A 125,798-nucleotide genomic window follows, 5' to 3' on the forward strand; every position below is an offset into this window, starting at 1 on the left:
CCATTCCCATCAGCATAAAAAGATATCTCTGACAAGGGGACATTCTTTAGAAAAAGGCTTGTTTGATTGTGCGCCCTTTAAAGTTATCTGGAGATTATTTACCCCAAGTCCTTTGAAATTTAAACAAAATGGAGTAGCTTAAAAAACAAAAAGAAAAAGAAAATCTGTCAATGCAATCCACCATATAAACAAACTGAAAGGAAACACACACACACACACACACACACACACACACACACACACACACACACACGATAATCTGATTAGATGCTGAAACAGCCTTTGACAAAATCCAGTACCCTGTTGTGGAATATTAGTCAAAGATGTGTGACATTCTTTTATGCTGTGAATATTTGTTTAATGCTGCAACGATGTGTTGCATTCTTTTATGTTGCATTTAACTATGTAGAACCGTGTTACTGTGCCTGTCTAAAACACCTGATCGGTCTAATAAAGAGCTGAATGGCCAGTAGCTAGGCAGGAGAGAGGGCTAGGTGGGGCTGCCAGATAGAGAGAAGAAATAAGAAAATGAGAGAGAGGAGCAAAAAGAGGAGAAAGAGAGGGTGATGCCAGGAGCCAGCCACATACCCACACAGCCAGCAACAGAGTAAGAAGGAAAGGAAGGAATAGAGACTAGATAAAAGTTAATAGCCCAGAGGCAAGAGGTAGATGAGATAATTTAACTTAAGAAAAACTGGCTAGAAACAAGCCAAGCTAAGGATGGGCATTCAAAAGTAAGAATAAGTCTCTGTGAATTTATTTGGGAGCTGGGTAGCAGTACCCCAAAGAGCAAGGAGTGGAGGAAAAAAAAAACCTACAACACTCCTTCGTGATAAAAAAAAAAAAAAGGATCAGTAGCTTTCCCTTATACAAAAAATAAATGGACTAAGAAAGAAATCGGGGAAACAACATCCTTCACAATAGCCACAAATAATATAAAATACCTTGGTGTGACTCTAACCAAGCAAGTGAAAGACCTGTATGACAAGAACTTCAAATCATTGAAGAAAGAAATTATAGAAAATATCAGAAGATGGAAAGGTCTCCCATACTCACAATCTGTAGGGTTAATATAGTAAAAATGGCTATCTTACCAAAAGCAATCTACAGATTCAACACAATCCAACACAATTCTCTTTTTTTTTTTTAATTTTCTTTTTATTCTTTGTGTCTTTCACACAATACATCTTGGTCCCATTCATTTCCTATCCCTTCATAGCCACCCTCTACCTTTGCAAACCCCCCCCCAAATAAAATAAAATTTAAGAGAATAAAAAAGGGGAAATCTCATCATGGAAGCTGCTGTGTGACATAGTCATGCAGTAAACCCTTTTGTCCATATATCTTTAAGTGTTCATTGCAAAGAGTCGTTGGTCTAGTTTGAGGACTCTGGCCTCTGCTACACTATTGGTGCTGGGCCCTCACAGGGACTCCTCTTGGATATCCTGTTGTGTGGCAGACATCCTGCAGCTTTGGGTCTGCAGGACCAGCCCCTTCACATGCTCCAGCAGATAGCAGATGGGCCAACTCACCACCCTGGTTCTTGGCCTGGGTAGTTGCAGGGTTGTTCAGCCTGCCAGCGCTCCCCTGTCTTCCCCACCAGGGTGAACTCTCCAGCATTACCCTTGCTAGTCCATCCCTTGTAGGAATGAGCAAGAGACGAGGCTAGTTCTGGTTTCACATCTTCTCACACAGCTACACCTTCAGGGCTAGCTCTACTGTCTTGTCTGGGAAGACATAAGGGCCACTCTCCCAAGTGCTGTAGTTGGTGAGGCACAGGACCAGCTCTCCCACTGCTAGGACCTCAGGGCCAGCTCTCCCGCCTGCTACAGGCAGTGAGGGACAGGGGGTAGGCATCTCTCCCCCAACCCACACCACCACATGGCAGATGACTGGTGCCTCCTGTAGCTCTGGGGCTGCAGACACACAGCCCCACACCCAGCTTTGACATGGATGCTGGGCATCTGAACTCCGGTCCTCATGCTTGTGCTGCGTGCACTTTACCTACTGAGACATCTCCTCAGTTCTCCTAGTAATTTTTAAATTATTAAGATAAGATCATCAAACTGCTTGGCCTACAGGTGAGCAAATCCTGCCTGCTTATACATGGGCACCAGGCCGAAAATAGCAGACAGAAGGTATTCACCACGGCAAAAGGGGATATATTAGATAAGACTAAGAATAGGGACAAAATCGGTGTTCTTGATAGGAAGACTCATGCTGTTATTGTCAACTCTCTTCCAACAGTCAATGCAATTTTGATTAATGTTTCAGGAGTTTTCCATGGATTTTGGCAGGCTGATTTGAAATGTGATATGACAGAACAAATGTCCTGAGGAAAACTGGGTGAGGAGATACATCTTCACAGGTACAGAACGGAAGCAGTAAGGCTGGGCTGAAGCAAGCAGGCCGTGAGCCCTGTAAGGAGAGAGCCCACACAGGCCCACGCATTCAGGGGAACAGACTCAAATACAACTGGCTGTCGATGCTTTCCTCTCCCATCTTCACCCCAAAGGGCTGACCTTAAAGACCTCAGCCATGCAGCTCCCTGCCCTCTGGCTTCCTGCAGAACTCTGGTGTGCTCCATGCTAGCAGGAAACTGGGGTGGTGGGGCCTTCAGTCCCCAGCTGCCTCCTCTCCTGGTCATGGTGACCGATATACTCCTCTGTGAAAAGCTCCCTTTCTGCACAATGACCCTCTTCTCTCTGGTCCACTTGTGTCCCTTGACCTGCAGAGGTAGAGGTGGTCAGGGTCTCCAGCTGCTACTAAACCCACAAGACTTCATGGCCACTTCTCAGATTTCGTTAGCTCTGTCCCCTTTATAAATAGTGCCCTCATTAAAATTCTCCTTTTTAAAACAGACTTGTTTTTATTACTTTTATTTATGTGTGGGGGGGGGTTATGTGTGTCTGTGTCAGTGAAGGCCACTTGTGTGCAGATCCTCATGATGGTCAGAAGAGGGTATTGGATCCCCTGGAGCCTGCTGCCAAGCCTGACTACCTGAGATTAATTCTAGGACCCACAGGGCAGAGGAGAGACACAAGTTCTGCAAATTGTTCTCTGATTTCCACACACATATTGCACACCCATGCGCATGCTCACACACACATAAAGTGTATTTTTAATTGATAAGTTGGACTTGATTAAAGTTAAGAGTTTTTGATCTAAATATTGTTAAGAACAGAAAGAAACAAGTCACTGAATGGGGATGATACTTGCAGAAGCTACATTCCTATCCAAATACACGAAAAGCCCTTAAAGTCAGTAATAAGCAACAGTTTAAAAACAGGGTAAGTCCCAATCAAGCAACTCATCAATAAAGACATACAGATGGCAAATATGCACATGAAAAGATTCTCAAATTCATACGTTCCCCGGAGAATTGTAGATGAGGGCAAGATACACTGGCTGCATATTAGAATGGCTGAAACCCAAACCCCTGAAAATGGCAAATGCTGATGAGGGTGTGAAGCCACAGGAGGTCACATCACTGAGGACAGAAGAGAAAGCAGCATAGCACTCGGGAGGGTTGTCTGGCAGCTTCTTACAGCACTGTGTGCCCTTATTACACGGTCCAGGAAGCCCACTCTCTGGTGTTGACCTGAATGAACTAAAGAATCCTGCCATACAAAAGCCTGCACACGTGCTGTTTATAGCAGCTTTTAAAGCTATATGATTGCCAAAATGTGGAAGTCGCTAAGGTGTTGTTCAGTATATGAAGAAATAAACTGTGGAACACACAACTGAACAGTGCAACATGAATCGTAATTTAAAGGGCCACACGGAGGCCTAGAGGAAATTCGCTCATTTCTAGTGATAGAAGCCAATCTGAAGTTCTGCTTTACAGTGTGAGGCATCCCTGAAAAGACAAAAACCACAGGAATAGAAAAAACAAAACAAAAACAAAAGGCCAGTGTTTGTAAAGGACGTAGAAGTGAAGATGGATTGATTTCCAGGGCAATAAAAAGGCTCTGCATCTACATGCTGTCATGGTGAACATGTACCTGCCCAAATCCACAGAAATACACACACCAAGAGCAAAACAGTAGAAAGCATGGCCTGTAGTTAGTAGTGAGTCATTAACAGAGGCCATTTGTTCTCAAAGACGCACCACACTGGTGCAAGATGCTGAAATTAGAGGAACCTGTGTTGAAGTGTGGGCGAGGAAAACCCAGAGATTCCAGCACTATTTGTTCAATATTTTTTAAAATAAAAGCATTTTTAAAGATGCTAAGACTCATTGGTCATGACAGCAATGCAAACAAAGCTGTAGAGTGTGACTGCTGAATGGCTGCCAGGAAGCTAAGATACCAAATGCTGGTCAGGATCCATTAATGTACGGAAACAGGAATTTCACAGAGGTGTTAGTAAAAATGGGAATTTGCCAAAGCTATTTACAATTGGACACGCGTGAAGATGAATGACTGGTGTGCTGTGACCCAAGTGATTCCATTTGAGGTATTCACTTCATAGAAACATGCTGGGAAGGCGTATGCAAGAATGTCACACCAGTGTCACTCATAAAAGCCTCTCAGAGGGGCTGGAGAGATGGCTCAGTGGTTAAGAGCACAGGCTGCTGCTCTTCCAGAGGACCTGAGTTCAATTCCCAGCAACCAAATAGTGGCTCACAATCATCCGTAATGCAATCTGATGCCCTCTTCAGGCCTGTAGACATACATGCAGACAGAGCACTATACATAATAAAAAAATTAATTAAAATAAAGCCTCTCAGAATCAAATCTGAAAAGAGTAAAAGACAGTAACTTCCACCTGTGAATATGAAAATGAAACAAGATCTATACAAAAGACTCAGTGAGACTCAGTGCCCTACCTGTGAATTAGTCTGTCCTTTATAAGTGAATACACTATTCATCCGTCTATTATTCCTTTACACACTAACCTGTGTTTTGTGACCTATATCAATCAGTTTCTTGAATACATAAAAAAATTCTCCAATCTAAAATTTTTTTAAAAGTGACAAAAATTTACTACAGTTCACTGATACAGAAAAAGATGTTTGTTTAGAGGTCACTGTGCTGTTTTCTGGATCTATCAGAAATAAGAACTCTTAGTTAGGGTGTTTATTGATGTTAAGAGACAGCATGACCATGGCAACTCTTATAAGGAAAACATTTAAATGGGGTTTACAGTGTCAGAGGTTGGGTCCATTGTCATGGCGTGCAGGTAGACGTGGTGCTTGAGAAAGAGCTGAGAGTTTTACATCTTGATTCGCAAGCAGCAGAAGGAGAGCTGTGTACCACACTGGATGTAGCTTGAGCATATGAGACTGCAAAGCCCACCCCCACAGGGAAACACTTCCTCCAACAAGGCCACACCTACTCTAACAAGGCCACACCTTCTAATAGTGCTTCTCCCCAAGGGTCAAGCATTCAAACCCACACCCATGAGTCCATGGGGGCCTTTCCTATCCAAACCACCATAGCAAACACGCTCAAAAACTAGAAAACAAGGGGGTCCGGGTGGTAAAAAGGGAGGTATATGAGTTATATCACTGTCTAGCACAGGTGCCACGGAGGCTGTACTCCAAAATAGTCTGCAGATCCTGTATGGATTGTTCCTGATGTGACCACTGCCTGTGAGATCCACTTAAGAGTCAAAGCTTAAGATGAGAGCTTCTGGTTGGCCAAATGTAAGTCATATATACCTCAAGAGACCAGGAACTCAGAAAGGGAATTTGGGGCCTTCCTAATATGTAAGGACTGGATCTGTCACTAGTGAAAGAGTTCAAAAGGGAAACACACACACACACACACACACACACACACACACGCACACACACGTCTATTACAGATATCTAGTGTAAATCTAAGCAAGATTTTTTGTTTTTTCTGCATCCAAGTTTATTCCTTAGATCCACGTGAAAGAACAAAGTAACAAATAATATTGGTTTATTTGGAGACATGCTATCTTCCCTCAAGGGAAGATATGGACTGGCTAGAGAAAAACACATAAATTGTCTAACTTCTTACATTATACAGTGGAGTAGATAGACAAAGTCTTCAGATTAAACCCAAAAGTGTCCGTTAGAAATGGCTAGTGTGTACCAACCAAACCCAGAATTGCTGGCAAGGCGTATGTGAGCAAAGGTCTTTTGGAAGAGTTCAGAAGCAAGGTTTAGCAATTCCAGAAGGAAAGCACCAAATGGAAAGATCCAAAAACAAGATATTTTAAAACTGCAGAAGGACCAAGACCCAAATAGTCAAATAGGAACCACAAGGAAGTCAGAACAAGTCAGGAGCAATCAAAAAAAAAAAAAAAAAAAAAAAAAGTCAAAGGCAAGACACCTGCTTGGTTGCTATTCACAGTTAGTTTTTATGATATTCAGATTGCGTCATGATTATGGTATCTATTTAGCTTAATCAAATGGGGTCAAAATATACAGCATTTGCTACAATGAGCTACCCCTTTGAGAGTATGTTTGGACAGGTTTACCACATGCAAACTGGGACATTTAGATTTTTCTCTTGGGATCTAGAATTAGGACAATGACAGATAGAACCAAGAATCCCAACTAACACTCTAACTAACACCTAATTTATGCCAGAAGAAAGTACAGTATTTTGTCTTGAACTTATGAAGACATTACTAATCTAGGACCAAGGAGACAAATCAGCAAGTATGACACTTGCCATCAAGCCTGACAATCTGAGTTTGGTCCCCAGGACTTACGTGGTGGGAGGAGAGAATCAACTTATACAGGTTAACCTTTGATATCCACATGGGCAACATCATGCAAATGTGTACATGCACATATACTTGTGCATGTACATGAACATACACAAAATAAATAAGTGTAACAATTTGAAATACAATGTCAATGCAAATTATAAAAAATTAAGTTCTATAATAACAAAACACTTTCTTAGATAAGAAAGTACTTCTTAAGATCCAAACGACCAGAACTTTCTTTAACAAGATGCTGGGGTATGGATGTCAGGGAACAACACATCTTTATATCATATGTCACTATACAGTCCAATGTTTTGACAATCCTGACACTTCTGAGATCAACAAAACTATCATCCCACTATGAAGATGACAAGAATGAAGTTAGCCGATAGAAAAGCCAATTGCCCAGAGCCACATTGGCAATGTTTTCTTTTAATGGTTGTGAACTCTTCCTATCCCTATATACACAGCCCTTTGCACTCTGATCTGGTGTCCTTTCCATTAAGAGCTGTCATATACACTTTCTACTGTTTGGATCTAGGCTTGGGCATAAAGAAGGTTCTGACAAAGTAGGACATCTGGCGAGCCCAGCACACGGAGAGTAAAAAGGTGTTTGTGCATCACGGTTTGACTTTTCTTGTTGCTATGAGCATGAAGAATATGTGGAAAGAAGTTCAGACTAGTCTCCTGGGGGATGAAAGACTGTAGAAGGAAAGGTCCAGCCATCCTGCTGCAGTGGTGGTGGTGGTGGTGGTGGTAGTGATGGTGGTGGTGGTAGGTTTTGCTTTCTTTTGTTTTAATATTGGTTCATTATTGTTCAGAGAGTGAGGCTAACAGATCAGAAAGTCAACTGCCTCTGAAAATCCTTTGTCTCTCATAGCTCCCAAGAGCGAGAGTATCTCACACCCAGGAGACCACACAGATCATCAAAACTAGTCCTTCTGACAGAGGGAAGATGATAGGAAAACAAGATAGGGTAAGACTTTTCTTGTGGTTTCCAGGGGAAGAAAAGGGTACAGCAGAGAAAGCAGACTCAGGGTTGGGGAGTTTGGGTCTCTCCAGCTGTGGCTCACTCCAGCTATGTCTATCTGCCCTGACTACCTGGCTCTGGGGTGATTTAGGCAGGGGAATCTAGCCTGGGGTGTGGGTGCTTCATAAAGGAGTGAAAGGAACTAACTCAAAGGAGAGTTAGTTGTAGTGAGATAGTCCTTCTGTGGCACTGACCACGCCCATTGGGGGTGGAGCCATGGGCAGAAGTGACCTGTGGAAGGAGGTCGAAGAGAGAGCCAGGAAAAGCTCTCTTGCTGGCGTGACTCGGGCAGGAGAGCATCGGGTGGAATTTCCTGGTGCTCATCTGTCTAGGTTGTAAGTTATTCCTCCCTGAATAAACATCTATTCGGCCTATTTGTTTATCCTGATCCTTATTTAACCGCAATAGTTAGTTGTTAGGGCTCCCAAGGCCCCAATACCTTAATGCATCAAAAATACAGAAAATTAAAAGGTATAGTTAATCCTGTGATCTCACTGAGGATCCATGAAACAGAAATCTAATTAATCTTAATCAATAAAAATAATCAAGAGTCAGATATTGGGGTAAACCCTGGGAGATCAGAGAACCAGGAGCAGCCACCAGTCACTACTTACCTGTCCTCATTCCTCAGTCCAAATGGGCCAAGATCCTGTCTCCACCCAACCTCATGACTTCCACCTCTGGGGTGCTGGGATTAAAGGCATGAGCCACCACCACCCAGCTTCTATGGTTAACTAGTGACTAGCTCTGCTCTCTGATCTCCAAGCAAGCTTTGTTTGTTAGAACACAAACAAAATATCATGTAACAGACCCATACATCTAAGTCTACTGAAGACTAGCCAATCCAACCGTCCACACGACTGTGAGGAACAATAAACCACTGTTGTTGAAGCCTCTGAGTTTAAGACAAGTCTGTTACACAGCAAAACCAGCTAGTACAGAGGAAGATCCCAACATGTTGCACACTCCCTTCTAGTGGGATGGGATGTGAGAATAGGACAAGTTAGAGATGAATTCAGACTGTTCTGCTAGGTGAGATATAGACAAGGCATCTCTCTGCGTTGAGTCACAGCCTCTGGAAGCTTATGGGAAACAGCTCTCCCCCACACACCCACAAAACCTTTGGCAGTTGTTGTTGGCTGGTTTACAAGACCATGACAGTGAAGTCATGAGGGGACAGATTCCCCATGCCTGACTCCCTGGGATGCTGGCTGCAGAGTCTTTAAGATACCAAGATGAGTCACCACTTAGAGCCTGGGCATCAATGGGAAAGCAGTCCCTGGGGCTGCTTCCCAGAGGGGGAGGGAGAAATTGCAGAAAGAATCTCAAGCACTTCAACCACAGAACCATCTTTAATATCAGGTAACATCCATCGCCTGTCTTTTCTTGGCGTGAGAATCGGTGAAGAAAGAGGTAAGGTGTGTGGAGTGGGCTGGACTAGGGAGTAGGAAGGGATTATGAGCAGTGGGTCTGTAGTAAGCATCTGACATGGCCCCACTGTCCTGGGGCTGCCTATCTCTCCTCTTTGAGGAGAAGTGTATGAATGGAGATCTTTTAATAAAAGGATTACTTTAAAATGATGCTCTCTCTGTTTTTATTGGAGACAGATGACATCAAATCATCACACTGTAACTGGACACCTGAAGATCATGAACACCCAGTTTGCTTGTTACTCATTCTGGGGCAATCCATTATCCTGTTGTTCATGCCAGCCTGTTCAGGGACCAATCCCATCACAGACAACAGGATGTGACCAAGAGGGCTAGGAAAACATCTCCTAAAGTGGTCTTTCCTGAGACCTTGTCACAGAAGTAAAATCTCACTAGCTACTGTCCACTTCGGATATGAAAACATTTCAAATTTGGGAATCTTCTGAGGAAAAAAGAAACAACTCTTAGGCTTTTTAGTTACACCAGAGGCCTCCAAACATTTGAGGTTTCTGGTGCTGTAAGCATCTGAAGAATGTCACAATGTTCCTAAGCCAAAAGAAGTATCTAACTAACACTTCATTTCCTGAGTACATGAAAATAAGCAATCACAAAAATTACACAGAAAAGGTGCTTATAAATAATCACAATTCCTAAAGAGCCATGTGTCCTTGCTGGGCACTGCACAAGTTCTCAAGCCTTATCATCAGTCTGGATACGACTGTCCCCCTCCCCCCAATTCCTTCTCTGTGGTGACTTTCAATGGTGCTTTCTTCATGCAGACATTAAAAACTCAGCTTTTCAAAGATACGGTGCTGTCGCGTTCAATTTCTTTCACATAGAATTAGACAAATATCAAGTATTTTAAACGCGGCTCCAGGTTCCTGTGAATTCCCAACAGCAGCCTGGCACCTTGAGGCAGTGTTAGAATCTCAGACCCACACGGCAGCAAGGCCAGACAGCAGTAGGCAGTATGCAAGGCTCGGCTACAATGCAATACAGTGCTCAAAGGAGCAAGATGGGGCCATCGACCAAAGCGAGGGAAGTATCTGAGAGGTGACTGCAAAGGCGGGTAAAGAAGGCAAATCCCTCTGATATTCCCTTTTCCATTTGGTAACCACGGCTGCCTTCTTGCCTTTAGGATTCTCTCAGGTTCAGAAGTAGTCATGATCTACAGACATTCTGCAAGTCTTAAATTCTGGAGCAAATGCTGGCCCTGAACATCACAGCAGTGCTTCTCCTTCTCCTTGGAGGCTCTCATACCATCCAATGTTCTACACCGAAGTACTACTCTACCCCACAGAGGAGTATAACCACTCCTGAAGGATGCTCAGAACAGGCTCTTGCCTTTGATAATGCCCTGCTGATTATGTACCATGGCTGCTGCCTGCTTCCAAAGGAGTAGTCCTTATTTCAAAGGCAAAGTTGGGGCATGTTTCCATGTTCAGCATAGTCACCTAACCCTGGATGTGGGAACAGCACCACTAGAGACCCGAAACCTTATAAACAACTTCATCACCACAGCACTGGGGTTCTCCCTCAACTGCAGAGTTTTCCTATCAAATATGAATGAAGGGGAGGTTGACTGGGTTACAGATTAATAATATAGGGAAGTAGCTGCCAAAGCCATCCATAACTGTAATTGCCCATGCTTGCACTTTCATGAAAGCAATTTCATGTCTGTCAAGAAGGTTCTTTCTCCAATAATAATACAGTAGACTTGTACTTTAATGTGCATAAGAAATATCCTCTGGAAATATGTTTTTGAACTCTAGGTAACAGACTTTTGCTTTCCCGTTAAGCCCAGAAGAATGTATTTTTCTGTGTATGTATATTTGTGTAGTGTATACATTTGCCTATGTACGGTGCACGTGTGTGTGTGTGTGTGTGTGCACTTGTATGGACCTGAGGTTGGCTCTGTGTGTCTTTCTTGATTACTCTCCACGTTATACATTGAGGCAGGGTCTTTCTGAGCTCAAAGCTCATCATTTCAGCTAGTCTGGCTAGCCAGTTTGCTCTGGGAACTCTGTCTCTGCCTCTCATATGCTGAATTACAGACAGTCTACCATGCCCTCTTGGCTTTTTAAGTGGGTCCTATGGATCTGAACTCTGGCCCTCAGACTTTATCCATTAAGCTAGCTCGTCTGCCTGGAAATGTATTATTCAATAGAGAACAGTCTTCCAAATCTTTTGCCTCACTTCTGTAATTTTTCATAGATGATAAAATAAAGCATGGTATTGTGTAGAATTCAGGACTTGAGACAATTGCTGTGTTATCATCAACACAGGACCTCTGCAGTTGCAAACATAATAGGAAATGAAAAGTGGGCCCAGGACCTGAGGAGTCTATAGTTCCACCAGCCTCTATTGTAGTACTAAAAACCTGCTTACTTGAATTAGGCTAATTTCAGGTGTTACAGAGAAAGGAGAAAAGTGAATGAAAAGTGGGAATAAAGTGTGTTCTTGTGAATGCAAGATTGAACCTCTAATAATGGACTCTTATGGCCATCTCTAAGAGACAGTAGTGGTGTCACTTGAGGTAAGAGCTGGACAAAAACATTCTGGTAGTCCTTGCAATAGATTCTGAGCCACAGAAGCAGCATCGTGACAGCTATGAGTCAGGCACATTTGGAACTTGGGCTTTCTATATATGGACCGTGTTGGATTGTGTGGTCCATATATGGAAACTTGTTAATACCTTACAAGTTACTTACCATGCAAGATGTAAGCTTATTAAAGATATAAGTAAATTCTTGCATGGCCTAGTGGCATGCTTCTATAATCCCAGTGCTTGGGAGGTGGAAACAAGAGAAAGTCAAAAGTCATCCCTTGGCTACATTACAAGTCTGACACCAGCAGGGAGTTACATGAGATTGCTGTAACAGAAGAGGTAGCCCATACACTGTTATTGCTGCACTTAAATATACACACATATATGTATTTGTGCATATGTATATATATGCAAATGCATATGTATATATTTAAATAGTCACTTAATACTCCCTACAAGAGTATTGATACAAACTTTATTTCATACCCATGGAACTTGAAAATCATAAAAGAGATGATGACGACCAAAATCACAGCCTTAGACAGATCTGGTACTAGAATTGAGTCAGAACCCAGGTCTTACTATAAATCCTATATTCTCGTAAGAGCTTTGGAGCAGCAGACAGAGTATCCATGTAGACTGCCTAGAAGTTTGGTCCACCAAAGAAAAGCAAGACCCTGCATGCTAGACTTCAGCACTAACTATTCACCTGAGAAACCAGGGTGGACTGTTGCTTACAGGCTCTCCCCAGGGAATCCTGAGAAGTCCAACCTCCTGCCTTCTGGCCCCCAGCACTGGCTGAGTCACACTTGTCTGGTCATTTCAGTGATCAAAGCAACTTTGTGCCCTGACACACTGGGAACAGAAAGAGAGAGAGAGAGAGAGAGAGAGAGAGAGAGAGACAGAGAGACAGAGAGACAGAGAGACAGAGAGAGACAGAGAGAGAGAGAGAGAACTGGGTGGTGATGATTTGTCCCTTAATCCTCCACATCACTGGCAAAGAGACATTCACTCACTCTGAGAGTCTTGAGGAGAATCTCAGAGTAAGAAATTTTGCTAAGACAAGAAATCCTGATATTTAGGGAATAGGAAAATTAAGTCCAAGCAGTAGGCTCCAGACTGACTACCTGGCACAACCCCTTCGGAAAGGCTTTCTGGCACAGGAAGGTGGTTGCTCACCCTTCTGGTACCAATTGTTTTCTTTCAGAAGGAATGCATATTTGGGAAAATTACAGTTGTTGGCACCCTCTGAATATCCTTACTCGATTTCCTTTGTTTCAGGCACACTCTTGTCAACACATCTTATATAGACAACCCCATTTCAAAGTGACATCGGATACTGTGCTAGCTAGTTTCATATATACTTGACACAAGTAGATATCTAAAAGGAGGGAATCTCAATTGAGAAAATGCCTCCAGAAGATCCAGCTGTAGGGCATTTTCTTAATTAGTGATTGGTGGGGGAGGGACCAGCCCATGGTCAGTGGTGCCAACCCTGGGCTGGTGTGGTTCTGTAAGAAAGCAGGCTGAGCAACCATGATAAGCAAGCCAGTAAGTAACACCCGGACATGGCCTCTACATCAGCTCCTGCCCCCAGGTTCCCATCCTTCTTGAGTTCCTGTCCTGACTTCCTTCAATGATGAACTATAATGTGGAAGCAGAAGCTAAATAAACCCTTTCATCCCCAACTTGCTTTCTGGTCATGGTGTCTCATCACAGCAATAGTAAACCTAACTGAGACAGATTTGTTGTTGTGGGGTTTTGTTCTTGTTTTTGAGACAGGTTCTCACTATGAAGCACTGGCTGGCTTGGAACTCACTACGTAGACCAAGCTAGCCTAGAAATCACAGAGATCTGGCTGGCTCTGCTTCCCAAGTGCTGGGATTAATGACATTACCGTTTGCTATGGCCAGAAATGAATAGTCTCAGATCTCAGCATTCTGAGTGCCCAGAAAGGCGAAGCCCCAATAACAGGCTATGGGTCACACACCAAGAGGCTTCAATGTTTCCCAAGGGCAGAGGAAAACCTGGCTATATTTTCCTGCTATCTTTATAAGTGCCATGTACAGATACAAGTTCAGCTGCTCAGTGAGGTCTGGGAGGAGGTGGACATTCTTCCCACCAGCCATGTTTAGTCTGAAACTTTGCTCTCATGTTCATGGGAGCAAGACCCGCTGTGGATAATGCTCAGACATAAATGTCCAGATGAGGGGGGGGAAATGTTCAATCTCCATGTATGTCTCCTTTTGACAATAGGGTAGACTTTTCCAGAAACGTTCAGAATATCTCCTTTTACAATTCTGACAATAAGCACACCAGATGCCTATGCTTAAACTAGTTGTTGCCATAGGAGACAAGCTGGATATTTTTGAAGTGAAGGGCTTGGCCTTAAAAGGAGTGGATTCAGCAAATGGGAAGCAGAAGTCTATATTAGAGTGGTAGAAGGAATTCAGTAGAGTATTAATTAGAGTGTCATCATGTCTAAGGACCCCATACACTTTCTCTACAAGACCCCACACCTCTTACAAGCCTGCCTCACCTGAATGATAGCATTTTTTAATTGGCTTGATTTCCAGTCCACCCAGGTATTGAAAATCCATTTCTCAGAGATGCATTACTTAGAAAACATGACTACTTCTATGGAGTTTACTATGAACACCTCCTTTGACCTAGGCTTCTTCCTCTTCTGTGTCTTATATCACTGTCGCCCTTGCCTTTGTCCATCTTCTACTTTAATTGCTCATGTGATCTATTTTTCCCAACAAGAGAATAAGCATGATGTGCAGCTTATGATCCTATCACAGCATCAACTCAACTCTCTTCCTGGTGCACTGTACAGGCTCTGTTACTCAGTTACAAGCTAACCAAATGGCACTGCTCTGACAATCTGTCTAGTGTGTCAAGTTCTGCTACTCAAGCCCAACGTCTGTGTTCTTAGTTACAAGCCATCTAAGAGAACAAGAAGAAGGTAACAAGCCATGTGGGAAGCTATATACTCTATTTGCCCTCAAGTGTCAAACACATGGTAAAAGCCTACATTCTTGGGAAGTTACTGAGCAGCAGAGTTGGGCCACTGTGAGCATCTCCACAACTGCTTCCCCAGCCCACAGGGCCCAAGTCATCCCATTGCAACTGTCCCAGAAGCACAAGACAATACAGGAAATGGGTCAGTCACAACTGACTTCACGGCATACCTTGAGGAAAGCTGACCTCAGGATGCTTCCGTTTTTGAGATCACAAACTTTAGTCTCAGAATTCTACTCTCTTCGTGCATGCAACAAGAGACTGAATACCAATTTCCCGCCTCCATGTCTCTGTCTTTGCCATTCTATCTTTGTTGAGATTTCCATTGTGATGAAACACTATGATTAAAGGTCTATTTGGTCTTACAGCTTGTGGTCCATCATCCAGGAAAGTCGAGGCAGGAACCTGGAGGCAGGAGCCATGGAAGAGTGCTGTTTACTGGCTTGCTTTTCTGCCTCCTTTCTTATTACACTAAGGACCAGCAGTCCAAGGGTGGCATCACCCACAGAGATCTAGGTCTTCCCACCCCAATCATCAATCAAGAAAATGCACCACAGGCTAATTACCCACAGGCTAATCTGGTGGACACATTTTCTGAACCGAGATTCCCTCTTCTAAAAATAATTCTTGCTTGTGTCAAATTGACATAAGCTAATTAGAACACCCTCCATGTTTCTTCCCATGATAAGGACATCCTCCAGGTCTCCTGGCAGACCTAACTCACCCTGCAAACACTCCAGCTAGTAAATGCCCCTCAAATATCATACGAATGCTGACACTTGTCAGCATAATAACAGAAGATACTGTTTGAGAACTATTACAGTAGGTGAAAAGAAACCTGAGAACCCTTGAAAAAAATAAAGTATAGTTTAAACAAGTGGAAATATACAGCCAAGAAGCAAATGTGCAGGGTCAGCAGCTGGAAAGTTACTGGGAGGAAGCGGAGGTGGTAGTGTTGAACCCAGCTACCTTGACTTCACATGCTTGTTACTGACAGCAGGCCAGGGTGAGTGTTTTAGGGTTTCCATTGCTGTCAAGAGACACCATGATCACAGCAACTCTTATAAAGAAAACATTTAACTGGGGTGACTTGCTTACAGTTTCAGAGTTTCAGTCCATTATCATCATGATTAGAGGCATGGCAGCACACAGGCAGACATGCATGATGCTGGAGCTGATAGCCCTACATCTTGACCAAAAGACAGCAGAAAGTCAACTGACTGTCACACTGAGGGGAGCTTGAGCAAAAGAGGCCTCAAAGGCTGCTCCCACAGTGACACACTTCCTCCAACAAGGCCACATCTAATAGTGCTACGCTCTTTGGGGGCCATTTTCTTTCAAACCACTACAGTGATACATAAGAAATGGGCAGATCCCAAGGGGCAGGGTTTCTCACTAAACCAACTTCATGGGGTTCTAGAGGAAACTGCTTTGTGGTAAGAGAAAGCCAAAGACCGTAGATAAGAAGAGGGCCTGGAATAGCCTGGCATAAGACTGGCCAAGTGCAGAGGTTTTGTTGTAATACAGTAGAACTTGACACACTAGATGGTTTCTGGCCAAAGCAGTTTGAAAAAGGGGGGACTTTGCATGGCTAGATACTTCAGGGCCCCAAAATGTACACTATCTAAGCCCTGAAAGGAATAGTATCCAAACAACTACCCAATTGACCACTTCCATTGGTTTCCAGTTTGGAAAGAACATGGATAGGCTTTGAAGTCAGACAGACACATGGCTTCAAATCTCAGACCTGACACCAATAGCTATGTGACATTGACCAGATCAAAACAATTTACTAAACTTCAATTTCTTCATCCCTTAAATATCAACATGACCTTGAAAAACATCTTTTGGTCTTTGTAGACAGGGCTTCTCTATTTAGCTCTGGCTCTCCTGGAACTCACTCTGTAGACCAGGCTGGCCTCCAGCTCAGAGTTCTGTCTGTCTCTGCCTCCTGAGTTCTGGGATTAAAGGCGGGTGCACCACCTTGATATCTTACAGGTTTGTGAAGACTGAACTAAAATGGATTGCCCATAAAAAAACTGGACATAGCCTCTGAGCTCAGTAAATGGGTGCCCTAGTGCAAGTAGAACCTGAATTTCTCAAGTTAGATTTACACATTGGTCTCTGTCCAATCCCACAACACAGATGGAACATGTAGCTCCACAGGATGTCAAAGGCCAAATGGCTCTCAAATGTCAACTTAGCTAAGAGGTTCTCAACCATAGAGAATCATCAGGGGGAACTTTTAAAACATATTATCTCCAAGACCAAGCACAGACCAATTAAATGAGTCTCCCTAGAGCCAGAGAATGGGTCTCTGTGTTTTCTAAAACACAGGGTGGGGAGTCACTGGTCTGGACCAGTCTGCTCACCCTGCAGAAGAAATAGTTCCAGAAAGGTTAGTTAATTTGATATTAATTTTATTTCACATTTGGTCTTGATTTTAAGCTATCAGAAGGCCTTGATTCTATCAGCCAACATCAAAGCCTCTTCCAGCCCACACACTTAATTGATTTGTTTCTTTTGTCCTTACCCAATCCTCTATATTGCAGACAGGTTAAGACCTTGAAGGGTTGTGACAGGCAGAGATAGGCTTGACGGTGGAGGAGCATTTCAACTGAAGAGGATACAGGGTCTGGGGACACCAGAAATAACACCAAATATTCAGAATATTCTTCCTGCCCTGGCACTGTACATGATGTTCTCCCAGGAGTAAGGCCAAGTTACTACTAACATCACTCTGTGTCCTTGCCCCCTGCCTCAGTCCAGCATGGATCAGAGGGCCCAAAGAGCATTCAAGTGTTACTTTCTGGGCACTTCTGATGAGCAGGGCCTCTGCTCACAAGAGAAGATGAACTGGGAAGCAGGTACTAGGTACCTGCCTTTAAGGTGTCATTACTCTAGTCAGCAAGTGTTTCTTCCTGTGACTGTCCTACCAGAGCCATTCAACAGGAAGGAGCTGCCACATGGCTCAAATCAGAAGCAGAGTCGAAGAGAGTCTGTAGAACTCAGAAGCAGGAGTGTTTAGGAACTGGTTGGTCTTTTAAGGGCGAAACATGGCTATATGCCCCCCTACGTTAGTAGCAGAGCTCCACTGGTACCATTGCTGATTGGCTCAGAGCTCCAGTGATACCATAGCTGACTGGCTCCTCCAATGGCACTATTGCTGATTGGATCTTAGCAGCATAGCATGGAAGATGTCACCAACTGAGTGGTTGTCTGAGGAGCCATGACTGGCTCTGTAAGTTAATCTTTTCATCCCTTAATGCTAACAGGGATAGGCAAGAGGGTTATTGCTTGTCCCCTTCTAGGTCTTCCCTTGGGCAAACTCTGGATTTTATTCTGGGTACCCACTACCCCTTAACTTCAGGCAGCTTACAGTCTGGCTAAGAATTAGATGTAGTCCTAAAAGTAGAACCCATGGTGCCAGTACGATGCCTGTTTGGCAAGTATTTATGGTGCAAGCTCCAGCTGGTCTAGGCCAAGTGGGAGCACCAGGAGCCCACAGTGCACCTAAGCTAATGGCCAGTGGAAGAGCCAAGAGCAAGAAAGCAAACTGAAATCTCCAATTGTTTACACTGATAGGATAAAAAATTCCGATTCCCTATGAAGCAAATGATAATCATGTAAGCTGCCAAAGCAGAGTCCAGGAGTCCTGAATCCTGCAGTCCGGCTGCCCACTAACAAGACAAGCTGGCTGTTTTTAGGTTCATTTAAGGGTGCCAAGGAAAACTCATCAACATGGATGACCCTAGGGAAAGACACCAGCACAGACAAAGCTCTGATTTCCCTTGCACCAGGCCCCTCTAGGCACCCCGATTCTCACCCTCCTTTGTATTGCTTTGGTACAAATCTTCATCTTGCTCAAACTCTGCAAGGATTTCTGAACTGCACTTTCTGGGCCAGGCTGGAGAAAGAGTGGAGTGAAAGGACACAGCCTCTGTACCAGAGAGGTCACCTAGCTAAGCAGGCGGGTGCCCAACACCTCCCCCGCTGTGGAGCAGCTCTTCCAAGATCTTCTCCAGAGGTCTGTGCGGGGAGGGGGTGGCACAAATAGCTTGCTTATTAGCAGCCACAGCAAGTAAGGACAGGGAGCAGTGCCCACTGGATCTGAGGGAGGCGATGGAGCAAAGACTGTCCTCGGTGGTGTCAACTGAAATAATAATCAGAGCTTCTCCAAATAATAACAGATATTTATAATAGCACAGTCCTGCCATGGGGACACATGTGCCATAGTGAACTGGATGTGCAATGAGGCAAAGGGACAGTTTTAAAGGTGAAATAGGGAGGACTGTGTAAGATATTTTAAACAACAGCCCTTGGCCACAGTGTTAGTAACAAGGATGGTACTGCTCTGAGCCTAAACAGAGCTTCTGGGCAAATGCCCTTGTAAAAATAAGTGTGTGTGTGTGTGTCTGTCTGTCTCTCCCTCTCTCTCTGAGTGTGTGTGTATGTCTGTGTGTCTGTGTCTGTGTGTGTGTGTCTGTCTGTCTGTCTGTGTGTCTGTGTGACTGTGTGTCTCTGTGTGTGTGTCTGTCTATCTGTCTCTCTCTCCCTCTGTGTGTGTGTGTGTGTGTGTGTGTGTGTGTGTGTGTGCATACACACAAGATCTTTTGGCTAGAGCTTAACAAAAGTTACCCCAGATACTCTGCTTGCTTCTGACAGACTCTTCCCTCTATGTTTACCTTGTGTCCTGCCCCCCCCAGACTTGTAGACTGACTTCTATTCAAAGGGGGACACATAGGGGTGCCATGTGCCCAAAGCTGGAGATGAGTGGGATCTTCGTAGATGCAAATCCTCCCACAAAAGTGAGCTGCAGGCCCTGTGCTAGCTACATGCATGTTTCACTTCTCTCGTTGTGAGTTAGGGGAGATTTGTGGCAAACAGAGTTCCAAATTAGCCCCAACGTTCTCACTCTGTGGTATCAACTTTGTAAAGCTTCCTTTCTTTTTTAAATTCTCTTTTTTATAAAAAATGTCCCCCGCTCCCCTTTTCTCCTCCCCTCTCCCCTTCCACCCTTCTCCCTCCCCCTCCCATGCTCCCCATCTACTCAGGAGGTCTTGTCCCTTTCCCCTTCCTAGGCAGATCCATGTGTGTCTCTCTTAGGATCCTCTTTGTTACCTTAGGTTTTCTGGGGTTGTAGCCTGTAGGCTGGTTGTCCTGATAAAGCTTCCTTTCTTTAGATGTGGAAAGACCTCATGTTTACTATGGGGTATCACTTCTTGGTTATGTCATGGTAGACACTGAGTGACAAAGAATTCTCTTGCTGGCTTAGGAGAAGGGAGCTGTAATGTTGTGAGATCGAATGGAGAATTGCTGAGGGTGGATTCTAAGAGCTTAGAGAAATCTCCATCTGACATCTAGCAATAATGGAAAATAAGCACCTCAGCCCTACAGTCATGCCTGGATTATGACTACCACCTGAATGAGCTTGGACCAGGACCCTGAGCTACAGATCAGTGTGCAGCTCTTCCGGACACTTCTGGCAGGAAACCCAACTGTGTGTGCCCTGACTTGTGACCTACAGAGACTCTGAAATTATCAGAGTGCAGAGTCACTGTATTTGAATGAATGTGATACACAAGAGTAGAAAACTAATATAGTGTTACAGTAAAATATTTAGGAACCAGCCATATATTAGCACAAGCCAATCAGGATGGATACAGCCAGAGAACAACTGGTGTGATACTCGGGTACAGGCTGTCAGTCATGGAGGAACCCATTCATAGACAGGGAAAATGATACTCAGTGAAAACTAATGAGCTAGTAAGAGGAGGGCTGCATTCAGACCTGGGGCTCCTGGGAAGCAATTTATACAGCAGCACAAAGGAAGGCTTTGCTGAGATGGGCAGAGGCTTTGAGTAGCAATCATGTGGGTCTAGACTTGCCTTGGGGCAATAATGGGACACTGTTGAATCTGTTAGACTCTAGAATAGAATAACCAGGATTTGGCAGTCTTTAGAACAGTGGTCCTCAACCCTTAATACAGTTCTTCATGCTGTGGTGACCTCCCCCATCATAAAATTATTTTGTTACTACTTCATAACTGCAATCTTGCTACTGTTATAAATTTTAATGTAAGTATCTGATATGTAGAACACCTGATACATGACGCCCAAAGGGATCTAGACCCACGGGTTGGGAACCGCTGTTCTAGAGGAAGACAAACTTGTCTTTGGAAGGGGTTCAATTAGAAAGAGAAAGCAGGAGCATTATGAGTGATACAGAAGCATACCGAGCCTTAAGTAGCTCTGCCAGCCTTCTACTGCAGTGACAACCTGAGATGATCAGCTCAAGAGAGAAAGGTCATTCGGGCTCAGTTTCAGAGTTGCCGGTCTTCAATCAGTGAGTCATACTTGGAGCAGGGAGCATGTGATACAACAAAACTACCCACTTCATAGTGGTCAAAAAATAAGAGAAGGATCCAGGGTCCCAGGGTCCCCTTCACAGGCACACCCTCTGTGACCTAACTTCCTCCCACCAGGCCCACCTCTCAGAGTGTGCACCACCCCTCAATAGTATCACACTGGGAACCTCCAGGAGACACCCCAGATCCAAACTACGGCAGTCATTGTGAGAACGGGCTACAAAGCCCATGCAAAGCTGTGGTCTCTTTCTGGTGTCAGTCTGGCGACAACATAGTTCGGCCAGGCTGGTAGCCAGGAGGGAAAACTGAGTATAAAGTCAGAAGAACAAAGGCATGGGGGGAACCCACATGGCTGAACCAGAATCCAGGAGAATGAACAGTTCATGAGCCCTCAGAGAGAAGGTCACACCTGCCTTTCAACACCCCACCTCAGGGCGGGGGGGGGGGAGGTAGGGAGGGGGCTGGATGGCGCAAGCACATTTGGGGCACTGTGCTGTGGCCCATGGAGAACTGCACAGGGCTGAGGAGAGGGGGTGCAGGCGTCATGGGGGCGCTGGTCTCAGACGCTGCTCTGTGCTGACAGGGTGGGGCAGCAGTCTGGCCAGGGGCCTGAGTGCTCAAAGGTGCCATATTCACAGCTTCCTAATCTCAGGTAGATGTCTTTTACAAACCAACCCTAACTTGAACTGCACAGGGAAGGGGATTGTGGGAAATACAATTCTTGGCTGGTTAAGATGGTTTAGTTTAAGCCACTCATCCTGGTAGCTTAGAGAGAAGTCACAGGGAAAGGGTTGGGATTTAGATATAAGGTTTCTTTTATGTGCTCGGGTGGGGGTTCTCCTTAGGATCTCGGTCCCAAACGTGTTCTCTTTCTACCTGCTGTCACTTCACACTATCATCTCTGACAGCGCCAAGAATCATTGCCTGCCACAACGTTCCAGCAATCGCAGCTTGGTATTCAGCACTCAGATCCTAGATGCCACTCTTAACACCTTCCTCCTCCATCTCCCACTGCGGAATTTTCTAAATGACCCGTGCTTCTGTGATCCTGAGCTTTTGTCTGATCTTTGCACAGATCTCCTCTGTGTTAGCTCCACCAAATGCTTGCTTGGTTTATTTACAACCTTTGATGGTGAACTGGGCAACTGTTAAAGTGACTTAGTTGTCTGTAGATAGTAGATACTGCTTACATGGAGCTGTGATATTACCTGGTGGCCTGCGGCTCCCATGTATTGGCCATAGTTTAAGAATAGGTTAAGAATAGGTTAAGTTAAGGCAGTGAGTACTGTAGGAACTGAAACCTGTTCCCATCTCGTGACTTGTCTTTGCCCATATATTTTAACATTCACTGGTGGATCTTGTCTTTGGAGATCAAAATCATGAAAGAACAACAGTGATTTCCTTATGTCTGTATATAACAGGCCCCAAAAACCTTAGCACAACTGACACCATGATGGAAGTTACCATTCAGGCCTGGGAACCCAGCCACATAGGCAGCAACGTTTGCCGAAATGAAAGCAAACACCTAACCCATCAAAGTCCATAGTGCTAGGTAAGTTCCTAACTGTAGTAACCTTGCTTTTTTTGGCTTCTGAAGTCACTTCTGGACAACTGATCTCGCTAACTGAGGTGTGTCAACCCAGGATGTGGTTTTTGTGCTTGAAAGCTCACCCTGAGAAAGACTTGGGACTGCGCTTGGATCCTGGACAACCAGTGTAGCCAGCGGCCTGCTAATGCCTTATATCAGCTTGAATGTGTGTCTCAGTGGTCTTCTCTGATAGATACCACATAACATGAGTACATGGCAGTTTCCACATCTGCAAAACAGAAGTGGTGAGAATTTTCTTTAAAAAAAAAGACATGAAGTGAATTCAACACAATGCCTAACATACATGCAGAACTCTGCAAATATTAGGTTTTTATTGCTCAAACACATAAACTCTCTGTAAAGAGTGGCAATGCCATTAAATCTCCCTACTGTGTCAGGGTCTCTGACCCTTCCCCTCCTGATTCTAAATGCGGATCAGTCCCTCACTATTTGATGGGGTCTCCCTTGCCAGTTGCCTGTCCTATCTTCGTCAACCCTGGCATCATCCTCTAATACAGGGATCACTAACCTTGAGGCTCTATGGGTGTGGAGGCTAGGAGGGCAGAGCCTAAGAGACAAACAGTGCTTTGGCATATGGCAGGAGGAACCCGAGAGGCTGACAGCAGCTGTTCTGGAAGTGAGCATGGGGGATGGCCCCAGCTGGTGGGCTGCCAGGGAGACTGGGGGCTCAGATTTGTACCTGTTGTCATTCAGCTGTGGGCCTTGACTCCAACGCCACACCTTCGCATTGTTCAGCTGTCAAGAAGGAAGCAGCTCAGGAAGATGTCCCTTACCACTATATACTGACTTTTAAATAGCCACCTGACCTGTCCCCGCAGGAGGGGTTTCTAGAGTCTGATTGGCCACTGAGAAAACAAGAGGCCCAGACACAGAAAGTGTTTGACCCAAAAGAAGCCAATGGTCAAGTTGGCTTATAGCTTAAGTCCCCTTTGTCTTATGTAATAAAGTCAGCCTTCCATTTTTCTCCTTAGTCCATTACTTAAAGTGAGTGTGTGTATGTGTGTGTGTGTGTGTGTGTGTGTGTGTGTGTGTGTGTGTGTGTTATACGGCATCAGATCACATGCTTAAAACTAGGTTGATAAGTCTACCAAATTCTCACTTGGTAGTATAGGCAGTATAGGCAGAAAGCTTCTAGCTCAAGTAAACAGACGTCTGGACTCACTCCTAAAGACAATTTCCAGACTTTGACATGCACCCCATTATTCTGTAGCAGCTCACTTGACAGAACAGGAGGATGGCCTTTTCCAGGCTGTTTTCAGCACCACCTAAATGGTAACATTTGTAAGACTAAGGCAAGAGTCCCTAGAAGCATCCTCCCAATTAGCATCCAATATATGGGGCTGCTTCTCCAACAGCCAGAATTCATGAATCCAGCAAACAAAAGTAGGAGTGGAAACATCACCACACTGGTACTCTTAGCAACCTATTAACAAGATGTGTGATTCTTTCCCCCTTGCTGGGTAGCCCCTGGTGCCAGAAGGTGCTACCCAGGGTGCTGGGCCAGCTGTGGACCCTGTGTGCCATACTACTGATCTGCCAGGCAAAATGTGTCCATTGGTGCAATAACATATCTGTTATGGGAATAGTCAGACATTTTCTGATTGGATTTGAGGAGGGAATTCATTCCTGGTACTGTAAACCTGATCAAAAGTCCATGGCTAGGGGCTGGAGAGATGACTCAGTGGTTATGAGTCTGCTCTTCTGGAGGACCTGGGTTGAATTCCCAGAGCCCACATGGAAGCTTACAACCATCTGTAACTGCAGTTTCAGATCTGAAACCTTCTGGTCTCTTCTAGCCTCTTTGGGCACTGTGTACATGCATGTGATACTTGGATATACATGTAGGCAAAACACCCACACACATAAAATAATAAATCTTTGTTTAAAAGCTCATGGCAGAAGAGGTTATAACCCTTAGTAGGGAAATTGATATGTTTTGCTTTGTTTTGTTTTCACTAAATAGACACGATGAATCAGCCTTCTAAATAAGTATATTTATGCCTGTGAGTTAGTGCTGCTACCCGTTTTGATCAGACAAGCTTCTTTTGCTGTGGATAGTGATACTACAGACTTAAAACTTAAAACTTAAAAAAGAATAATGACTTTGAATGCTGAGCCATATATGGGGCACCTGTATCATCCTATGGCAAGCTATGGGAACATTCTAGAAGTAGGGCTACAAAGAATGTAAGAGCTGAAGGAAGGATAGAATATTATAGAGCACTGTCTTCTAGACATGGCATGGCATTGCATTCTGAACTTACAGCTGTGGTTACCTGCACAAGATTGGCCTATCAATATCTTGTTATGAAGGGAGTGGGGGCTTACAAGGTCATACCCACCCCTGATAATTTACCAGCAATTAATTAGGGCAGAGATCCATAAGGCTCCATCCTTGACAACACATAGGCAATTATTTGTTGCTAGGGGATGGAGAGGTATATTCTTTGGTTGTGTAGCTACTGGCAAGGTGTCCACACTCCTATAAATAACAGTTCACCCATGTTTCTGTAAGCAACTCTAGTGAAACCCAGTAGAAGGGAGTCCAGCTGAAAAGACAGGAAAGCTGCAGGAGTGGGAGGAGTCAAGAGAGTGCAAACAGGTGAATATATGTCATAATACATTATACACATGCATAAAACATTCCACAACAAAGCTCACTGCTATGTATATTAGCCTCTAATTTTAAACCAAAGAAAAAGATAAAGAGGGTTTTATGTTCTGTTTTGTTAGGACTCCTTACCTGTGATGTGACCTCTCTTCTGGCCTAGAGCTCTTCATTCCATAGGAAGGAGTGTTTTCATAAGATGGACAATGAGTCCATTGAATTGGAAGTCAGAACTGCTACACAGCCATTTTTCATGCCCCCGAGGTCAACAGGTAAAGAAAGAAATTACTGTGGTGGCTGGGCTGGGGGCAGTTGGATGACTCATCCACAAAGAGGGTTGAGTACAACTGGAACACTCCAGAGCCCTTAGGGCATTTCTTAGCATTATCATGTCCTATGATTAAGATCAGTGGGAACAGACCCAGAGAGGCCAGGTAACAAGGAGGGCCAAAGTGGGGGGACACGTGGATCTCCTTGGGAAGGGGAAGAAGAAGAGATCTCTTGGATGGGAACTTGAGGGATTAGGTTGGGGGTAGGTAGAGGGGAGAGTACTGAAGGAGAAGACTGGAAAAGTGGAGGCTCTGGGGTTGTCAGGTAGAAACCAGATGCAAGGGAAACTCCCAGGAACTACAAGGATGACCCCAGCTAAAACTCCTAGCAATAGTAAATATGAAGTGGCCATCTCCTGTGATCAGATTGGTGACTACCCCAATTGTGATCAGAGACCCTTCATCCAGTAGTAACTAGAGGAAACAGATACAGAGACTTGCAGTCAAGCCTTGGGTCAAGCTCAGGGAAACTACTGAAGGAGGAAGGATTGTAGGAGCCAGAGAGTCAAGAATATCACAAGAAAACCTACAGAAACAACTAACCAGGCTCACAGGAGCTCACAGAGACTGAACCAACAACCAGGGAGTCTGCATGAGACTGACCTAAGCCCTCTACATATATGTGACAGTTGTGTAGCTTGCTATTTGTAGAACTCCTAACAATAAGAGCAGGGACTGTCCCTAATGCTTGAGGAGGCTCTTGGGAACCTATCCCTCATATTGGATTACATTGCCCAGTCCAAATAAAAGGGGAGGTACTTAGTCTCACGGCAATTTGATATGCCATGCTTTGTTGATACCCATGGGTGACCTACCCCTTTCTGAACAGAAACACAGGAGGAGTGGATGTGGGGGCACAGAGAATAGATAAGGGAAGAGAATGGAAGGATGGGAGAGAGGAGACTGTAGATGGGACGTAAAATAATCAATTAAATATTAGAAATAATTTTTAAAAAGATCAGTGGAAAAACACTGCTGGCTCTGGAATGAAGGTTTGGGTCACACCATCAGATTAGGAGCCATGGCAGCCTAATATGGCATTTCCAGAAGGTTAATAGGTAAAAGGTAGTTTCAAATAACATTTATGAGTATGTGGGCAGCTACAAAAGCAAGGACTTTGTCACAAATATCTCCTTGTTTTGTTATGAACACATTTATATTCTATTTACGTTTATTGTTTATTATATTAAACAGATATATTTGTCTTATTTCCTCTTATGCAACATGTTAAATACTATGCAACACAATATCCAAGTTTTGTTAACTTGTATCCTAACTTTGAAGTACTATCAATTATTAAGTTAGATAGGATATAAATTATTATGTCTTCTTTTCTAGGAAAAGGATTAGTGGAATGTTCATTGTATTTAGGATAGCTATTTGATATTTGATAGAATGACCTTGCTGTTATATTTTTTAATCCAATTACATGGCTGACAGGATAGTGGAGGCATGCATCCTTCTGGCTCTTTGTCTCCTGGAGAACTCTAATAAATTCTCCCTGGGAAAAAAAGTTTTAAAAGCATCAAAAACACGTTACAGAAATTTTAAAGAAACTGGCTATCAGTCGATAAAGGAGGGTGATACCTATGAGATGAGAACCCAACAAAATAAGCAAACAACTAATAGCTCCTGTTCACAGCTTTGAGATTCCAGGTTGGCCTAAGGCCAGGGAAGCCACAGGTGGAGCTTGATAAGGTCCCCTGTTAACAGAATATTTGTTTAACTATGCAAAGATGTGTTACATTTGCTTAACTATGTAAAGATACATTCCATTTGTCTATGTTGTAGAATATTTAACTCTGTAAAAGATGTGTTGCATTTGTTCAATTATGTAAAGATGTGTTGCAGTTTTACCTTGCCTGCCTAAGGCACCTGATTGATCTAAGAAAAAGCTGTTTCTCTTTCTGCTGTTTCTCTGAGGAGACCTCTCTCTCTCCCTCTCTCTCCCTCTCTCTCCCTCTCTCTCTTGCTCTCTCTCTCCACTCTTTTTCTTTCTCTCTCTCTCCCCTCTCTTCCTTCCCTTTCCCACTCTCTTCCCTTCCCCCAATAAAGCTTCCTGGGAGAGGTGGGGGGAAGAAAGAAAGAAAAAGAAAAAGCTGACTGGTCAATAGTGAGGGAGGAGATATGGTTGGGACTTCCAGGCAGGGAACTTAGGGTAGAAAGAAAAAGAGACAACTGGAATATGATAGGAGCCAGACAGACAGGCATGGAGGAAGCAGGAAGTCGGACATATAGAATCAAAGAAACATAAAAAAGCCCCAAGGCAAAACATAGATGGATAGAAACAGGTTAAATTAAGTTAAAAGATCTAGTGGAACAAACCTAAATTAAGGCCAAGCATTCATAAATAATAAGTCTCCATGTCTTTGTTTGGGAGCTGGTTGGCAGCCCTAATAAAATTCCAACTATGACCCCTGATTTGAGAAGACAATGCTAGAGTCCAGAGAGACCAAGACGGCTGAAATTTGTCAAAAGAATCAGAGTAAATCCCAGAGACTAGTACAAGGTCTCTTGTGTGTCCATAGGAGAATGTTAAGCAGGATGCTGGGGAAATAACCATTTTCAATTATTAGACATAACAGAGCCTGTATTTATGGAGCTGCAAACTGAGTTCCACAGCTGAACACAGCCTGTTCCCAAAGAAGACTGAAAAACACCCCAAAATTCACCTATCATTCAGTCAAGTAGAAAGATGTCTTACTCAGTGGTGGTTGAATAATAAACCCCAAACTGAGTTCTGTTCCAGATAACACACACACACACACACACACACACAAACTAAAGCAAGACCTCAAAGATGCACTGTGTCTTAGAACAAATATCAAGATTATAGAAAGAAAAATTGATATTGGCATTTGACAAGGTAAAATTTCCAAAACCTAGCATATAATAAGAAATTACCAAGCAAGCGAGGGATCAAGAAGATGCCACATATGTGTGAAAGTCAATCCACTGACACTGAGCCACCTGTGGCTGCTGCATAAGCCCTTGGGAGGTCTCTGAGCCTCATTTACCATGGAGGTACCCATCCTCAGACAACATCTGGAGATAGTCCTTTCTTCTACTGAGAGCTGAGTAGAAGGAAACACCTTTCTCTGGGTTGAGGGTTAGGTTATACTCTTGGCAGAAGATGGGCTGTACATCAGCTTTCATATTATGCAGGACTTGCACTAGAAAATGACATTCCTACCTTAAGAAGCTTATGGCAGTATCCAGTTCAGGAGGTCCCCTCTGAGCCCTTGAACCCACAATCTCCAGCCTCCAATGAGAAAAATTTCATGTCTGGCTATGTACCCCGAAGTGTCAGACCAAGGGGGACATCAGATGTCAAGGTAAAAGAAATCCAGAGAGCCTCCAGCTCGATCATTTTTTGACCATTGAGGAAGCTAAGGTCTTGAGTTTCTGTCACTTAAGGTCTTCCTTGGTAAATCGGTTTCCATAATATACAGGAACTTTCCAAAGGACAACCTCCTATCCATCCTAAGGGTTAGCCAACCCCTTGGGGTATAAACAGACGATCTAATTTCTGGGCTTCTGGGCTTGGAACAGCTATGCCACTAATGAGACTATAAGGCACTCAGAGGAGCTGTTCCCTATCTCCCTCAGAGTCCTCCATAGGCCAATGTCTGGGGTTCTCTATGAGAAAAAGTAGCATTTCCTTTCCAATCCCCTGTATTTGGAGGTTTCTGGAGAAGCAAGACGTGAGGTAACAAGCTATGAGCCTCATGCTAAAATATAGAATCATCGATATGGGTTAATTTAATTGTGAGAGCTAGTGAGTAATATGCCTGAGCCATTGATCAAACAATTATAATTAATAATTAAGCCTTAGAGTGATTATTTGGGAACTGGAAGGCAGAAAGAAAAACCTCTACTTATGATCCCCTACAGAACAAGCAAAGATCCCAAGGTCAGGAAGACAAAAGCAACACATTAGGGAGTTCAGTCCCAGTTGCCTCCATTGGCCAGTGGAGGCCCCCACTAGGTACCTTTAGGTTAGAAGGGTAAACAAAGGAAGTATTGAAGGATGAACAAAGAAGTCCCTTAAGTAGCCTTTCCTTTGCCTTTGGTGTCAAGTGCTGAGTACATTTTGCTTAATTTGGGAGCCTATTTTCATTTAATGGGAAATAAGAGCTAAGGGTATGTTCATGTCATAATGAGTATACACAAAAAAATGCTGTTGTTATTTGAATGTGTTCCTGCTGGTGGCACTGTTGGCAGAGGTTGTTACCTTTGGGATACAGGGCTTAACTGGCAGAGGTGGGACACTAGGAGCAGGGCATGAAGGTTATATTTGCTCCTGATTCAGACCTTTGTCTCTGCCCCATGATCTGGACCATGTGAAATAGCCATGGCTACATGTTCCCAGCCCCACAGATGGAGCTAATCCAATAGCATATGTCTCCCACCACAATGGAAGAATCCTGTGCCTGTGAGCCTAAATAAATGCCCCTCCCTTAGTTGCTTCTGTGAGAGTGATGAGAAAAGTAACTAATTACCCACCAAAAATCTCTCTCTCTTTCTCTCTCTCTCTCTCTCTCTCTCTCTCTCTCTCTCTCTCTCTCTCTCTCTCTCATGACAGTGTTGGTCCTCCCTTTCAACAGGGAGTTGTTAGAGACCCTGGAGAAGCCACAGATAGAGATCTACACAGGTCATTCTGATCTCAGACCAGTAAGCTTCCTCTAAAGATCACTACCCTTTATTCTATCACTCTCTATTGAGATAGTTATAATTTCTTGGCACAGCAGGTCAGGATTTTCCCTGCCCAAGCCTCCCATTTCCTGTGCTTTCACAGGTGTCGAGAAGTAACATAATGGCTCTTTATGATCCCTCTATTTTGGTTCTTTGGAACAGAGTAATAGGTAGTGCAGGCTGGCCTGATATCTACCTTTGAAGAGCTAATATTATAGGCATATGCCACCATGCCCCTGCTTTGTCCTTCACAGGCATTCCCTCATTAACCTCTGAGGTGTCCTGTTCCATGTTTTGCTCCCCAGACTGACAGAAAGTGACTGGGGATGAAAGAGAATGTCTGGGGTTATTGATAAGTGAGCAGGGGGCAGAGTCTACACTGATGGACCTAAGTGCTCCATCCCTGTCTGTCAAAAAAAGCCAAGAAAAGACTCCTTGCCTTCCATGTCAGTTTGATGTGGTTAGAAAGTCTAAGATCTCAATTGGGTTTTAAAGCAAACTGCATTATCAAAGAATAAAAGTGATTCTGACTGGCCAACCAGAGAAAGTGCTAAAATGTAAGTGCCACCTGGTCACTCACACCCTAAACAGCATGCTTCTCCCAGGGCTGCTGAGGTGACAGCAGATACTCAAGTAGATGTTGTCATTGTGATGTTTAATCAGTTCTATAAGCTGCGAACCACATCCAGATGGAAGTCAGGCACCTCATGGAGAGTGAATGTTGAGACCAAACCAGGGTGACTGCTGTCTCATTCCAACTCGAGTACTTCATGCAGAAAGAGGCCCCGTCAATGAAACCTTAACCTCACACCATAGTGGACAACAGCAGAGCCAAGGAAGACAGCCCAGCTGCAGGACAAGGCCAGAGATGGGACTTGAAGGAGTGACCCGAAAAGCTAAAGCAGTGATGTGCACTCATCCATGTCCTATCCAGGGACACCTTCCTATCTTTGCTCTTCTCTGCTAGGTGACAGACATGTGGGAGGAACTGAGATCAAAGACAGTGCCTCTCATCGTGACCATTAAGTGCTACTGCTCAAACTAAAATATGATTTATTATAAGGAAAGGTGAAGTCAAAAACAAGCAGCTGAGAAGAGGTCAGTAAGACCACCACATTCCAACATGATCTCGATTTTGCCTAGAGGGAGATTAAACCCAAGTTTGGAGTTTCGATAGCTCTGGCAACAGCTGCTCCTGTCCCTCTAGCAATTCAGCCCTTACTTTTGCATTGCCATATTTCAGTGTTCATTCCCTACCAAGGACAGGATTGGGCCTGCACTTACTTCCACTCCTGGACAGAACAGGGTGTGAAATAGAGTTCAGCAGCAACCATCAATAATTTACCGGGCAGCTTTGCTTTTATGATTTGTGTTTAAGTCTGAGTTTAATTTCCAATCAGAAAAATTTACCCTTTTTGCAGTGGACGTAGAACAGTGATGGAGAAGTCCATTTCTTTGGTTCAGGCTGATCAACATAAGACCTTACAGAAAAGTCCATTTGAGCCACCCTCTTTCTAGTAGCATAAGCTGCTCCAAGGGCTGGTCTGGGCAGAGCCAGGTGAGGTCTATATTGATAAGGAAGTATATTATGATGAGCAACAGAGAGAGAGAGAGAGAGAATAATAGAAATCTGAGGTTAAAAGTAAGTGTCAACATAGGACCCCAGAGAGACTATGGAATAGGCCAGCCCAGCCTCACAAATGATCAAGGCCGATGGCAGGCCACTAAGAGGGACAATCAAATGCAGATGATGCTCTTGTACATCTCTGGAAAGGAAAATAGCACATCTGTTGCATAACCAAGTTGGCAGAATAATAGCCACCCAATGATATTACATCCTAATCTCACAGAAGTTGGGAGTACTTTAGGACCAGGGCAAAGGAGGATTGAGGTTGCATATGAATGGAATTGACCTTAAAATAGGGAGAGTATTCTGGGTGTCCTTGGTGGATTCAAATGCAATAAATGAGAAGGATCCTAAAAAGTGGAAATGGGTATGCTGAAGAGGATAGAGTGAAGTAGTGTGGACCCAACTAGCTATTTCAGGCTTTAAGGATGAAGGAAGCTGCTGCAAGCCCAGTAATGTGAGAAGTGTCCAAAAGAGGCATGGAGCAGGGAAACATTCTCCCCCAAGGCATCACGTCCTGCTGTAATCCTGAGTTTAATCCAGTGTAACTCAGACTGAATACGGTATACCTGTGTAGTTTCATAGCACTAAGTAAGTTGGTGACGATTTGTCATAGAAGCAACAGAGAACATAGACAATAAACATAAGGTACCTAATGGTTTCTAACAGGAACAAAGGAGGTGGGTCTAAGAACATAGCCGATAGATTTGCTGAAGTTTAACAAGGAAAAGCCATACTAAAGGCAAAGCTCCATTGGAATGTTAAATCAAGGATGGAATCTGAGTGGGCAGTGGTCAAAGGGAGTTCATCCCACCTCGATCCGGTAGACAGCCTCTCCCACAACCTTCCTTTCAATGTCATCTCTCAGTGGTCACCCACCGTTTAACCATTGGCATCAATGGTAGGCTGACTCACTGAGTGGATGGCTCTTGTAGCTAGTTGTTAGAAAGGTCTCCATACTAAAACTAATTGACTGTCATAATTTCTATTCACTGGCTCTAGTTACACATTATTAGAATGTTTAATTTGCACCATGCATATCTGACAATTCTTCTCCTAACGTTCAGTTAGTGCTTATGCTAACAGTCCTTTCTCTCTATGCCCCCCTTTAAGATTTGGCACTCATGAGCAAACACATACTTCCACATAAATACATTTTAGAGACAATACTCAACAGGTCTGATGCTAAATATAAGGGCTGGGCCAACCACAGTCACTCACATGCGTGGGCAAGAGGCTCTTGAGGGATTTGTCTAGGCCCCCAGATTCTACAATGAGGGTAGTTCATATACTCATTTATCCAATAATTACTTTTAGTACTAACTTGCCATATTTTGTTCTGATACTTATTAAGACAATCATGGGTTTTACAGTTCAGGTTGAGTTTGTGGGGAGTTCTCTGTGGTTCTCTAAGTCTCTGCTTGGGAAGTGGGCACCCTGAAAAAGAAGGTACCCACAGTGTCAGCAAATGCACACCCACTGTCTTCTAGAGGCTTGAGTCGTGGTTTTGGAAGTCTGTTGGATACCTTTATTCTGCAGATTGTCTTCAAATCCATTTTTTAAAAAACAGATTTGAAGTTGTAATTCAACAAGATGGAGCCAGAGGGGGAAAAGCTGAAACACACACTTAAACACAAGGCATAGAATAACTCTAAAAAGACCCACCAAGAACTGAGAGGCACTGGCTATCCCCAAAGGTGAGAACCCAATGGCTAGAAAACAGTGGAGACAGGGAAGAGAATTTATGTTTTATGAATAATGAATATAATAATGTTCTGTGTACAGATTGAATGCATTAATGAATTAACTCAGAGTCACCAGTAATACATGGTGTCGCATTAAAGAAACAAATCAAAGCACCCCTCCTTAGCGTCATTTAACCAGGAGACTAGATTTGAATTCTCTACTCTCCATGTCTTCTGTCCTATTTGTCTGCTCTGTGAGTCTGAAAGTGTGCCTGTCTGAAGGCCATCTTGTGGCTCTGCTTGTGTCTGTCCTTGTGTGTTTGTGTATTGTGTCTGTGTGTGTGTGTGTGTGTCCCTAACAAATAGCCTTGCTTTGTCTTTACTGAACAGCACAGAAATCATCACATAGGGAAAGAAAAGAAAGGTACCTAAGTAGTTTCACCAACACTTAAGTCACTGACCCCAACTGACTCAGATAACACAGTATTGCAAACGGCATTGCTTATCAAGCAATATCCATATGTTGTGTTCAACATTTGCATTAGATATTCATTTTAATAAGACTATTTTCAGCAAATGATTACCATACACATACGTATTACTCTGGGCCAGAGGTATGGAAGAGTATATAATTTAAGATTACAGCTATGCATTAGCTTAGATGATTACATGGGAAATCAAAGGCAAACAAAGCCAACTGTTGCACTGTACTTTCACTCAGTCTCTCTCTCTCTCTCTCTCTCTCTCTCTCTCTCTCTCTCTCTCGAGTTTCTTGAGATCATATTTCTCTGTATTTCTCTGTGTAGTCCTAGAACTCACTCTGTAGACCAGGTGGGTCTTGAAATCAGAGATCTGCATGTCTTTGCCTCTTGAGCACTGAAATTAAAGCACGTGCCGCCACCACCCAGCTACACCACTGTCTTAAAGCAGTGGTTCTTAACTTCCCTAATGCTGTGGCCCTTTAATGCAACCCTCATGTTGTAGTGACCCCCCCATTATAAGATTATTTTTGTTGCTACTTCATAACTGTAATTTTGCTACTGTTGTAAATCATAATGCAAATATGTGTTTTCCAATGGTGTTAGGAACTTCTGTGAAAGGGTCTTTTGAACCCCAGGTTGAGAACCCCTGTCTTAAAAGGCAGGTTAAATGAACAGAGTGGACATAGCAGGACATCAGTCTTAAGTGATTATTAACTCTTGCTTTCTGAGGTCCAACAAAGTTCCATCCTCTTAGAATGGAAAAAATATTTTTGATCACAATATTGCATTACCACAGTACTACAAGTAAAAGATATTTTAAAATTTAAATTAACTAACACCATTAGGATATTGTTATTCTAGGGCTGGAGGGATAACTCAGCCATTAAAGGCTAGGCTCACAACCATAAATATAGAATATTGTTATTCTTCCTCTAAAGGACCAGAACTACTAGAAGCTCAAGGAAAACTATCTGATGGCTACCAGGTTCACCTGGACTTTTCTCTGCAACAGAGAAATGAATGGGCATTCTATAAATAAGAAACACCCTGCAAGGAGAATCCCCTTGTAAGCTTTAACAGTTTAATAGTAACTAACCCATGTCCAGATGTACTGTCAGGTCATTCTGATTTTGTTTCTCATCTGCATACTCTGGCAAGAGCCATCTTTCTCTCTGAACTGAATGGCCACACCTGTGAAATAACAGCCCTGGACAAGGAAGACTTTATGGCTGATTTCAAGTTCCAACATTTTAGGACATCTTGAACTTACGATCAAGAAAGCCAAACCTCCTTTTCCATACCACAATCACAATTGCCCTAATCCTTCAGACAACTCCTTGTCTGTCCCCTGATGAGAATCAATCAATATATTCATAGCAGCAGAACTTTCTATACATAACAGAAATATCTGAGCTTCTCATCACAAAACCCCCAGAGAAAGGGACATCAATGCATAGCATTGCAATCTGACAGAGGCAGTCTGATAATCTGTTTAACAAAAAGGGAAGCTATTAACAAAATCCTTGGCACCCAGGAAGACAGAGTAATCACTTTTAGCACCAGGAATTTCTTAGCCATCTTCAAAGATGAGTATTTGTGTACCAGATGTGTAGGCTAACACAGGGTTCAAAGTAAAACGAAGTCCAAGCCCAAAGAAATAAGATTACAGCTTAAATAGTCAGTATTTAAGGCCAAGACACAAAATGTTTTCTATAAAAGTGGAGTACTTTCTATAGTGTAGGTCTTCACTAATGGTCCTTGTAACCAGTTTTGGTTGATACAGAGGTATAAATTCTAGAAAGATATCAAATGTCATAGAGACAGAAACACATTTAGTCTTTAAGCTTACAATAAAGATCATCATATACCTAAGTAAGGGCACACACCCATGTAATTAAAGCAGTTAGCAATCAATGAAGATGTGGAGTATTTACATCCATGGTATATCTTCATTCGGTTGAACCAATCATTCATGTATAGGAAGACAGAAACCAACTAAGGAAAGGCTCCAAAGAGCCCTAACCAAAGATCTCGTTGCTTCCTCTGCAAGGACTCATCCCACTCCACCCACTAGGCTCAGATGCTAAGCAAAGCACTGGGAACATACAGATGAGTGCCACACAGGTCAGGCTCCTGGCCTCAGAACTCACTTGCCAGTTAGGAAGAAGAGACTCAACCTACGTAGGGTTTGTTTCCTTCATCTTTCAACAGAAAGGTTCTGAATGCCTACTGTGTACTAGACACAATCACAGGCCTGGAAGGCACAGTAGGAATGATAGACCCTCATGTGCCGCAGAGCTCCATTTGGGTAAGGGCACACAAACAATAAACAAGTAGGCAAAGCAGCATTTTGGACAGTGTAAGTATGAAGCAGGGGACACATTGGAAAGCAGATGACTACTTGAAGGATGGGGGTACCTTAGACAAGTGCAAAGCAGCTTCAAGACAGTGATACTCAAGAGAACCATAGCCATGTGAGCAATCAGGGTAGAGACTTCCACAAGGAAGAAACAGTGTGAAAGCAAAGCCCTAATGGGCCATAGCAATGGTCTAATAAATCTTGGGGAGGGGGATGAAAGGAACCAAAGAGAATGGTGGCCTCCCTGAGAGACAGTGTGCCTTAATATGGTAGCAGTGGAAGGCTGAAGGCAACTTGTTAATTCTAAACCAATTAACCCATAGGCGTGATGATTAAGGGTAAAAGAACAAACAGGAGTTCTAATCAAAACAACAGATAATCTGATTTAAAAGTACACAAAAGACTTAGGAGGATACCTCTCCATACATAACTGGCCAAGAACATATTGGAAGATGCTTAGCATCACAGTCATTAAAGAAATGCAAATGATACTCACAGTGAAGTATCACCTCACACCCAACAAGATCACTATCTGGCTGCAGGGTTGACTCAACGGTTCAGAGAACTCGCTGCTCTTGCAAAAGACCCAGGTTTGGTTCCCAGCACCAGCATCTGGAGGCTCACAACTGCCTGCAACTCCAGGTCCAGGGGATCAAATGCCTAGTCTGTCCTCTAGGAGCACATGTGCATATGTGGTATATACATAGAGAGAAACACACAAATAAAAATTTAAAAATTTAAGCATGGGCCTGCAGGCTAGGCTCTTGAGTATTTTGATACTCAAGGTTCAAAGTTTCTATGGTTTGGATTTTGAATGTTGCCCAAAGGCTATGTATTAATGGCTTCGTTTCAATCATGGTGCTACTAGGCAGCTGCAGGAATGTAAGAGGTGGAGCCTAGGTCTTCCAGTCATTGGGTCATTCATGGCCTTGAAAGGGATTGTGGGACACCAATCCCTCTGTATTGCCACATGCTCCCTACCATACTATGCAGTCTTGCCACAGGCCCCAAAGCAGGGAGGTGCAAGCCCAATTAAGCCTTTATTGTAAGTTTCCTATCTCAGGTATTTACTTTGGTGATGGAAACTGGACAAACACAGAAATCATGAATCAAACAGAAAATAAGGCTCCAGCAAAGAATACTAATAGGAAAACTGATTGATCAGAAGGTCAGTGATAGAGGACCAAGCAAGTTTGGTGGAGGGGAGAGGCCAGGGAATGATTATGGTGGGCCGTGGAATCTAAACTGTTTTATAGGGAGTGAGGGCACATTAGATTTTGGATGACAGCAAAAATGTGGTTAATTAAGGAAATGAAGGTCTTGGGAGTGGTCACAAAATTAGCGATGTCAAAAGCTGACTGTAAGAGTTAGATGGAGAAAGTAATCTACCAGATGTGGTCAGTGACCAAGTGCTCTGACACTAGGGTAACTCATGGCTTAAGAGTGGACAGGATAGAGGCATGGAAACACAAATTTACCTGCTCAATCCCTATCAGTTATCCTTGCTTGCTGAAGTGGATTGGGAAGTCTAAAGTTGGTCAATTGTCTTTACCATAAACAACTTCCATAACATAAGGCCCAAATGGTCTCCTTGGAAACATAAGCAGCAGCAGCTATACCTTTGGTGAAGTTGCTGATAGAACCTCAGACCCTCAATTCCAAAGGCTACAGAACCAACCACCAGCCAGGAACTGCCAGACCACTCAGAACCTTGGTTTCTTCCTTCCTTCCTTCCTTCCTCCCTCCCTCCGTCCCTCCCTCCCTCTCTCCTTTCCTTCCTTTTGCTTTTCCAGATAGGGTTTCTCTGTGTAGCTCTCACTGTCCTGGAAGTCACTCTGTAGACCAGGCTGGCCTCAAACTCATAGAGTTACCTGCCTCTGTCTCCCAAGTGCTAAGATTAAGGTGTGTACCACCACTGCCCATCTTAAAATAAGGCTCTTAATCACAGGAAGAATATCCCAACAGAGCCACTCCTTCTTTCTACCAAACTCCAAGACCATCTCAGCCAGAGGCTCTGTCTGAGAAACATTTGGAATGATATAACCAGAGACCCATAAATATAGGCCCTCACTGAAACTAGCTTCAGGAGGGAGCTGAGCTGGATACTAGCAAACCCCTTCCAGCTAAGACATTCTAGATTCCAGTTAAATGCCCTGTTACTGAAGCAGCGGTGGCCCAGGTGAGAGAAAGACCTCCATTCCTAGGCTGGACAGATCATACAGTAGGCTGTGTCTTAGTTTGGGTTACTATTGCTGCATTTGGCTTACACCTCCATATATCAATGTTCATCATTGAAGAAGTCAAACAAGGCAGGAACTCAAACAAGGCAGGAACCTGGAGGCAGGAGCTGATGCAGAGACTATGGAGGGGTACTGCTTACTGACTTGCTCAACCTGCTTTCTTATAGAACTACCAGGGATGGCAGTACCTACAATGGGTCCAGCCCTCCCCCATCAACCACTAATTAAGAAAATACTTTACAGGGGGATCTTATGGAGGCATTTTCTCAACTGAGGCCCCCTCTCTTCCAGATGGCTCCATGTCAAGTTGACACAGAACGTGCCAGCCCAGGCTGCTTGGGTAGTAGAATGCCTCTTTCTGCACATTTGTTGTCACCAAGTTCTTACACAATGTGCGTCAAGTGACTACTCATCGCATCACCTTTTTTCCCCAACAGGGGCTGAGGCAAAGTCACACTAAAGGAAGGGCTCTGGCAATTGGATGGCGGGCTTTGGTGACGTGTCACTGAAGAGAAAACAATAGGGCAAGTGAATTAACACCAAGGCAAACTCTAACAAAGCTGGCTCTTGCCTCTCCAGGGACAACCATCTGCTGCCAGTCTGCCCCAGAGAGAGAATTAAGTCTTGATCACACCAGGATCTAGTGTCTTCTCCTTCCTAACCCAAAATGCATTCCTCTGTAAATGCTAGTCCAAGTCCCTCCTCTCATCAAGTTCTCACTAATGCAAAGTGAAGTAAAGATAGGGAATGTGGTGTAATGGCAGAGGGCATGTGAGGCCTCAGGCTTGATCCTTAGTATCACAGACGGCAAAAAGCAAACAAAACCCGGTAGAGTTAAGTGGAAAGAATCCACAGAGCTAGAGCGGCACAGTCACTTCTCCACTGAATCTGCCTGGTAGCGGCTCCTATGCTTTACTTTCTGCATGTCTCCTAAGGATCGTAAAGCCACCAGTCACTGTGGCTTACACCTATTATCCTAGCACTCGAAGGATGAGGCAGAAGGATGATGAGTTTGATAACAAACGGCCTGGGCTACAAAACAAGACCCTGCCTTAAAAACAGCAACAAACAAAAAGCTTGAGTGCAATAGTCTACATACACAGTGTTGATATATCTGGCTTATATTGCTTTGTTGTTTATAAATGATGCTTCCCTCCCTTTCCCCCTTATTTCCATTTTCAGGCTTGGAACACTCAGAGCTTGAATTCATTCACTAGCGATACTTCTTAAGATTATATAAATATATCGGTTTTTGTCTTAGGCTGTGAAGTAAATCAATGCCACTCAAACCATGTCAAGGACACCAGGGTGCCTTCATAGTCCAATCCTCTTGGCCCAAGCTCATATCATGATCTAGCATTTGATTTCTACCTTGTTTTAGGCATTCTATTCTACCCACCTACATTTGTTTACAGTTTGCCAACTCCCTGACCGACTTCTTGGCTCACAAGTTCCTTTAGTGCTCTACTTCTCTCTGGGGCTCCATTCCATTTCAGCTTCACTAGAACTTCTGCTGTACCTTGAAAAAGCCTGCCTCTCTCAATACACTGCCTGGCATGGAGAGTACGCAGATCAGATACAACCCACAAGAGAAACAAAACCAGAAACACCTCTAGACAAGAGATGATTTGGAGAGAAATGCATTCATCTGTTTTCAACTTCTGAGCAGCAAAATTTCTGTATCTTCAGACAGATCTAGGCAGGTATGCCCTTTCAGAGCTTCTAGAACTCTGTGACTAAGTAAGTGGGTAAGAAGAGCCTCTCCACAGATCAAATATCAGTGTCCCACCAGGGTGTAATCCTATAGCCTCTCAAGTTTTGTTGTTTTTGTTTGGTTGGGTGTCTTTTTAGTTTTGTTTGTTTGAGACAGAGTTTTTACTCTGGCTATTACCAGAACTCAATCTGTAGATCAGGCTGGCCTTGAACTTACAGATGTCTACCTGCCTTTGCCTCCTGAGAGCTGGGATTAAATCCCTTCAACTTTTCCAAATCAGTGTCAAATAATAAAAGCAGAAATTAAATGGCTCTTTATAGATATCACACTTTTAGAAACTTTATAGAACTGCCCAAATTTTTAAAAAATGCAGATAGTCTTAGGATTCAAATGGTTAAAACTTAAGAAATGTCCCAGGGGCTGAGGCTGAAGCTTAGTGAGCTGGGGCTTGGTTAGCATGCATGAGCCTTCAAACTGCCTTCTCAGTACTGAGAACTAATTAATTATTCCATTTGAAAATGTCTCTACTTAACAATGAATTCAAGGTGACCTAAAAATACATTTAACAGAGAAAACTGTTAGCAGCCATATAATTTTTAAGGCCACTCAAAAACAGGGCCTACATAAAAGATTTGTGATGCTGTGCTTACATGATCCAAACAGAAATGAACAATGCTTTGCGGACCCCTACGAGTTCAAGTGGACACTTTTGAGTTCCAACGTTAGAATACAGGCACAAAAATATCCCTGCTCTCCATCTGGGCTCCCATTCAAGCAGAGGCATTCATAGCAGAATGGTAGCCTGGCTTGCTGTTTGCTCACCAAGCATCCGAAGCAGCTGGGTTTCTTTGGTTAGTGTTAGAATGGCAACAGCTCCAGAACGTCAATGTATTCAGGTGCTGTGCACCCAGCTGCTACCCAAAGCCTGGGTGCAAAACAAGAGTTTCCTAGCTGTCCCTGTCAGAGACCTAAATATAAAAGCTAACACAGTAGAACACCGAGTCTCTCGGAACTCTGCTTGTAACTCCACGGAATTCTTTCCCTCAGTTTCAGGTCCTCCACTATGACAGTTAACAGAAGCACAGAGCAAACCTCATGTACCTGCTGAAATCCCCATCTGGGCACTACAATCTGTTCCTTAATATTCGTTACTTTAAAACGCACAGAGCAAACTTGTATAGAATCTCAGACTTCGGTGTTTCCTTTTCTGAAAACCTGGCCATGTGCTACTGGAAGTTATTCTAGTCATTGCATGGCTAGGACACTAGGAAAGCAATCACATGTGACAAAAGCAGTGCCCTGCCCAGAACTGCTTATGACCAGAAAACACAGAAGTAACTGAAAAGTCTGAAAAAAGAATGTTTGTGCAAAAATACAATACATATTCCAGAGCACAATAAAGACTGCACTGTGGAATTTAAGACGAAAGCACTGGGTACATACGAACACATATGTTGTTTAGTTCTGCATGAGTATGTGTGTATATTTGGGGAAGATAGTCCTGGAGAAGCCCGTTTCTTTCACAATGCTACATCCTTCCCTTTGCTGCACTTATAGCTCTATTAATTTGTATATAATTACCTGATAAATACATCCCTCTCCTTTGGGTCTATAGCAGAGTCTCTTAGTTTTGTACCACTGAACACTCAGTCCTAATAGATGGAGGAAGGAGATACAAGATGTAAATGTTGACGAGGGACACAAAGGGTCCACATCAAAGCTGCACTGTCAAACTAAAAAGGGCCTGTCCTCATCATTTCCACTTAGAACATGGAAAGAACAGGAAGACCAGAAGTAGATGCAGCAGGGACAGCATTCTAAGCAAGACAGACTCTCTCTGGACCGGCTGTAGTTATGACAGAGGACAGGTTGGATGAGGGGCAGATCCCTGGAAGAACCTGTCAGGAGAGCAGCAACATGCATGCACCCGTGTAGATGGAGCTTCTGTCCAGCATGGCCCCTGCAGCCATTTAGTCCCAAATATATACACAGAGGCTTATATTAATTATAAACTGTTTGGCTGATGGCTCAGACTTCTTTTGGCAAGCTCTCTCTCTCTCTCTCTCTCTCTCTCTCTCTCTCTCTCTCTCTCTCTCTCTTAATTATTAGCTCATTTCTATTAATCTATGTATTTTCACATAGTCTTAGCTTAATGAAGAATGCCCGGACATCCTAACTTCCCGGTAGTTACATGGTGTCCCTCTGGCAACTGCTTCCCTGCCTTTTATCTTCCCAGAATTCTCCTTGTATGGTAGCCCTGCCTATACTTCCTGCCTGACTACTGGTCAATCAGCATTCATTCATCAACCAATAAAAGAAAGACATATTCACAGCATACAGAGGGACATCCCCATCACACCAGTGCCCGAATTCTGACTGGTCTGTAACCTGATGATCCCTGAAAATAGGAAAAGGGCATGCCCCAGAGTGGAGGCCAGTGAGATAGCTCACAGGATAAAGGCACTTGTTAGCAAACCTGATGACCTGATTTGATCCTGGGACCCACATAATGAAGAACAAACCCCCTTAAGTGGCCCGCCCATTCACCCATTCTCCAAAACTTTATGTGTAACTGCTGTTGTGAGCCAGTATAAGGGCAGTCACCATGCCTTTGAAGACAGTTAGGAAGAAAAAAGAATCAATGGCTAGTGATGGCAGGAAGTTGAGTAAAGACTGGAATTTTACTAAGGTAAATTTTATAGTTAGGAGCCTATCATGTCCAATTCCAGATCAAACATGTACACTGGGTCCCCCAGTCTTGGTCAAGTAGGTACACTTCTTCAGTGCATTCAGAGATCATAAATGTGATGCCCATTAAGTTTTACTTTTCAGATCAGCACAGAGCTCCTTTATGTTATTCTTAATCTTGGTACCACTGAGATTTTAACCTAGATCAGTGGTTCTTAACCTGTGAGTCCCTATCCAATTGGGAGTTGAATGACCCTTTCACAGGGTCGCCTAAGGCCATCAGAACATAGATGTTTCATTACAATCCTAACAGTAGCAAATTTTACAGTTATGAAGTAGCAACAAAAACAATTTTATGGTTGGGGGTCACCACAACATAAGGAACTATATTAAAGGGTCACAGCATTAGGAACGTTAAGAACTATCGGCCAACACAATTACTGTAGAATCTTACAAGCTAAACTGGACCCCTCCCAGATATAAATGTAGGCAGTCTTAACAGGAAGACTGTATTTACAGAGACTCATTAAAAATGTATAATAAAACGAGGTCACATAAAAGAGTCTGGTCCAGCATGACAGGTGTCCTCATAGGGAAAGATCAGACACAGACACGTGTACACAGAGGGAAGACCATGTAAGGACACTCTGAGAAGGCAGCATCTGCGAGCAAAGGAGGCCTCAGAAGACACCCTATTGATCTAGCCTTCCAGGCCCTGGAACTGTGAGGAAAATCAATGGTCACAGTGGAGACGTAGGACAAGGCTTGACAGAGGCCTGGGCCCCTGCCCATATGGTAACATTCCCCTAACCCCCTCAAGTCCTAATAAGTAAAACCATCTCCACACTCTGTTCAACTGTCCTTTGGAGCAAACTCTCCTGTCTGTCCCACTGAGAACCAGTTTTAGAATGTACCAACTACTGGCCATCATTACATTCCAAGTATTCAGTACAGTAACTTAATAGGTTACTATTTGAATCCATGTGCCTGGTTTCCAGGCTTGTGTTTCACCTCTCCTCTGCAAACTGCTTTTGCTGCAAATATTAACAGTAATTGCTTCCCATTCAATGGCAGATAATGTCATTTTAAATGAAACATGGCTTTCATTATAGCTTAATCCTGGTAACTCAGCTACATAAACATAATGTCAGTATTAACCTCTCTGCTCACTTTTTCATAGCAAACCCACCAAAAGATCCATTTCCCAAACTCAGAGAACTTAGAAGGAATGTCAATGGCAGTGCCAGTGTGAAAACATTCAACTCTTGAAATAATGAGTACCACCCCCCAACACACACACACACAAACACACACACACACACACACACACACACAGTCAGAAGCCTCAAAGCACAGCAAAAAAGTCAGTGTCAACAGAGATGTTCTATGCAAAGGAGAAGCCATAAATGGTTTCCCCAGCAACAGACTCACTCCTGTAACCTAGCCATATGTGCTGCTGTGTGTGAAAGCTTGTGTGTCTGGGCTGGGCAGTGGGTGAGGGGTTGACAGGGGAGAGGCTGGCTTTGAAATGCCAAACAAAGGCAGGGAAAACTGGGAATTGAAGGCATTTTGTACACAATAACAAATTTTATGACAAATGCAATATAAAGATTTATTGCCTTTATTCAAATACTCACAAGACACTATTTCAAGAAAATTACAAACTGTGTATTCATTGATAAAATCCATTTATTTCATTTTTTTGCTTGCTTGTTTAACAGCTGGGATTCAAAGTGTTAAGAGATCTGGAAAAATACTAACAGAAATAATTTTTAAATGCCACTTCAGAAACACATGCATATGCTTCAAAGTTATTGTGACCATTACTTTACAATACTAACTTGCATGACTTTTGAAAAATTATAAAGCTAACTTTGTGACTTCATATTATAAACCTATTCTATATGTGAAACACAGGTATGTCTAACAAATAAATACATTTAACTTAGGTGCTAACCAGTAACTGCTGGTGGCCCTGACATCAAGTACTTATACAAAGAGGGTGGATTATGACAAAAGCATGGATATTCTTACCAGCTTGTTACTATCAAGAGGACAAAACGAAGCTGTTGCTGGGGCTGATCCCCCAATGGTAAATAAAAAGTGAAAAATGACTTAAAAATATCCTGAAGTAGAGAAGTCAAGCCGAGGCAAACACCCCTGCTAAGGGATGTATGCATTAGGCAAAGCTGGTCAATGTGTTTTTAGGAAAGAAACATCTTAAAGGAAGGAAACAACTGACCAAGAAGGGCTAAGGGTCATTTCACAACTTTTCTTTTTTTTTTTCTAGAAAGGCAAAGAAGAATGAAAATAGATTACTATTACACTTATCATTAAACATCTTCTCTGGACATTGATAAATATGAAACCACACATGGCAACAAAAAAAAAAAAAATACCATATTCTGGTCACTGTATGGAAAAGCTGGCGAAAGCCCATACTAATTCCTATTGCGCTTGTTTCTTGGTTCAATCTCAGCACTTTCGGTGGCTCTAGTGCGGTGATTCTGTTGTGGGTTTCTTTCTCTGTTCTGATCATTTCTGAAAACATGAACAAAAGAAATGACACATTAGAAAGCAATAGTCACTGATTTGTGGGTTCTCCTGTGTACTAAATATTCTCACATGCATGATTTCACCAAAACCTTCAACTGCTCCCTCTTCTAGAGACAAAGCTATAGTTTGTATTATCACTATAATTACCCTTCCCATTTTAAAAGTATGAGAACAATGACTTTTCAAAGATCAAAGAAAGAGTCCTTTTCAGTAGCTCTGAAAAGCTATGTACAGTGGTAAACCTGCAATCCCAGCACTCGGGAGGTAGAGGAAGGAAGATCTGGTCTTGAGGACAGCCTGGTCTACAATCTGAGTTCCAGGCCATCCTGGAAGTAGATACCAATACTATATGCAGACTTGGTCTCAACAAACAAAGAGAGCTGGGAAGATGGCTCAGCCACTAAAATCTTGTCTTGAGTGCCATCTCTAGAACCCTGTGGTGGTTTGTAAGAATTGTCTCCACAGGCTCACATATTTGAATGCCAAGACACCAGGTAGTGGTACTACTTGAGAAGGATTAAGGGGTGGTGCCTTATTTGAGTAGGTGTGGCCTTGTTGGAGGACATGTGTCACTGGGGAGTGGGCTTGGAGGTTTCAAAAGCCTCAGTCAAGCCCAGTGTTACTCTCTTCCTGTTTCCACCAGATACGCATATAGAATCACAGCTACTTCTCCTGCACCAAGTCTGCTTGAGTGCTGCCATGCTTCCAGTCATAACAGATTAAATCTCTGAAACTGTAAGCAAGCCCCAATTACATGTGTTCATTTATAAGAGTAGCCATGGTCACGGTGTCTCTTCACAGCAACAGAAACTCTAACTAAGAGCCACATTAAAAAGCCAAGCACAATGGTCTGTGCTTGTAACCCCAGTACTGGAAAGTTAGATAGGTGGCTAGATCCCTGGGCTGAGGTTCACTGACAGCTGGCCTAACTTACCCAGTGAGCTCCTGACCAGTGAGGAGTCCTGTCTATCTCTGCCTCCCTCCCCCCCCCCGCCCCAACCAAACACAATCCAAAGAAAAAACAAGTCCCTCACACAAATTCCCTCACTTTTGGCAGAGCTTCAGATAATGAAAGAGAGAGTTGCTGTGCAATCAACAAAACTTCAAGAATCCTTTCTTTTTCTATGTTTTGTTTATTTTGATATTGGTAATCAAACCCAAGGCCTCGAACATTTTCACCATGAATTCTTGCTGTTGGTGTGGTTTGTTTTGTTGAGATTAAAGCCTTACTGTGTAGTTCTGACTGACCCAAAGCAAACAACTTAGGCCAGGCTAGCATGGATTCTGAAGAACAGGTAGCAGTGTGAGACAAACACATGAGCCTACACACTTGCAAGCTTCATTCCAGATCTTGGTACTCACTTCTGAGGAAGTCTAGGATGGGCCAGGATAGGCGCACCCACAGAGATAGTCACTGAGGAGCACCCACAGAGACAGTCACTGAGGAGCACCCACAGAGATAGTCACTGAGGAGCACCCACAGACACAGTCACTGAGGAGCACCCACAGACACAGTCACTGAGGAGCACCCACAGAGACAGTCACTGAGGAGCACCCACAGAGATAGTCACTGAGGAGCACCCACAGACACAGTCACTGAGGAGCACCCACAGAGACAGTCACTGAGGAGCACCCACAGAGATAGTCACTGAGGAGCACCCACAGAGACAGTCACTGAGGAGCACCCACAGAGACAGTCACTGAGGAGCACCTACAGAGACAGTCACTGAGGAGCACCCAGAGATATTCACTGAGGAGCACCAACAGAGACAGTCACTGAGGAGCACCCACAGAGACAGTCACAGAGGAGCACCTACAGACAGTCACTGAGGAGCACCCACAGAGATATTCACTGAGGAGCACCTACAGAGACAGTCACTGAGGAGCACCCACAGAGATAGTCACTGAGGAGCACCCACAGAGACAGTCACTGAGGAGCACCCACAGAGATAGTCACTGAGGAGCACCCACAGAGACAGTCACTGAGGAGCACCTACAGAGATATTCACTGAGGAGCACCCACAGAGACAGTCACTGAGGAGCACCCACAGAGATAGTCACTGAGGAGCACCCACAGAACAGTCACTGAGGAGCACCCACAGAGACAGTCACTGAGGAGCACCCACAGAGACAGTCACTGAGGAGCACCTACAGAGACAGTCACTGAGGAGCACCCACAGAGATAGTCACTGAGGAGCACCCACAGAGATAGTCACTGAGGAGCACCCACAGAGATAGTCACTGAGGCAGGCGGAAAGCACCTCTGCTTCCCGGGCACTTCTCTTCTGTGAAGAGCAGGAATGCACTGGTCCCTGGGACTCAAGCAAATATCTCTGAGTCTTCTGTGGAAAAATAGGAGCTGAAGATCTCACAGATGCTTTGGCCATGGCAGCCAGAACAACCAATAGAACCCAACCACGCCAACTCTGGAATCTCCTAGCTCAACTTCCCAAATAAATAGCCACAGAGAAGTAAGCTCTTCTCTAGGCACAGACTCTGCCTCGCTCAGTCTCTGGCATCTTGCATAGTATGCTCAGTCTTAAGCTAAATGAAGTCACAAAAGAAGCAAAGAAGAGACCCCACTGCCATGCACAAAGTAGCTGATACAGAGGCAGCCCACACTGGACCCACCAGACCATGGAACTCCAAAATAATTATGACCAGTACACCAAGGGCTCTAATAAAAAAGGTAAGAAATAGCCAGAGAATTTCAGCAGACATGGAGATGATATGGACAAATCAAATGTTAATATTGGGACGGTTCTAAGGCAACAGAGGAAATATTTCTCCAAAGGACTATCAAGTATAAGGTACAGAACTGAAAATGACTCAGATGAGTCAACAAAAAAACATCCAAACTGGGGGCTGGAGAGAAGGCTGCTCAGTGGTTAAGAGAGCTTGCTCCAGAGCAAGGTAGCTCTGAACCACCTTTAACTCCAAGTCCAGGATTCAATGCCCTCTTCACTTGCTCCTACACAGGCACCACACACACACACACACACACACACACACACACACACACACACGCACGCACACGCACGCACACACACACACACACATGCATATATGCACATATACATGTAAATAAAAGTCTTTTTTTAGAAATCCAAATAGAAACACAAAGGAAAAAGTGTGTGCCTACATGTGTGTGTGCATGCATGCATGCATGACTAGAATCTTTGAAGAAGAAACAACTGTGGAAAATGAATTACATAGCTGTGAGTTTCCTAAAAATAATTAAAGACATCAAAGACTAAAGGTAGTCCATCCACCCCCACTAACAAACAACAAACAAACAGAAAGCATCTAGATACATATTCAAAGTACTGAAAAACCTCTGGAGGCAGGCAGAGAAAAAGGAACATTCTATAAAGGGATGAGTAAGATTTACAGCAGGCTTCTCATAAGGAACCAGACAGGCCTCACGGTGATTCAGTAATAACTTGAAAGTGCCAGAGGAAAAACTGTCAGCCCAAAATCCACCCCCAGCAAAACATCTTTCAAACACAAAAGCTAAGGAAAGACATCCCATACAAAAGCTAAGAGGATTGATGGCTAATAATTTAAGAAATTATGTAAGAAATATTAAAGGAGGCTTTTTACAAACAGACACGATCACCAACTGTAAATCTGGACCTATTTAACATGCATAGGAGTAAACGTATGACAACAGGATCATGAATTGGAAGAATATGTTCTCATATACCAAGGGACATATGTGAAGGCTCACTGTGATAAATATGCATGTCACAAACCCCAGGACAAACACTATTTAAAAACAAAGGTAAAACTAGTAAGCCAATATTGGACATAAAATGAAATCACATGTCATTGCCCATTGAAAATGGGTTCAGATAGGAGGGAAGGGAAGGAAAAGGCATTGGGGCAATAGGCTTATGCAGAAAGTTCAGGTTGTTTTTCACAGCATGGGCAGAGCCCGAAGACAGGCATCTGAACTGCTCAAGACCAGTTCCCACGGGTGACACAGAGAGGCCAGATGACACCAATATGGGCAAGCAGCTCATGTTGGAAAACTCTTTTTAACAGTCAGTATTTTGTTTCCTGTTTCTGGACAGGGAGTCTCCCAATGCTACTTACCATACAAACATCCTGAATACATAGATGAAGCATGTTCACCAAGAGCATTCACTGCCTGGCTTTTCAGAATAAACAGAAAAGCAAAACTCTCAGATGCATGTCTCCCATCAATACCAACCCTGTCTCTACATCAGAGTGACTTCTAGAGAATTGAAGTATATACCACTTCATCAGCCATTGTGACCAACTGACAGGAACTGGCATTAGTTCATTCTATCTATCTCATAGAGTGTTTAAGTAAAAGTACTAGCAGTAGAATGAGGTAAATTTGCAATAGTAAACCCAAGTATAAGGCCAGGACCCTGACAGGAATTGGTATTAGTTCATTCTATTTGTCTCATAGAGTGTTTAAGTAAAAGTACTAGCAGTAGAATGAGGTGAATTTGCAATAATAAACCCAAGTATGAGGCCAGGATCCCAGATCCAGCAAGCAGAACAATTCTATAAACCTTCAGTGGCTACCTTAAAAAGTCACATGGAATCGAGGAGTGATTCAAGGCACTCATAAATACCTTCCAGAGGCAACACAGTATCAGTCAGTCACCTCAGCTAAAGTCAAGGACAAACAATCAGATGGTTCTTAGTGTAGGACTAGCAGGGTATGTACACTCTACCATTCTCATTCCTCTTGGGGAAGGAAGAGAGAGAGGAAGGGATAAAGGGAGGGAGGGAGGATAATGAAAGATGTCATTCTGTAAATCTCTCATTCTCTTATTGGTTAATGAATAAAGCCCTGTTGACCAATAGGAAAGCAAGACAGGCGGGACTAGGAGACAAGGAGGATTGGGGAGAGGTAGGAGTAGATTCAAAATGTAGGACCAAGAGAGCAGAACTATGGAACCTCTCTCCAGTAAGATAAAACCACATGGAAATACTTAATAGAAATGGGTTAATATTTAAGACAGAGCTAGCCAATAAGAAATGCTAATAACAGGCCAACAGCTTTATATCTAATGCAGTGTCTCTGTGTGCTATTTGAGGCGGATGCAGCTGTGGGACCAAGCTGGTGGGAAAACTACAGGAGGGAGGGAGGGACTGAGGAAGGGAGGGAATTGTGTACAAGGATAATTCACAGGAGCCTGGGGGATCAGACTCAGGTCATCTAGCTCAGCTACAAGCATTTTAACCCACTGAGTCATCTTGCTGGTCCTTGAATTCTGATTTTTGAAACAGCATAACCCCAACAACATTTTTAAAATCATTAATCAGAAAATGTCTTTCTGAAGACAGTAGTATTCAAGGATCAATTCTATCAACATCTTGATCCTGGACTTCCAGCCTCTGAGCTGTGGGAAAATGAATTTCTGTTGTTTAAGCCACCTAGTACATGATGCAACAGCCCACTCTCTACCAAGATAATCCCATTTGCAGTAGGTTATCATAGATTCAAAGACCAGAAGAGCTCAGGAGAACATATATGTCAAATGGAAATGACGTACAGCCAGCCTGGCCCAAGGATCATCTCAGCTTTATACCAGGCCACAGCAGCTTCACTACCAAGAAACATTTTATCCCTTCCTCTGCCACCTTACACATTAATCAAAAGTAATGCCACCACCACAACAAATGAACCCTAATATAAACCATTACATTTATTAAAAGAAAGTCTCACATTACCAGATTTAAAGCATTATCAAACACCAATTACAAAGTGTTAAAATTATATCTAAATGACCAATAATTACAAGAGTGATTCCAGAAATAAATTTATATACACATTTGAAATAGACATGGGTCATCTCTTTAATACCTAATACTACAGCAATGAGAAACCCTTATGCAAAAAAGAACCATGGAACCAGTCATCGCCATACCTTCTGACACTTAGAAAAATATACCTGAAATAGATTACAAAACTTAATGTAAAACCTAATACTTCTAAGCCATAAAAGAAAAATTTTATGATTTTGGATTAGGAGAAGTTTCCTAGGTAGGACAAAAATAATTAAAGTAGACATAATACATTTCATCAATATTAAAAGCTGTATTTAAAAAAAATAAATAAATAAAAACTGTACTTTGAGAAACAGCACCAAAGGCAAATAAATACAGAAAAGATGAGAATGTGACCCCTGGAAGGTTGGTGTTTTAGTGTGTTTGAACAGTTCCTGATGTAGCACTTCAAAAGAGCAGGGATGAGCTAAGTGCCTGGAGAACATGAAGGACGACTTACAAACCAGAGAATTCCCAAGTTCTTCTGCTTTAGGAAATTATTCTCTGAGGAAGGGAGGAGGCCACTGTTGAGTAGAGCACTATCAGTATGCAATTCTGCTGGCCCACTGTCACCTTCATGGCACTCTATCCACAAAGGACTGTGATGAAAATTAGTCTATGTCCATGGCAATGGTTTGTTGGGTTTTTTGTGTGTGTGTGTGGGGGAGGGGCAGTGAAATTTTACTTCTTGATGCTTGTGGTAGTTTTCCACTACATCTTTTGCTTCATGTACTCTAGGATTTTGTTACGTTTATATATGTTCTCAGTCATTTTGTCTTCCTGATAGACCCTTTCAACATTATAAATGCCTAACTCTGTTACACTTTTTCTCTTCAAGTCTGTCTTCTCAATACTATCATTATGTTATATGGTAATATTTTGTTTATGATCTAATAGATAAAGCTTGCCTGAAGATCAGAGTGCAAAGCTAGGCACATAAGTCAACCATAGAGGCCAGGCAATGGTGGCACACACCTTTAATCCCAGCACTCGGGAGACAGAGGCAGATGGGTCTCTGCTAGTTCAAGGCCACCCTGGGCTACACGAAACTGATCCAGTCTAAAAGAGAAACAAAGCTCACACTAGGATAATCCCAGCACTTGGAGTAACATGCCTTTAACCACAGAACTAAGGAGGTGGAGACAGGAAGGGCAGAGAGAGGAATATAAGGCAGAAGGAAACAGGAGCTCATGGCAGTCTGAGGCAGCAGTCTGAAGCAGTCAGTCTGAGGACAGGATCACCCCTTTGGTATGAACATTAGGAGAGGTAAGAATTCTCTAGTGGCTGGCCACTTTGCTTCTCTGATATTTCAGCCTTCACCCCCTGATAGTTTTTATTATTAACACCAATTACAATTCATGCTACAATGTTAGCCTTGTTCTTTTGCTTTCAGTATACTGGTGGTATCTTGGAATCAAAAATTGGTCCTTTGTAGACAAAGCACAGTACATCTCCCACCCACCAGCAATCCATTCTACAGTGTCTATATTCTGATTAGGTTGAAAATAACCCAATCCTACAAGCATTCATAAAGTAGAATTTGTGTGTCACATTTTTTGTTGTCATTTCTCTATTCCACCATCTCTATCTTCTTTGGTGTTATCCAGATATCTTCTATTGTAGCATTTTAATCCACTTTGAATTTGTTCTACTTATCTTAAAACATCATCATCACCATCATTATTTTTTATTTTGAACGTAGCCCAGGCTGGTGTCAAACTTGATGCAAAGCTGAGGGTGACCTTAAACTTCTGATCTTCCTGCTTAGTGTAAAACACTGTTGATGAGACAAGGCAAGTAAATTCTGAAAATGGCCTCTGGATTTAGCAGTATGGAGGCCTTCAAAGAAGGCTGGGAATGGAAGAGTAAGAAACAGAAACTGCAGGATGATATCACTGCTAAGGAAGCAGGAGGGAGGATCACCAAAGGCTACAGAGACTGCCCCTGCACACTGAAAACAAAATGAGAAAGACACAAGTAAAAAGGGAGAGAAAGAAGGGTAAAGGGAGGGGGCTCCAGACAAGGGAGTAGGAATGAGGCAGGAGAAATTCACGTCAGACATGAGGAAGACATTTCTTTATTTACTCTGAGACTGTCCTTAGCAAATTATTACATTGTCCAAAAAAAAAATACTGTGGCCATAGAAACAAGATCTACAAGGAACTAGTTATTGCATCAGGACTCCAGTTCCACAGTAAAACTACACAGACAAGAAACAGCACAAACCTTTGCTTTATACCTCGATTAGTGTCTTCTGTCCATCAGAAAGCACAAATGTCTTGTATAGACTCAGCTGTATAGCATTCTCATCTCTCAGACTCAAGCTCACACACTTGCTGACTATGAGAACTCACCTGTGAGATGCTTCCCAGGCTTCCTCTTCTTCCAGAAGGTCTCTTATGATATCTGAACTGGAACTAAAGGGACATGTATCAGCAATGTCACACTGTGAGATCTATTGTGACCCAAACACGAGCACTGGGGAGCTACAGTCAGTAGGAGAGGACAAAGTGGCACAGAAAGAAACATAAGGGTAGGCACAATCATCATCCACACTGTGAAGATGGTTTTGTAGCCAAATACCTATGTGGAACCTCATCAAATTTGGTCTCTTAAATATTTACAATTTATTATATGCCAACCATTCAAAAAGCCATAAAAACTTTAGTGAGTTAGCAATGATAAAAAACAATGAGGAAAGCTTAAATAAATCCCTCAACATAAAACCTGAGTCTAGACAGAGCAATGACATGAGGCTTTTTAATTTCTTATGTCAATCAATGATCAAATTACAATTTAGTCAGTTCCCAGCACTATCAAAAAGGAAAAGAGAAAGAGAATGTGTTTTAAAAACTAAATTCTAGTGATAAGAGCCACAAGAGGTAACTGCCTAAGTGGCTTTTAGTCTCTAGGTAACCAACGTAAAGTAGCACAATGCATGTGAGCAGTGCTAATAATGGAAATGTGTTATAAAAATGTGATCTAGCTTAAAATGTCACACTCTCTAGGGGTGTATGGAAAAAAAGAAGTCATAGGGAGAATGAATTATTCCTTTAAAAGAAAAAACTGTTTGAAAGCTTTAGCTTTAGCATCTTGTTCTCATATAACCAATAAAAATTACTTTAGAAAGGCCATCTCTCTACCAGTATCAAACACACTTCTCATGGAATGTCATGGGAATCATATGGGACACTAAAAAACAAATGTTACCTAGCAGTAAGAGGAAAGCTAAGGTGAGAAACAACTGGGTTAAAAATTATTAAATGTGAATAATGTCTTTAACGATATACTAATAAATTTTTAAAAGCTTTAAATTATGAAGATTTAAAGTGTCAATGGAGCACTTTCAACCATTTCGGATAAACCATGCTGAAGCAGCATTTGCCTATGATGTCTAGACAAAAGAGGCACCAAAGGTTTCATCCAATGTATTCCCACAAGTTCTCTAGATTCTCAAGGAGCCTCATGCAGGGTCTAGGAAGAGAGGTTGTCCAGTCACGCTGCATATGTAACCCCATACTTTTAGTACATTCCCTGAGCATCTGAGAACAAGGAGCTCACTGGTAATAATAACTCCTGATATCTGTGCCTTGAAAAATGTCCATAATGATAAGAAACAGATGTGAATCCAATAATACTTTAGTTGTGTTTATCCATACAGCAGTAGGCACATATGATTTTTTTTTTTTAAATAGTAGGATACTATCTTGTCCACAGTCAATTCTGACTTATCTATACATGCATTGCAATTATTCCTTTAGGTTCCTGTATTGGGGGGTGGGGGTCTCTGACCCAGCCTGCCACAGTACCCAAGTATGCACTACTGTTTACCACTGAAAAACAGGTGTCCCCTGGAACAATGGAACGCTTCTTCATTAGTCAATTTCATTTAACACTGGTTGTAACAAATCTTTCCTATTAAACAACTACTGAAATGGAGTTTTCAATAGAAGAGGAAGCATGGCAGAAAGACCTGCAGGTCACTTAGCCGATTTCACTAACTTTGCCATCTGGGAGGCAGACCCGGTAGGTATACTCTACTGGGGAAGGCTCATGTCCACTGTCATTGTCATTCCCTTTCTGATCACAAAATCTCAACTCTGGCACCTTGTCATTATGCAGTAATTGTTCTAATTGCAGGTGAAGCCTGTAGTTATTTACTCTTTCATGTTCTCTGACAATGTGTCTGGCAGTATTTCAGGGAGTGAGGAAGATATTTGACTATGTTTCTGGCCAGTGTCATGTGGTCAGAAGAAAGAATAGTTTGCTTTTTGTCCAATACCCCTACCTACCACCAAAAACACTTTAAACAACATAAAAACAAACAAACAAACAAAAAAAGGTAATGGCCAAGCATAGTAGCACAGAACTTTAATCCCAGCATTGTCAAGGCAGATGCAGGCAAATCTCTGAGTTGGAGCCTAACCTGATCTACAAAGCAAGTTCCAGTTTCAGTCCTGTCCAGAAGTTGGTAGTTGAGAGAGACTCCTGCAAGAACGCCTCGGTGGAACAGACTGCAGATTCACAAAGCACACCAAGTTGCTTTCTCCTGTCTTCCATACTGATGCCCAGCCATGCTGGCAGCTCCCAGATTTCTTTCCACTACATCTTATACATCTTAGGCCCTGAAGAGAATGACCACAAACTGACTGACACAAAGTCTAAGAAGCGTCAAGTTCACTAGCGGTGAAGTTTCAGGGTCTATGGTACATCTACTACTTCAATTTCTGTCAACACTGAATACTAAGAGTTAACAGGAACACAGACAAAACTGTTCAAACCTGTCTAAAGAAATGTATTCACCATGTCCTTCTCAAAAATCAGATGTCAGAAATTAAGCATATAATCTCATAATTAGGATTTTACAAAGTTAATATTACTAAAATTATCACTTGAAGATTTCTTCCCTGTAGATGGAATAAATTAATATTTTTGAAGTTTTGTTCATTTTAATATGCTTTGAAGACAAAAAAATTCTAAATACCATTGAGACATCTAAAAAAGAATCTTAGTATTACTCACTCTAATATACCCAGGGTTGGAGCATGTGCAATCCTAAACAAACATAACTTTTACATGTAGAGCAAGGAACTTCTGCATAAATTTGGCAGCCCTACAAGCTAGGTTTGTAACATTTGGGAGACAGTAATTAAGAAGCTGGAAAGCAGGAAGGAGGTCTGGCACATGAAGGTACAGCATAACTATGGAAGAGTATTAAGATTGTGTCCTTTAATGTGGCCATCTGCCCAGTAATTGGGGACATTATTATATAAATTACATGTGAGAAAGTCTCACTGAATTATAAGAATTTTAAATTGTGAATTCCCAACCTGGTTTTATTATTACTCTCTGAACATTACTTCTAAAGAAAAAGCTATTTGCATATTCTTTGTCTAGCACACAATTTCATCTAACATCAAAGTTTTTACTACCAAAGTTGACAAAATGTCAAATACTCCTGTAAAGCTATGATGTAAAAGTTGGGTTGGGGGAAGGTGTGCAGAGATTTTACTGTCAGCATTTCTAAGAAGGACTCCTGTTCCTATCACTAAGTATTCAACCTTAGGCAAGTTCTGGAACCTTTCTAAACCTCAAAGCCCGTATCTATAGTCAGGACACATATTTCCAGGGATATTTTAAGATGAATCAATACAGTACACTAAATGTTTAGTACAGAGGTTGGCACATACTAAGTGCTCAATCAATGTTGCCTCCAATTTCATAAAACAGGTTTGAGCCTGGATTTTCCAAATAACTGTCACAGCACTGCTTCAATTTGCCCAGGAAACCTCATCACTATATGTGGCACTTTAATCTTTGATTCCCACTGTTTCTAATGACACCAGGTGCAAAATCATCAGAGCCTGTTATTTATCTGGCTTGGCAGGTACGCAGGGTACAGCACAGTAGGGAAAAACCCAAACGTTTGCTATAAAAATCATGTGGATTAAAGATTACTTACAACTGGAATTTTCTATTATCTAATAGCTACCTGCTTCCAAGTGTCTTCCTTATGGCAATAATTTGAATGCGGTTGAGGATATGCAACATTAAAAAGAAAACAACCTCCGTTAGCACAAATCACCAGAGTGTTCATTAAAAGGGTATAAAACCTGCCAATGACCATTGGTAAACGCTGTTCACTAGCATGAATTCTTCCTCACAGCATGATTTCCAGTAATCTGTTCTGTAGGGTGAGCCAATAGCTTATATGCTAAAGACTCGAGTGGTGAGCTAACAGTGACATAAAATAGTCAACATTCATACTTTTTACAAAAATCACTTGATGATGACAAAGGTTACCATTCTTCTGAGTAACACCAACCACTGTGTTAGTTACCTTACACATGCTAACTTTAATTCAGACCTGCACTAGATTTCTTACCACTTGCAAGATGGACAGAAAGATTAAAGCAGGGGGAGAAAGAAAAGGAATTCAGAGATCATCTTCTTTCTGTCACCCATGCTGCTTCAGCTAGTGGAAGCAGAAACTCAAATACTATAATACCTCCCTACAAATCTATCAGCAAGGGTTTACCATACAACCAATTGTATGGTAAACTTCATAGATAAAGCATGGCTAAGAAGAGCTTGGTTGAGCACCAGGAGATCTAGAAAATGAAGATAACAGGTAATAAAAAGAATGTATTTATCCAATCTTACAAAACCACAACAATGAAGTTCACATTTACTTTACAAAGTAGTCCCAATACATGATCAAGTAACCTAGGAAAGCTGGCAAAGCTAATATTCCACATTCCTTCCCCCCCCCCTCCTACAACAACCAAATTCACTAGGTTTTGACTAAGTAAACCATTTTGCTTTCAGGAGTACTAAAAAGTTCATACATACTGCACCCTCAAAACTGGTATAGCAAAACACCAAACAATAAAGTATGGCAGTATTAAATTCATAAAATGTCACATTAGTAACAGCTAAAAGTTGAATGTCATGCCAAACTTTCCAAGTGTAAAAAGCATTTTTAAAAATTCAATGCCAATATTAATTTACAAAATACACAAATTATAAAACCTCATCAATACATCTATCTTAGTGCCATCACCACCAGCTTTCATAGTCAACATATAATACCTAAGATACAATGACTTCAAGATTTTATTTCAAAGGGTGACATAAAAGAGAGATACATACTCTTGAGCCCTTGCTCCCATCTAACTGGGCTACATGAAATCCCCCCCATAACACCCCCAGCATCTCTGTGTCTCTGTCTCTGTCTCACACACACACACACACATGAGTCTTGAATCCTTGTTCCTATCTACCCTGGTCCCAGTATCTCCAACATGTAACCACTTTTACTACCTTTTCTTATTTTTAAATTTATTCCTCAACAATGAATTTATTATTTTTTAGTTTGTTCTGTGCAAAATCAAATAAAAGCACTCACTGTCTTCCTCCATTTAAAATGAAAGCAATAGGCTACATTTGCTGTTCCAAATGTTAGTCTTTTAGATAATTAATGTATTCTAGCAATCTCTGAACACTTAGAGATATTCCATTAACAATCACATGGTACTTCAGTAGTTGGATGCACTACTTAATCAACTAGCCTCCAAGGATGAAAACCTGAGAGCACCCCAGTGTTCTTGCGTAATTCCCAGTGTTTTGTTCTTTTAGAATTAATTATATGTATGTGTGGTGTGTCTAAGGGATGGTTTGCCTATCAGTGCAAGTACCCACAGAGGTCAGAGGTCTGACCTGCCTGCCTCTGCAGTGCTGAGATTAAAGGTGCATGCCACCAGGTCCAGCCATTGTTTTATTCTTAATAATGCAATGGAGCCAGGCAGAGTTGAGCAGACCTGTAATCCTAACACTTGGGAAGAAGAGGCAGGATGACCAGGAGTTCAAGAACATCTTCAGTATATGATTTAAAGCCAGCCTGAACTACAGGAGACCCTGACTTTGGGATTTGGGGTGGAGATAGGTGAAGCAATGGTGTAATGGGTAGTGGCTAACCCTGGGTGGGCCCTGTTGTATGTGGATAAGGTCTATTGGTAGGACACTCACCCATATACCTAGTAAAGCTAAAGCAGCTGCATTTTCAGTTGACCTCCTTAGAGTCCCTTCCCCATTGGCTGTTCTATACAGCATTCTAAGAGTAATGTCCCTATAGCTGTACAGTAACAGTGTCCAAAAGTGTAACTGTCCCTACAGTTGTGTCCTGCTAACCTTACAGATGAAAAATGATTTCATCTGCCCTTCTCTTTTAGCTTCTGTCCACTCTTCTGTTTCCAGATCCCTTCCTTCCCAGTTTCCAAACATTCAGAAAGCATGTCCAAGCTTGAATGTTTTCAAAAAGATTAAATCTCTATAAATAAGAAAAATATTATCATCTTTTATGTCCAAAGAATTTCTACCAAATTATACCGCAGTTTCTAGTAAGGACTATTTCTTGATCCAGCTACCCTAACTAAAACAGTAATTTAATAAAGTTGCCTCCTGCAACAGTGAAATCTGTTCCCCTCTTCTGATCCCTAAGCTGTAACCATGCCCCTTTCCATGTGCAAACAGAGTGATCTCTATGTTAGCCTCTCAGCCACATGAGGCAGGACTTTCTCTGGATCCTAAACCAGGGTTTCTAACTAGGTGAGAGTTGGCATTCTCACTGTTAGAAGAAAACCAAATGGACTGATTGTTCTTTAAAACACAGTATCTTTCACTCTGTGCTTCCTCTGAAGTTCTGCTATTACACAAAGTAATGGACTGGGGAGACTCATGAACTTGCTAGTTTTACTTCAACACTCTCAAAACTTTATTAAGCTGGCCTTGATGCTTTCTCCAAAGACTCGGAGAACTGGAAAAACTAAGAGCTTTACTATTTCAATGGAGTTTGTGAGATTAAGTAACTTCCTGACTCTTTGAATGGAGACTTCAAACATTCATTCAAACAACAACACAAAATGGCAAAAATCACAGTGGTGACGCTCCCCCACCAAAGAATCATAGAACAAGAAACATTCCAAAGATGAGCATTTCCTATCAATGTAGCTTAACTAGATGACAAGTTCCTCTGATAACTGGGGAGGAAAGGTCCAGTACAAAGATAGTGCTGAGGCTATTATATGTTCTATACAGCTAGGCTAGCTGCAATTAAATCCATACTGTTTCCTTTCTGAGACCACAAATCCAACAGTGCAACTGGAGGATACCAATATCAACTACAAGGACATAATGACTCCAGTCTATGAACCAAGGAAGGCAAGAATTTTAACTCTCATTGACATGGCTGGATCTCAGTTATTAGACACTGGCCTTCCCCCAAGACTCTGTTCCTTTAAGAAATTAAGTACTAACTAAGCCATTAAATGTGTGTAAGAACCATCCCTCTCAAACTATATTTATCCTGAGCTTCCAATAATCTGATGTTTTAATATTTTATGTGCAGTATGACCCATACCCAGTAATAAGTTATAAATGACTCTTGAAAATATGCTTAGTACAACAAGAAAAGCACATAATGTCATCTTTAAGGCTTCTAAAATTGGCTTCTGCATAATCAACTAAAAAAAATCCTCTGCAAACAAACCCATCATCTGTAACGCCTGAATTCCTCAGATAGAAGAGCAGTGTTTTGCTTACTTAGTAAAATCAATAGAAGAGAGCAAAATCAGCGGTTTACTATGTACCCATGTTCCAGAATGTATCTGGGTGAGAGGGAAAAAGAACAGAGTCAACTGTTCAAATTAATTCTGTCTTGACTACCGATGAGGCATCCGGACAACCATTCTAGGAAGAGATAACAGAGTAGTATCTAGTCATCATTAGGCTAAAGTTAAGAAATGAATACCAGCCTACTGCAAGGAAGCAGAACTCACCTGGCTGCTCTTCACCTAACTTTAACATTCAGTTCTTACCAACCCAGGAAGCAGTAGTGGTCTGAAATAGAGCCAGATGAAAATCCTCACACCGAAATAGGGAAATGCCCAGGCTGGAGTGAATGAGTGGCTTGGATAACCCTACAGGGAAGCAGCATCAGCTCCTCGACCTTCATCCTTCATCAATGAAAGCAGTTACTGTTTCTACGATTTCTCAACACACTTTCTACGCACTTGCATTCTATCCTGACTCACTCTTCCCTTGTGTTCTCTGAATTAATACATACCTGCTCCTCTGATTTCAAATAAAACTAGTGTGGCAGTAACTGTAACAACAAAATCCCAAGCAGCCAGTTAAAAACACAAAATCCCAATAGTGTAATTGTAAATGACATATCATTTTTGCCCCATCCAATTTTATTCACCAATACAAGGACAAAGAGACTATGATTTTAATTTTTTAAAGGTAAACTGGAGTTAGCTGTTAACTGGCTGCCACCTTAGAGGCCTAAGAATATTGACTCAAACAGTTATTGCATGTCGAACAGTTACCAGGAACTAGGAGTTCCTCCGGTTTCTACAACTTTTCTCAAAGTGCTCTGAAAAGCACAAACTTAGCTAATCTTTTTTGTTCATTGTTTTTCTCAATGAATAATTAAATTCTGCAATAGTTGAAAATTGATCTCATTTTTATGAATCAAGCTAAGCATATGAAGACATTATCTTGGAACAAGAATTTCCCAAGTAAGTGTATAAGTGTCTGATAAAGAGTTCACATTAAAAAGTTCAGCTTACTCAGCTGGTGGGCAGCAGACTCAGACCTCAGACAGGTGTCTGACTGTGGTGCCTTGCACTGCTCATTGCATCATCACACACACCATCACTAATTGTGGCTTCAGTCCCTACATGCTTCCCCATCTTACTGGAAATTCCAATTTTCTCCATTCATGCCTCTAAAGCACTGCTTTACTTAGTAAAGCTTTCTCGTCCTTCAGTATTCCCGTCAGGTCCCTACAGATAGATCAGCTGTCCTTCTCCCAACCTTGACCCACACCTCAAATGTACAAGTGGTGTGTTAGACCCATAACAAGTACTTACACAATTGCCAATTGAGTCTCTGAATAAATTTAACTCTTCTGCCAGATTTTATCTTAATCTAAAGTTCATATTCTAGCTATGTGACCAGGACATTAGTGATGGTAATAATGACCTAGACTCCCACTTGGCTGACTGCAACAAGAGTTAAAAAAAAAAAAAAAACTGACTGGGGAGTGATGGTAAACATTTGTAATTCCAGCATTCAAGAAACTGGAGCGGGAGGATGATCATGAATTCAAGGCCAGCCTGGACTACACATTAAGACCTTGTTTCAAAGAAAAAGAAGGTTTAAAAAAAAAAAAAAAAAAAAAAAAAAAAAAGCAGGGGACTGAAGATGGCTCAGTGACTGAAGCATTTGTTATGTAAGCATGCAGACCTGAATTGAGATCCCCAGCACCCAAGTAAAAGCCAGGTGTGTAGTATAGTCTGTAATCCCAGCACTGGGAGAGAAAAGACAGGCAGAAATCAGTAAGCTTCAAGTTCAATGGAAGATCCTATCTTAAAATATAAGGTTAAGAATCTTAAAGGATGACACTGGATATCAATCTCTGGTCTCCAAAGAACAACACACAAGTGCACTTGGACCAATATGCTCATTTGCATATATCCACATGCATACATACACACAAAATACACATATTAATATGAACATCACAATATAAAACATTTTAATAACTTAAAAAGCCCTACTGTCTTACAAATTCTAACACTTTAAAAGTTTGGCCTCTTGGATTCTTGGATAGCCCAGGGACATAGGATAGAAGCAAACACTGGCAAAAAAAAAAAAAAAAAAAAAAAAAAAAAGCAATGCAATGACACCTAATGATATTCCATTACACTCAGATTGGTGCCTAGCCCAATTGTCATCAGAGAGGCTTCATCTAGCAACTAATGGAAACAGATGCAGAGACCCACAGACAAACATTAAGTGGAGCTTGAAGAATCCTGAGGAAGAGAAGGAAGGATTATAGGAACCAGAGGCATCAAGAACACAAGAGAACCCACAGAATCAACTAACCTGGGATCAATGGGGCTCACAGAGACTGAACCAACAACCCTGGAGCCTGCATGGGACTGGCTTAGACACACTGCATATATGTTACAGTTGTGTAGCTTGGTCATCTTGTGAGACCTACCAGTGGGAGCAGTGGCTGTCTTTTGACTCTTTTGCCTGCTTTTTAAGACCCTTCCTATTCCTCCTATGTGGATGCCTACTGGCTTGCTCCATATCTTGCCCTCTATCTCTGGTTTTGTGAGGGCAGGAACTCAAGCAAGAAAGGAAACTGAAGGCAGGAGCTGAGGCACAGGCCATGGAGCAGAGCTGCTTACTGGGTTGCTGCCGATGGCTTGCTCGGCTTGCTTTCTTATAGAACCCAAGAGCATCAGGATAGCACCACCCATCACAGGCTAGGCTCTCCCCACCAATCACTAATTAAGAAAATGCCCTACAGGCTTGCCTACAGACCAATCTTATGGAGGCATGTTCTTAACAGGGTTCCCTTCTCTCAAATGACTTTAGCTTGTGTCAAGTTGGCATAAAACTGGATATCTAGCAAAATCAGATTATCAAAAAAAAAAAAAAAAAAGTATTTTTTTTTAACTCTAAAAGTTACCAGTGTGAACTACCTGAGAAAAGAAACATCTTTTATTTACTGTACATACCCTTGGGCAAGGAGTATTGGAAAATATCAAACCTGTACTTCACACAGTTTCTGAGAATACCCATCAAAGCACTGTTACGAGTACACATGCATTAATAAAAAAGTTGGTAACTGAAAAGGATGAAAAACACTGTGAAGTCTGCATGTTTTCCATTAGGGTGAAACACAAAGGCCAGGCCACATCTCTTATAGAGTGAAATCACTGTAAGTCCCTCTCCTGAAGACCTCCCATTTCTAGGTTTCACCCACAGAACACTCTAACTGCCCTAACAGCTGGACCCTGCACCCACTCTACAGAGTAAAAAGCCCTATCTCTGAACTTTTTCTCAAAGGAGCAGAGGAAGCCACCCTCCTGGTTTTTTTCCCCCTCCCAATAAATCTCTGTGTGAGGTTTGTTGTGCAGTGTGACTTTGTGGTATTCCTTGGCTCCCGACAGCCAGGATACCTTTCCATCCAAGCTGACATATTTACAATAAGAGTGAAAATTGAGAGTACTAGCGAAAGACAGTAAAGGTAATTTTTAAATGTGTAATTATTTTCTCATTCTATGTCTTAAATTTAAAACAAAAATGCATCTTTATAGACTGTTCAGGCAAGATTTTACTCATTTATATAACTATTATACATATATGTATATGTGTATGAGTGTATATAAATTTATATACATAATATATATTATTTTTATTATTATTATTAAATAAAAGGAAAGCATCAGGCATGATAAGACACACTTACAATACTAGAACTTAGGAGGCTAAGGCAGGAAGAGCAATGTGTTCCAGGACTCATTTTTGATCATGTCTCAAAACAAAACAATCAAATGAAAAGAAAAATAGAACATTTCAACAACTAAATTCACTAAAGTCTTGAAGCAGTGACCAATTTCTCACAGAAGAAACAGGCTTTGATGATTTCAGTTTTCCCATATTCAATACACTTTTGTTATTTTCACGCTGATACCAATCACATAGGTGCTACAAGGTACTTTAAAACAATAACAAAAACCTGGGATTGATGAGACGCTCAGTGGCTAGAGGTAACTGTCATTAAGAATGGCAACCTGAATTCCATCCTGAAACTATATGGTGAACAACAAAGAACTAACTCCAGCAAATGTCCTCTAATCTCCACACATGTGTTGTGGCATTTGTATGCCAATATACATACACAAAAAATAACTTTCTAACAATTTAAAAACAAGTAAAATGCTGGAAATGTGCCTCTGTGTTAGAGCAGTTGCCTAACATGCCAAAGGCCCTGGGCTCAGTTTTCAATATTGAAAATAGTACACTTTTGCCTTAAGGGTAATTTTACAATCAAAAGTTGCAAAGTACAGAAAGTTCCCATACACCTTCCAATTTCTTCCACTGTTAAAATGCTACGTTAGGGTGATATGTTAGCTCTATCAAAGTAAATAGTAATCCATTTGATGGGAGATGTCATTCTGTAAATATGTTTCTCTTATTGGTTAATAAATAAAAGAAAGATAGGTGGGACCAGAAGACTAGAAGGAGAGAGGAAGAAGGAGGGAGGAGATTCAAGATGGAGAGAGCAGAATGCCGGCCCCTCTCTCTGGTAAGATGAGACCACGTGGAAATACATTAATAGAAATGGGTTAATATTTAACACAGAGGTAGCCAATAAGTAATGCTAATAACAGGCCAACAGCTTTATATCTACAGCTTCTCAGTGTGTTATTTGGGGCTGGCACAGCAGTGGGACTAGGCTGGCAGGAAAAACATAACCATAACAAAATGGCATCCAACGTGTTACGAACCCAAGTACATTTTCAATCTTTACCTAATATCATTTTTCTGCCCCAGAATTCCATTCAGCCTACATTATACTTATTTGGCATATTGAGTTTCTCAGACATTCTTTGGTTTTGATGGTCAAGCATTTTACAAAATGACCCTCAACTGGGGTTCAGTGACACACTCCTCTCCAATGTGACTTGGGATTTTGGGTTTTGAGGAGGAAACACAAAGATAGAGTGGTTTTTATATTTTAAAGAACACATGCCACCAATGTTGCACTACTATTAATGTTCACATCATCACTTGACTCAGGTAGTGCTTTCCAGGTTTCTCCTCTGTGTACACAACTCCCTTCTTAACAAGTTTCCTAGGAGTAACCCTTTCTGAAGGCACAGGGGTTGTTACATTGCACCTTGTTGATAGGAAGCATTCATGTCAATCACTTGCAATCTCTATTTACAATATCCTATTTTCTTCTGTATTTTTAAACACTATAAAATGCATAAATATACATTTTCTGATTTGGGTTAATCCAATACTATGGTAAATATATTATTGTCTAAACTGTCCTATTTTTGGCCACTGGAGAATTCTTGCTGTCAGTTCCTATATCCCCTGGACATGTTATCAGTTGCTAAGTTTGTGATATCCTCTCATTTTTCCTCTCACTCTTGCCCTGTTGTTCCTTTTTCTTTTTGGACTTTCTTGCTTTCTTACAGGATAAAAAGCTCTAGGTTTATCCTGCATATTCCAGTACTAGTCCAAGAAACCACATCATTGATGCCTTTTGCTGGATAATAGTATTACCATAGAAACCAACACATGTACACTGGTTATGCTGATTATCACTGTGGTATGCTTCTGAGGGGCCTTACATCTGACACAACAAGCAAATATATATGAGTATATTAGCTCATTTACTTAAGCCAATTATTAAGTATTTTTTCACATCCATGTCCATCTCTGGGAAGCCAAACTCAAGTTTTCATTTTAATGCCCCTAATTCCAGTCCAGTACTACATGAATGTTTTAGCCATATTTGCTTGTAATCTTCCATTCCAAAAGGAAATCTCCATCTTAACACTAGCATTGCAGAAAAATAACACACAGAACTACAGACAAGTAGAACTAAAATAAAGCCTTCCAAAATGACAAGTTGGGTTAAAAACTAGAAATATTTATGCTCCACACATTAAGCAAAATAATACTTAAAGGAAGCAAGCAGGATAATAAGGAAAGATAGCCCCAATTCCAGGCTATCAATGAATTCCTAGTTCCACATTGATGCTCATCTGCCTAAAGTGGAGAGAGTTCTATTTACTGGTAAACTCCAGTTTCATGATGGATTATTATATATTTGGTTTCTTATGACATGAGATGAAAAAGCACACTGTTTCTCATCAACACATATTCTGTTTTTCACCTATGGGCCTATTTGGCATAGAACTTTCTGGATAATCTGTCTGTTTGTTGCCCAACACACCATCTCTAATTCTTTTCAACAGCCCATAGACATCTCTATGCTTCTCTTCTTAGCAGCAAAGGAACTGTGCATGGAGATAGCTACAGAGCACAAGGAGCTCTGGAATCCCACATTTATTTTTCCCTTTTTGTAGGCAGAGACTAAGGTTTTAAGAGCCCCATCTGTACTCATAAAATATATCAAAAGCCAAAACCCTATTCCTACCTTTAATTAACATCACTACCTAGACTTGGTAGATCTCCTTGTACCCTGTCCCCATCCCTTTAGTGTGCGAGGCTTGGCCTCACTGTTGCAATGCACTCAATTTCTCCAGGATAAAATCTCAATCAGAAAATGGTATCTGGCTTGATAACATGCACCCTAAATGCTATCTTCCCTTTCCTGCTTCACTTCCCACTTTACATAGAGGAAAGTCAAGTGCTTCCACTTAAGTCCTCCTGTTAGGTCTGCTCCCTCAGGGCTAAGTACATACTTCTCTTTAGAGGGAAAATAGTGGGTTGCTTGAGAACTCCACAAACAGTTGAGTTAAATCTGACTTGCTGCTTACTCCCTAACTACCCTGACTCCTGGCCATTTCATTTCTGCATCTCCAAGGAGCTAAGATCACACACCTTATAGCACTACCAGTACTAGAGTAGCATCAGCTGAAGCCCATATAGCTCACAGCCTCCTGAACAAGGCTTCACCATTCTGTAGTCTTCTTTGATATGGCAGAACTGTTTGGGAGGCTCTAACCAAAAACACAAAAGCTGTGGATTATTCTTGAAACAAAAAACTCTTGAAAGACCCATTAGCTTTTCAGTATGAAACATCAAGGGACACACTCCAGGACTCTGATCTTTTCATCTCAAAATCATGCTCCCCTGTATTAAGCAACCCCAACAATTAGGAGTACAGAACCAGTCCTTGCCTTTGCCTGAGTAAAGCCACACTTTATATTGTCAAGCCACAACCCATCTGTACCCTTCTGCCTAAGAGAGAGTACACTGGCTACTTTGAAAGTGTTTCCCATTCCCCTCACTAAGCAATGTACTCATCTGCCCTTACCCAGAGCCAATGGGAACAGCATCATTTTTAGATGAATGACTCAATGTCATTTTTTTCCTTAAGCTATCTCCATTATTTTCCATTTCCCACAAAAGAGGTTAGAACTTAATAACTAACATTTTCTTTAAAAGGTGCTAATTTTTTTAGTTTTGGTGCCCACTCCCCCACCCCACCCCCAGCTCTGGCTCTCAAGTTTTCTAGATAGCTCTTTCAGAAAAGAATGAAAGTGAAGAAAAGTTCTATGACACTAGAAAAGAAAACAATAGATAAATACTATTTGACATGGGTCCAGCATCCTGTGCCTATACTTGTGAGGAATTTCTTTCATAAAGATGCTGTTCCTAACTTAATACAAAAAAAGTAGCAGTTTTTTTTTTTTTGAAACCAGATATGGAAGTTACAATGTTATTCCTTCGCATATTAATGACTGGGATTCTTTTTATGTCCTATCCTCAGCATCTGTGGGAAGGCTCACCTACCTAAGCTAGGGCAGAATACAAACTTGACCACAGAATCCTGACGTTAGCTAATCTTTATAAGCATTAAAAGTCACAACTGCCCGTGCTCTTTATACACTGGCCCAGATAACCATGCACAGCAGGCTCTGACCATGGTGACCAAATTAAACGGAAACCATATTCATTACCCTATGTAACCTGATGGGCACTACTTTTAAAAGTTAATCATCAAAGCACATCTTCCTTTTTAGAACATGTCCTAGATGTAGAAAAATCTGCCATTTCACTTACAGTGTAACAACCAAAATTATTTCACAATGGATGAATTTTTTCAGAAGACTTTAAATTTTAATGATTTTAAACCTACAAGCCCCAGATCTTTCAACTATTAACAGTCTATCACATCTGTGTTGTTACACATATACAAAATGCTCAACCATAGAAACCAAGTTGCTGCCATTGTTCTTTAATCCATCAGTGACTTTCTTAACAACAAATCCATACAATAAGTCAAAATATTGAATACTGCTACAGTAATAGAATCTAGAGAGCCCATTTGTATTTCTCCACTTGTAGTGAAATAGTTACTTTGTCTCCTTCTGTGGCACTGACCACGCCCATTGGGGGTGGAGCCATGGGCAGAAGTGACCTGTGGAAGGAGGTCCGAGGAAGAACCCTGGAATGCTCTCTTGCTGGCGAATGCTCTCTTGCTGGCGGGACTCGGACAGGAGAGCATCCGGTGGAACTTGCTAGTGTTCATCTGTCTAGGTTGTAAGTTATTTCTCCCTGAATAAACTACTCGGCCTATTTGTTTATCCTGTTCCTTATTTAACCGCAATGTCCACTCATGCCAAAAGACAGTCTCTTTCAAATTAAAAAATATTTTTCCAAAATAATGATTTAAAGATTCTTCTAAGAAAAAGCATGACACAATTCACAAGTCAATTGTTCATGAAGATAGAGTCTCTCTTGTCTGGGGTCATAATCAACAGCATCTTTGCTTCTAATTTACAATAAAAATGTAGTGTCCACGGTTTGCCAAGAATCAGCAAACAAAAGCACTCTTTTCTTCATTAATGAGAACAATAAGTTAATTTACAGAAACTTGGACAAGTTTCTTGAACTCCGGGAAATCATCTAGCAAGGAATTGTACAACAATCTGAAATTCTTATTAATCTGTTTATCATCTGTTTTCAAACTGGCAAAAGAAGATCAATACAGTCTTAATAAAGTGTCTGCTAAAGGAGTACTTCAAGTTATGCCAGCAATAAGACCACATTATAACAACTATTTAGATGGAATACACATCAAATCTTAAGAATGTTCTTAGGTGTCAATCTTGCACTCTACCACAATGAAAACTACCTCTTTAGTATGTTCAGCTCTGTATTGTGTAAAGCAGCAAGGCTGCAAAGAAAGAAAATTCACACGTGTCCACTCACAGGAGACCCACAACAATACGGCATTGCCCTGACAAAGAAAAATATTAAAAAAAACCATGGTCCTATTGGTAAAAAAAAAAAAAAAAAAAAAAAAAAAAAAAGCCCTCTTACCTACACATACACTTATCTGTGGAAGGCATATTTACAAATGTACTAATGTTATTTCAAGCTAACTAAATTATAATACTTCATTCCTTTAATTCAACTTTTCTATTTTTCACAATACACATACATAATAGATAATTTTAAAAACAATGCTTTAAATTTAGAGCATTGGGGCAAATGTTCTTTATTATGTCAGTGTGCCTTTCTTAAGAGCTTGTTTGGAGATTCTAGCAGGGGAGCGCAGCTACTCGTATACCCTTGACCGAAGACCGGTCCTCCTCTATTAGGGGAAGGTCGTCCTCTTCGGCCGAGCGCGCAGCTTCAGGGCAGACGCACATGGAGCGGTGAGGGAGGAAGGGGACACCCGCCTAGCCAGCCAGCTCAGCCGAATCAACCCTGGCGATCAATGGGGTGACAGATGTCACAGCCAGATCGCCCTCACATCAGTGTGCCTTTCTTAAGAAGCAGTCCATACAATAACCAGAGCCATACAACTATCAAAATCAAGAAATTGAATACTGCTACAGTAGCAGAATCTGAAGATCTTACTCCTATTTCTTCAATCATGCCAAAAGATAGTGTCTCTTTCAAGTTAAAAAAATATTTTTTCAGCCAGGCAGTGGTGCTGCACACCTTTAATCCTAGCACTCAGGAGGCAGAAGCAGGCAGATCTCTAAATGCAAGGCCAGCCTGGCCTACAAAGTTTCAGAATGGTTAGGGCTACACAGAAAAACCCTGTCTTGAAGAAAAGTCACTACAGTGTACTCAAGCATCCCATCTCCCTTCTCTCTGATGCCTGAATATCACAAAACCAGACAAAATAAATAAAAATCCCATATTTTGATAGGTTTTGATTTTACTCTGAAATTAATCTCAGCCCTCAGGAGGTAGACCCAGGTGGATCTCTCTGAATTCAAGGCCAGCCTGATTATATAGTAAGCACCAGAACTACATAGAAAGACCCTGTCTCAAAGAAAACAAATTTCTTCCATTTATTTTAAGAGACATGATGTGACTATCTTTCCTGCTTTCATTAAATATGTAATAGGCAATCCCTGACAAATGGTTCACTAACAAAAATGTAATGAGTCTCTCTCTATAGTTGCATTTTTTCTTAACTAGATTCTGCAAAAAAAAAACCTTGTTTTTAATGAAAATATAGAACTACCATTTATGCAATGATGAATACACCTCATTAATACCACATTATACACTGCTGCACAATAAGAGTTATTCTTAGTGGGCCACGGATATGTATATATTATAAACACACACATATAACCAATTATGATATGTATAAATTTAGGTCTAAATTTATTTTTAAAAAACTTTTGAAGACTGGAGAGATGGGTCGGCAGTTAGATCACAAATGTTGTTCTTGCAAAAGAACCCACATTGTGGCTCATAACCATCTGTAACTCAAGTTTCAGGGATTCAGTGTCCTCTCCTGGCTACCCTAGGTGAAAGGCCCTAGATAGGTTCAATACCCAGTAATGAAATAAAAATTATATATTTAACATTTTCAAAATTGCCCATCACTAAATATCTAATTTTTAAAAATCCTCCCAAGCTATCCTATGCATTGAGGTAACTTAAAAGTTTCTCTTTCCTGTGTGCACTATCTTTCTGATTAGCCCCTTATGTGTTTTCTTGTCAAAGCAAAACAAGTAAAAGAAAAACTTTACTGTCTCTCATGTTTGCTCTACCAATTCTAAGGGGAAAAAAGAAAACAAAGGCACTATATGATCACTACACTTCCCTCCTACATCCCAGCAGCCTGCTACTACTATGAGGATGACCCCCCCCCAAAATAAATAAATAAATAAATAAATAAACAGAAAGGAAAGAAAATTGACATGGACCATGAAACTGTCATCTAGATTAGCAGTTCTCAACCCCTTTGGAAGCCACGTATCAGACATCCTGCATAGCAAATGTTTACATTACAATTCATAAGAGCAGCAAAATTATAGTTATGAAGTTGCAACTAAAGAGTGTTATAGATAGGTCACCAAAGCATAAGGATCACAACAGTCAGAAGGCAGAAGACCACACTGGTCTAGAGGTGTTGAGTGTCAACTTGACAGAATCTGATCTTATCTAGGAGACAAGCCTCCAGGCATACCTAAGAGGGTTCATCTTGATCAGGTTTGTGGAGATGGGAAGACCCATCCCAGGAGTGGGCAGGACCACCCTGGACATGGGCTGAGGACTCTATGAAAAGGAGAAAGTGACTGGGCACCAGCACTTGTACTTCCTCTTCTCCTAATTGTTCATGTGATCAGCTGCATCCAATTCCTGCCACTATGATCTTCTTCCTAGGAGAGCCTATACCTCAGAACTGTGAGCCAAAATAAACCCTTGCTCCTTAAAGGAAATTTTGTCAAGGAATCTTGTCACAAAAGCAAGAAAGTGACTATGACAGAAGCAGAAATGGAAAAGAACCAGTTTCTACGCATTTCTTACCTATTGCATGAATCTGACTCTGAGGAGAGAAGAATATCAGTACAACTAGAAGAATCATCTGGTCTCTCAGGCTCCGACTGCCCTGGGGAGTCCAGTTTGGACTGAGGAAAGTGGTTTGTTACTGAGACTGTATCCGAGATGTTCACACTGTATTCTTGTCCTAACAAGAAAATATAAAACTTTTTTAAAAATTAAAGAGGACCTTAAAACGCACATCCCTATATTTCTTTAACACTTAATATTGCTATTTCTGCTTTTAAAATAAAAGTAAAAGAACTCTGATTCTAAACCTGTAAAATAAGAAATGACAATTTATTGCTATTAACTATCATATTTGTTTTTCAGGGTTAATTCATTTAAAAGTAAAGTTTTCTTTAAAACCAGAGATGAGAATGCCTCACCACTCTAATGAAGTTTCTATTAGCAGATTACTAAAGAATAATTGCACATTCCAAAGTCAAAGAACAGTGACAAATTAACAAGACAGACTCAACTAATAAAGAAGTCATACTATTTGTCACATGACATGATATTAAACACTGCTACACCTGTTAAATAAACTATTCACTGTTAGGAAAAGGAAAACCAATAGACATAAGAATCTTGCCATTTGATCTGACACATGTCACATTTCTGTACATCCTTTGTCATATTCTGTTTCAAGTTTCTTTTTATAAAGATACAGAGATACAAGAACACCTCAGGGTGGCTTGAAAGAATATGACAGACAGGCACAGCAAAATGTCTGAAAATAAAAGAGAAAAAAAAAAAAATACTAGCTGTGCCAGATTATCTGCTGCCTAGGACTCTCCCTTCTATAGTGTGTGCCAACACTGTGGGGTTTTCATCTGTGCTATCCTGACAATCCAGAAAACAGACAGACAAACAAATAAAACTGTTAGAGGAGTTTTATTAGCAGAGAAAATTTATTGAATAGGACAAATTCTTTAAAAACAAAACTACCTTCCCAAGTTCATATACTCAATATTTTCAGAAATGACCCGCAATGTTGGTTATATAGAAGGAGAGCATTCATCATCACCAGTGTAAGCTCCTAATGTTACCTGAGTACCAATAAACTACTATAACTAAGGCAGAGTGACACCCTCTGGTGCTCATCAGGGAGAGAGGAAGGGCATTAGCCAGTGACTTTCCAGAAAGTTCAGAACTTCCTTTTACAAACATAGAATCATTGAAAACTTCAGAAGGCCTGGTCCTAAAGCTTTCACTCAGGGTTCAAAAAAAGAAGCTACAATAAGTGAAGGAACTAAATTCTGAGGGAAAGAGAATCTACTCACAATATGATCTTTTTATCCATGTCTCTTCATCATTCTAACACAAGTTCTTGTGGGTACCAGTATATATACATTTGCAACACTAATGTGAGGTTTGAGTTTCTCAGAGTCAGCAAGACAGATAAGATTTACACAAAGAACAATGCCAGCTCTCATTTAAGAGACAGATTGAGAAGATGAAGATTCCTCAGTAGGGTCAACTAAGGATTAAATCAAGAAGGGAGTCTAAAGGGAGAAATCATGTACTTATCTACATTCTTTTGGTGTAATTAAGTATTTACTAAAATTTTATTGATCAGCAGATCTTATAAGTAAAGTAAAATTGCCTTTTTTCCATGCATCCTTCCAAACTTTTCAAGCACTGTTTTTCCAATGGGCAAGGTAAGCTAAGGGCAGTAACTAGGCAACCTGCATATACAGCAGAGGAAATAGATGCAGCATGTTGTGGCACTTTCACTGTGGCTTGCTGCTAAGAGAAGCTTTTTAGATCTAAAGATAGCACCTATTGTTTTAAGGCTGTGGAACCTGGCACCTTCCAGTGCTCTGGCCATAATTGTAGCATAGTTCTTCAGCAAAGTTCACCTTTTTTTGAGCAAATGGGCTAATTACCTTTGCCATTATCTTCTCAGGAAATCTCTGAGCTAAGATCTTGGGTTAATAAACTGGGATGAAGGCAAATGGAAGAAGTTTGAGGATCTTTTAGTTCAGCATTAGTTTAGGTTACTGCTTCTCTTTAGGTTACCACAGATGCCAGTAGGTAAAACCAGGGCATGCTTATTTTCTATGTATCTAAGTGACTATGAATCACCAGTTTTAGGCATGTAGTAATTCTATGTCCTTGAATATTTGGGAATGTCTTAAAGACCAAATACCTGCCAGCAAAGATAATTGTGAAAAGGCAGATCTCTATGTTTACATTGGAGAAGGGAACAGAGACCTGGTAGTAGGAAACAGGTTTCACACACAGCTAAGGAATGTTATCAATATACCCCACTTGCACAGGGGAAACTGTGCTCAATAAATAAATCCCAAGTTTGTAATAGAATAAGCTACAGCAAGAATTCTTACAGTAAGAAATAGCCACTTTATTCACAAGGCTATAACTCCAACACGCCTTATGTTTTGGTTTAAATCTTCCACACAAAATCCTTGACTCTGATGGGTTGACCTGTGAAATGAGGCTGTTTAATTGTTGTGTGATCTTGCTGCTTGTAACATAGAATGACTAGGGGAACCAATCACCCAGGAAAACCCAACAACCCAGACCATTCAATCACTCAATAGTTGGCGAGAATGCAATCAAACTGGTGGGTAAGGGAATAGGAATTCAACTTACAACAAACTTATTTTTGCACAGTGACTACACTCTGCTTTTTTTTTTCCCCTCTTACATTAGCTTAGAGAAGATAAAACATCAGAGATAAACACCATCCTACAATTTGTGGGCACTAAAAGTCAGCTATCCTTCCTGTCTGCCCTTAAACCTTGAAATGCAGGGCTCCAAAGAGCCAGAATGTGAGGCTCAAACAAGAGACTTATCCTAAGACAAGCAACAAAAGCAAGTTAGGTCCCCCTGAAGATGCATGCATCTTGTTATTTATAGGGCAGTTCAATGTTTACTCTAAAGGACATCAGTTACACTAAATTCATCTTTTCAATCTGTCTTCCCTTTTCACATGTCTTGGCTCTTAGGCATCCCCATTCTCCCACAGCAGCCTAACAATATCAATTACTTCTGAAGCCCAGGGATTATAATACATAAGTGTACACACACCTAAAATGTAATCTCTAAACATAAGAGACTGGACTAATAAACAGAAAATATTCTCATAGTGGGAAGTATTGAGTCAGTTCTTCAGAATTAAACTAGTTTCTAAGAACATCCTTTAACACTGCATGAACAAACTGAAACTGTTCAAATGTCATAAGGTATGTGGTAAGGCAGCATCCAGTATTTGAAACATCCCCCCCCCCAAGGGATCTGAGAACAGCAACAAGGAGTTCAAAAATACTCAAAAGAACAAATCGTTTAGGAATATTCTAGCAAAATAGCTTTAATAAGGAAAAAAAAAAAAAAACTTGGTTTACCGAAAGCTATGAAATTGCTAAGAGAAGTTTAAGAAGATATAATAAAATGGGAAGACATCACATGTCACATGTTCAGGAATTAGAATATGTAATATTGCTAAGATACCAATACTGCCCAAAGCTACCTATAGTCAATGCAAATCAATATAAAAATCTCAACAGTAGTTTTTACAAAAAGAAAAATTCATCTTAAAATTCACATTCAATCTCAAGAAGTCCTAAATGGCCAAATAGTACCAAGAAAGTCGATTAAAACTGAATTGATTCACACCTAACTTCAAAATGAAACCAATATGATATAAGCATAAGGACAGACACTCAGACCAATGGAGCAGACAGAATAAGGACAGGAAAAACAAACCTTTATATGGTTAGCTGAATTTTTTTTGTTGTTGTTTTGGCTTCTTTCTATTTTTGAAATAGATTCTTGTAGGCAAGGATGCCCTCAAACACATAATCCTTCTTTCTCCTATTCCTGAAGGGTGCTGGAACTATCAATGTGTATCATGCACCCAGCCAGATGAGCTGATTTTCATAGACTATGAGCAGCATTTTATGGCAAAAGACAAGAATTCAACAAATAGTAGTGAGGAACTGGGCATCTGCATACAAGAAGAATAAAGGCAGACATGGATAAAAGGAAGAATAATGTTGACCAAGTCCTAAAACCAAGGGGTGAAGCTACAAAATACTAGGAAGAAATTGGGAAAATTGAGTAATTTGTACAACAGTGGATATGACAGTGACTTCATGTATATAACACCAAAAGTACAAGCAATAAATGGGAAAAAAAATGGACATAATAAAAAGTTAAGTAGTTTTGTACATGAAAATGTACTATCAAGAAATCAAAAGACTAAACAAAAGATATCTACAAATATTTGCAAATCATATATACAAATTGAGGGACTGATGTTCACAGTAAGAAATTCCTAAAACTCAATCAAAACCTAATCTGTCCAATTAATAAGCGAAGGATTTGAATACATTCCAAAACAGAAAAACAGATGGCCAATAAGTATGTGAAAAAACACTCACCTTCATAGGAAAATGAAAATAAAATCATGATATATCACTTCACACCTAGTAAGATGGTATAATGGCTACTTTGGCTGCCATCTTGACTACATCTGGAATCAACTAAAACCCAAGTATCTGGGCACACCTGTGAGGTATTTTCTTGACTGGATCATTTGAGGACAAAGACAGAACCTAAATATTGACTACACCTTCTGGTGACAGGCTATTTTATAAAAATGATGAAATGCAAATATTTTTGCTTTTTGCCTACTTGCCCTCATTCTCTCTTACAAATTCTTCAACCCTGTTGCTGAGGTACTCCTCAACTGGCCTTAGGACCTACTTCTTCAGGATTCCAACACAGGCTGAAGATTAGTTGAACTAGTTGGACTAAACAACTACTCAATGGTGGTAGATGTTATTCTGTAAATATGTTTCTCTTATTGGTTAATGAATAAAGCACTGTTGGCCAATAAGAAAGCAAGATAGGCAGGACTAGGAGACAAGGAGGCTTCAGGGAGAGGAGTAGGAGATTCAACATGTAGGACCAAGAGGATAGAACTCCAGATCCTCTCTCCAGGAGGATAAGACCACGTGGAAATACAGATTGATAGAAATGGGCTAATATTTAAGACAGAGCTAGCCAATAAGCAATGCTAGTAAATGGCCAACAGCATTATATCTAATATAGCATCTCTGTGTGTTATTTGGGGCTGGCGCGGCTATGGGACCAGTGTGTGTGTGTGTGTGTGTTCGTTCTATCAGTTCTGTTCCTCTACATACCTAGAGGATGGTTCCCCAACAAAGAAAACTATCAAGTGCTGACAGGATATGGAGAAAGAGAACTGGAATGCAACTGCCAGTGAGAATGTAAAATGATGCAACCATTATGTAGCAAAATTGGTTGAATCCTCAAAGGGTTAAACATGGAACTACGACATGAACCAGAACTTCCTCTTAGACCTTAGACACTGTCTGGAATAGCTTCACTACCAATTTGACACAATCTAGCCCCATATGAAAGAAAACCTCGTTTGAGGAATTCCCTAGACTAGATTGGCCTGTGAGTGTGTCTGTGGGTGGGCTGTCTTGATTGTTATTAATGTAAGAAGGCCTAGTTCACTATAGGTAGTAACATCCCTAGGTAGACAGGTCTCAACTACATAAGAAAACTAGCTGAATATAAACTAGCCTGAGAGCCAAATAGTAAGCAGTATTTTCCATGGTACTCACTATACTTCTCTAACTGTGAAGTAAATCTCTTGGTTGGAATTCATGCTGTTTGGAACAAGCAAAAGACCTGCTTCAAGTTCCTGGCCCTGACATCCCTCAATAATAGACAGTGACCTGGGATTGTAAGCTAAATAAAGTCTTTCCTCCCCTAAGTTCCTTTTGGTCAGAGCATTTTATCACAGTAACAGAAATGAAACTAGAAAGGAAAGTAATAAAAAGAACTGAAAGTGGGGTCATGAACAGATAGATATCTGAGAACTAATGAACACAAAAACATCATTCACAATAGTCAAAAAGGCAAAATAACTAAATAAATTAATAAAGGAAATGCTGCATATACTTACTAAGAAATAAATTTCAATATTTGCTACAAACTGACAGACAATAAAAACATTATGCTTAGAAAAATAAGCCAACATAGGAAGATAGATACTGTATAATTTTACTTGCATTAGGTACCCAGAGCAAGCAAATCTATAAAAAGACAAAGCAGATTATCAGTACTATGTAGGAGAGCAAGGAGTGATGTAATACACCACACACAGTTTGTACTGAGGATGCTAAAATGTTTCATGTACAGATGGTTAAACAGTACTATGAAACCATTTAACAGCTATGAATTGTAGACCTATGAATTGTTAAAAGTACACATTACATATATTTTGTCATAATGAAAAGTAGTAAAGAATTTTTGTGTACCTTTCCCCATTATGATTCTGTTTTCCATGGCCTAAAGCCTTGGCAACAGAAACACATTAATTTCAAATTTAACGCTGGATCAAAACTAAATAATGCACTGAATTTGTTGGCATCTCAGCTGCATTAGCTTTAAACTCTCCACCACAATACTACATCAAAGTAAACATCGGAGTTCTGCAACAAAAATAATTCTCTTTGTCTTAGGATCTTCAGCAATAGATCTCACATGTAGAAAATATCCTCACACATAGACAATCACAGAGCTTAGAATACTTCATAACTACAACAGGGGCTGTCTCTTCAGGGCATTCTTCCATTGTTTCCAAAGCAAGTAATAAGCTACTTTAACTGCTACAATAAACTTTATGGAAAATACTTTTTCCCCCATTTCAAATACTGAATAACTTCAGAAAATCTCATTGATTTTATATTCTTTTCACATTAAAAAAGAATACCGATAAACAAGATGGCTCATTGGGTAAAGCACTTGCTATCAAGCCTGACGACCTGAGTTTGATCACTGAAACCTACATGGAAGAACAGAATCGACTCCCACAAGTTGCCCTGTGACTTTTTTACGTGTGCACCAATGTATGTACATGCACCTGCATACATAAAATGAATAAATAAATGTTTTTTTTTAAAGTAATGAAATTCACTATGCATTCATTTTAGTAAGTCTTACTTGTGAGTGCAGACAACTTCTCCACAGGTCCATCTTTTCTTATTATTGTAGCTTTTGACATTCTGCCAGTTTTCTTGTATCCTTTTTTGGCCTGATCCACCAGAAGCTGGAATTCATTCTGATGCTTTTTACCTGAAATTCAAAAGAACTGTAAGTGGGTGAACCAGCTACACCGGACAAACTGAGTATCAGCTGCAAAGCTGTATCACCATTAGCAGAGTCACCTGCACTAAATGCAGAAGCTGCCACACAGAAGACCACACAGGGCTTAGGGCAGCTGACAAATCTCTCCATGCCTTTCCTTTCCCCCAGAGCAAACAAAGATACATGACATAATTTGCTACTCTGGGTGTTTTCTCCCCTCCCCAAACCCCTAACATGTGGAGGCTCAACTTCCCAAACGCTGGGGTTTCGGGCATGTGCCATTACACCCAGTGATTGACACTTGCAAAATACCTCCAAAATATGGCTTTCTAATGTTCAAGACAAACAAGACTACTAACACAAAAGCAGAAGACTCTGGAATGGTAGGCTTACAATAAAGAATGTTTTCCTAACATTTGTTTCCCAGCAGATTCTTAACATTTTATATTCTCAGATCACCAATGTCTTCTGTTTTAAGATACATAACACCATCTTTACTACTACTGCACCTCAAAACATAATTTCATAACCCTGATTTCAAGGTCCTCATTCCAGAGATTGACAATACACTCCTGAAGAACCTGCAATACACTCCTGAAGAACCCTCAGTGTTAGAACACAAAAGTTAGGACATTTGTGAGTCGGAACCATGGTTCCAGCAGCTGTAGTTGTACTATACTTACTGGCAAATGCTCTCAAATTTTAGAAAACTAATACTATAATGGTGAAAACAAAATTTTAGGAATTTTCCACACACAGCCAACAATATACTTTTTAACACTTGTTTTCTTCTACATTTAGCACAATACAGAGGAGTAAGGACTGCACTGAAATGAGGGTCTATACAGGTGTGTCCAGAGCTACCCTTCTGGGATTCTAGCCACTCAATGTCTTGAACAATGGATGAACTACAAATTACAGGTAACTAACAGCCAGACAGAGAACAAGCTGAACACACAAAATGGGACAGAGAGGTAAAAGCCACCAGCACATAGATTAATGGAAATGGGTTAAGTTGTGAGAGCTAGTTAGTATCAAGCCTGAGCTATTGGCCCAGCATTTATAATTAAAAGAAAAAAATCTAGGATCCATAGGTCTGGAGAGATGGGTCAGAGTTAAGGAATAAGCTGCCATTCTAGAGGACCTAGGTTCAATTCCCACCACTGACATAGTGGTTAGCAACTGTCTATAACTCCAGTTCTAGGAGATCTGATGCCCACCTCTGGCCTCTGAAGGTGCGGCACACACATGGTGCACAGACACAGATGCAGGCAAAATATTCATATACATAAAAATAAATAAATAATTTTTAAAAATTACATCTAGTATTCCAACCAGGTACCACTCACAGTGGGCAGGTCTTCCTCAACACTTAAGATATCCCCACTGGCATTCCCAAATGCCCACCTCCCAAGTGCTTCTGAAGTTGAAGTTGACAACCACCACAGTCATTTTCCTTTTGTTTTTCTAAGCCACCAGGAAACGAGATTGTTGCTTAAGGTTTGCTCAAAAACCCCTGAGGTAATCAAATTAACACTTAGAAAGGCTTAACGACTTTACTCCTAAAGTACTAAAAGCTCAGATTTATACTGTTTTTTCTTGGTTGAATCTAGTTACTCCAAAGCAACTCTTATAAAGGAAAACAGCACTGGCTGCTCTTACAGAGGATCCAGGTTTGGTTACCAGAACTCACACAGTGACTCACAACCATACATAACAACAGTTCCAGGAGGCCCAACTCCTTCTTCTGACCTCTGTGGGTACCAGTCATACATGTGGTGCACAGACATACATGCAGGCAAACACACATACACATAAAATAACTGACCCTTAAAAAAAATTAAGTTGCTTGACTAATTATGGAAGCTGATGAGTAAGTTCATGTCCATCAACTCAAAATTACTGTGGCTCATTTTATGCTCTTCATTCAAAACCCATCACAGTCTCTTTATGGACCCTCTAAATAGACCTCACAAGATAAAATTATATATATATATATATATATATATATATATATATATATATATGGATCTATTTTAAGAGAAACTACCTTCTTCCACACATTACTCTCATTGTCTGTGTATACATGCTCTATCATCCTAGCCATTACCATGAAACAACTGTATGTGTTAAAAATTGAAGATCAACCCCTAGCTTACGCTCTTGACTTCATCACAAAAACCTCATACATAGAATATTTTTTAAAACCATCTGCTTTGGGTTTCTATTGCTGTGAAGAGACACCTTGACCATGGCAACTCTTATAAAAGAAAACATTTAACTAGATAGCTTACAGTTCAGAGGTTCAGTCTGGTACCATAATGGTGGTACATAGTGGTGTGTAGGTAGACATGGTGCTGGAAAGGTACCTAAGAATTCAATATCTTGCACAGGCAACAGGAAGTGGCTAAATAATATGAGACCTCAAAGTCCACCTCCACAGTGACACACTTCCTCCAACAAGGCCACACCTATTCCAACAAAGCCACACTTTCTAACAGTGCCACTCCTGTGGTAGAATATTATTTTAAGGTGTGTGACTTTTGTTTATGCTGCAATTGTTTAACCCTGTGAAGCTGTGATTCTTTGCCTATCTAAAACACCTGATAGTCTTAATAAAGGGCTGAATGGTCAATTGAGAGGCAGGAGCAAGGATAGGCAGGGCTGGCAGGCAGAGAGAATAAATAGAAGGAGAAGAGAGGAAGAGAAGGCTCAGAACCAGTGAACAAGGAGAGGAGGATGTCAGGAGCCAGCCAAACAACCACCCAGCCACCGGGAAGTCATGGAAAAAGAAGGAAAGTAAGATATACAGAAGTAAAGATAAAAGCCCAGAGGGAAAAAGGTAGATGGGTTAATTTAAGAAAAGCTGACTAGAAACAAGCCAAGCTAAGGCTGAACATTCATAACTAAGCATAAGCCTCTGCGTGTGAGTTATTTGGGAGCTAGGTGGCAGGACCCTCAAAAAGCCAAAAGAGTAAAAGAGCAAAAGCATTTTAAACAACACAGTTCCTTTTGGGGCCATTTTCCTTCAAACTACCACACTCCACTCTCTGGCCCCCAAAGGCCATATCATAAGCAAAAATGCATTCAGTACAAATTCAAAAGTCCCTATAGTCTATAACAGTCTCACACTTATTTAAAAGTCTAAAGCTCAAAGACTCTTCTGAAATGCATGCAATTCCTTAATTGTAATTTCCTATAAAATAAAAATAAAAAAAGATCACATACTTTCAACATATTATGGCACAGGATATACATTACCATTCCAAAACGTAGAGACGGCAGCATAGTGAGGAACTACTGAACCAAACAAACAAGACTGAAAACCAGCTGGGCAAATTGCATTTCCAAGTCTGATATAAAGCGCTCATCAGATCTCCAATTCCTTTCAGCTTTGTTGACTACAACACACTTCTTTCTCTTGGGCTGGCTCCACTCCCTGTTAGTTGCTCTCCTTGGCATCTCTAACATCTTGGGGTCTCCAAGGCTTCACAGCTTCACACAACAGCCTCTCTGTGCCTCCAGTCAGGAACATCCCTCACATGTGCCTGGTCTCAGTGGCTTACTATAGTAGCAAAGGAATATCCCATAACCTATTTTCTGTACCCTTGACTCTAAACTCAGAACCATGTGGCTGAAGCTGCCAAATTCTGCTGCTTGTAAGACTTGGAACAAAGACCTCCCATTCAATTACATATTCACCAGCTCTCTCTTTTCAATGATTACCTTCACTATATAATCTTGGCTGCTCTGGAACTTGCTCTCTAAACCAAGCTAGCCTCAAACTTAGAGATACAGCAGCCTCTACCTATAGAGTGCTGGGATTAAGGCATGCACTATTATACCTGGCTCCATTTTTTTTTTTTTAATTCCTTTTTATAGGTTGGAAACTTGGCTGGTTGGGATCTTGCCCTGCGGTCACCTCCCCCCCTTTTACTGCATTCGTAAATCTGTTTATCTCCTTGAACTCAGGACATAGCTCCACTCTACTTCCTGGTGCTCCTTTTCTCCTCAAATTTTATATTTTGTAATTTACTCTGCTCAGCTTGCTCCTTTTCATTATAAATCTTTAATTACCACTAAAAACACACAACACAGTCTATATAGGCTGTTTTGAGATTTTCTCTGTCGATGGAATTAATCCCAAAACTCTTCATTTTAGCCTCAGACAGACTCTTGGAACAAGGGCAAAAGGCAGCCTAACCCTAACCCTGTTATCCACTTCTGAGAGTATGTATACCAGAATTCAAAATTGATTGGCTACACTTTCACATAAAAAAATGTATGGTAGCTATCAGAAAGCTGAGACAAGGGATTATATGTTTGAGGCTAGCCTGATATATATTCCAAGAGTTGCCTCCAAAAGAAAAGTCTTTGAAGGAAAGATTTCAGGAATCTTTAGATGTTCTGTACTCTGAAATAGCCTGTTTTAGAATATAGGGAAGACGAGCCCACCTACAAAGAAAACTGCCGTTGTATATACTTGAGGCATAAGGAACACTGAAAATGTAGTTTTATAACATGTAGACAGATGAAAGATGTGTCCCACTTGTTGCTGGGAAACTATATGAAAAGCAATAAGGAGGGGGCTAGTAGATTTTTTGAGACCACTCTACAAGAGGGCATCTGTGCCCGTTACTGTAAGCTAGTGGCTGAAGAGCATATGGACCATGACAAGGAAGCTATTACTGCTGTTTTGTCAAATGAACATGCTGTGACCATTAAATTCCTTCTAAATATTTACATTCATGCTTGCTGCCAGTTTGGTGAGAGAAGCTACTCTCTACAATGGGTAGCAGTTACTGCAGAAACTCCAGATTGGCTCAAAGTATTGAGAGTGACTGTTCAATGAGAAGCTATAAAAGGAACACCTGTACCACTAGAAGGCTGTCTTCTGAACCTTACATAGGGCTGCACTCTTGAACTTATAGCAGCTACAATTACAGCCCAATAGTTGCCCTGTCAACATTCTGACAGGGGCCTTATGAGCTCCCCACCCCTGAGGATGGATAGGCAATAACAGTTTTCATCAGTGGTATAAACAATGGTAAGGTGCCAGTGCTCCTGTAAATAACCACTGCTGTGAACAATCCTAATTCAACTCACTGAGTCACACGCACACCAACAAGAAGAAAATGAGTAGGTTAATCTGATCAAATAAGGTATATACATGTTCTCCACCAGACACATTCTGTAGCAACTACATCTACTCAGGAGGGGGGGGAAGGGGGGGTTAGTTTTTTTTTTTTGTTTTTTTTTTTTTGTCAACTGACACAAGCTAGGGTCTTTTGAGAAGAGGAAGCCTCAGTTGAGGCAATGTCCCATCATTCTGACCTGTAGGTAAGCCTGTGGAGCATTTCCTTGATTAATAATTGATATGAGATGACCCAGCCCACTGTGGGCAGTGCCACCCATGGGCAGGTCCTGGACTGAGCAAGTCAGTCAGCAGGGTTCCTTCATGGAGTCTGCATCAGTTCCTGCCTCTAGGTTCCTGCCCTGACTTCCCTCCATGACAGATAGTACACTTTCGTCCCTGAGTTGCTTTTGGTTATGGTGTTTATCACAGCATAGAAAATCAAACTGCGACTATGTGGGTGTTTCAGCTTCCTTCTCTGCTGCTGAATTTGCCCTCCAAAGTAAGAATGGAAGGAAGAAAGAAAACTTTATCTGAGCACAATGAAATCATACCATGCCTGAAACACTCACTCAACCAACAATCATTATGTGCTGCTTGCTAGCCCTTAACTAATATAGTGGACATGCTTACATTCACAGCACTTGGAAGTCTAAGGACAGCTTGGGCTACTGAGCAAGACCCAGACTCAATAAACAGAGACAGAAAGAAAGAGAGACTGAGAGGAGGAGGGAGGAGAGAGAGGGAAGTGTGGGAAGAATGAGAAGGAGATTCAGCCAGAACCAGGAAGAATACGGAATTTCAGTCCTTATTAAATTTGGGGCTGAAAACTTAACTCTTCCAGAATAGATAGTCTACTATATGCAAGGCCTTGAATTCAATTCTCAGTGCTTCAAAACAAAACAAAATTAAAATTAAAATTAGAGGCAGTCAGATCTCTGTGGGTTCAAAACCACCCAGCCAAGACTACACAGCAAGCTCCAGAACACCCAGGGATATACAGAGAGGGCAGACGGATGGGCAGACTAAGTAAATAAGAAATAACAACTACCAAGTTAACTCAAACAGTAAGGTGTGATCTGGCAAAGACACATAAGCAGACCACTTACAGAAAAGGAAATTATAAAGCGTGAGAGAATGCTGACAAGAGAAGGAAGGACACAAATCTCCAAGCCAAAGAAGTACTGTACCTCCTTACAGTAAAACTATTATTGCAAGCCTGAGACTCAATGCAATCCTGAATGCTTCCATGTCCACCCCATCTTCTCTCAGAATGGTGTCTCAGAATGAATTCATATTGGCCAAGTGTTTGGTGATAATGAGCTCAAAGCAGAATGTTAGTCACAGATCTTAAAATAAGCAGATACCACATACAAGGCTAAATAGACACCCACTAAAGCCCAGTCTCTGAAGCAACATTAACAAAATTATTTTGCACATTAACATCAGACATTTTTTAATTACCTAAGATGAAAAACAGCAACTTGAATTCTTTACAATAAATAAGGAAATGTAAATGTTGCACAACTTACGATATTTACTGTGAATTTCATCTATTTCTTTCTCTGTTTGGTCCTTTGTAAAAACCATGACCTAAAATAATAATTTAAAAAAGTCTTTAGAATTCCACCCAAAATAACAAAAATGGAAAACAATACACAAGTTTCAAGATCTCAAATGTGGTTGCTTAAAACAGAGCAAAACAATCTTCTTTCTGAGTAACCTGCACATTTACTCTACCATAAACTGTAATAATCTTACATATCACTTGTCTCTCATCAGTAGATTTTTATTTTTATAAACAAAAAAGGAAAAACAACTTTTCCCTCACACTAAGTGGCATCCAAGGAGGAAATCTCACTATGATTAAATACTGTTTCCTTTTTAACAACATTACAGTGAAAATATGAGAGGTTGTTTACATAATTTTGTGTATGTGCCTGAGTGTGTATGAGGTATATGTGCAAAGTATGCATGGATATACATGCTTGTGCACATATGAAGACCATCTGCCTTATTTTCTTGAGACAGGACCTCTCACTGAACCTGGGGCAAGGATAGTGAGCAGCAAGCCCTAGCAAACCTCCTGTCCTCACTCCCACAGCAATGAAGTTAAAGACATACACAGCCATGCCTGACTTTTTACATGGAGATCTGAACTCAAGTTACCTGCCATCTACATACAGCTCCAGCTGTTTATATCATTCGACAAATGTTCATGTTATAGTAAGTAGTTGGCAGTAATTGTGGATTTTAGGCAAAGGTGAGATTCATTTGTGAACAGATTTAAAGTTTTGGTTCTTCCCATAAATAGAAATATCCAAATAAAATGTGTAAAGTATCTGTATCTAACTCCAAATAGTTGAGAAAAAAAAAAAAAATACCAAAACTCAAAACATAAAAACAAGGGAGGAAAAGCCTGTCAGTTAATAAACCTCTGACATTTCTTCCACCTTTCTGCATATATAAGATTTTTCAAATAAAATATTAAGGGAAAATATTTGGTAAAGGAAGAGAGCCAGTACAAGAAATGGGATGAATATAAGCAAAGTACATAATATGAATGTATGAAAACACCATAACGAAACCCACTGGTTTTTGTGGTTACTAAAGCAATTAAAAATTAAAATATATTAAGAAAACAAAGACAAATTTCTAAGCCTGTCTGATCTTTTAGTTGTCCATATCATTTCCTCTTTCTGCTTTGAAACTTACATGAATCTCTTTTCTAATTTTTTTTTTTTTTTTTTTTTTTTTTTTTTTTTTTTGAGACAGAGTTTCTCTTTTGTAGTCCTGATTGTCTGGCTGTCCTGGAACTCACTCTGTAGACTAGGCTGGCCTCAAACTCACAGAAATCTACCTGCCTCTGCCTCCTGAGTGCTAGGATTAAAGGTGTGCGCCACCACCGGGCCTCTTTACTAATTCTTGAAGTACATTTTGTCAATTAAACTATATTTTTGTATTAAGAATATTACATTACACACACAAAACCCAGATAGCCAAAATAATCCTGAGCTATAAAAGAACTGCTGAAGGCATCACCATCCCAGATTTCAAATTATATTATAGAACTACAATCATTTAAAAAACATAACACTGACATAAAAAGACATGTTGATCAATGGAATAGAACTGAAGACCCAGACATAATTCGACACACCTATGGACACACACACACACACACACACACATAATATAATATATAAAATTTTTTCTTAGTTTACATATCAATCCCAGTTCCCTCTCCCTCCCATGCCCCCCGACTCCCCCTTCCATCCAATCCCCACACACACTCCACAGAGAGGGTGATGCCTTCCAGGAGGGATCATTAAAATCTGTCAAGTCATTTGGAGTAGGGTCTAGGCCCTCCCTCCTGCCTCTAGGCTAAGGGAGTATCCCTCCATGGGGATTGTGCTCCCAAAGTCCTTTCGTGCACCATGGATACATCCTGGTTCCACTGTCAGAGGTTGCCTAGACTGCTGGACACCTAATTTTTGTTAAAGAAACTACATATACATATTAGAGTAAAGACAGTATCTCCAACAAATGGTGCTGGTGAAACTGGATGTAGAATAATAGATCCAGAGCCATCACTCTGCACAAAATTCAACTCCAGATGGACCAGGGACCTCAATATACGACTACACATACTGAATCTTATAGAAGAAACAGTAGAGAATAGGCTTGAATTCACTGACATGGATGGAAATTTCTAAACAGGACATCAACAAAACAGGCAGTAAGACTAACAATTAACAAACCCTCATAAACCTAAAAGCTTCTGTACAGCAAAAGACACCATCATTCAAGCAAAGTGGCAGTCTATGGAATAGGAAATCTGATAGAGGGTTAGTATCTAGAACATATAAATAATTAAAAATTTTGAATATAAAGAAAACAAATAACCCAATTTAAAAATGGGGTACAGAATTAAACAGTTTTCAAAAAATGAAACACAAATGGCTGAGAAACACGTTTAAAATGTTCAGCATCCTTAGACAACAAGGAAATTAAAACTGCTTTGACATTTCATCTCACCCCAGTCAGAATGGCCAAGATTAGTAAAATAAATCACAACAGATGCTGCTGAGGATGCAGAGAAAGGGAACACTTAATTCTTTGCTGGTAGGAGTGCAAACTGGTATAGTCACTATGGAAATCAGTGTGGAGGGTCCTCAAAGAGCTAAAAATCAATTATCTCAAGATCCCAACTATACCTGTCTTGAGTGTATATCCAAAGACTCCACATCCTACTAAAGAAAATTTGCTCATTCATGTTCTGCCAGTGGTTATGTCAGAGGAGCAGCAGGGGACAATTGAAGTTCAAGAAGTCAGCACACCAGGAGGCAACTCCTTGATGGAGAATCTCAGATAGGAAGGCCCCTGGACCACAGACCCCTGGATATCTGTTGCTTCTGCTGTGCCTTTACATGCTTGCTACTACTATCTTTCTCTGGTCTCTGGCACGGTGTGAATGAGTGTGGGAGTGTGTTTATCTCATGGAAACATCCTGTTCTACTGGGCATTCTTACCTGTGGGTTATTATAAAGATGATTCCTTCCTAAGCAATACTGCCTGGTTGTTTAATAATGTTTATACAGAGTTTTGATGAATAAAAATCTATACAAGGAAGTGTCACACAGCTAGAATACATGAGTTTCTATTGAGGAGCAATACAGACTGTGGCTTAAGTTAATGATTAAGAAAAACAACTGAGTCCCAGTAGCACAGCTAGCTTAAATTCTTTTAACATTGATGTTGGGAGATGTGTTCACAGGTTTCTGGGTGCACAGCTGAAAGAAGGCTTTGAAAATAAAGTTAGACTAATTTGTTTTCATCAAATAGCTTTGAGGTTAAAAAACACAAGAAGACAATTTAAAGTTTTAGAAAGACTCATAGTTGAATGAGGAACCCATTAATGTCAGGAAACAAGAAGAAAGCAGCCCAATTATTATTAGCTGATGTGACTTTCTTGCTAGGATTGGTTGATGACCAAAGTCCTGCCTTCAATCTCCAGATACAATTAATTATTGATGAGTGGGTATACATACTAAAGGTTTAAAAGTAGAGCTGACTGATTCTTTTTCATATATAAAAGTTTAGGCTTGTGATTCCTTTAAGATTCTTTGTAAGATTACCTTTCAAGGTAAAGTAACTACAACAAAACACAGCCAGCCAGTAAAAGACCTGACTGAGAAGAATTATCTTGCTTGCCTACACAATCTATAACAAGCTGCTTAGATATGAATGTATGTGGGTTCTTGGGATAATTTGTTTTTCACCTGTAATATGTAAAATATTTAAACATGTCAGGGAAATGGGGGAAAAAACAAGTTTTTGCCTGTATTCATTATAATCATTCACTTGAAAAATAGAATACAGCCACATTGTAATTCCTATATTGCCTGGAAATCTTTGTTGGAGTATATAAACTATAGGGGGATAAATGTATACAGTAAAAAGAACATGGAAAGAATACAGAATAGAAAGTAAAGAAATCATCAAGAGAGTGTGAATGTCTTTCCCCCAACCCCTCAGATAGAAAAATCTGGTATGTGCCATGCTGTGGATTCCTTTCAAGCCCTGTACTGCTGGAGGCTGCCCCCCTACCTCCCCAGGCAGCAATAATGTTCATTGCTGCTCTAGTCGTAATGGCCATAAATTGCAGAAAACCTAGATGTCCAACAATTGATAAATGGATTATTCAGCTGTTAAGATAAATGAAATAATGAAATTTGCTGGTAAATAGATGGAGCTAGAAGCAATCATCCTGAGTGAGGTAACCTAGACCTAAAAAGAAAAATATTACATGTTGTCTTTTGTATATGGATGTCAGCTCTTAAGCTTTAGACATATGTATTTCAATCTGAATAATCACAGAGATTAGGTACCTAGTAAGGGACCAGGGAGGAGTGTGATAATCCAAAGAAAAAGAAATAGAAAACAGTATTACAAAAAGATAAAGGAGAAATCAGGAGGACTAAATGGGAAGGGTAATGAAAGGGTACAATAAAGGAGTGATTTTAGTGAGGGACACCTATGAAAAGCCACATGGAAATCTACTACTACAGAAGCTTTCTAAAATATATACATATATAGAAGAAATTTAAATGAAGGCAATGCCCCAATTAGACATCTTATGTCACCAAGTAAAACCTCCAGTGACAGGAGTGGTTTGCATCTTGTTGAATTGTGGTATGCTATTGCCAAGGCTACTGGTTATTTCCTCTAATCTGATGGTAAGGCCCTATTACTTATGTCATCAAACATGGAGAAATTGAGCTGGTTTCCAACTAGAAGCTTTACCTCTATTAACAAGTGTTCATGGTAATGGACAGTATTCTTGCATACTATTAGACTAGGAAAGTAATTATTAATATCACCCAGCTACAAACCCTGCAACCTACAACAGACACCTGCCTACATGATACAATGGTACAGGAATAACCAACTACTTTTATTTTATTGAATTTAAGGTCCACTCCATGAGCCAGAGCCCGTACCTGACACTGTTCAAGTGGTCAAGAACCTGAGACTAGATAGCCATGGGCCTAGAGAAAAACCTATTATTCTGTTAATGGAAAACAGCAATAAAATGATTCCTAATGACATACTGCTATATCCATATATCAGAGCATTGGTCGACCTTCATCAGAAAACTTTCTTCTTGAAGTAGATGGTAATTAACAAAGAGATCACAAATGGACAATGTCCAGAGAGTGAGAGACACTCAACCCTAAGTGGGATATCTTTATCAAACCCCTCCCCTCAAAGTTCAAGGATCTATATGGAATAGGAAGTGGAAAGATTTTTAGGAGCCAAAGGTAGTGGATGACTCCAAGGATCCAAGGAAACAGGGTCTTCCAGACATAACAGGACTGATACACATTTGAATTCATAGACTATGATAGCAAGCACAAGACCTGCACAAGTTCAAACCAGACAAAATTCCCAACACTGAGAAGTCCCACCCCTAAACAAGGAGCTATTTGTAATTGATACCTGCTGGCAAAGTGAATATCATGGTTTTTTCCCAATAGAGTGTCACTGGGTATATCAACAACACTCATGGTCACTTTTTATTGGGGAGGGGAGTGCACTATTTTGTTATTTTCTTTTTTTGTCTTATTCTGTTTGTTTTATTTTTCATGAATTTTGTTTTGTTTCTTGAATTTGTTGTTGTTGTTGTTATTGGAGAAAGAAAACACGAAGTTGAGTTGGTTAAGAAGTAGAGAGGAGTTGGGGGAGAAGAGTATGATTAAAACATATCCTATGAGAAAACATTTTTAAGTAATTTTTAAAAATTGAATATTATATTAACTGGGAGTGCTAGTGCACACCTTTAATCCTAGTACTTGGTAAGTGAAGGCAGGTAGATAGATGTCTGTGAGTTTGAGGTCAGCCTGATGTATATATAGTAAGTTCAGAGCCAACCAGAGCTAAAAAGTGATACCTTATCTCCAAAAGTGCATATGTAATAGAAGTAGAAATAAGAAAGGTGGAAGGAAGAAGACGAAGAAAAGAAAGATGATTATTACATTAATGGTGCTGAAGAAACAGCTCAGAAGTTAAAAGCATTTGCCACTCTTTGAAAAGACCTAAGTTTAACTCTCAGCACCCTTATCAGGCAGGTCACAAAAGCCTCTAACTCCAGTTCTAGGGGATCCAACACCATTGTCTAAACTCCACAGGAATAGGCACACACATGCACACATGCATGCATGTGCACACATGCACATGAGATATATATATATAGACACACACATGTAAATAAAAATATAATCTTAAAAAAGAATATATTAAAACTTTCCAGAGAGCAGACAATTGTGTTGCAGCTATATAACTACCTATTTTCTTTAAATCAGATTATCAAAAATTGGCTCATGATACACAGAAGCTTGGGAAGGGAACTATAGAAAAATATGTTGCTGCTTAATGTGAATCCTGGTCCTATTGTTTCTCCTGAGAGCTACAGAAGTCATAAGGAATATCAGAGTAAACCCACAACTTATTCTTAACACTTATGAAGGTGATGGACAAATGTTTAAAAAGATTACAAATCTCAATATTCTTATTTTTCTTTTTGTTTGTTTTGGGGTTTTGTTTTTGTTTATCAAAACAGGGTTTCTCTGTGTAACAGCTGGGACTGTCCTAGAACTCCGTTTGTAGATCAGGCTGGCCTTGAACTCACCTGCCCCTGCCACCCAAGTGCTGGGATTAAAGGCATGTGCCACCACACCCCAGCTTTTTATTTTTCTTCAGATGTTTCTTTTTTTCAATGTGTCCTAGTGACATTCTTATTTTTCTAGCTAAGAGTTCATTCACATGCTGGTTCAGTGTTCAGACAATGGCTGTTTGACCTCAGGATGCTGGGCTAACACCACAGTGGCAGGAGTAAGTGGTGAGGAGTGTCTTTACCTAAGGGCAGACAGGAATCAGCCACAAGGGCGCTATCTACAAGACTCCAGCTTATAAGCAAAACTCAACTTGGGGCTGTACTTTATGCTGTAAGTTTGTTAAACACAAATACTGTCTGAAAACATGAACTGTAAAGAAATCTTAATACTCCATTTAACAATGTGCTCCATTACATTTTCTACTAAAAAGAACTTACAAAGACTGGATTTTAATTTTAAAAGTTCAATTCAACATTTCCTTCCTGTACTACAGCATAGACACTGAAAGAGACTCAACATACATTTTCATTGAGTTTACTTGCTTCAAGGCGCATCCTGGTCTTCTCCATATTTTCAATTTCTTGGACTATTTCAGCAGCTATTAAAATAAGAGGGGGGGAAAAACTCAATTATAGTGCTTGATCATTACTCTATGCCTATGTGAGGTTTTAAGAGAAAGACAGATATAAATACATGTGGATTCTGTCTCCTTTTTGCAAGAAAATAAGTGTGGTGCTTTGAAAGAGAATGGCCTCTACCGACTCATAAATTTGAATACTAGGTCCCCAGTTAGTGGAAATGTTTGGGAAGGATTAGGAGGTGTGGCCTTGTTGGAGGAAGTGTGTCACTGGAGCTGGCTTTAAGGTTTCAAAAGCCCACTTAGGCCTCTCTCTCTCTCTCCCTCTCTCTCTCTCTCTCTCTCTCTCTCTCTCCTTACCCCCTTCCTACCCTCCTCTCTCCCTCACTCTGTTTGAAACTTGCACATCAGATGTGACTCTTGGCTACTACTCCATGCCTGCTGGCCTGCCACACACACCCCCTTCCATAATGGTTATAGACTCACCCTCAAACTATAAGCAAGCCTCCAAGTTGACTTGGTCTTGGTGTTTCATCACAATAGAACAGTAATTAAAACAGTAAGTCTAACAATATTTCAACATAATACATTGCAAGAAGAAATGTGGAGTTTTAACATTCTTCTATGTATCAAAAGAAAACTGTAAGAAATACCATGTCATTTTTGTCTTCTCTCTTGAATATATAAACAGCAATTCCAATGAAATAAAACTAATTTACTACTATGAGTTAAATTCTTAGAGAATATCCACTCAAACTCTGATATATTAAATGTAGTGAAACTTGCCAAGCAGAGAGAAAGATCTGCATATACCAAGGGAAATGCCCTTGCCTCTAAAACCAGTATCTGTAGACAGTTTCAAACCAACTACAGCGGAGAGATCAAGAGAATGTTCTGTCACACATTAAATGCCTTTCGTTAAACATAAACTGTGCAGATTTTGCAAATGCTGTCTTTTGGTATCAAAAGTCAATCTATTTAAGTGCATGGGATAGAATAAGAACTGACAGTCATTTATACTCATTTATATGTAAAAAAGATACTGTCTGTAATTTGCATCAAAATATTGTACAGTGAAGGCTTGTAATGGTAGATGAAAAACTAGAATGGCTTGATAATTGGTTACATTGTAGGATAGATACAAAAGATTTTCTTTCCCAAGCACTGAGATGTATCTGCCTCCTTGATAGTGTAAAGCTGGTAGAAACAATGTAAACAGAATCATCTGAGAGCAAGAACTGTTTATCTCCTTGTGAACTAACTTACTGAGTCATAATAGGAGGAAAAAACATTTTCATTCTATCCAATGCATTAACACAAGTACCATTCAAGACATATGGACCATGCCACAGTAGTTAGAAAATTATATTAGGGAGGGTACAAGTTAAGGGTTTAAGCTATTTTCAAAGAATTCTGATTCTGTGTAGAGAGCTAACAATAGTATCACCATCACTATAATGATAAGGAAAAACTATCCAACTATAATTTTTCTTGAATCAATCAGAGTTAAAGTCAAACAGTAATTACATGCCCAAAAAAAACAGGTAGCAAGCTTGGGACAGATCATGAGCATCAGGTAACAAAAAGCAATGTCCAGGAGCTAGTATGCAATGACCTTACATCTGGGTAAGATCACAGCTAAACTTTTTGATGGATTGCAAAAGGTGAAGGGTAGCTACCAAGAAAGCATAAAACATAAAAACAAAACAACAAAAACACAACTGAAAAGCTCAGGAACATCAATTGCAAGCTTTTCCTACAGAATGCCAGCACTTCCATTTTTCTGCTTCCTGGCACTCTGAGATAGTAGGAGTCTCAGCTGTACACTCAGCATCATAGACTTTCCATGCCTTCCCACCCATGTGTCAACTCAATCAATGAGTCAGAATAAATCTTCCCTTCTTCGAGTTGCTTCCTCTCAGGTATCTGATCACACCGATAAGAAAAATAACTGATACAAAAAATTAATACAGAACAAGCTGGGCTTGGTGGTACATGCCTTTAATGCCAGCTCTTGGAAGGCAGAAGCAGGTAGATCTCTGAGTTCAAGACCAGCTTGGTAACAGAGTGAGTTCCAGGATAGCCAGGCCTACACAGAGAAACCCTATCTTAAAAATCAAAAACAAACAAATCAGTACAGAAAATGGAGTCATTGTAACAAACCTGCCATTTGGTTCCCAGGCCTCTAAAGTAGCATGCAGAGGGACTGTGGAAGAGTGTGAGGCTGCAGGCTAGAGTCCTAGAATACCCTAAGTGCAGCTTGATAGCCCAGTGTGGTAGGAAAGAGGAGGACCAGAAAGCTGAAATGTGAACAATAAAGATTCTACTCAGGGGGTTTCTGAAGGCAACAAGAGCTCTACAAAGAACTATAGCAAGGCTATATATGTTATACTCTAGCAAAGAATATGACTGCAATCTGCCCATGTTCTGACTGTTTCAGTAAGGCTAAATTAAAAAATAATTCACAGAAAAAAAAAAAAGAGCAGAAAAATATTTAAAATATGCAGTTTGAAGGAAAAGGAGTTTGAGCCCGGATGAAGTAGTGGACAGAAAAGCAGTGTAGCAGAAAAGATCTTTAACCATGAAGGCAGTGGAACCAGGGGTGAACTTGTAGCTATTACCCAACTCATTTAGCTCAAGGAGGCAGAGTGGAAAACACTGCAGCCAGATGTTTAGAGACAACCAAACCTGGGAGGAGGGGAAATCCTAGGATATTGACAGTAATCTCAGGAGGTATTTTCACTTTATAAAAATGTATCACACCTTGAGCTTTTCTGATTTTATATCACTTCATTTTTCTAAAAAAACATAAGGCAATTCTTAATGAATAAAGAATTCCAAAATGTATGCATAGGCAAGTGAAAATTATGTGGAGAGATACTGACATTTTCATGAATTGGTACCAAGTAAGGATGTTTGTTTATGTATAATAATCATGATGGAAACATCCATGAAGTTCTAAGTACTTGCTGAGGTACTGTACTAGATAGTTTGGATGCATCCTATCACCTCAAAGACATTACACAGCATGTAGAATTATAATCCTCATTTTATGGATGAGAACACTAGAATACAGAGATGTGACGTGTTCATAGTCACTCAGCATAAAGGAGGACTATAGGACTTTAGATCCATCTCTGGAAAGATACTCAAAAAATTGGCAACAGTGACTATACTGCGAAGGAACTGGGGCTAAGAGACAGCCTGAGAGGAAGATGGCCTTAGCATAATGTTCTCTAGCTAGCTCTTGGAGGGATTCATTTACATATCTTACCTACTGCCAAATAGGTATTTATTAAAATTCTTCCTGTGTTTGATAATCTCTGAGCTCTACCTTGCTTTATCCAAAGATGAGCACAGATGTATTTACCTGATTTAGGATGCAAAGCATCACACTGGGCATTGTACATGTGTACAAATTCTTGGTGCCTTTTAATAAGCTGCTGTTTGTTTCCTTGAATAGATAAGCCATGCTGTTTCATCTTTTTCTTTAAATCACGATCAGAGAGCAAGTTATACACAGTTTTGGGCAGTGGCTTCCTTTTGTGAGCAGAACTAAAATGGAAAAGAAAAGAGAGGGCAATCTGAGGATTACTGTGAATTATCAAATACTCTCAATAAAATAGAATCTTACCTTCCCAACACCTGAAGGATTAGAAAATTAGTTGTGCCATTAAGATAAAAAAGAAGAGAATAAAGAGATAGCTTAGTCAGTGAAGTGCTTGCCTCACAAGCATGAGTTTGACCTCCATCATCCATATAAAAAGTTGGGGAGGTGAAAACAAGGGCATCCCTAGAGCTTTCTAGTCAGATAGCCTAACTAACCAGCAAGGCCAGGTCCCATGAAGAGACTGAATCTCAAAGAATAAGGTAGAACATACTCCTGGGTATGATATCCAGGGTTGACCTGTCTTTCACACACATGCTAACATACACATACACCCCCTACACATGAACATGCATACCTACAGCCATGCAAAGGTAGATAGATGGGCAGGGTCTAAGCATATGCATTCTGAGTAGAGGTTCAGCTCTGTGGACAATTAGGCACAAAATAAGCAGTATCCAAAGTGGTCTTTACAATTGCAATCATTTCAAAATAACAGCAAATCAGTAAGATCTTAAAAGTAACAGGGTTTAAAATAAAATTTTTAAAAAGATAAGCAAGGAGAGTTCAAAAAGACTGTGTTTCCCAAACTTCAGGGACCACAGAACTACCAGGAGAGCAAGTTTTAAATGCAGAGATGTTCAGTTACTTTCTCTACAGCACCAATCCACATGGTGCAGGCCTGAAGTAAAAACTGAAAATCTTTCTTTTCCAGGTTCCTAAGGTAAATCTAATGAAGTGTTCCAAAGGTCATACTGGAACGCTATTACAGTCAAGTATAGATAAAACAATTCTACACACACAAGGACCATTTTCTGGCTAAATTATCTCTTTATGCTGTTAGTAAAGCCTGAGAGCCAAAAATAACTACTTAATTATAAAAGGACCTGGAAAACGCAACAGAATCTATGTTTCCAAAATTGTTCTTCTTATAATGACATCCAACTGGGCTCTACAAGATTGGTGACATTATGGTAAAATAAAATCTCAGTAAGTAGTATCAACTGAATCATTCTGCAGTGTTTTCAGCAAGCACAAAGAGAGGAGCAATTTATTGTCTCTAACTAAAACATTTATTTTATAAAGGACAAACAATTACATTTACAACAACTATGAAATTATAATAAAGATCTGTAGTGTCCACTGGCATTCACAATGAAAGCCACACCAGACATCAACCAACCATCTCTGTCAAGAATTTGAAACTACAAGGGCTGGAGAGATGGCTCACAAGTTAAGAGCACTGGCTGGCTGTTCTTCCAAAGGATGCAAGTTCAATTCCCAGCACCCACATGGCAACTCACACCTGTCTGTGACTCCAGTTCCAGGGCTTCTGACACCCCTACACAGACATGCAGGGAAAATACCAATGATTACAAAATAAAAATAAAACAAGTAAGAATTTGAGATTATGAGGCCAGAAAAACATGACATGACACTGATTTTTTTCTATGCTGACTCAGTGAACCTTAAATCATATGTCAAGGGTCTCAGAACCAGGACATCAATCTCAGAACCAACTGACAGTTCCACACAGGGCGGGTAAGGGTTATCAGGCACACCCAGCAGTTAACCTTTTAGTGTTGTAAGAGACTGTAAAGCACAGAGACTCTGATGTGACCAAACCCCAGGCCAGGATATAACTAAAAATATTCAGCTCCATGTTTCCCTAAGTGTGCCTGAGCAATTTTGTTAAAAAAAAAAAAACAAAACAAAAACAAAAACAAAACAAAAACAAACAAAAACAAAAAACCTTGGAGTAAAGCAAGTTTAGAAATTATGAAACAAAACAAACTCCAGCAGCTTTCTTGAGTGCGGGACTTCTCAGGACCTTCAGTCTACTAAGAGTGACACAGTTCTAAGTTCTAAGTTGCACTGGAGACCAACTGGCAGGGCTCTCTATGAAGCCAGATTTGGGAGACCATTAGACAGAGCTAAAAGTTATTAGAAGAAAACAATATAGTCAAGATAATCAGTGCCAATTTCTTACTCTTCAAGGAAAAAATACTCAGATTTTCTACTTCTAACTTATTCTCTTAGAGAAACCGAAGGAAAAGAGCAAGTCATGCTCTTTCTAATGGCTTAGAAGTTATCTTGGGAGCTACTGATTTGTATTATTCCAAATTCCCCCTAACTAAGCAACATAAACATCTAAATTCTATTCCCATCAACAAACTTGTTGGTACAAGAAGGCAGTCCTTGTGAGCACAGGACTGCCCAGGCTTGGAGTCAAGAACAGCTTGTGCTGTGAGTTAGCAACACATCACCACACTTCAACATCAGCCTTTGTAAGTTACGGCAGTACAGCCTGTCCCTTGAAACCTGCATTCACTCTACTTATTCATAGAGGCTCCTTTTTAGTTTTAATAATCATATCAGTTAGATGGTCCTGTCTTTGGAGAGAATGCTTTTGGGAGAATGCCCTTCACAACAGATGAAACATAAGCCTTCCTCCAACTTTCCAGGTATCACTAATATATATTGTCAGCCTCCTTCTTCTCTTCCATAGCTATCTCTAGTCCAACTTATTCTTTCCAATGTTCCCCAATTTCATTCCCTGTGCTCACCACTGTTTTACTTACTATCTGACAATGGCCAGAAGATTGTGGCCTGTACCCTACTTCTAAAAATAACATCTTCCCTTGCTGACCATGCCTCTCCCAATTATATCCCTCTACCATCACTTGACTCAAACAAGATACTTCTGCTTCCTTATTGCCTCTACCAGCCAGATTCCTGAAGCCCTGATATTTAACTTCAATTAAAACATCACTCCTTGAACACACAAGTGGACTAGTTTTAGATTTGGTGACTTTGATACACAAAGGAGGCAAAGTAGCACAGTGGTTTGGGTACAAATACTGATCTCACAACTTATTAATAATGTCATCTCTCAGTGTTTTGGAGAGAAGGCCTTTACATTGCACACATATTCTCTGGCAAGAAAGGAAGAAATAGGGGTGTGGGGCTAGAACGTAACTGTAGCCTAGACTGACCTACTTTTCTATGCTGCCCTTGATTCTCCTGTCTCAGCTTTCTGAATGCCACGACTGCAGGTATACACCACTATATCCAGCTAAAAATATTCTTCTGTCCATTTTTATATATGTTAATAGAATAGCCTATTCAAAAACTAATTTTTGAAGAAGCTACTAGGTAGTAGGCTTTGAATTAAATTCTCAGCACCATATAAATACAGACAAATATACAGTAAGTTTGATTTAAATTAATATTTAAAATATTAAATTTTTCAATTCTTTAAAGATTTATTTAAAATATTAAGACATCCTAAGGACTATGAAAGATTTTACATGTTCCAAATTCAAGCTGTCCTTGATTTCTTTGGGGGCAAGACCTTTGTATGATAGTTTGAGAATTCTAAAAAGAAAATAAGTTTTAAAAGCTGAGTGAATTAGCCTGGTAGTAGTGGTGCATGCTTAGGCAGATCTCTGTGAGTTCAAGATCAGCCTGGTCTATAGATCAAGTTCTAGGACAGTCAGGGATACACAGAGAAACCCTATCTGAAAACAACAACAACAAAAGGACAAGTGATTCTCAGTCAGTAGTTTCTCTAAGTCATACTGCAACAGTGAGCAAGCACTGGTCCACTACTGGCATATGGCAGAGTGTGAGCTGAAGAAGGGACAAGAGCGAGGGAATGCAAAGGAAGCCAACGTTAAAGGAAAAATCAAGCAGGAAAGGAAACAGGAAACAAAAGGAGTCCTGGTTTTGATTCATGACTATAAAGCAAAGAAGGACCCAGGCAAAGCAGGTTAGTGGCTAAGCCCAGCTTTCTTACCTTCTAAGACTTTCCTTCTTCTCTTCACGTGACAAGCAACTGTCTAAATGCTTATTGATGTGATTTTCTGGAATGCTGACCCCACAAACAGGACAAGACACTGCATTAAGAAAAAAGAAGAAGAAAAGAAAAAAGAGAGACTTTATTAGCCATAGAAAGGGCTACCTGGTTATAACTTTTCTACCAAGGTACCAACAAACCATAACATAGAGTTTTCCCAGGCCCTAGGACCATCTGACACAGGACAAACTCAATCCAGACAACTTTGTAATAAAGTTACAATCTGGAAGAAGCTACTGAGCTCCCTGTTCCCAAGAGGGCCAGGTATGCCTGCAGCTTTGTGGAGTTGCAGTGAAGTGGAGGTATCAAGAGTCCATCATGGGTAAAAAGCAGTGGTCAAGGAAGGGAGAATTGTAGCACCACAATCTCCAGGTTCCTTGCTCCTGTCTTTAATAGAACACAGAGAATTGTATCTATTTTACATGTTATGGTTCTTTCTAAGATTTCATTTGGGGAAACAAAAAGTTCTACAAGAGTTGAAAACATCTCCCTATGAAACTAAAAACACAACAGCAAAAACCATAGAAGACCATAGAAAGAGTGATCCTGGTTGAGATGTGGTAGAAGATACACATAATCAAAAACCAAACAAACTTCCCAACACTACTAGCCTTCAACTGTGGGTTGTGTAGGTTTGCTGAAGACACACATTCCTAGTAAATTATGAGGTCACAGAGATTGGTTACAGCCTTTCCAAATCACCCTTCCCACCATAACCCAGGCTGTTACCATTAGGCCACTCTGTACCACTGTAGCATGAAAACATCAGAGATAACATGTAAACAAAGGAGAAATGTACATTTCAGTAAACCTGTATTTACCATACAGGTGCATGCCAGCTCTGGCTTTCAGTTACTCTGTCAGTCTGTGGGTACACTGTAGGAAGAGTAAATCAGAGACATTTGGGAGGAAGAGCTAGGAAGTAAAGTAGGGTCACTACAGTACATGCCAAAGGGCATTAAGCCACAGGCAAAACATCAAGGTAGTGTTCAACCAGTGGTTAACTCTTTAAGAGTTAACTGCATGAGATGAGAGGGTTCCCATCTAAAAACAGAAAGCTACATGAGAAGCATTAACTATTAAACTTTCACTTCTGCAAGAATCATCCTGATTCCTACTTATGATAAAGACAAGGACCCTACCTCTAAGCATTGACAACATCAATGTCTAAGACCCTCCCCCCCTCAAAAGTGCTGTCTATTAATCTTACACCACATGGATGTAAGGCATGAAAAGGATGAAAAGGCATATATAAAAATGACTTCCTACCTTTAGTGTCCAGTTTCATGGTGGATGTAGAGGGTGTCACAGGACCATTAGCATCTGAAAGACCAAGTACTGTCTTTCCTATGAGACTTGTCTCTTTAATCTCAGCAGAGGTACTTATCTCCTTTTGAGGGCTGAATTTCCTGTCATTTTCTTTTCCCAACAACTCTGATACACAGCCACCAGTTTCTTTAACCAGAAACTTGTCCATTAACCTGTTCCCCTGTTTGACAGGATGTTTGCTGGCTTCAGCATTATGTACTTTAACAACAACTTTCTTTGAGGTGGAAGACACAGGAGATATGGGTGGTGACTCTATAGCAAACTGCAACAGACGAGTCCTTGAAAAACACAAAAAGGGGAGAAAAAAGACAGGAAATTAAGATGTTAAATTGGACATAATAAACTGGGATCTTCCCAATTAACACTTGTTTCTCTGAAACACAGAATTTATGTCACAATCACAACCAAACTAAAGAGTTTCTTTTAAGATAAGAAACAGAGCCATAAATCAGAATTAAAAGGCAGTTTCTAAGAGTTCAAGCATAATAGGTTCTAGCTGATGATATGAGACTTACTCTACAATGGCTAAGTAAAATCTGGAGAAATACATGAAGCAACAGTTAGTATCACTACCACACAATCAACACAGAAGTTTGATCCTTGGGACCCAACATTGGCCCAAGATCTTCACTCAGAAGCATTTTCTGGGATTTGTATACTGCACTGACATCTAAACAGGAAAAGTAATCTCCCTGTGTAGAGAGCAGAAGTGGTGAGGATTAGGGACACAGGGTGCTTGGCATGCGGGACCCATGAAAAGGAACCTTCTCACCCATTGCAAGCATCTCCAGGGTATACAAGGGCAAAAAACACACAGGGGTCTGATAGGAAACAGACAATGGTAAACAGATGCCAGAGGCCAATGCTGGAAAGACCTTTAGCTTAGCCCAGCCAAGTGGAAATATCCTCATGAAGACCACAGGGATAGAGGTGAGATATTACTGAGGCTGTACCTGCGGAAACAGGACCATTATGTGCACAGTATGTATGTTTACACAAATGTGTATTCATGTACATGTATGTCTTTATTTCTATACATGTAAAACTCATGTGTATGCATATATACATGTGTAAGACTAAAATTGAGTCTAATAATACACTGCACCAACCCTTAATGGAACAAAAGCAAAGAGCCATAATTTAATTGCCTGTCAGAACAAAACACACTATCTTTCAAAGAAAGATTTTACAGCTTCTACAATGATCTACATTTGGTCTACAATGTACATAAAGAAGAAAGAAAATAGCTACGAGTCAAGCCATAAAATATTCAAAAGAAACAGAAGAGGAGTTTATTTTTATTATGAATTAGTACTGAATTGTATCAGATGCATTTTCTGCATTCATTATGATTGTATACATTTTTCTACTTTGATAATACATTGATTTTTCAATGTATCTTAAATTTTTATGCCTATGTTTCACTGTTTCACCAATGACTCTTATGACTGCTCATGAAAGATTACTGGAGTAGTTTTCCTTTCCTGCCTGTCTGGATTTATCAAGGCTCTGCTTCTTTCTTTACCTCCCACCCTCCTTTCTTTTCTCTTCATTTCTTTCTGTACAGAGTCTCACTATGCAGCCCTGGCAGGCCAAGAAATCATCAATCTGATAAAATGTTACTTAAAAAAAAAAAAAACTCACTAGAATCAATCATTAGTGATAACAAATGAGACATCCTCCCCAAGACTGACACATGTCTACCAGCACCATCTCTCTTAAAACTGCAGAAAATGTCCTGAGCTAAAGGTAAGAACAAAAACAATATGTAAGGGAAAAAAAGACAAAAAAAAAAAAAATTAATTTCCACAGGAAAAGTTAGGTACAAGGTAGGTAAGAGAGGGGGAGTTCATTATACTACCTTTCCTACTTTCATATATATTTAGATTCTTCCACAGTTAAAAAAAAAAAGATTAAAAATAAAGAAAAGTAAGCTAAGGGTGGTGGCACATGCCTACAATCTCAGCATTCAGGAGGCTGAAGCAGAAGATTCTGATTCAAGCCCAGTTTCAGATAAACAATGATGCCATGTCTTTAAAAAAAAAAAAAAAAAAAATCAAAAAAAGAGAAAGGGAAATGTGGGAAAGAAAGAAGAGGAGGAAGTCAGAAAGAGGGAAACGTAGGAAGGTTAAAAGAAACATCTAAGGACCCTGGTCTTAGGGAGGAAACATAAATTTAAAAAAAAAAATACAGAACCATCATTTTCAATAGTCTCTTTTCTTTCCAGTCTCTAGATTTAGTACAAAGAAGGTTCAAGAAAAGCTTTCCTCTCATAATGACAAAGGAGAGGAGACAGTCAGTATTCAACCACAAATGAGACACCACTGATCCTTTCAGCATACTAGTGATAATTTTTTGCCTTTATTCCACAATTCAGATGAACTGAATTCCAATTGGCTCTCTTATTTCGAGGCATGTCAATAAAGACTATGGCAGACAGTAGCAGCAAGGTCACACAATAAACTATTCTTGAGGCTAAAATTAAAATCCATTAACTTATTCCGGTACCACCTACTCTTGCCAGAGAAGCACAAAAGAAAGCAAAGCCTATACTCTTGTATTAAGGGGAGAAAGAACAGGCTTATACAAAGTATGTATAATGAAGCGAAATACAATGGGCCAAGAAAACAGCTCAATGATAGAGAGATTCCCTAACTTGTAGAAGCTCGGGGTGCCAGTCCCACACAAGAAAAACAGAGGACATCTAAAACCAAAACATTTATACCCAAAATAAGTTGAGTGAAGATGTTAATTTCCAAATTGATGTTTACATTTAAATGGAATTGGTCACTTTCCCTTCATCTCCACCACCCTTATAAATTCTTATCAAAGTGATCTGACAGGGCAGAACCTAACAGCACTCATCACAAGCACTCAGTTATCTCATGGACAGATTATGGACTTGTAGAGCTGGAAAGGCTATCAGAGAGGAATCAGCATTTCATTGTACAGATGGGTAAATAAAGTCCCAAGTCCAAGTCATCCAGTTGGAAAACATACAGATTAGATCTCAGACAGCTGACAGAGCCCCAACTGCCCACCACAGGGCGTCTTGCTCTGAGTAAATAACTATGACACAGAAAGTATAGAAGAAGCTTGCAGACTTGCTAACCACACACGTAACCTCTTCTCTTTAGAATGTGGCCAAGAATCAAACTCACACTATGTCTCTAGGTGCATAGGTCACTAAGGCCACACAATAAATTTAGCTACACTACTGGAGTCCCTGCAAATGTTTGTTCTGATCTGAAGCATGCAAAGAGCAGTTTAGAATCACATGATGAAAACAGAGGCCACTAAACAATCTTTTTTTCTTTTTATTTTATGTGTACAAGTTTTTACCTGCATGCATCTGTGTATCACGTGTATGCAATGCCTGCAGAGGCCAGAAGAAAGCACTGAGTCTCCTGGGCCTGGAGTTAGAGACCATTGTAAACTGCCATGTGGGTGCTAAGAATGAAACCCCAGGCCTCTGAAGAGCAGTGAGTGCCTTCTCCAGCCCCTACAGCACATTCTTAGTAGCACCTTAAAGCATCGAGGTGTGAGATGGAAATGCACAGTAGTAATAGAATCTTGTTTCATATTCCTCTGTACCAAGTATACCAAAATGACCTTTACATAACTCTTATCTGTACATCCATCACCAGCACCATTTATCTTTTCAGATGAAGATACTGGGGTCAAAAGGGTAAATCTCTTGACTGCACTCATAATCAGAGAACCAAGACTAGAGTCCAGTGCCACCTGAATGCAAAGCTAGCGTGCTATAAATGACACCATAAGCATAACCACAGGGGAACTCACATCCTGTTTGTGAGATGCTAAGAGCATTACCTGCTATTATTGTTATCTAAAATGTTTTGGTAAATTCTCTGACAATTTCAAACATATATAAAACTGTACTCTGACCAATTTCACCTCCCTTGCCCTCTATCACCCCCTTCCACTCCATCGGAACTCTTCTCCCAACAAGTCCTATCATCCTAATTTCATATCTCCCTCCCTCCCTCCCTCCCTCCCTCCCTCCCTCCCTCTCTCTCTCTCTCTCTCTCTCTCTCTCTCTCTGACCTACTGAGTTTACTTAGGGTTGATTACACGGGAATAAGGCTGGGTTTACTTACTAGAGCAGAGTCAGCTTATCAGTGACTATATCACTAAGGATGTAGTAGTGGCAGAGGCAGCACAGCTCTCAGTTCAAGGCCAGCCTGGTCTGCAAAGCAAGTTCCACACAGAGAAACCCTGTCTCGGAAAAAAGGGGAGGGAGAGGGAAAGAAGAGGGGTGGAAGGAAGGAAGGAAGGTAGGTAGGTAAATCCTTATCCCCAAAGAGCCATCAACTGCCTTGGGGAGGGGTGGGACCAAACTTGACCAACCCAAACAATTCATAAAACCAATGCTAGACTGGCAGCTATTAAAATATATATATATATATATATATTACTACTTAAGACAGGAATGATGTTCTCCTTACAAAACACAACAACAAAAAATTCTAACTAAACTTTTGTTCAAAACAGCAGATTAAGAATTTCCTCTCTAAAACACAGTGTCTTGTTATGTAACCCAAGCTAGCCTCAAACTCATTATCCTCTAGCCTTGGCTAAATGCTAAATGAAGGTGAGCCACCACACCTGGCAAGAGCATTACTTTAAATTAAAATGAGCCAAGAAAAAGTGTGCTCTTTGAAAATGAACACCAAAGGCCAAAAGAAAATGTAAAAGATCCACGTCATCCTGTATCTGAAACCTCTTAAATTATTTCCCATATCTTCTTCTTATTCAATTTAGAATATTACATTTTTAAAAATCAGAATGGCATATAAAATGGTAATGACAGATGCAAAAGACAAGAAATAAAATCAACAAGCAATATAAATACCTTACATTTTAGTCATAAGATTAAACTTCTCCCCTCATCAATCTTAGACCAGAGTTCGAACAAGTATTGATATCGATTAACTTCTATTTCATCCCTACTAACTTTGTAGATGAAGTACCATTGTACTATACATGGTGAACATTCAAGAAATGAGTACCTCAAGAATGACGCTAACAATGGTAATGCCAAAGAAGGCAAGCACAAAGAGAATGACAAAATCCATCTGGGGATCTTGAAATACACAGACACATAAAAACAAATCTCAAAAAGCAAAATCAAACAAAAACAAGTTGAGATGGTTCAGCCATTAAGTGACTTTGGTGAAGCAAGACTATCTGAGTTTAAGCCCCAGGATCCCCATAAAAAGCTGGGGTGGTTGATGCATGGGAGAGGGGCTTGGACCTACCCCAACTTACTGTGCCAGACTTTGTTGACTCTTCATGGAAGCCCTTACTCATGAGGAGGGATGGTCTGCGGGTGGACTGAGTGGGGGGTGGTGATAGGGAGGGCAGGAGGAGAGGAGGGAGGGAGAACTATGGTTGGAATGTAAAATCAAATTTACAAGAATAAATGAATTATTAAAAAAAGAAAGAAAGGAAGGAAGGAAGGAAGGAAGGAAGGAAGGAAGAAAGAAAGAAAGAAAGAAAGAAAGAAAGAAAGGAAGAAAAAAAGGAAGAAAGAAAGAAAGCTGAGGCTAGTCAGAGATAGGCAGAATCTTGAAACTTATTAGCTAGTTAGCCTATCCAAATTTCCAAATTTTAAATCAGTGAGAAACACTCCCCAAAAATGTGGGGAGTGATCAAAGAAAGACCCAATACCAATCTCTAGCTTCCCCCCACACACATGCTAGTGCACCAACATTAACAGGTACACATGTCACACTCACACATACATCCCCCACCAAAAAAAGCCCTAACAGACAAGAGACTTTACAGTAAGAAAGCAATGACTTCAATGGGAGAATCAGAACCATGTATTCTTAATCTAGAAAAGTACATCACTTTTATGTGGCCTCACTAAGGAAGTAGTTAACCCTGAGTTACTGGAATAAACATTAGGAGGGTTCAGAGTACCAAATGTGATCATCTTTAGTACACAAACCTTGAATAAATGTGCAATTCTAATAGCACTCTGATCTGTGATGACATTTTTTTTCTTTTTTTTTTTTTGGTTTTTGAGACAAGGTTTCTCTGTGTAGCTTTGGAGCCTGTCCTGGCATTTGCTCTGTAGACCAGGCTGGCCTTGAACTCACAGAGATCTGCCTGCCTCTGCCTCCTGAGTGCTGGAATTAAAAGCATGTACCATCACTGCCCGACTCTCTGATGACATTTTTAGAGGCAAGGTATTTCCAAGAATGTTCCAACAAGCCAAAAAGTCCCCCTATACATGGTTATGTGAATTAATAACATGATTAAAACAATGCAAGATATGTTGGGTAAAATAAAACAATACAAGATATGTTTGATAAAAAAAATGCTTTCTTATATCCCTTTAGGTGACCCACTCAGTCACGCATTCATGCATTTGACAGTTAAGAAGCAAAGCTATGAATGAGAACTTTATAGAGAAGCAGGTAGTTTAGTTACATTCTCACACAGCATACCATATTACACATGCCAAGTAAATCTGATTAAGAATTAATATGTTAAAACATACAAATAGAATCAACTACAGATATATGTACACAAAAGTTTTAGTATACACAACTGCACAGACACACGTATTCCCTAGCGCTATCCATTAAGAAGCCTCAATGCCTAACACCCCAGTAGCAACACAACATCAACTATAAACAGAGCCAAATCAAATTTTAACATGCAGTTATTCAAAAGAAGAGACTTTCTATTAAACAGAGGAAATCCTATAACTACATATTAGAACTTTCTCATGTGTGCAGTGACTATTATCACTTCCCTTCTGCTCCAGTATGTAACCCTGCACTCCCTAACTGAATGGGGATGGGGAGGAGGTACACATAAAAGGCAAAGGCAGTTAGAAGTTAGTCACAAAACTTCATCATACCGTGCAAAATTCATGCTTTTTACCAGTTCATCTAAAAGGCGATTATTTCTCAGGTCTGGTTCTGTTACTGCCTAGAAAAGAAAAATAAGATATGGAAAAGGTCAGTTTTTGAAAATGTCTGACCTGTCCTCCTGGGGCTCTCTGTCCCAATCATCTTCCAGGAAAGCCTCAAAATAAAGTCAATTCATCACATACTAACTCAGAACTTTAGCCAGTGAATCAGAACTTGCTAACTGAAAGCCTTATAACAGCTCTCAAAAGCATGTTAAAACAATCTGCTATTTACTCTGCACCAACTAAGACAAAAGCCAATATGAGCAAGGATTTTTCTTCAAAATACCAAACCTACACCTTTCCCCAAATTACTCAGAAACAGAGGAGAGAGGCTTCTAAGTAATAACACTGCAAGAGGAACTAAGTGTTCACAGAAGGTTAAAAACAAGAACTCAAAACTACAGAAGCAGCAGCCAGCACTGCAGTGTGAATATTTTCTGGTATGCCTTGGTGCTAAGTCCATCTGAACAAAGGCTGCACAGCAGTTGCAAAGACGTCTGAAGTTGGAAGCAACTGCATTGTTTATGACACTGGGAAACAGTTTAGGCAAGTTCAGTAACCTCCTGACCCAGTGTACTAGCCAGAGTGGTAGCCACTTCCTGCAGTGTCCAGTTCAGGAGAGCCAGCTCTCCTCTTCCTTTACCCAGACATAGGTTTGATTTCCCATTCTAGCCCCCTCTCTACCTGTTCTCACCTTTAGAAAAAGTTTCAGGGGTGGCCAGCACACTTGATATTTGTTCTAAAGGGCTGGCAGTAGGAGACCAGGGAGGCTTGGGTGAACCCAGGTGCCATGGATCTCTTGCCTCCTCTACAAACACCAGTCCTTCACAAAGAATCCCACCACTAGTTTTCATCCAAAATGAGAAACCATACAAACATAAATTGAGCCGAAGAGTATTACAGCCTTTTACTTCACAAAATACATTTACGGTATCAAAAGTCCTGATGAAAAATGGAACAAAACCTAAATCTCTTATGTATACTTGAGAAGTCTTTCCTGCAAACAGTCAAGTGGTTTAATTCAGTGACTACATATGATCCCATGCATTTTTGTGGACAGAGGAAGCAAAAAAATCTGTCCCAATCGAATAAATTAAAAACAATAAATAAATGAAAACTTACCACACAACAAGTTGGGCACTGAGTTTTATAGGACAAAAATTTTCTTATACAAAGAGAACAATCTGCAAAAAGACACAAAATGCAACATAGGAAGTTATGCTATTCAGTAATGTAGGAATCTGACTTTTAACAAAATTTTGGTCTAAGAGTACTTCCATCACTATATCATTATAATTATAATCTTAAGTTTCTAGTGCCTACTTGCTCCACAAGTATTTGCATGTGTAACTAAAAGCACTGTTAAGGAAAGCAAATGCATCTAATACAATTAATTTCTAAGCTCTCATACCACTAAGCACACACCACCCCCTCTCTGCTCCATTTATGAACCACAGGAACACACAGATGTGCCAGATAACTACAGCCTAATCCTGTGATGCCCACGCCCCTATGCTTAATAAGTACTTGGATGGTAGGTGCCAAAACAACACACAAAGCTAAGCGTTGGGGGTTTTTTGGTGTTGTTTTGTTTGTTTAGTTTTGTTTTGTTTTTTCTCAAAGAGCCAACCAAGTGTAGGGCAACTACATTACAATTCAAGCAGTAAATAAGTGCCTACTAAATTCTTCACAGCTGAGGCACTTTAAGATACACTCTCAAAGAAAACTATCTGGTGGAATACCGCATGGGTGGCTCCTTTACATGAAGGCCAACTTCAGTTGAATCAAGGAGTTTTATTAAAAACAAACCATTTAGTTAAGGAAGCAAAACAAGTATGATTTTGATAGTGCAAATATTCTCAAATAAAGTATTGCCACCTCCAATAACAGTACCACAAGGAGGAAAAAGGAAGGGGCATATTATGGTCAAGGACAGGCAGAAAACAGGTTGAGTTCTTATGGGTATTGCAAAGAAGCTGGAAGTTGCCATTCAGTCGTAACTAACTGAAAAATCAACAACTTACCGAAGAAAAACAAGGTCATGGGCTAAACTGCTACCCCTCCCCCCCCCAAAAAAAAAAAAAAAAACTATACAGGCAGCACTACAGAGAGGAGAGCCCACACACAAAAGGCACCTCACGAGTCAGAAAAGAGACCTGTACTGGAGCCAACACCAAAGAGAACACCTGAAGTGTGACTGATAGATGCTGGAAAGATCAGAAAGCTGGTACCAGGAGTGGGATATTGTTCTGACAAGCCTGACTATGCTGGGTTTTGGAGGAATGTGGCAGACTTTGAGACTTTGGTTTGGACTAGGAAAGCAGTTGAAATGGGGCTTAAAGGGCCATCCTAGTAGGAGCTTGAAGACAGCAATGCTAAGAGCAGTGTAGACTATGAAGGCCCAGCTCAAAAGGATTCAGAGGGAACAATATTAGCAACTGAAATAGAAAACATTCTTGTCATATTTGGGCAAAGAATGTGGCTGCTTTCCACATTTGTCCTAAACTGAAAACAATGGATGAATTTCCTTGGTAGAGGTGATTTGAAGACAGCTGAACACTGACTCTCGAGTGGTTCTTAGTAATCACTCTTCTGTGGGTCTACAATGAAAAAGAACAAGTGGGGCAAAAAGAAATACAAAATTCAGTTTGAGAGAAAAAGAACAGCAGGAAATGTAATGTCAGAGCAAGGCCTGTGCTGAAAGAGAGGAGAAGATTAAAGAAAGGCCTGTTATACAATAGAATAAAGGGAGGGGGTCCACTTAGGGCAAAACCCCATTCAGCAATCAGATGCTGAGGAATTTTCTCTTGCTAAAAACAAAGGAAAGAGCTAGACTGGGTGGTCTAGCTTTTAATCCCAGCACTCAGAAGGCGGAGGCAGGTAGATCTCTGTGAGTTCGAGGCCAGCCTGGTCTACAGAATGAGTTCTAGGACAGTCAGGGCTACACAGAGAAACCCTGTCTGGAGGGGGAGCTTCTACAGATTAATTCAAGGAGCAGGCTAGGCTCTATCCCAATTCCCAATTGGGCAGTAAAACTTGGCAGCATTATTAGCAAGTAAAGTGGTTGTTGGCTAAATAGAGCCACTAAGGTCAGACAAGTGGCAGGAGAGTCCCAGCATGGAGGCCCTGAGAGGCTACTGCATGACAGTGAAGCCTGAATTGTGCTGGAGACCTCACGATGTCAGAGATACCAGAGCCTTGGGATCTCTGGCGAGAAGAGCTGTATACAGGGAGTGGAACTAGTCCAAGAGCAAGGAGTGTGCTGTAGTCAGCAAAATTGGAAGGGAAGAACCATCTAAATCCTCTGACATCAGACATAGAGCTAGAGGATCTGGAGTTTGTCCTGCTGGGTTTCAGTCTTGTGTTGGTCCACTATTTCCTCACTATGCCCCTTTTCCTCCATTTTGGAATGACAAGGTATACTCTATGTCTCAGTATGTTGGAATTATGTAATTTGCTTTTTGATTTTGGGTTTACAAGAGGTTACAATTAAAATACTGCCTTGAGTTTCAAATGAGACTTTAAACTTTTAAAATATCGTAAGACTGGAAAACTATGGGGACTTTTGAAACTTGACAAAATGTATTTTGCATTATTATATGGCCACAAATCTACGGAGGCCAGAGAGCGGAGTGGGGTGGTTTGAATGAAAATGGCCCCACTGGCTCATATATTTGAACATGAGGTCTCCACTCCGTGGAACTCTTACGGAAGGATTAGAAAGTGTGACCTTATTGAAGGAGGTGTGTCACTAAGGGGTGGACCTTAAAGTGTCAAAAGACTCATGCCATTCCTGGTTAGCTCTCCCTGCCTCATGGTTGTGGATCAAGATGTGATCTCTCAGCTACTGCCCCAGCACCATGCTGCTTGCCTGTTGCCTTGGTTCCCACCATGATTGTCGTGGACTCTAACCCTCTGAAATTGTAACCCCCAAATAAACTCTTCTGTGAGTTGTCTTGGTCATCATATCTTATCACAGCAAAAGAAAAGTCATTAAGACACACAGTAAGAAGTCTCCCAGGCAATATTTTAAGTTACAAATTCCTAAACATGGCTGCTGATCTCAGGAACCTACAGGGATGGCTACTGCTTTTAATTTAGTTCCCAGAATCTACTCTCACTTATACTAATTCAGGGGATGTGGGTCATAAAAAAAATAAAATAAATAACATCACTTTAAATCATACTGATGCAACAAAATTTTTAGCTGGTAAGAAAACGCCATCCAAAGGGCAGTGGTGGCACGAGCCTTTAATCCCAGCACTTGGGAGGCAGAGACAGGCAGATCTCTGTGAGTCCAGCCTGGTCTACAAAGCAAGTTCCAGGACATCCAGGGCTGTTACACAGAGAAACCCTGCCTCAAAAAAAAAAAAAACAAAGAATAACATAGATAGATAGACAGACAGACATGAAAAGAAAAAAGAAAAGAAAAGAAAACACCATCCATCTAACTAATAACAAGCACTCCAGAATATCCAGGACTGTGGCTCTGCATAACTTTGTGACCCTCATCTGGAAACACAACACAATGACTTTGGGTTCAGTTTAACTAACCTTCTTCTTAACTCATTCAAACTTTAATAACTAAATGCAAACAATGTTTATTGCTTGTTTCCAAACAAGCAAGCAGAGTGAAACCGAATAAAGTGATTTACAACAATAAATCCTGGAATGGTTAAGGAGCAGCAAGCAATAAATAACTAAGATTCAATCCTATCAATCCAAGACAATATCACACGATAAATCTAGCTATAGATAAAGCCATGTGTATTTCAAAGATCACATTAACTGAAATGGGAAGAACTTTGTCTGATGAAGAAACTGTATTTGTTATATATGACATATCTGTCAGAACTCATTGAACAACCTCATTTTAATGTATGGTGTTACTGTTTGTAAAGATATTAAAATATATTTAGAAACTATCCCCAAAGTTGATCTTGGCTATTAATATGACTCTACCTGGAAAGAAACTAACATTTGTAAAAACCCATTGTGGTGGTTTAAATGAAATGACCTCTACTTTCTCAGGCATTGGAATACATGGTTCCCAGTTGGTGACACTGTTTAGGAAGGTTTAGGAAATGTGGCCTTGTTGGAGGAACTTAATCACTGGGAGCAGGCTTTTAGAGTTTAAAGATACTGTCCATTTCAAGTTCCATCTCTCCACTTCCTATTTAAGGTACCCAGGCTCTAGCCTCCAGCTCCAGTGCCACGCTTGCCTGTAGCCACAATTTCCTGTGGTGATGGTGATGGACTCTTATCTCTCTGGGAAATGCGCATCACATAAACCCTGCCTTCCAAAAGCTGCCTTGCTCATGGTGTTTTATCACAGCAAGAGAAAAGCAATGATACACTCAAAATGAGCCGGGGGGAGGGGTGTTTTGGTTTTGGTATATTGTATGTGGAAGCACTTGCCTGGGTATGTACACATGAGAGCCAATCACCCTCCATCATATTTTTGAGACAAGGTCTCTCACTGAACCTGAAAATCACTCTTGTTACTGTTGTTTTTCCAGGTAGGCTGACTACAGTGAGCACCCAAGACTCACCTACCTCTGTCCACAATGCTAAGGCTGTAGATGTCACAACCCTTGGCTTTTATGTGGGTAGTAGAGAGCAGAACTCATATCCTCTCTTTACCCACTAAACCATATGCCACAGCCTCAAGTCCTGCACATTAATTCTCAGATCTATCTTCTGAAGTAAAAATTACTCAACAGACTTTTACAAATGTTGGGCAATAATTACAAACTCATCCACTTGGTAAGTGACCCTTAAGAGGCAGCACAGGCTTATCTGCAAAGCCAACATTTGTCAACATCTTATTATACCTTCACAGAACCTTTTGTCAAAGCTTTTTCCCAATAAAACCATCTTTTTTTTTTTTTTTTTTAAGCCAAACTGAACTGATTTTTAACTTTCCAAGACAAATATTAACTTAAAGCAGAGGACAAAAAAGATCATAAATCTAAATATTCAATAAGCTAGATGGTGTAAATGACAAATTAACCTCCACAACAAAAGCTATTAAAATACTTAGAGGACAATGGCAGAGCACTTGCCTAAGTATGTATGAGGGTATGGTTAAATCCACATCACCTAACAAATAAGTAAACAAATGAATAAGCTTATTCAACAAGCAATTCTACTGAATTACTCTCTACAGTATTACACTGCTGCAAAGTGATAAAACAATCTGTAATAACTCTTCAATGAGAGAATTCTAAGGGAATCCAGATGGCCCTTGAATTTTGATGGTTTGACAATTTTCCCACTGTACCAGAATACAAAAACAGCATTCACTCAATAGAAACTGTATTTTACATTTTGATTTCCTTACTCCCGCTCCCCACAACCTTCCACTACCAATACACAATACAATAGTTTTAAATGTCAAGTAGAAGTAGTAGGCACAGCTCCTATCAACCTGTTGGTCAGGAGTATCAGTTTGTTCTATCTGTACTGTGCTACAACAGAAAATAAGTTAGGTGCATTAACAAAATTTTAAAAGTATTTTCAACTCAACAGATTTATTGGGATAATAATCCCATGTTAAAAAGCATCTGAATTCATACTGTTTTGAAGCTTAAGATTTATAATTCCACATCAAGTGGTTGAACCATTTATTTGTCATTCTGCTAAAACATCCAGAAGCTTAACATATTAAAGTGCTCAGCAAATAACCATATATTGTTACCAAAATCTTTAGTGCTGCAAATTCTACAAAAGGCATATAAAAATATCCAAAGGGGTAGGTGGTAGAAAATATAAGAATCTGCTAAGAAACTACCATACAAAGATCAGGTGATGGCATAGACCTTCTTAAAAGTATAAAACAGAGAAATAAAAGATAAAAACTAAACGTGAATGAATCTTCAGTATTAATGAAAACTACACTATGCTTTTACCAACACAAGACACAATGTACTCACAGTTGTGGGAGCACTGGGGGATTATCACTGCAATGTTGAAATACTCAAAGCAAATCCCACAGCGAAGCAAGTCATCTACTGTCTGAAATATAAAACACACACATGTGTCAACAACAGCAGAATCAACGCCTGACTCACAACTTTCCCTCTATGCCCCTCAAATTAATTCCATAACACTTATTTGTGAGTTATACATATTCAAAAATCTACAGATAAACAAAAAATACCATGACAAATAGAGAAAAATGTCCCCACAAATATTCAGAATTTCTGGGTATGTGGTGCACACCTTTAATCCCAGAACTCAGGTCGAACTCTGTGAGTCTGAGGTCAGCCTGGTCTACAGAGTTCCAGGACAGCCATGACTGTTACACAGAGAAACCCTGTCTTAAAAAACTAAAATAAGAGATACCATCTTACCCCTGCCAGAATGGCTAAAATTAGAAACACCAGTGATGACTTATGTTGGAGAGGATGTGGAGAAAGTGGAACACTCCTCCACTGCTGGTGGGAGTGCAAACTCATACAGCCATTTTGGAGATCAGTATGGCGGTTCCTCAGGAAAATGGGAATTAGTTTACCACAGGACCCGGCAATCCCCCTCTTAGGCATATACCCAAAGGATTCACATCCATGCAACAAAGACATCTGTTAAACTATGTTAATAGCAGCACTATTTTTAATAGCAAGAACCTGGAAGCAACCTAGATGCCCCTCAATGGAAGAATGGTTAATGAAGATGTGGCACATCTACACAATGGAATACTACTCTGCAGAAAAAAATAATGGTATCTTGAAATTCGCAGGCAAGTGGATGGCACTTGAAGAAACCATCCTGAATGAGGTAACCCAGTCACAAAAAGAGGAACACAGTATGTACTCACTCATATATGGACTTTAGACCTAGATCAAATGATCACCAGCCTATAATTCACATCACCAGACGAACTAGGATACAAGGTGTATTCTAAGAGATTCATATAAAGTCCCTCACAGAACTGGGAAGAGACAAGTCCCCCAGAGCTCAGGTGAAGTGGAGGAGGACAGCGAATGGAGAGAGAAGTAGGAGAAAATGAGGGGGAGGAAAGGAAAACATGTGCGACCAGGAAGATTGAGCCTGGTTAGGAATAGAAGATAGGAAAGAGAGAGAGAGAGAGAGACAGAGACAGAGAGAGAGAGAGAACATAAAAGAGGGAGCCAATATTGGTTTGAAGATAAAATTGAACACAAAGAAAGGTCTAGAGAACTACAAGACTGCCGCCAACTAACAATATGAGCTTCCGTGGAAAGGCTACCATAAATGCCCTTCCCGGAGAGTGAGATCAACAACTAACTTATCCACGGAGCCCTCATCTAATGCCTGTTGAAAATAGGAGCAAACACCCATACATAAACACTGAGTCGAACTAGAACCCAGAAGCAGATGGAGAGGACAAGACCATGCGGCAGAAGCACATAGAGACAGCTTACCTGAACAAGGAGGAGCTAACGGCCACTAGACTGATAGCTGGGAAGCCAGCATGGGACTGACTCAGGCCCCCCCTGAATATGGGTCTCAGCCAGAAGGACTGAGCAGTCTAAGAGACCTCAGACAGGGGAGCCAGGATGTATCCCTAGTGCACAAAAGGACTTTGTGAACATATCCCCCATGGAAGGATAACTGCCTTATTCTAGAGATAGGAGAGAAGCCCTAGTCCCTATTCACAGGACCTGTCAGACCTACATGACCCCAACTGGATGGCATTCCCCTACATATGGAATTGGGGTGGGGGAATGGGAGGGGAGGGTGTTTATAGAGTGCATGTGAGAGGGCAGAGAGGGTAAAAGGGAGGGAAGGAGGAAGGGAGGGCTGGGGGGAGGGAGGGAGAGGGAACTGGGATCGACATGTAAAATAATAAATTAAATTAAAAAAAAAATGCTTTGACTCCAAAATTTAAGTTGAAGGACAAGTTACTGGGGGAAAAGGATTTCTATTTTTGTTTCCACAGAAAATGAAAAGATGTGGATTCCTTCCAGACTAATGTGGTTTGATCACGCCAGACCGCCTGAAACAGAGTACAAGCTGATCCTACATTCAAAACAGCTGGACAAAACAGCCCTACAGACTATAGCCAGGATATGTGACTCTTCTTCGAATCCCCCAAGACAGCGCCCTTTACCAGCAGGAAGTAGTTTGGAAAGAACGAACGACGCCCAAATTCCCAAATATTGTGTATAAATGTTTGTTTTCATTTAATTGGACTTTGTTATATAAAATTAAATAAAAAAAAGAAAAAAAAGAAAGAAACTAGCAGCTGGCCAACAAAAAAAAAAAAAAAAAAAACCTAAAATAAATGAATGAAAATCAGGTTACCCCAGTTGCTTTGGGCAGTTGATGCTGCAGGTTCCTGTGCCACACTGTTGTTAGCCCTTCATGAAGGGCTCCCACATTCCTGCTCTTCTCCCATCTTTCTAGCTCTTCAGGCCCATCCTCTCTGGCACATGGTCTCCACGTGGTGGAAGGTATCAACAATCAGTCACCACAGAGCTTAAGAACCAAGTCAGAGACTAGTAAAGCCAACCATTAAAACATCTCTAGTAGGGTATGGTCCATGCACCTGTAATCCTAGCCTTCGGAGGCTGAGGCAGGATTCTGAAATCGCCATCCTCCTCGTGGTAGTCCAATACTTTCTGCATGATACACCACAATGCAGCGGAATGAGGAAGCCTTCAAAATAGCTAGCTACAGTCAGTGTCAATTCAGACAACAAGCTAAACAGAACTGGATTTATTTTTGCAACTTAAAATCTGTTTAAGAAAGGTACTGATAGTAACTATAGTAAGCTGCTTTATTCTCAAGAAATATAGGTGTGGGAAGCTGAGGAGGTAGCTAAAGGGTAGAGTCTTTGTCTGGCATGGAAGTGGTCCTGGCTACTATCCTGAGCTATGCACGCGCGCACACACGCACGCACACTGTGGATAAAAAAAATGTAGACCATAGCCAGGGATAATGACACACGTTTCCCAGCATTTGGGAAGCCAAGGCAGGAGGATCTCTGTGAGTTCAAGACCAGCCTGATCTACATAGTTCCAGGACAGCCAGAGCTACACAGTGAGACCCTACTCAAGGGGGGGGGGGTGGGGAGAGAAGCAAAGGTAGAATGTATTCCACATATGAAGAAAATTCTGAAAAGATATAACAAAGTAATAAATCATAGTTACTAAAATTAGGGAACTGAACAATGAGAAAAATGGCAGGAAGGAGATCTATTTCATATTATGTATTACCTAAACCAAATGAATCAATTACTTAAAAATTGTAGAATCTGGCCTAGGGGTGCTGGTACACGCCTTTAATCCTAGCACTCAAGAGGCACAGACAGGCAGAACTCTGTGAGTTCTCAGCTAGCCTGGTCTACAGAGAGAACTCCAGGACAGCCAAGGCTGTTTGTTACACAGAGAAGGCCTGTCTAGGGGAAAAAAAAAAAAAAAAAAAAAAAAAAAATGTAGAGACTGAGAGATGGCTCAGCAGTTAGAGCACTGGTTTCTCCTGCAGAGGACCTGGGTTGGATTCCTGGCACCCATATTATGGCTCACAACCATGAATAATTCCAGTTCCAGCTCTCTTCTGACCTCTACAAGCACCAGGCATGCATGTAGAGCACATACATGCATGCAGGCAAAACACTCAATGCACAAAATAAAATAATTGTTAAGAATAAATAATTTAAACATAACCAAATACCATTATGGTAGCACATACTTTTAAACCTAGCACTTCAAGGCAGGAGCAGGAGGATCCAAAGCTAGATGCCAGCTTGGGCTAGGTAGCAAGCTCCAAGCCTGCCTGTACTACATAGGGAGCCTGCCTCAAAATCAAACAAAAAAAAAAATTGTCATTAACAATCCATGTGTGAAATATTACACAGGTAATAAAAGTCTGCTTGCGCTGGGCAGTGGTGGCACACACCTTTAATTCCACTGCTCAGAGAGAGTTCAAGGCCAGAGGGAGTTCCAGAACAGCCACGGATACACAAGAGAAACCCTGTGTCAAAACAAAAACAAAAAAAAACCACACACACAACAACAAAATAACCCTGCTTGCAAAGAATAATCAATTGTTTTTATGAAAAGTAAGGAAAAAGTCTGCACTCAGGGGTCAGAGGCAAGAGGGCTACCCAATGATTCTTAGTCAAAAAAAAAAAAAAAACAAAAAAACAAAAAACAAAACCAAAAAATATCCACCCAAGTAAATGTTACTTAAATGAAATAATTCATTGTACAATAATTCCTTAAAATGAAAGGCTAAGTACTGGGCCTAAGTCATGATCTCTGTTTTAAAAAGATGTGAGCCAGAGATGGCCAATGACCCACGACTCTAAGTAAACCCGGCGCTCAGGATGCTTGAGCAGGTGGATCTTTGAGTTCGAGGCTAGCCTAGAGCTGTGTCATTACTGAGTAAGGCAGGGCAACATCAGGGAGAAACAGGCTGCAAGTGTGCCAAGAACGAGGGGCACTTCTGAACCTTAGCAAGAAATGGAAAGCCATGGCAAGCAGATCCCCTGCTTTACTATGTGATTACAAAAACTTCATCCGATGCAAGGTCCACCCAAATCACGCGTGATGTCACTGTTAACACAGGAAATCCTCGGACGATGAGCTGTCACCATTGTTGACACTGCGTTACAATGACTTTATCCTGACGACGAGGTGGTTGTGACTGAAAGCCAGAACATTCGGTTCGTTGGGGCGGCCATCCTGGGCTCACCGCGAAAGGCCGCAGCGAGTTCCCGGGCCGTCTCGGGAGTTGGAAACTGAGGTGCGGCGTCGCGAGGCCGGCCAGGGTAGGGCCGAGGCGGAGGCGCGCGGCCAGGGCCGCCCCGATCGCACCACTGCCGTCCGCGCCCCGGCCTTCCCGGGACACTCACCTTCATCATCGCCAGTCCCGGAGGCCACCGCGGCTCGGTCAGGGCCTCCATGGTCGCACCTGACAAGCCCGCCAGCTACCGGCCTGCCGCGTAGCTCCTTTACTCGAAATTCCCCGCGCTACGGCACACGTCAGCAACGCGCGACGCGCTCGAGGCGAGCGCACAGCATGCTGGGAACTGTAGTTAGCATGCGGCACGCTTCAGCGTTTCTGGAAGCCCGCAGAGGAAAAGTGAGAATTCCAGGGCGCAGGCTGGAGTAGTGCAGTCCCTAGACCCCGGGAGACAAGAGGATGACTGAAAGATGGAGGGCGGTTTGTATCTGTCTTAGAAAATGAATAAACTAAAGATTCCCGAAGGTGACTGATTATTAGGAAAAAGTCTAAGCCTTGATAGATCTTTCAAAGTCTAGGCTCATCTTCCCTGTTATAGGGATCTGTCCTGCTCCCTGCAAACATCTAGTTACACTTCTGTCTCGGCTCCGCTCTGTGAGCGATAGTAGCATCCACCAGAGCCACTTAGAACCTAAATGATCTAAATAGAAACTCTTGCTGTAAGTAGGGGAGAAGTGTCAAATGCAGTCTTACTTGCACTAAGCACTCACTCTACCATTTGCCTAACTCCCCCGCCCCCCACCACCTCTAAAACTTTAAAGTTCCTTCTATTCTTCAGAGATAAACCACTGTTAATATTGGCACTTAGTTCCCAAATGTTTCCCATGCAGACTGACAAAGATTTTCTCCTTGACCAAACTTCAGACAGGCTTTTAAACCATCTCCTAGCCTTTATATATGAGAAAAAGGGTAAGAATGGGGAAGGAAAAGAGGGAGGAAGGAAGTAAGGGAAAGAGAAAGAAGAGGCAGGGGTGAGGAGGCACTCCCTTCTCTATGCAGAGCCTCAAGGCCACGCTCCATGCCATTCATATCTGAAGCCTTGCTACCAGCCACTTGGGGAAATGGAATGAATGGGCAAATCACCAGTGAGCTCACTTTCCTACACTGTCATTTCTTCCTGATCCTGATACTTCTCTCCTGTCCTCTTTAGCAGCAACCAGGAGCTAAACACTGTTACCAGCAGTTTTCCCACAAGCCTGGTCCCACAGCCATGTCAGCCCCAAGTAACACACAGAGATGCTGTATTAGATATACATCTGTTGGCCAGTTACTAGCATTTCTTATTGTCTAGCTCTGTTTTAAATAATAACTCATTTCTATTAATCTAAGTATTTCCACATGGTCTTACCTTACTGGAGAGAGGGTCTGAACTTCTCTCAAGTCCCTACATCTTGACTCTCCCACTACATCTCCCAGAATCCTCCTTGTCTCCTAGTCCTGCCTATCTTGCTTTCCTATTGGCCAACAGGGCTTTATTCATTAACCAATAAGAGAAACATATTTACAGAATGACATCTCCCATCAAAACACTGTTCCAGGTCACCTCAGGACCTGGGGAGGAAAGTTTCAGGGGACAAGCAGGTTCCAGAAGGCCACCAAGGGCTCATAACAATACACTGATGCCTCCAGCTTTCCTTCCCGTAAGCCTCAAGAACCATTCTCTGAAACAAGCTGCCATCTGTCTCTGAGAAATCTGTCCTTTTATTCAGGAGCAAAAACAAAATGTTGTGAATTTTAAAAGCAGACTAGAGTCAGCAGGATCTCCTTCAACACTTAGCACCAAGGGAAGAGCCAGGATAGTATAGCTCCATAAAAGATAGGTGTCCAGTAAACTTGAATTTCAGATACGCAGCAAATAATTTTGAAGCCTAGTATGTTACAAACATTGCACATAACATAGATTTTTTTTAAAAGTTCCCTGTTTACCTGAAATTAATTTTTAACCTGGTTATCCTGTGATTTTATTTGCCAAATTTGACATCTCTAATCAGAGCAAAGTCCTCCTAGCCAAGTGGAGGCCTGTCTTGAACTCACCCACTCACCCTTGATGTTTCATGGCCCTGAGCACCTGCCAAAAGCATCCTCACCTCTTGTGTTTCCCTCTGCCCTCCATCCCCTCTGCCCTCTATCCCCTTTCCTTCTAGGACCCGCTTCACTCTCTTAAAGGGCTTGGGGTTTTGTCCCTCCTTTCTATCTTCCTTCTCTCTCTCCATTCCTTTCTTCCATTCTCGTTTCTATTGTTGCTTGTCTGTTTGTTTGCAGTTCTAGTGATTAAACCCAAGGCCTTATATGAACTAGGCAAGCACTCTACCACAGTGCTACACACATCCTCAGCTCCTCTTCACACACACACACACACACACACACACACACCTTTAAGGTAGTTGTTTAGTGTTTGAGTGTTTTGCCTACATTTCTGTCTGTGCACCACATGAACATCTGGTGTTTGCAGAGGCCCAAAAGAGGGTGCTGAATCCCCTGGATCTGGAATTATAGATGGTTGTGAATCACCCTATAGATACTGGAATTTTAATCTGGATCCTCTGGAAGAGCAGTAAATGCTCTTAACCACTGAATCATCTTTCTGAGCCTCAGCCTTTTGGTTTTTAAGACAAGGTCTGGCTATGAAATACAGAGTGTCTGCGTTTAATTCTTAAGTGCTAATACTCTAAGCTGTTGGGCACTACAAGACCCAACCCCTCCATTCATTTTACTAAATGTTCCCAACCCTGCTCCTCCTCCCCCACCCACCTCCTTTGCCAGGGCCTAAACTACAGAAGACAAATCAGATGTGGTCGCTGATATTGAAGATCTGGGAATGGGGGTTGAGACAACATAGACAAGGGAGAATAAAAAATAAATAAATAAAATGAGCATAAGTTTCATAATATGGAAAATGGGTATCAATACAATAAAAACTGATGGTCCACTGGAAGACACATGAATTAGATGACCTGGAAAGTCTCCTATAGAAGGCAACACATGCATAGTGGCCCATTTGGTAAAGATACAGGCAGCCATGTTAAAACCTAGGATGAGAAGTTCCTGGCCTTGGCAAAGTCTGGATTTCAGTGCATGTTAACTTGAGCAAGTAGTTGAGCCTCTCTATGCTTCAGTTTTCTCGTCTGAAAATGAGCTGATCATAGAATTTGCTTGAAAGGCACTTTTAAGATGAATGTTAATGTACTAAGATGGTATTTGGAATTCAAATGCAAATCAAGCATAGAAACATACATGATTTTAAAATCTGAGTGATAGATATAACAAATTAACTATATTACTCCCTGCATTGTTCTAAAATTTTGAAATTTTCCATCAAAATTACTGTTTAATGTCTGTCATCTTACAAGTGGCCACATGGGGGCAACAGAGTACTATACGAGAGCAGTACTCAAACAGGTTGAAACACATGGTTAATTTCCCCATTAATCCATAACTCATATATTGTCTGTCTATTTCATTGATTTTAATGAGTTCTGAGTAAGTTCTGGGTCCTTTTCTGAACCTATAGAAGAAAAATAATCAGGGCCTGGTGACAACCACCTTTAATCCCAGCCCTTAGGAGGCAGAAGCAGGCAGATCTCTAGGAGTTCAAGGCCAGCCACTGCTACATATAAGACCCTGTCAATAAAGAATGAAAAAAAGAGAGGGGGATGGAGGAAAAAAAAAGAAGGGAAAAGGGGATCCCCCTGCCTTACCCCTGCCTTCCTGAGGTCATGTGTGTAGTTTCTGGAAGAAAAGAAGGGGATGGTTACTAGGAGGTTCAGCCTGGATTTGTGAAAGTACTGGTGTCTGTTTGGAATGGAGATGTGGCCAGACATTTTGGAGAGAAAAAAAATTATTCTGAAAAGCAGAGATTACTGGTCACTTGTCCTTTATGTGGACCTCCTGATGTCAGGTTATTGCTTACCAAGCGTGGTTTCAGGAAAGTTACCCTACCTCTCTGAACCTGGGGCTAAAAATAGCTTGAATTTATAGTTTTCCTGTTGGGTGAGAACAAGACAGTCTACAAGACTCTTTTAGTGCAGTGTCTGTGGAATCCGGAGAGATGTCCCAGGTTCAATCCACAACACCCATGTGATGAGCCTTACAACTCTCAGTAATTTCATTCTCAAGCGATATGATGCCCTCCTCTGACCCCTGAAGGTACAAGGCATTAACAAAATGCACTAACATACATGCATAAATAAATACATAATTAAATAAAATTTTAAGTGCCTGGTGTTGTGGAGTCATCTTGCTGTACACTGTAAAGATGTGTCATTCTGATTGGTTTAATAAAAAGTTTAATGGCCAATAGCTAGGCAGGCTTTCCAGGCACAGAGAATGCTGGGAAGAAGGATGGAGTTGAAGGGAGACACCAGGGATACAGAGTAAGTAAGCAGCATGGGCATTACCCAAACATCATAAAAGAACTTAA

General features: G+C 40.9%; 1 protein-coding gene across 1 annotated transcript; it reads right to left on the bottom strand.

Annotated features, from left to right (window-relative positions):
- Positions 1–44,730: 44,730 nt before the first annotated feature.
- Positions 44,731–121,664, bottom strand: Rad18 (RAD18 E3 ubiquitin protein ligase). The gene is made up of 13 exons (XM_051203646.1): positions 121,488–121,664; positions 116,581–116,662; positions 110,768–110,829; positions 109,592–109,662; positions 102,634–102,971; positions 101,305–101,404; positions 97,269–97,453; positions 93,843–93,919; positions 86,677–86,737; positions 79,867–79,998; positions 72,847–73,006; positions 53,847–53,909; positions 44,731–45,666 (listed from the first exon to the last, which is right to left on the bottom strand). Exons 1-13 carry the CDS (start codon positions 121,536–121,538, stop codon positions 45,567–45,569), a joined length of 1,482 nt encoding a protein of 493 aa, XP_051059603.1. The 5' UTR covers positions 121,539–121,664; the 3' UTR covers positions 44,731–45,566.
- Between the last annotated feature and the right edge of the window lie 4,134 nt (positions 121,665–125,798).

This window comes from Phodopus roborovskii, unplaced genomic scaffold (assembly GCF_943737965.1).
Source record: "Phodopus roborovskii unplaced genomic scaffold, PHOROB, whole genome shotgun sequence".
Lineage (NCBI taxonomy): Eukaryota > Metazoa > Chordata > Mammalia > Rodentia > Cricetidae > Phodopus > Phodopus roborovskii.

Coding starts and splice junctions, on each gene's coding strand:
- Rad18 (XM_051203646.1), bottom strand. CDS start 121,538: ATGGAGGCCCTGACCGAGCCGCGGTGGCCTCCGGGACTGGCGATGATG. Junction 97,454..101,304: donor AAGAAGGAAAGTCTTAGAAG/GTAAGAAAGCTG, acceptor TTTCCATTTTAG/TTCTGCTCACAAAAGGAAGC. Junction 79,999..86,676: donor TGAAATTCACAGTAAATATC/GTAAGTTGTGCA, acceptor TTTGAATTTCAG/GTAAAAAGCATCAGAATGAA.